General features: G+C 38.8%; 2 protein-coding genes and 2 pseudogenes across 12 annotated transcripts; 1 reads left to right on the top strand and 3 right to left on the bottom strand.

The window, feature by feature from the left end:
* The first annotated feature begins 9,469 nt into the window (after positions 1 to 9,469).
* ZNF404 (zinc finger protein 404) lies at positions 9,470 to 34,233 on the top strand. 4 transcript variants are annotated; one of them, XM_044257198.1, is made up of 6 exons: positions 9,477 to 9,493; positions 9,849 to 10,089; positions 10,337 to 10,418; positions 21,463 to 21,538; positions 24,566 to 24,692; positions 32,073 to 34,233. In XM_044257198.1, exons 4-6 carry the CDS (start codon positions 21,530 to 21,532, stop codon positions 33,593 to 33,595), a joined length of 1,659 nt encoding a protein of 552 aa, XP_044113133.1. In that variant the 5' UTR covers positions 9,477 to 9,493; positions 9,849 to 10,089; positions 10,337 to 10,418; positions 21,463 to 21,529; the 3' UTR covers positions 33,596 to 34,233. The 4 variants fall into 4 exon arrangements, with proteins under 4 accessions (XP_044113132.1, XP_044113133.1, XP_044113131.1 ...); XM_044257197.1 differs by lacking the exon at positions 9,849 to 10,089 and having other exon boundaries at positions 9,470 to 9,493; XM_044257196.1 differs by having other exon boundaries at positions 9,492 to 10,089.
* Positions 34,234 to 37,054: 2,821 nt separating this feature from the next.
* ZNF283 (zinc finger protein 283) lies at positions 37,055 to 64,575 on the bottom strand. Of its 8 annotated transcripts, none has more exons than XM_044257190.1 (6): positions 64,345 to 64,436; positions 63,721 to 63,774; positions 57,782 to 57,868; positions 55,637 to 55,763; positions 44,112 to 45,434; positions 37,055 to 39,094 (listed from the first exon to the last, which is right to left on the bottom strand). In XM_044257190.1, exons 1-6 carry the CDS (start codon positions 64,345 to 64,347, stop codon positions 39,021 to 39,023), a joined length of 1,668 nt encoding a protein of 555 aa, XP_044113125.1. In that variant the 5' UTR covers positions 64,348 to 64,436; the 3' UTR covers positions 37,055 to 39,020. The 8 variants fall into 8 exon arrangements, with proteins under 8 accessions (XP_044113125.1, XP_044113124.1, XP_044113123.1 ...); XM_044257189.1 differs by lacking the exons at positions 37,055 to 39,094; positions 64,345 to 64,436 and adding exons at positions 55,920 to 55,983; positions 64,472 to 64,575 and having other exon boundaries at positions 40,340 to 45,434; positions 63,721 to 63,771; XM_044257188.1 differs by lacking the exons at positions 37,055 to 39,094; positions 64,345 to 64,436 and adding an exon at positions 64,472 to 64,575 and having other exon boundaries at positions 40,340 to 45,434; positions 63,721 to 63,771.
* Positions 64,576 to 77,535: 12,960 nt separating this feature from the next.
* Positions 77,536 to 78,226, bottom strand: LOC122913908 (annotated as a pseudogene).
* A 2,420-nt stretch (positions 78,227 to 80,646) lies between these two features.
* On the bottom strand, positions 80,647 to 81,554 carry LOC122913910 (annotated as a pseudogene).
* Between the last annotated feature and the right edge of the window lie 24,319 nt (positions 81,555 to 105,873).

Here is a 105,873-nt window from a genome sequence, read left to right on the forward strand (position 1 = left end):
ACCACCATGCAAAGATATTAAAATATTCTGAATTTGACTATACATTTACCATTGCCAATGTGTTGTATATTTTCATATGTTACTAGGTAGCATCACTTTGAGCTTGAAGAACTTTCTTTAGCATTTTGTAAGGCAGGTCTAGTGGTAATGAATTCATTCAGTCTTTGTCTTGGAAAGTCTTTATTTCTCTTTCATTTCTGAAGGATATTCTTGTCAGATAAAGTATTCTTGGTTGGCAGTTTTTTTTTTCTTTCAGCCTATTACAGAAGTAAAATGCCTCTTTTTCACATCATAGCAAGGATGCACCATCAACATGATTAATGACTATTAATGTTGACCTTGATTATCCATGCAAGGTAGGATTTTTCAGGTTTCTCTATTATAAAGTTCTCTTCTTTTGCCCTTCCCATATTGTCCTCTTTGGAAGAGAAGTCACTGTGTACCCCAAACTGAGAAAATACAGAGTTATGCTCACCCCCTTGCAGGTAGAGTAGCTACATAATGTTTTGTGAATATTTCATTTTTTAAAAAATTATTTAAATTCAACTTAGGTAACATATAGTGTATTAGTTTCAAGGGCAGAATTTAGTGATTCATCAGTTGCATATAACATCCAGTGCTCATTACATCAAGTGCCCTCCTTGATGTCCATCATCCACTTACCCCATCCCCCCATCAATCTCCCCTCCAGCAACCTTCAGTTTTTTCCTATAGTTAAGAGTCTCTTATAGTTTTCCTCTGTTTTTATCTTATTCTTTTCCTTTCCTTCCTTTATGTTCACCTGTTTCGTTTCTTAAATTCCACATAGGATCAAAATTATATGGTATTTTTCTTTCTCTGACTCATTTTGCTTAGCATAATACCCTCTAATTCCATCCACATAATGGCAAATAGCAAGATTTCATTCTTTTTGATGGCTGAGGAATATTCCATTGTATATGTAAATCATATCTTCTTTATCCATTCATCTGTTGATGGACATCTGAACTCTTTCTATATTTAGAGTAGGTCTGCTGGTGATGAATTCTCTTAGTTTTCCTTCATCTGAAAATGTCTATTTTGTCTTTACTTTTGAGTTTTTTTCTGAGACTGACAATTCATTTCTTTCAATGCATTTAAGATGTTGCTCCACTGTCTTCTCAAATACCTGGTTTCTAGTCTGAAATATGCAGTGATGTGAAACATTGTTCTCCTACCTGCAAAGTATAATTTTTTCTACATGCTTTTAAGCATTAAAAAAATTCACCTTTGGCCTTTTATGCTTTAACTATGACAAGTATGGTAATTTTGATTTTAACATGTTTGGGTTTTATTGAGATTTCTGAATCTAAAAAATGTCTTAACAAATTGGAGTTTTCAACTATTATTTCTCCAAAATTTCTCTTATTCCTCTTTCTTCTCTCCTTCTGGAATTCCAATGATATGACACAAATATTAGGCCTTTTGATATTGGCCCAAAAGTCATTGAGGCTCAGTGGAGTTTTTTTCTAATTTTTCTTTCCCTGCTTCAGACTGGATACTTTGTGCTGATCACTTTAAAGTTTACTGAGCTAAATTTGTCATATCTACTCTGCTTTTGTGCCATTTGGTTGAATTCTTAAATTTTATTTTATTTTAAAGTTCTAAAATTTCAATTTGGTTGTTTTTATAGTTTCTATTTCTCTCCCGAGAACTTTTATATTTCCATTCATTTCAAGAGTGTTTACTTATACTTCGCAGAGAATGGTTATAATACCTGCTTTATTAACAAAATAACCTTTGCATTATTATTTCAAACATCTGAAGTATTTAGGGGTTGACATCTCTTGGTTGTCTGTTCCCTTGAAGTTGGTCAGATATTTTCTGGGTTCTGTGTATCAAGTAATTCTGGACTGTATCCTGGATACTTTTAATAAAACATTATGACTGTGGTTCCTATTAAAATCTCTGGAGTATATTGATTTTTTGTTTGTTTTAGCAGGCAATCAACTGGGTTAGGTTCACAAATTATGTCTCACTTTCTGCATGTGTTGGTTCCAAAACCTTGGATATATTGTTTGGGTCTGTCATTCAATGAGCCATCCAGAAATTAATGAGTTCTCTTAAAAAAATTTTTTTTTTATTTATATGAGAGAGCATGAGCAGGGGGAAGGGCCAAGCGACTGGGAGAGGATAAATAGATGCCCTGCTGAATGTGGAGCCTGAAGCTGGGCTCCATCCCAGGACCCTGAGATTATGACCTGACCCAAAATCAGACACTTAACTAAGCCACCCAGGCACCCCAGAAATCATTTGAGTTCTGAGCTATGTCTTTTCTACACTTCTTTGGGTATGCTGTGAATGTGCAGCATAGGTGTGAGTCTGAAAATATCAATTCATCCATAGAATCAGAGTATTCCCTTCTTTTTTTAAAATTTATTTTATTTTATTTTAGTATCTCCTTCTTTAGCAATGTCCTCTTCTGAATTGCCTCTTACATTATGGATCCTAAGGTCCTTCTTTCCAAGTTTCTTTGACTCTAAAGATGAGATTTTCTTTTTTTAAAAGAAGATTTTATTTATTTATTTGACAGACAGAGATCACAAGTAGGCAGAGAGGCAGGCAGAGAGAGAGAGAGAGAGAGAGAGAGAGGAAAGCAGGCTCTCCGCTCAGCAGAGAGCCTGATGCGGGACTTGATCCCAGGACCCTGGGATCATGACCTGAGCCGAAGGCAGCGGCTTAACCCACTGAGCCACCCAGGTGCCCCAAGATGAGATTTTCTAAGAGTTTCAACCTCCCACCCTATCACATATTTCTGTACTACTGGGCCACTCTTGGGTTACAATGGCGAAATAAAGTTAGATATATAATGACCATTCCTCCCCACACTCTACAAAACAAAAGCTCTTTTCTCAGTTCCTGTATCTAGAGAAATGTGTTTTAACTAAGGATTTCCTATGCACTGACATCAGTACAATTCCATCACTGGTGCTGGCCTTGGGCAGTCACCAGGAATGGGGGCGGAGGGGACGGGAGGAAAGAAAAGTCCCCCCAATATTCTCAGGGTCACAGGGGCCATCTTTTTTAGTACTCTGGTCAGAAGATAAGTTTCTCTCAGGATTTTTGCCTCTCTGTTCCCAGGCTGTTTTCCAGGTTTTGTCAACCGTCAGTTCAAAGCCAGGAGATAAAAGGGGTAAAATAAATAAGTAAATAAAAGGAAATTCACCATGCCATACAAATTGATCTTCAAGTTTTTATTTCTCTCCTTAATCTGCCTGCTATTATTTGCTTTTCAAAGTCCTCACATAGTTGCTCTTTGTATTTTATCCAGAGTTTTTGGTTGTAATCCAAGGGGGAGATTGGCTGTAGTGTGTTTAGTCCATCTCAGCTGTGCCCATAATGTTCCATTTATTTTAATTCTTTATCTTGAACTTATTACATGTTACATTTATATACACTTTTTATTTTTTTAAACTTTTTTAAAAAGATTTTATTATTTATTTATTTGACAGATAGAGAGAGAGACCACAAGTAGGCAGAAAGGCAGGCAGAGAGGAGTGGGGAAGCAGGCTCCTGCTGAGCAGAGAGCCTGATGCGGGGCTCATTCCCAGGACCCCAAGATCACTACCTGAGCCAAAGGCAGAGGCTTAAACCACTGAGCCACCCAGATGCCCCTATATACACTTTTTAAAAAATATTTTACTCATTTATTTGACAGTGAGAGACACAGCAAGAGAGGGAACACAAGCAGGGGGAGTGGGAAAGGGAGAAGCAGGGTTCCCAATGAGCAGGGAGCCCAATGTGGGGCTTGATCCCAGGACCCTGGGATCATGACCTCAGCCAAATGCAGACACTTAATGCCTGAGCCACCCAGGTGCCCCTATATATGCTTTAAATCACACAGCAAAACATTACAGTTTTGTTTGAACAGTCATGTGTTTTAAAGACACTGAAAAAGGGAAAGGTAGCTCACATATTTACTATTTTGTGCACACTTTTATTCCTAACAATCTGTTTATGTTCAGTTAGTTTCCGACATAGTGCTCAATGATTCATTAGTTGCATAAAACACCCAGTGCTCATCACGACATCATGTTTTCACTTGGTATCTTCCCTCCAGACTGCAGAAATTCCTTTAGCATTCCCTATAGTTAAGGTCTTCTGATGATAAATTCTCTTAACTTTTTTTTTTTAATCTAGAAGTATCTTCATTTTGCTTTCATTGTTGAAGGATATTTTTACTGGATGAATAATTTGGGGGTATTCTTTCTTATTTTACTTTTGGCCTTTTAATTATGTTACCATTGTCTTCAGTCTTTCAATTTTTTAAAAAGATTTTATTTATTTATGTTGTGTCCCCTCAAAATTGGGTACCCCAATAATGGGTCCGTGATTAAAGGAGCGAGAATGATACAAAGCAAAGGTCAAGCAAAGCTTTATTTCGCGCCAAGCATCAGGAATCAGACTGACCGTCAAACAGACCAGTCGGGGCCGCCCCTACAGAGAGGATGACCCCTCCCTGCTTTCCAGACTAACTTTTATAGAGCAAAGGCCATGTGGTTGGGCTTGGCCACACAGAGGTAGCCAATGAGATTGTAACACACACAGGAAACTCCACAGTGGTATGAGGTGACCAACTGAATTACAATTTACCCTAGTAGGCATTTGAACCAGCCTGTCACACCTTGGTTAGGACTAGTGCCAAAAGGTTCCCAAAGGGCAGGGGCCCATGCCCCTTGGTAGCTAGGAGACAGTATGCGCCCCCACTGATTGAATACCTCCACCTGGCCTGACCCACCCTTGTACTTGGACTTTGTTACCTGGGACTGGTTTCCCGAACGTGCTTTTTTTTTTTTTTTTTTTAAAGATTTTATTTATTTATTTGACAGAAAGAGATCACAGTAGGCAGAGAGGCAGGCAGAAAGAGGGGAAGGGAAGCAGGCCCCCTGCTGGGCAGAGAGCCCAATGCGGGCCTCGATCCCAGGACCCTGAGATCACGACCTGAGCCGAAGGCAGTGGCTTAACCCACTGAGCCACCCAGGCGCCCCCGGACTTGCTTTTAAATAAGTTCCCCTGGGTGGGGGGTGGGGCAAGGTCAATTTAAGCTTTACAGCAAAATGGCAGTTCAACCAGGGTGGGGCTGCTCTGGCTGAATAGGCCCTTACAATTTATTTGACAGGCAGAAATCACAAGTAGGCAGAGAGAGAGAGGAGGAAGCAGGCTCCCTGCTGAACAAAGAGCCCGATGTGGGGCTTGATCCCAGGACCCTGGGATCATGACCTGAGCCAAAAGCAGAGGCTTTAACCCACTGAGCGACCCAGGTGCCCCATTTTTTCAATTTTTTAATGACAAGTCAACAATCATTTGTATCATTTCCCCCTTATTTACATAAATGTGTCCTATTTACATAGCTTCTTTCACAATTCTCTTTATATTTGCTTTAAGGCAGTTTTATTATGTTGTGTCTCCTTGTAGTTTGCTCTGTTAATTTATCCTTCTTAGAATTCACTGAAGTTCTTGAATCTATAAATTTGTATTTTTCACTGAATTTTTATTCCAAGGATGTACTGTATCCTGGAAGATGGCACTCCAGACTTGTAAAGTGTATCTTCCAACCTGGCATTTTAGCTGTATCCTCAAAAGGCCTTCTGGTGCTTTATCAAGTTGGCAGCTTTTTGTTAGTACAATATATAATACAATGGAACCATGGTCCTGGGCTAACTCCTGCCATCTCCTTTGCAGCAAAGTAGATTCCTGGTTGGATGGAATGTTACTGGGATCCCTGACAATGGTCAAAAGCTCTGTATGCTAGTACTAGCTGAAGCCCTCTGGGCAGGAAAGGTAAATCCATAATCAAAATATTGTTAATTCCTGCCCAGGGTGGAAGTAGTTCAGCCTTGCCATCAAATGGTTGGTTTGTCTCCTTGAGGGACTGTGCCATAACTGGGACTCTGAATTTGTCTCTTTTGCTAACAAGCTGAGTATTTTGTGCCACTAATAGCTACATCATCTTTGGTAAATGAAAGCCCATGCTGTTTGGCCCACAGGTAACTTTTGTCCCTGCTACCATTGTGCCACAATTAGGAAAATAATGACAAAGACTGGATGATATTAACTGAACACCTCATTTTGTCTACCTGATGTACTTTTTTCTTCACAGTACATGTTCTCTGTGGGTATTAATGTAAAATACAAAGCTGCTTAGATACACTTCATGCCTACTACCATGTCTCTCCACATTCCTCCGCCCCAGACCTCCTTTTCCCTGATCTTCCAGTCCTGTTCTTCTCAGATATCTTATATATCAATCCATATATCTTGTGTATCAATCCATACACCACTGCACATGAGGCCATATCAGTTCTAACTTTAGGTCACTTTTCCTTTCACACAAAGTAGAGTACCAGATATGCTGATAAAATTCTTACTCCACTGGGAGAATTTTCAGGGCCACTCCTGAATGGGGCTATTTCTGGCTTGTAGACTGAATGGATGCATATGTAAATCAAACTCAGGACTTTTCATCCTCTATCAGCTGGTCATAAATGATCCCCCATGAGACCATATATACATATATGAGCTAAGGGAGAGGTACTGATGCAACCCTGGTAAATGAAATGGAGCCTGAGTTACATATTCATGTGAACTTCTTATGCACTCTGGTCCTGATAATGCTTGATTCCAGATGTACCACTTTCATCTCCAATGGGTGGTTACGACTTATTGGGTCTGAGAGAAGCAAATCACAATGGACAGTTACAGGCGTTACAGGAACTACAGTCTACAGGAAATGCATACGGAAGTATTTAGCATTTTATTAAAAATGGAAGAAAATATAACTTTAAAAATTAATGTAAAAATGAGAACACCAAAATAAAATTATTATCACTGACAATGACTACTTTGCCATTCAAAGTTACCATACTTTAATTGTGATAAGGCCTTACACAGGAACTAAAACTCTAATTTTGCATTTCACCGGATTACTGGTAACAATGTATTAATTACCTATAATTTGAAGTATGGCAAGTAGTTCTCTGTTAACAAATTGAATGGTCTTACACAGGTCGTCTTCTCTGAATCAGTTTTCTCTTCAAAAAATAGAAATAACAATGATGCTTGACACAGAATTCAGGGCATGACTTCCTAGTCTTACTCTTAGTTATCTGCTCTAAGCCAAACTGCCTCTCTATGTGTAAATTATGTCTTTAGTCCAGGGCTTTTCAAATTTACCTATAAAAATTCCTTCACAGCCAGGAGAATGGAAGCTTACCTCTGGGACAGAAGAGAGACACAAAAACTGCAACCCTCTGCATACAGAGCATGAGACTATGAATTCCTACGTTTGTGAAAGATAGGCTGATTTGTATTCTTTCCCTTGAAAATATATATCTGAACATAAAATATCCAAATGATTGGACAGGTAAGTTACAAATCCTCTTTTACCCAAATTTTGAAGTTATTGCTCGAAAAAGTGTAACATTCCTCTCTTTATTTCATTGTTGAAAAGAGTAAGAAGGTTTACGGTCACTCACAAACACAGAGTCTTAATAACTCAGGGTTTTATACTCATATAATCAAAATCACACATGTGCAGCTCAGTCATGCAGCTTCTCACACATGTCTGTTCACACAGGGATTCACATTCACATTATCTACAGAAAGCACACATAAGAAAAGCATATCCTGGGGCACCTGGGTGGCTCAGTGGGTTAAGCCTCTGCCTTCGGCTCAGGTCACGATCTCGGGGTCCTGGGATGGAGCCCCGCATCAGGCTCTCTGCTCAGCAGGGAGCCTACTTCCCCATCTCTCTCTCTCTCTGCCTGCCTCTCTGCCTACTTGTGATCTCTTTCTCTGTCAAATAAATTAATAAAATCTTAAAAAAAGAAAAGCATATCTTTCAAAAATATCACATAAATTTTAAGTCATACAGATAAAACATACAATCCCATAAGCCTCCAAAAATGCATATATATAGAATTATATAATTCTATACACAGTCACAGAAGCACCCAAACTTTTTATTGTCTATTCCCAAAGAGTCTGGGAAAGAAAAAAAATTTAGAAGAGACTGAAACACATGTTCAAACTTCACTTTCAAGGTACTCACACAACTGTGGAAGGAAAAGTTGCACTCCATACTGGGGCCATGGAGGGGTCCTCATAAGAGAAGCTCAGAGTTCACAGGCAGTTGCACCTAAAGCCGGAGAATCTGGTGCTGTATTCTCAGGTCCCAGTGGGGAGCCGGAAGAGGTATTGGGAGGGACAGAAATCTGGTTTGGTTTGGCTAAGATGCTAGGCTGCATTATACTTTCATGAGCCCTCTCTTCCATAAAAAAAAAGAGAGAGAGAGAATAAAAATTATATTTTATGATTGTTTAGGTATAGTAATAATAATAAATTAATGTTATGTTTCTTTGACAAACATTTGCTTTGACCTACAAGTTCATTTTTTAATTTTGACCTTAAAGACTTAAATAAATAAATAAGCACAAGCCTTTTTGTGTGCTTCCAAAAAGTGGGCATTTTGCCACTGTATCTTATGATCGAGCCAGCCCTCCTAGGATCTGTCTTGGACAAAAGTCACCCAGACTCAACCTAAATGGAAAGAACTTACTGGGCATGAAGAATTTCGGGGTGGGGATATAGGTGTTAGGAGGAACAGGGCTTAATAAATTTCCTATAACCTCAAAATCTGAAATACAAGCCACTATCACACCCACAGAACAAACTCTGAAACAAATTACAACCAGAAACACAACCACACACAAACACACACACACAGATACAGACACACGAGGGGTTCCTCAGTGTCACAGAGAATGAAAACCCAAACACACCTGCCCCTGCCGAGTCATTCATTGTTTCTTTAAAACAAATGCACAGGGGCGCCTGGGTGGCTTAGTGGGTTAAGCGCCTGCCTTCAGCTCAGGTCTCGTGGGATTCAGCCCCGCTTGGGGCTCCTGCTTAGCCGGGAGTCGGCTTCTCTCTCGCTCTCCGCCTCTCCTCTCGCTCATGCTCGCGCTCTAACTCGCAAACAAATAAAAAAAAAAATATATATATATATATATATTTTTTTTTTAAATAAAGCAAATGCATACCTGACACGGGCTGTGCTCCCGGCTCCACTCCAGGAGCTGGTGCTACCCCAGGTGCGAAAGACAGAAGTTCTGGCCCCCTCACAGAGCTCTCTCCCGCGGAAGCTCCGTACTCAGGAGCCCGCTACCTCCACGTCCCGTATGCAGGGTCGAAGCTTTGGAGTCCTCTGCCCTTGCTCCGTTTTCTACACCCTGGACTCACACTCCACTCGCCGCCCTCACCCGTGCAGTAACACCGAAGACTACGGTCCCCCACAGCTCCGCTCCTCGCAGCCGCGCGCCGCCACACGCACCAGCGCCTGCGCACTCGGAGTACAGGCGCCCGAAGCTCGGGCTCCCTGCCAGAAGGACTGCATTTCCCAGAAGCCACCGGGATCCCATTCCCCCTCCAGCCCTGGGTCCTTTTCCGGTGTCCGAGCAGCTGTGGTCCCTACGTGGTGAGTAGGACCTATCCGTAGTTAAAAAATCAGCGGAGGCATCCACAGTTTCTGACCAGAGCCGGACGGGGATCCTTGGAGGGGGTGAGAGGCTCTCCAGGGGAGGACAGTCTGGGAACTGACAGGGCGTGTGGAGCCCCGAGTCTCAGGCTTGTGTATGCGTGAGCAGCAGAGATTTGTGTGCCTATGAGAAGCGTGTGTGATTCTGTGTATGTGTGTGACACCGGGACAGCGTGTCTCCATGGCGGCGTCTGCGCTTGTAGGTCAGATACTTGATTGTGCTTATTTAACTTCGTGGCTTATGGGTGAGCGGCTGTGTGGCCGTGTGGGTTGTCATTGGAACTCCTGGCTCTAGGCTCCGCGGATCCTCCACTCCGTCCCCTCACAGCCCCTTGGGGCCTGTCGCGGATAAAAGAGAGAAGTCAGATGCTGAGCCTTAGAATGGAAGAACGGAGAAGCATAGCAAGATGACACAGACTTGATCTTGAGATATGTTGAAGCTGCTGTCGGCCCCAAGGCAGGCTTCTGGGAAGACCTGATGAGGTCCCAGGAGTAGGATTCCCTCCTGGAAGGTTCCCCCTTGGAAGCTCCTAAAGGTCAGCTACATGTTTCATAACCACAGAATTTCCAGAACTTTGGCCCCAAGAACCTACTGTGAATTAGGGACCGATTTCTCCCTGGACATCAGTGACCCTGACCTCTACATACTGGGAAGGACAACACTATTCCAGTATCCTCTCTACTCCTCTTCTGGTTGAGAGGGTGGTCCTGGAGGATGTTTTCTAAGTTGCTGTGCTATCCAAGAAAATCCTGATGTTTCATGATTGCCTTCTCTTTTCCCAGTGCTGCCTGTGTCTTAAAAAAAAATATTGGATACAGAGAGAAAAAAAGAATTTTTGTTACACATCTAAAAGTTAAAGTTCAGGTGAGTTTGTGTTTCCTCGTTATTCATTAAATACACTTGAAGATATGGGACCCTTTCTTTTCCTTCTGCTAAAATGTCCTGCCTAATAGTGACGTATTTGTGAATTGTGTGTGAGGCCATGCGGATGGATCACCCTTCTCAGGCCCCTTTTCTCCTTAATTTATTTAACCTGTTGCCTACTGTTAGCTATTGTGTTTCTAATTTTTGGCTACTAACTAAATTATTCTATAACGAACATCATTATGCATAGATCTTTATGTCCTTTTGCAGTCATTCCCTAAGGATAAATTTCTAGTTTTGAAATTTAAAACAGATACCAGATATTTACAATATATCAATATGCTTGACTTCACCTGCATACAGTGACAAAAAGACATAGTTGCTCTCCTCAGATGACTTTTTATCCCCGAAAGAAGTGAAATCAGAATAGGAATAAGTAAGATAGAAGATATGAGATGTCACTAGAGAAATCTGGGTGACCTGCTTTGGGAGTACATAGGAAGAGACATCACTCTGTGTCTAGCAGCCCTGCCAGAATATGATGACATTGTGAAAGCTTCCTTGGATGACCATATCACACTTTGTTTATTCATTCTCATGATGATGGGTTGTTCCCTGTGTTTGTCTATTATGAATAAACCTTCTATGAACACTCTTGTACAAGTTTTTTTTGTGGGCATGTATGTTCATGTTTTCCCTGGATATATACTTAGGGGTGGAAATGGTTGACTTAATTTGTGCTCCACCCCAAGATATAGTTACTTCTCAACCTGGCCATCCCTTGTTATTGTTAATCATTTTAATTTTAGTCATTCTGATGTGTGTGTAGTAGTATTTCATTGTGATTCTAATTTATATTTTTCTGATAAATAGTTATATAAGCATCTTTTCATATGATACTGCCCATTTGATATACCCTTATGAAGTGTCTATTCAAATCTTTTATCCATTTTTAGTCTTTTTTTGTCATTTTCATATTGATTTGTAGGAATTTTATGTATATTTTGAATACAAGTCCTTTGTGAGTGTTTATAAATATATTTGTATGCCTCTGTATGTGTGTGTCTGAGTCTGTGTGTGTAAAGAGAGAAAGAGACAAAGAATATCTTTCATTAGCCTATTGCTTCTTACTTTTTAACGATATAATGAAGAGAAGTTCTTAATTTTAATGGAGCTATTTACCAATCTTTTTCTTTTGCAGTATTGCATATTCTGTTTAAAACATCTTTTCCTGGGGAAGGAGGGATCGCTCTTCCTTATGGTAGAATTCCAGTTATTAAAGGTAGAAGGACAAAGGAACACAGAAAGTGACCATTTAGGCAAACACTACAGTAATAGTTCTTTCAGATGCAATTGACTGATAGATGCTAAAATTAGTGGGTGAAAATCTGATGAAAAAAGGATTTTCAGGGGCACCTGGGTGGCTCGGTGGGTTAAGCCGCTGCCTTCGGCTCAGGTCATGATCTCAGGGTCCTGGGATCGAGTCCTGCATCGGGCTCTCTGCTCAGCGGGGAGCCTGCTTCCCTCTCTCTCTCTCTGCCTGCCTCTCCATCTACTTGTGATTTCTTTCTGTCAAATAAATAAATAAAATCTTAAAAAAAAGGATTTTCATAGTGTTATAATATTTCCCACTATCAAGACACTTATTAACTACAAAGGGAAAGGTAGTAAGTTTACAGTAGAGAAACCCCGCAGAAAGAAGTGGAATCAACCCATCACGGTTAACAACACCAGTAGGAAGACATTGCTGCCATGAGCCCTGTGTTTTGATGCAAAGGCAAGGACACAACACCACTGTGGTACTGCCAAAAATGTGAAACCAAATCCCAATTACAAAAATATTAGAAAATCCAAGTGGGAGGATAATTGACAAAATAAATGATGGTACTCCTCCAAAATAAAAAGGCATGAAGATGGGTCTGGAGGACAGACTTTATAGTGACCATCTGATTGCTGCCTGCTGGTGTGTCTGTGCCACTGTATAACCCCCAACCCTGGAGTGTAAGGAGAACCTGTTACTTGCTTTTAAGCAATAGAAAATGGCAAAGATGAGGGGGATGTCACTTCCGTGATAAGGCTATTTTATATAGTAAAAGAAATGGTATGTCACTGTTGTGGTTCTGCTTTGTCATGTAAGACCACGTTATAGCAGACTAGAGCTAGAGACTATCTTTGTGGGCTTGATGAAGTAAGTGGCAATGCTGGAGAAGCCCATGTTGCCAGAAACTGCAGGTGGCATCCAGGACCTGAGGGTGCCCACCAGTGGACAGCCACCAAAAAGGGTCCCTGGTACCATTGCTGCAAAGAAATGAATTCTTCCAGCAATCTGAATGAACTCTGAAGTGCATTCTTCCCCAGCTGAACCTCTGAATGAAAACACAGCCCAGCCTACACCTTGTTTACAGTTTATGAGATCAGCCTAAGGAGAGCAGCCAGCTAAACTGTGTGCAGACTGTGGGTCCACAGAAATTGTGAGATGATAAATATGTGTTGTTTTAAGCCAAATTTGTGGTAGTTCGTTAGGGCAGCAGTTGAAAATATTACCATAAGAAGACTGTGGAGTTTGGAAGAGATTAAGGAGAAATAACAGCTAAATGAAATGTGGGATCATGTATAGAATCCTGGAAAAGAAGAGGATATTAGTGTGAAAAACTGGTGATATTTGAATAAGATCTGCCATCCATAGTATTGTACCAGTGTTAATTTCCTGGTTTTGATCTTTGTCCTATGTAAGAGCTAACATTACGGCGAGGGGTAAAAAGAACTCTCTGCACTCTTCTTGAAACTTTTCTCTAAGTCTAAAATAAGTGAAAATAAAAATTAAACCCAGTGGGGCGCCTGGGTGGCTCAGTGGGTTAAAGCCTCTGCCTTCGGCTCAGGTCATGATCTCAGGATCCTGGGATCGAGCCCCGCATCAGGCTCACTGCTCAGCAGGGAGCCTTCTTCTTCCCTCTCTCTCTGCCTGCCTCTCTGCCTACTTGTGATCTCTCTCTATCAAATAAATAAATAAAATATTTTAAAAAAATTAAACCCAAAAAAGGAAAATTGTGCACATGCATGATCATGAAGATATTTTTCTGTTTCTTCTTCCAAGTTTATTGTTTCAGTTTTCAAATTTAGGTATGTGATCCATCTTGGATTTTTATCTGTGTATGTAGTGGGATCAGAGTCAAGATCAGTTTTTGCACACAGAAACCCAATTGCTCAGATACCTTTTGTTGAAAAAGACTGACTATACTTTCTGCTATAAATTTGCAGTCAGATTTTTTTTGTGTGTGAAAACTGTGGCTATATATGTGCAAATCTCTTTCTTTTTTTTAAAGATTTTATTCATTTGTCAGAGAGAGAGAGGGACAGAGAGCGAGCACAGGCAGGCAGAGTGGCAGGCAGAGGCAGAGGGAGAAGCAGGCTCCCTGCCAAGCGAGGAGCCCGATGTGGGACTCTATCCCAGGATGCTGGGATCAGGACCTGAGCTGAAGGCAGCTGCTTAACCAACTGAGACACCCAGGCGTCTCTGCAAGTCTCTTTCTATGCTCTCTATTCTATTGGTCTATTTGTCAGTCATGTGTCAGTATCACTGTTTTTAAGTACAGTAGCTTTATATCATGTCTTGATATCTAATGTGATTTTAACAACTTTGTTCTTCAGAATTGCCCTGACTCTTCTAGGTTCTTTGCATTTCCATATAATTATAGAACAAGTTAATTCTAATTTTCTAAAAAAAAAATACCCCCAAAACACCCCACTGATAATGTTTGAGATGCATCAAATCAATAGATCAATTTAGAGAGAAATTGATAGTTAAAACAGTCTTCCAATTCATGAACATAGACTATGTTTCCATTTATTTAATTCTTCTTTAGTCAGTGTTTTTTTTTTTAAAGATTTTTTATTTATTTATTTGACAGAGAGAGAGATCACAAGTAGGCAGAGAGGCAGTCAGAGAGAGAGGGGGGAAGCAGGCTCCCCGCTGAGCAGAGAGCCCGATGCGGGGCTCGATCCCAGAACACTGAGATCATGACCTGAGCTGAAGGCAGCGGCCTAATCCACTGAGCCACCCAGGCGCCCCTTTAGTCAGTGTTTTGATGTTTTTAGTCTAAAAGTCTTGTGCCTCTTTTGTTAGATTTATTCCAAAGTGTTATACTTTTTTAGATTTTTTAAAAAACTGTTAGGATTTTAAAATTTCATTTTCCAGTAACTTTGCTTTGATACAGATATTTGTCTGATACTTTTACCTTTTATTCAACAATCTTGCTAATAAATTCATTTATTCTAATAGTTTGTAGAACTGAAATTTTTTTCAATGTACAAAATCATGTAATCTGCAAATAAAGTTAGTTTTACTTCCTTTTTTACAACCTTCATACCTTTCATTTCATTTTTTTTCTTTATGGTAGTAGATAGGTCTTACAGTATAAAATTTAGTAGAAGAGGTAAGAATGGACAACCTTGCCTTGTTCCTGAACTCAGAAGGAAATGATCCACATTTCACCTCTCATATAATTATAGATGTGGTTTTATTCTATAGATCCCCTTTATCAAATTAAGGAAGCTTCTTTCTTTTCCTAGTTTGCTGAGAATTTTTGTCATGAACTGTGGTTGAATATTATCAGAGTTTCTGCATCTAATGAAATCAATGAATGGCTTTCTCTTTTTTAATTTAAGATTGGAGAGTTATGTTGATTGATTTTTTGAAAATTAAATGACCTTTATATTTCTAGACTAAATTTCTCTTTCTATAACACCTGCAATATTTGGTTTAATATCCTTGCTTATATTTGGTTTAATATGCTTACATCTGTGTTCATGAGAGATGCACTGTATTTTTCTTTTCCTGTAATTAATGTCCCTGTCAGGTTTTGATACCACGGTATGCCTCATGACATGGTCCACTTTTTTTCTGTTTTCTAGAAGATACTGAGTTTAACTTGTATTTTTAATTCTTTAAATGTTTGGAAGAATTTGCCACTGAAGCCTTTGGGCGTGATACTTTGTGAGGAGTTTCTTAATAAAGATTTCATTTCTTTTGTAAATATAACAATATTCAGATTTTCCATTTCTCATATCAGTTTAGTAGAATTGCGTTTTCAAGGAATTTAAAACTATCATCTATGTTTTTCAAGCTTATTGTCATAAAGTTGTGAGATTCTGTTACCAATTTAATGTCTATAATATATGTAGTGATATCTCCTTTCATATTCTTGATATTGGCATTTATTTTCTTGACTAGTATAGCTAGAGATATATCAATTTTATCTCTTCAATGAAATAGTTTTTGGCTTTATTGATTTTTCTTTTTGTATATCTGGGGCTTTTATGTCACTGGTTTCTTTTAGTATGCGCTACTTTCCATAGGCTAAATTTGCTTTTCTTTTTCTAGCATCCAAAGGTAGATCACTGATTTTTAACCTTACTACTTTAATAATACATACATTTATGTTTGGATGAAGTAGGTCAAAGAATATTTAAAAGAAAGAAGAAAATAAGAAGATGATTACTACACTCATGCTATCTACTGGGAGAAAATAAATTCCAAATTTATTTAGCATTGACATATTTTAACTAATTTACTTATTTTTATTTATTTTTTTCATTATGTTAAGTTAGCCAAAAGATAATACATCATAAGTTTTTGTTGTATTGTTCAGTGACTGGGTGATGGGTATTGACATAATTTGACAAAGGATTTCTATCATAAATTCACTACTAGTTTATTTGCTATGTCAGTATAACACCTAACAACTATGATGGAGATTGAACAATGAATGGCGTTTATCTGCAGCACTTACAAAAAGAAAAAAATATTTAAAGCTAAAAATGTCTTTGTAAGCATCAGTTTGATTGCATCGCAGAAGATTTATTGTGTCATACTTTCATGATCATTCAATTCACAATATTTTCTGGTTTCCATATTATGATTTGGTTTTTGACCTATACTTGTGTAGAAGTGAACTTTTTATATTTGGAAACATTTCAGAAATACCTGTTTTTAAGTTCTAAGTTAATTCTGAGGGCTTCAGAATATATGCATTTTATATTAATCATCTGAAATTTATAGGTGCTTGTTTTACAGCCCAGAACATTCTGATAAATATATTGTGAGCATTTGAAAACAATGTATAATCTGTAGTTTGGGAGTATAATGTTCAATTAGGTCAATTTGATTAATCCTATTAAACTTCTATGGCCCTGGTGATTTTTTTTTCTCTTCCTGTTATTGGTTACCAGATGGAAGGTATTAAACTCTCAAAATCCAGTTATAACTTTGTCTGTCCTTTAATTCTGTTGACTTTTGCTTTCTATATTTTAAATCTATGTTATTAGATACATAAGAAGTGTAGGATGACCATTATATTCTTCTTGAATTGTATGACATGTCTCTATTACTTTTAATACATCTTGCATTAAAGCCTATTGTATCTGTTATTAATATACTCACACTAGCATTTTTATTGTTACTGTCTAATATATTTGTCTTTGTGTTTAAAGTATGTTTCTTATAAGCAGCATAATTGATTCTGTTTTTCTTTTGAATTTAATCTGACAATCTTAGATTTTAACTGCAATGTTTAGTACATCTACATTTTACTACAATTACTGATACAGTTGGTTTAAATCTGTCATCTTGCAATATATTCTGTTTGTCCTTTCTTTATTTTCTTTATTTCTCTTTTCCTGTATCCTTTTGTATTAATCAGGTGTTTTATTATTTCATTTTATCTCTTCTATTAGGTTTTTCTGTTGTACATTTTTGTGTAATTCTTTTAGTAGTTAACTGAGCTATTATAGAATGCATTTTAAGACCGTCTCCCTGATATTTTACTACATATCAAATAATGTAAAACGTCTTAATAGTTTAACTCCATTTATGCTGGTATTGTCATTTCTTCTTCCTGTATTACAAGCCACACAAGCATTGTTGTTTTTGTTGCTTTAACCAGCATTTGTTTAGTCACGTTAGTCATATATTTTCTATATCATATCTATATCATAGCTTTTTGCACATCCATGCTTTCACCTGCAATTATTTGCCTTTAGCCTGACTGGTGTCCTTTAATATTTCTTGTATTGTAGATCTGTTAGTAAAAAATTCTCTAAGCTTTTGTTAGAAAATATCTTTCATTCACTTTCATTTATGAAAGATATTTTCTCCAGGTATAAAATTCACAGTTGTCATTTTTTTCTCTCAGTACTTTGAAGATATAATTCCATTCTTCAGGCCACTACAATTTCTATTGAGAAATGAACTCTTTTTCTTTTTAAAAAAATATTATTTATTTGAGAGATGGTGAAAGAGAGCATGAGAGGGAAGAGGGTCAGAGGGAGAAGCAGACTCCCTGTGAAGCAGGGAGCCCCATGCAGGACTAGACTCCAGGACTCTGGGATCACAACCCAAGCCAAAGGCAGTTGCTGAACCAACTGAGCCACCCAGGAGCCCAAACTCTTTTTCTTATTGTTGTTTTCTTTTTTTTTTAAGATTTTTTTTTTTATTTGACAGAGAGAGATCACAAGTAGACGGAGAGGCAGGCAGAGAGAGAGAGAGGGAAGCAGGCTCCCTGCTGAGCAGAGAGCCCGATGCGGGACTCGATCCCAGGACCCTGAGATCATGACCTGAGCCGAAGGCAGCGGCTTAACCCACTGAGCCACCCAGGCGCCCCTTATTGTTGTTTTCTTATAACTGATATCCTTTTTTTTAAACTACATACTATTATGATGTATTTGTAAACTTTGTTTTTCAACAGTTTGGTGATGCTGTGCCTAGGTATGGATTTCCTTCTTTTATCTGGTTAGGTTTGATGAGTTTTTTATTTTATGTATCAAAACATTTCATGAGATTTGTGATGTTTTTGCCCATTATTTCTTCAAATAAATTTTCTGTCCTATTTTTTAGGTGTTCATTTTCATCATTTGACTGTCTCTTATATTTCTTTTGTTCTTTCCTTTTTTTCTCTCTTTGTAAGATTATCGTTAATTTGACTTTACATTGACCACCCAGTGCATTCTTTTTTTTTTTTTTAAAGATTTTGTTTATTTATCAGAGAGAGAGGGGGAGAGAGCGAGCACAGGCAGACAGAATGGCAGGCAGGGGCAGAGGGAGAAGCAGGCTCCCTGCTGAGCAAGGAGCCTGATGTGGGACTCGATCCCAGGACGCTGGGATCATGACCTGAGCCGAAGGCAGCTGCTTAACCAACTGAGCCACCCAGGAGTCCCTGCATTCTTTTTTTTAAAATATTTTATTTATTTATTTGACAGAGAGAGATCACAAGTAGGCAGAGAGGCAGGCGGGGGGGGGAGGCAGGCTTCCTGCTGAGAGGAGAGCCCGATGCGGGGTTTCAATCCTAGGACCCTGGGATCATGACCTGAGCCAAAGTCAGAGACTTTAACCCACTGAGCCACCCAGGCACCCCTACGCAATGCATTCTTAACTTTTGGTATTATATTTTTATAATTATAAAGTGTTCGTATGAATCTTTAAGATTCTAAATATCTATTGATATGCTTCATTTTGCATTCTGACTGAGCCGGCCAGGTGCCCCCCACTTTTTCTAAGTAATCTCTGTACCCAACATGAGGCTTTAACTAACAACCCTGAGATCATTAGTTGCATGTTCTATCAACTGAACCTATTTTGGGGTGCCTGGGTGGCTCAGTGGGTTAAAGCTTCTGCCTTCAGCTCAGGTCATGGTCCCAGAGTCCTGGGATTGAGCCCCACATCGGGCTCTCTGCTCAGTGGGGAGCCTGCTTCCCCTTCTCTCTCTGCCTGCCTGTCTGCCTACTGTGATCTGTCAAATAAATAAATAAAATCTTAAAAAAAAAAAGGAACCCATTTTGCCCATGTTTTCCTCTATTTTTTTTAGCATCATAATCATAATGTTTTCAAGTCCTTGTCTACTAGTTCTACTATGTAGGTCATCCCTGGGTCTATTTCTACTGATACGTTTTCTCTTGATTATCAGTAAACTCCTCTTTCCTGTTTCTTTGCATGTTTAGTAATTGTTATTGTATGGTGGCCTTGTGGATAATATACAAATTCTGGATAATGTTATCTTTCTCTAATGAGTTTACTTCAGGGTTTTTCAAACTTCGTGTTGTTGATATTTTTGGCCAGATGATTCATTGTTGTAGGGGGCTTTCCTGTGCATTATGAGATGTTTAGCAGCATTGCTGGTTCTCTATCTAATAGAAACAATGTCACCTCTATGCACATTTTGACAACCAAATATGTCTTCAGACATTGCTGAATGTTCCCCTATTGAGAACCAATGGTCTGTACAATCATCTTCAGAGTCTACTTCATTTTCCGTTGTATGAGTGCGCTATCATTTATTTAATCAGCCACTCATCTCAGTGCCTTTAGACTTAGTACCTTTAGATTTCTCTCTTTTTTTAAAAAAATTAACTAGTATCTATCATATTTCTTTCTATATCTCTAGGTGCATTTTCTGGCTATTTCCTTTGGATGTAGATTCAGATATGACCTTTCATGGTTAAATTCTTATGCAGAATTATGCTTACAGGGGTGCCTGGGTGGCTCAGTGGGTTAAAGCCTCTGCCTTCGGCTCAGATCATGATCCCAGGGTCCTGGGATCGAGCCCCGCTTCGGGCTCTCTGCTCGGCAGGGAGCCTGCTTCCCCCCACCCCCGTCTGCCTCTCTGCCTACTTGTGATCTCTCTCTGTCAAATAAATAAATAAAATATTTAAAAAAAAGAATTATGTTTACATGTCACAACTGCTCTAAGTTTTCACAAGTCTACAGGACACCATAACAATGCTCCTTTCCCTATAACCTTACTCTGTGTGGTGCATGATCAACCTTTAAAGTCTGAAAATTGAATACCTATAAGTGATAGTACCTTGTTGCTTAAAAACATCTCTTCAGTAAATCTTTTGTTAGGTAATATCTTAATTATCTGTTCTAAGGTTTCACACAAGAGAACAAAAAATCTAGGTTTAAAAGGCAATAGTTGGAAAAATAAGTTGGCCTTATATAACTATAGGAATGTGATTCAAAACACATCACTTCTACTTATTGTTTGTGATACAAGGAAATTTCTTTAATTCTTTGAACTTTCATTTTTTCATCTGTTGAATTGAGATAATAACTACATTATGGAATTAAATGTCAATATGTATAGACTACCCATCACATAGAAGGTTGCAAAAATCTATGTGTTAAGCATGAGTTCACTTCTCTCTAGTGGGTACTGGTGGGTTGGTTGCTGGAGGCACAGGCAATGACTCATGCCAGCAAAGTAGATCCTGATAGGGAAATCCAGGTTGGTTATCGCAGAGGATCTCGAGAGTCATAGTTCTGGCTTAAGGGAAAGGCTTCAGATGGGAAGGCATTTTTACAGTGGTCAAGATTTCCACGTTCATCTCTACTGCTTTCTTTTACCTGGTGCAAAAGATTTCATGTCCAGGTCCATCCCAAATACATGAAGGTTGTTGAAGTTTGTGTTGTGTGGCTGCTCTTTACTGTAGAAGATAGGCCTGGATGAGAAGCTACTTGGTATCACTGAACAACCTAGGCTGGGTTCAGTTGGCCTGATAAGTATGAGAAATTAGGCAGTGTGGGTGTCTGGATCTAGCTTTGGTGCAAGAATGTCTCTGTTCTTTATCCACTCTTGTGTGCTTTGTATCTGTAGGTACAAGGAAGGGCTTGACTTTGTCTGAACTTCTCATATCCCCTGACATGTGTTCATGTGTTTGGGAGGGTGGAGAGTGGGCAAGGACAATGGAAAGCAGGAGGAGAAAAGAGGAAAGAAGAGGGGCACCTGGGCGGCTCAGTGAGTTAAGCCTCTGTCTTTGGATCAGGTCATGATCTCAGGGTCCTGGGATCGAGCCCTGAGTTGGGCTCTCTTCTCAGCAGGGAGCCTGTTTCCCCCTCTCTCTCTCCCTGCCTCTCTGTGTACTTGTGATCTCTCTCTCAAGTAAATAAATAAAATATTTAAAAAAAGAGGAAAAAAGAAAGGCTATATTACCTTAAATAATTTTTGGAGTTCTAAGATAAAACAGATCTCAAGGCCTCTTTTTCTTCTCCCAGCTCTAGCTTCTCTGCAATTAGATTCTCTAATAGAGGAAACCTGAGGAAGATCAGCAGTTTGAAAACCATGGTGCAGGTAAGTGGATGCCTGTCTCCCTCCTGAAATACTATGATGTTTAACTCAGGTAAAACTTTCATTCTTTATCCCCATACCTCCTACCTAGGAAGGCTGTATCTCTGACTCTATTTCATGGTTTCTCCCCTTAGAGAGGATGGTGTCCTCCTCTGCTCCCTTTTTTCTGATTTTCAATTATTCATTTTCTATATGTTCAGTCTTTTCTCAAGAGCACTGTTGGAGCAGTGCAAGAGTGAAGTACCTTGAAGGAAATATTTGAGCTTCCCTTGTCAGGTTTGTGGTTTTATGATATAGAAATAATGGTCCTGGGGCACCTGTGTGGCTCAGTTGGTTAAGCATCCAACTCTTGATTTCAGCTCAGGTCATGATCTCAAGATCATGACATCAAGCCCCCTGTTGAGCTCCATGCCCAGCATGGATTCTCTCTTTCTCTCCCTCTACTTCTGCTTCCCCCAGGAAAAATAAAATAAAATAAGGCCCTATTTGACCACAGGAGAGAAAACTTTCTCCTCAGTTTTCCAGGAAGATAAGGGATAATTGGGTTATGAATGGTCTCAGACTCGGGTGTGAGATGAGAACTCAGCTTTGAAAAGCTTTTAGGTTTGGGTAGAAATGGTATTGGTGCCGCTGACACAGACAGACAGACAGATAGACATCAGGGCCCCGGCTACGGAAATCACTGAGAATTTTGTATTGAAAGAGAAATTGCTGGCCTTGAGTAAATCAGTGTTGTTCTGATCATCCTACATTAGTGTGTTCTAACTAGGAACAGGAGTTCAGTAAGGGATTGCAGAAAGGAAGATAATCTAGAACTACAAGTGGTAGATGATAATGAACAGTGAGGAAGAGGTTAGTATTTGTGTCCAACCTAAATATCATAATAGTATAATACTTAAAAATTTAATATTATTTTAATATTAATTATCTTAATACTTTAAGGAAGATTAAATCTAATGTCTGTAAGAAGGAATAAATGAGAACATTAACTTGCGAGAATAAAGGAAGTGCTTATGAGGCATTATCTGACCTATATTATCTTGATAAAATTTCTTAATTTTACACAAACTCCATTTCCTAAGATAGAAACTTTATCAACTTTTTGAAGTGTAATTGACATATAATTAAGTGTATGTATCTTGTCTTTTTTTTGTAGCTCAATTCTTTCAATACACATGGTTATTTTGATGTACACCGTATTTTTTTATTTCTTTTCTGTGTAACAATATTCATTGTTTTTGCACCACACCCAGTGCTCCATGCAATACGTGCCCTCCCTAATGCCCACCACTTTGTTCCCCCAACCTCCCACCCCCCACCCCTTCAAGACCCTCATGTTGTTTTTCAGAGTCCATAGTCTCTCATGGTTCACCTCCCCTTCCGATTTCCCCCAACTCCCTTCTCCTCTCTATCTCCCCATGTTCTCCATGTTATTTGTTATGCTCCACAAATAAGTGAAACCATATGGTAATTGACTCTCTCTGCTTGACTTATTTCACTCAGCATAATCTCTTTCAGTCCCGTCCATGTTGCTACAAAAGTTGGGTATTCATCCTTTCTGATGGAGGCACAATACTCCATAGTGTATATGGACCACATCTTCCTTATCCATTTGTCCGTTGAAGGGCATCTTGGTTCTTTCCACAGTTTGGTGACCGTGGCCTTTGCTGCTGCTGCTGTATCTTGTCTTTTTAAAGCAGATTTGTTGAAATATAATCGACGATAAATTGCTTATATTTAAAGTGTAGAATTTAATAAATTTTGACTTAGATATATCTGTGAAACTATTACCATAGCCAAGATAATGAACATCTCCATCATTCCAAAATTTTTCTTATGCCCCTTTGTAATTGCCCCTTCTTACCTGCCCCCAAACTTGTCCTTCATGCCTAGGCAACTGCTCTTCTGCTTTCTGCCACTATAGGTTGATTTGCATGTTCTAGAATTTTATATAAATGGAATCACACTTCATGTGTTTTTTTAATCTTATTTCATTCAGCATATTTATTTTGAGATTCATACATATTGCTGCATATATTAGTAGTGCATTCCATTTAAGTGCTGATTAGTATTCTATTTGTTATTCTAATTTTAATACTAAATTTAGTATTCTCAGTATATACAAAAATTTGCATATCCACTCCTCTGTTCATGGATGTTTGAGTTCTTTCCACTTTTTGATATTACAAGTAAAACTGTTTCATGCACAAATCTTTGTGTGGACATGTGCCTTCATTTCTCTTAGGTAAACACTAGGAGTGGAGTGGCTGGGGAATAAGAAATCAATAAACTATTTTTCAAAGTGATTTACTGCTTTACATTTCCACCATCAATGTGTGAGAGTTCCATTTTTTCCCACATCTCCAGCAGTGCTTAAAATGGTCAGCCTATTAAATTTTAGCCATTCTAAGAATTGTGTAGTAATACTGTCTCCTAGCAGTAAGCCATGGCAATCATAGGGCTCACTTCATTTGTTACTTGTCTCTCAGGGGATCACTGCCCAATATTTTCTGTCTCAAAAACCATTGTTTTCTACAATTTGTCCATGTTCTTTGTTATTTCACATGAGAGGTTAAATCTGATCCATGTTACTCCATCTTAACTCTAAGAGATTTTATAATTCATTTTGGAGAAAAATGAACAATTCTTTTTATATATTCCTTGAAGAGGAAAAACATGGGAATTTGTATTTACTAGTAGTATGTGATTCATGTACATGGAAGGTAATGTTCTTATATATACTGTTTCATTTAATTGGAGAAATCTCTTTACTTTATTCATTTTCATACATTTAGATATTTCAGTTTTCCTTTATTTTTAAATAAATTTTGTGCACTCCAACAGGATCCTTCAAGACTGTGTTGACACTCTATTTTAGAAGCTAATGTATTTATTCTCATCTAATCGTGTCATGATCTTCTAACTTCAGCTTGTTTTTCTACATTGTCCCCTTGCTGCAATTTAGTCATTCCATCTCGAACATTTTTTTCTTTACTGTTACGAACAATAATACATGGTTTGTCTTTTCAGGTGCCATTGACATTCAGTGATGTTGCCATAGACTTCTCTCAGGAGGAGTGGGAATGCCTAAATTCTGATCAGAGGGATTTGTACAGAGATGTGATGTTGGAGAATTATACTAACTTGGTCTCACTGGGTAAGGACATCTACCTGAAGTCATATAGACTCTGCTATCTGGAATAGCTGCTTTCTCCACTGTGTATTTTATGCTCTTTGCCGAGAAACCAGATAAATTTCTCCATATTCATATTCTCCATATTCCCAAAGGCCTAGTTGGACCTTTGTTAGATGGAAATGGACATCTCCATTCAGCACCTGAATCTTTTCTTTCATTTACCTTCCTTCTTCCCTCTACCCCATTCTGAAATTCCTTCTTTTTCTAAAATAAAGGTTTAAATTCTAGGACTTTTTCTGCATAACCAACAGCAAAGAAAACAGATTTCATATTATGTGTATGTTCAGAATATGTACAAATATTATTTTAATTGCTGGTCCATCTACATGAAAACAGGTAACACAGGGTCCTGGTTTTCTCTTTGCTACAAACGAACCTTGGTAAATTTTACAGTGTAGAATGAATCAAGAACATTATCTTTTTAATATTATTTTTATACTTATAGCAGTGGAAATGTTGGCTTGCAGTGATTTTTGGATTTCTACCAAGAAGTGAACATCTTCCTTCAGTTTTAGGAAAATACTTGACTATTCTTTCATCTCTTCTGGACTCCCATTTATACCTATGTTAGATCTTTCAAGTGTTTCTTACAGTTCTATCATGTGTATATCTCCTTTTATCTCTCTTCTGTTGACTTCTATTTCAGCTCACTTATGCTGTATTCTGTTATGATGAGTCTGCTCTTAAAGATGGGTTTTTCATATCATATGTTGTCTTTTTCAGTTCTAGAAATTCAGTTTGTCTTAAAGCATCTAATTATCTTTTACAATTCTTCATTGTTTATTTACTTTCTTTTCATTACTGTTTATTCATCTGTGGGTATGCTTATATTTTATATTTCTTCTTTTCTCTGGTTATTCGTCATATGGTAATTCCTCTTCAAGTTACTAGTAATTGTAATTCTATGCTGGATATTGTGTACAATAGAACTGAATGAAGACACTTGGGTGGCCCAGTCAGTTGGGCGTCTGACTCTTGGTTTCAGCTCAGGTCATGATCTCATGATTATGGGATCAAGCCCCACTTAGTCTCCTTGCCCATCCCCCCCCATTCTTCTTCCTGCTTTTTCTCCTTCTCTCTCTCTCTATCTCTCAAATAAATAAATAAATAACTTTAAAAAAAAAAAGAACTGAATGGTTTCCAGATGATGGTATCATCCACCAGAGTATTTACATTTTCCTCTATTAATCAGTAGAGAGGCAGGCTGATCACTATAATATAATTAGGGATTGAGCTGGGTCAGTGCTGGTTTTCAGTTTTGGTCATTCTCAGCTACTATACATATACATATACATATATATATATATATATTTATAATTCCATATATATATGGAATTTTGCCTTTACTGCTAGCTGCACTCAGAATCAGTAAGTTTCTGTAGGGGAAAAGTGGTAGATCATCAGGGCCAATTCACCACTTTGTCATGGCTCTTATTATTTATCTCTTTTGATTCCAAGCTTCCTCTCCCAATGGGTCTTTTGATTCCAGAGGAAATGTTGAAAATTAATAAGCGGATCATCTATTTGATATAACAGGAAAAGAAGAACACAACAGATTTAAAGAAAGTAAATAATAAAGGCAAGAACAGAAATTAATGAAATAAAAAGCCAAACATACAAAAGAGAAAGTCACAGCTATAAATTTCATTATCTCAAAGAAAGAATACAAGTGATGCAATTCTGTCAACATGAATCAAGAAAAAAAAATTTATGTAAGGAGGGGCGCCTGGGTGGCTCAGTGGGTTAAGCCGCTGCCTTCCGCTCGGGTCGTGGTCCCAGGGTCCTGGAATCGAGTCCCGCATTGGGCTCTCTGCTGAGCGGAGAGCCTGCTTTCCTCTCTCTCTCTCTGCCTGCCTCTCTGCCTACTTGTGATCTCTGTCTGTCAAATAAATAAATAAAATCTTTAAAACAAATTTATGTAAGGAAAAAATTCACCACATTACAAAAACCATGAAGCCTTGAAAATATATTTTGAGAAACGTTTTGCCAAAAAAAAAACTTTGAGAAATCAAATGAAATAAATTATTAAAAAATTTTAATCTACAAAAACTCCACTAAAACAAAACAAAACAGCACACCTGCATGACTCAGTTGGTTAAGCATCTATCTGCTTTCAGCGCAGGTCATAATCCCAGGGTCCTGGGATCGAGCCCCACCTCAGGCTTCCTGCTCAGCGGGGAAGTCGGCCTCTCCCTCTCCAATTAATTCTCCCACCACTCATGCTCTCTCTCACTCCCTGTTTCAAATAAATATTTTTAAAATAAAAACATGAAATATATTTATAATAGCTCTTTCAGTATCCTTATCTACTAATTATATTATCTGTATCATTCCTTGGTGTGTTTCTTTTGATTAATTTTCTCCTAGTAAAGGTCATACTTTCTAGCTATTTTGCATGCCTGATAATTTTTTATTAGATGCCAGACATTGTGCAGTTTACTGGGTTGGGATGCTGGATTCCTAAAATTCTTTTAATATCCTAGGGCTTTGTTCTTGGATGTAGCTATTTAATTTGGAATCTGTCAATACTTTCATGAGTTGCCTTAAAGCTTTGTTAGTGTGGGTCCAGAATACATTTCAGTCTAGTGCTAACTTGACCCCACCACTGAGGCAATATGCTTCTAGGGACTATGTTTGATGCCTCGTGTCTTATGGGACCTTTCCACTCTGGTTGGTGGAAACAAGAACTATCCCCTGCCCTTTGTGACTTCCAGGGGATGTTCTGCCTACTCCTATCAAGTAGTACATTCTTCGTTTTCATTAGTTTCCTCACACAGATGTCTAGATTCACATTCAGCCAAGTATCAAGGGGTTTCCTCTACAGATCTCTAGAGATCTCTCTGTGCATCTCCCTCCTTTCTAGTACTCCGCCTTGCAAATTCTGCACTTCGTTCTTTCCCTTAATTCTCTACTCTGTCTTCTCAACTCAGGGATACAGTTGCAGTATTTTAGTTTCCCCTCCATGTGCTTTGCTCTGGAAATTCTCTTTAAACAGTCAACTGTGGTACTTGCAGGACACACTTCATTTGTTTCCCTTCCCTTGGGAAATTTCTATCCTGCACTATTTTCCAATATTTGAAAGATGTTTCATACATTTTTAAAATTTTCTAGTTATTTAAGGTAGGAGGGCAAATTTGATCCCTCTTAATGTTGCATGACCAAAAGCACAAATTATTAACTCTGTCTTTGAAAGCTTCTTTGCACTTTAGTACAAGAGGTCTTAGAATCACTTTGTATCTTCCCTGCCCTGGACTAGGAATTAGCTATTTCTCCAAAGCACCCTCATTAACATCAGTGGGAAATAGTTTGGAGAGACCTGGACAACTGGAAAGCTAATTGTAAACCACTTTTTGTGGGATAAATATACAATTTTTAAAATTATTCTGTGGAAATTGGTATATTTAGATTTCCCATCTCTTCTGGAATCTGTTTCTGTTATTGTCTTACTTTTACTTTGAAATAATTTTAGATTCACAAAAGAGTTACAAAGGTGGTACAAAGAGTTCCAGTATATCATTCCCATAATGATAACATCTTACATAACTGTGGTACATTTGTGAAAACTATCAAATTAACATTTTACAATACTATAAACTGAATATTTTATTTAGATTTCACCAGTGTTTGCACTAATGTCTTTTTTTCTGTTTCAGGATCCAATCCAGGATACCACATTACTTTTAGTCATCCTGTGTCCTTTGTTTCCTCCAAATGTGACAGTCTCTGTTTTTCCTTCTCTTTTTTGACCTTGATACTTTTGAAGATACTGTTTGGTCAGGTATTTAGTAGAGTGCCTCCAAATTTTGGTGTGTTTGGCATTTTCTTATTATTAAACTCAGATCATGGATTTGGGGGAAGAATACCAGAGAAGTACCCTTCTCATTGTATATCAGGGGCACATGATATCAACGTGATTCATCAAGGGGGTGCTAACCTTAAAAACTTGTGTAAAGTGGTATCTGCTGGTTTTCTTCATTGAGAAGTTATTTTTTTTCTTTTAATATTTTATTTATTAGAAACAAGTTTGTAAATTTAACAGGGTTTGGTTTTTAGAAACTATATCTTCAAAAAATTCATCATTTCATGTACATCTCAAATTTATTTGCATAGCTGTCTTGAATGGGTTTCTTAAACATTCTCTGTTTCCTTATTGATAACTGTTTCCCTACTGTCATTGTGTTTAGACTTTCCTCCTATCTTTTGTTCCTTGAGTAGGTAGTCTACCAGTTTGTTGGCACATGTTAATTGTACAATTTTATTTAAAATTTGTTTTTATTATATTACTTTCCGTTTTCTGTTTTCCTTCAGCAGACTTTATCATTCATTTTCTAAGTTTTTTCTTTTCTTAATTTTGGATTTAATATTCATTCATTTTTATTCTTTAATTTTTCATTAGATATAAGCCTTTTAGTCTATGAGTTTTCAGTAGTACAGTTAAAGGCCATAGATTCTGATGTATTATTTTTTTATTATCATTGTTTTAAAGAAGTTCTGTGGTTTCAGTTTGTATTTATCATTCACTAATAGTAGTTTTTGAGTTTTATTTATCAATAGAAAGTGTTTGGCTTTTGGGTATTGCTTCCCATTTTTCATTATTTCAGAGAATATTGTTTGCTTTACTTCAACTTTTTGAACATATTGTACTTCATTCATAGAAGAATCCCACTTGCCTTCAACTCATACTTGACCCAGTTAGCACATTAGAGTTCTTCAGACTGCTTCACTATCCAGATAGCCAAATTTTATCCTCTATTCAACATTTCTTTTGTGGCAGCATCCCAGGTACTTGGGTTTCCCCAAAGGCTGTTCCCATAGCACTTACTTTATTTTTTCCCAACATCCTCCAGTTTAATTTAATAGCTTTTCATAAGCCTTCTAAAATTATGTTAACTATTGCAATTCCTGAAATAAGTTTCTGTGAAATTCAAGAATAATTGGCCTTGGCTATAAAGGAATGGAAGGGAGAATTTGGGAAAGTCATTAGAGAAACAAAACAGTGAGCATCAGTAGGATGGATGAATAATATTAAAACTCTGCTGATGAAGGTAATATACCATCTGATTATCTTGATTGAGATAAAGCAGAAAAACAATCATGACTAAGCACAGGGAAGATGGAACAATGGTGGTAGAGACATGCATATCAATATAAGGTAATAAGCAATTGGAGAATGATCAAGTGTTACCTATTTCCATTTATATATATATATATTTAAAGATTTTATTTATTTATTTATTTGACAGAGAGAGATCACAAGTAGACAGAGAGGCAGGCAGAGAGAGAGGTAGAGGGAAGCAGGCTCCCTACTAAGCAAAGAGCCCGATGCGGGACTCGATCTCAGGACCCTGAGATCATGATCTGAGCCGAAGGCAGCAGCTTAACCCACTGAGCCACCCAGGCGCCCCATTTATATATATTTTTAAAGATTTTATTTATTTGTCAGAGAGAGAGAGGGAGCGAGAGCGAGCACAGGCAGACAGAGTGGCAGGCAGAGACAGAAGGAGAAGCAGGCTCCCTGCCAAGCGAGGAGACCGATGTGGGACTCAATCCCAGGACGCTGGGATCATGACCTGAGCTGAAGGCAGCTGCTTAACCAACTGAGCCACCCAGGCGTCCCTCCATTTATATTTTTGATTGAGCTGGTTTGGAAGTCCATATTTCTCAACTTTAAGGTAAATGATAGAAGAAAACATTTTTTACCATAATATGGTATGAGAGATTAGTTAGGGAGAGATTATTGATAACTGTCACATAATTTTCAGAAACTAAATGGATATTTTACTCAGCTGCCTTCCCCAGTAGCCTTAATTTTTGTTTTTATTTACCTTTACTTTCATCCAAGTTAATTTTTAAAATTCAGCATTTTATCTTATAATTAATATTTACCTTGTGGTAAAGACTTGTTTTGCAGTAGTAGAAGAAGAAAATACATAGTAAAATAAATGAGAAAATAAATATGTAATAGAGAAACGCATTTTTTTATTAAAGATTTTATTTGTCATAGAGAGAGAAGCAAGAGCAAGCACAGGCAGGCAGAGGCAGAGGCAGAGGGAGAAGCAGGCTCCCCGCCAAGCAAGGAGCCTGATGTGGGACTCGATCCCAGGACGCTGGGATCATGACCTGAGCCGAAGGCAGCCGCTTAACCAACTGAGCCACCCAGGTGTCCCGAGAAACGCATTTTGAAGGCAAAAATTAACTGTTGGAATATAGAATAAAGGATATGAATTTACTTAGAGTTAGCAGAGGCAGCCTTTCTGAAGAAGTGATTTCTAATCTGCAGCACCCAAAGATAGTAATTTAAAGGCACTAGGTAAAAGGCTTTCTGAAAGGTGGAGCACCTGTGAGAAGCCCCAGGAAATGGGAAAGGTTATGGTATGTATTAGTAGCTAAAGAGATTCATTGGAATAGTATATAGGGAACAAAAGATGCCAAGCGATCAAGATGAGTTTGTGTAAAAAGATAGATCCTTTTTGTTCATGATTACATGTTTAGGGTTCTATTCTAACATAAAGACAAACCATTGAAAAAATTACATAGAGCCATCTGATAGATAATATTAGAAATATAGATGACCAGAACCTACTCCTCTAGATTCTGATTCACTCAGTCTCAGCAGATATCTAGAAGGTAGTGTATATAAGAAACTCCCTCTACAGTTTTAGTCCACATTAAATATGAGTACTACTGACTTTTTCTCTTTGCCTGTTCGCAAACTTCATAGTTCTCAATATGAACTTTCATAATTTTCTGAGTCCTTCTTGCCTTTTAAAAATTTCATGATGGGGTGCCTGGGTGGCTCAGTGGGTTAAAGTCTCTCCCTTCGTTCGGCTCAGGTCATGATCCCAGGGTCCTGGGATCGAGTCCTGCATCGGGCTCTCTGCTCAGCAGGGAGCCTACTTCTCCATCTCTTTCTCCCTGCCTCTCTGCCTACTTGTGATCTCTGTCAAATAAATAAATAAAATCTTTAAAAAAAATTTCATGACAGGAGGGGCACCTGGGTGGCTCAGTGGGTTAAAGCCTCTCCCTTTGCCTCAGGTTATGATCCCAGGGGTCCTGGGATTGAGCCCCACATCAGGCTCTCTGCTCTGCAGGGAGCTTGCTTCCTCCTCTCTCTCTCTGTGCCTGCCTCTCTGCCTACTTGTGATCTCTGTGCCAAATAAATAAATAAAATCTTTTTTAAAAATTAAAGAATAAAAAAAATTCCTGACAGTATTTTAGGATTTTATGACCCTTTTACTTCTAGTGAATATACTTCTCAATTTGTCACTATTTTTACTCTAGGATGCTCCTCCTCATCCCCAGTACAGTAAAATAGCATTTGTCTATTTTGTTTTCTTTCAGACTTTGATTTTACAACTGAGACCAACAAGTTATCTTCAGAAAAAAGCAGTTATCAAGTAAATTCATATCATCGGGAGACAATGAAAAGAAGTAAAACCTTCAACCTTATGAGGTTTACTTTGAGAAATGACCCACAGTGCAGAATTGAATTTGGGAGAGAACAGGGGCCTAACATGGAAGGTTTTAGTCAAATGACATTTATAAAACATATATCTCTTCCTCTACACCAGAGAATTCACACTAAAGAGAAATCCTATGAATGTAAGGAATGTAGGAGGGACTTTAGAAAATATTCACACCTTACTGAACATTTCAGAGACCATAATGGTGTGAGACCCTATGAATGTAAGGAATGTGGAAAAGCCTTTATAGTTCTCCAGCATTTTGTTAGACATAAAAAAATTCACACTGATTTGAAACCTTATGAATGTAATGGATGTGAGAAAGCCTTTAGGTTTTATTCACAGCTTATTCAACATCAGATCATTCATACTAGTGTAAAACCCTATGAATGTAAGCAATGTGGGAAGTCTTTTAGACGTTATTCTCACCTTACTGAACATCAAAAAATACATACTGGTGTGAAACCCTACGAATGTAAGGAATGTGGAGAAACTTTTAGATTGTACCGACATATGTGCCTACATCAGAAAATTCATCATGGTGTGAAACCCTATATATGCAAGGAATGTGGGAAGGCCTTTGGTCATCGTTCAAGTCTTTATCAACATAAGAAAATCCATTCTGGTGAGAAACCATATAAATGTAAACAATGTGGAAAGGCCTTTGTTCGCAGCTATCTACTTATTGAACATCAGAGAAGTCATACTGGTGAGAAGCCTCATGAATGTAAGGAATGTGGGAAGGCCTTTAGTAGGGGCTCAAGCCTTCTTAAACATAAGAGAATTCATAGCAGTGAGAAACTCTATGACTGTAAGGACTGCGGGAAGGCCTTCTGTAGAGGCTCTCAACTTACACAACATCAAAGAATTCATACTGGTGAGAAGCCACATGAATGCAAAGAATGTGGGAAGACATTTAAGCTTCATTCATACCTTATTCAACATCAGATCATTCATACTGATTTAAAACCATATGAATGTAAACAATGTGGGAAAGCCTTCAGTCGTATTGGAGACCTTAAAACACATCAGTCAATTCATGCAGGGGAGAAACCCTTTGAATGTAAGGAATGTGGAAAAACCTTTAGACTTAATTCTCAACTGATTTATCATCAGACAATTCATACAGGTTTGAAACCTTATATATGTAAGGAATGTAAGAAGGCTTTTCGTTCTATCTCAGGTCTTTCTCAACATAAGAGAATTCATATTGGTGAAAAACCCTATGAATGTAAAGAATGTGGTAAGGCCTTTAATCGCAGTGATCGACTTACTCAACATCAGAGAATTCATACTGGTGTGAAACCACACAAATGTAAGGAATGTGGAAAGACCTTTACTCGTTACTATCAACTTACTCAACATCAAAGATTTCATAGTGGTGAGAAACTCCTGATGTAATGAGAGTCAGAAAGCATTTAACTTTGGCACCTTTACCGTTACCACTATTATATCACCTAGTGATGTTATGGTAAAGATTAAATTACTTAACATAAAATTTAAATGCTTAGGGGTCATCTGGCACATGGTATTTGCTTACTAAGTATTGTGGCTTTTTAAATGATAATCACTATTATTACTATACATAAATTCATGTGGAAGAAAGACCTTATAAGCATATTTTTTAAATGTATCAGGGCTCATCCATATTTTCTTCAGATAATTAATTCTGGACAAAAATCCCATTTTTTTTCAAAGATCAAGGCCCTGAGGATGAATAATAATAAGAAACCCTGTGCCTTTAGAATATTGAGAGTTCATCTGTTGAAAAATTGGAGTAGTTTGAAGAAACTTTCTTACAGTAAATTCTGCAATACAGATAATATACATTCCACATGCCCTACAATTGAAATAAATTAAAAACTAACAATCTGGTAGCTAAAGACTAGGTTGAGTTTTTTGAGTGAGTTTTTGAAAGTTTTCAAATTTACATAAAAAGTACAACAGTGTTAGTTACAATGAAGTTTGTTTGCCCTCCACCTAGATTCAGCATATCTGGTATTTCTCTCTCGTAAATATGAATATGTATATATACAGATGCATATATATATATATATATATATATATATATATAAAATTCTTATTACATGTTGAATATATTTTCTATATATCATTTTGCTGTATTTTTCAGTGACTGTTTTAGATATCACTTCACCTCTAAAAAGTCAACATACGACTCTTAGAATTAAGGATAATCTTCTAGATGACCATTAAACTACGGTTACCTAAAAAAACACTAATAATAACCCTCTATTGTTCTATAATATTCAGCCTATTTACAAATTTCTCTAATTGGTTAAAGAATATCTTCTAAAAGTACTAGCTTTTTTAAAGTCCAAAAACCAAACTAAGCCAATTTGTTTTACATGACTGTGGTTTATTGGGTCTAATAAAAATTGGTCAACAATTTATCCTCTACCTCCTTACATTTTTTGAAGCCTCAGAAGCAACCTATATAATATTGTGATTCCATATTTGTCCTGCTTTTTCTCAAGATGAGCTTGACTTCTTCCTCTATCCTTTGTGTCTATTGTGAACTGAAGTTTATGTCTAGAGGCTTGATTTTCAGATTAAATATTTTTATGACTTTTTCATAGATATGGTATATTTAATACAAAATATCAGGTGGCATACAAGTGAAACTATGTTTGATCTCTTGATTCACATATTGACTACCAATTCTCTCCATTGTATTGGTACATTTTTTTCTTTGCAGTTAGTAACCCATGTAAAGTTACACTGGCAATCCACTCAGAAATTTAAACAGGCTATTATTTAAGAAATTAGGACACCCCCCAAAACTCTCATATTTTATATTTACCCATATATTTGCCCTTTCCCGTGCTCTTCCTGATTTCCCAATCCCTAATTTTCTGCATTTCCATCTGGTATCATTTTCTTTTAGCTTGAAGAGCTTAATATAGCATTTCTTGGAGTGTACATCTGCTGGAGGTGAATTTTCAGTTTCTTTTACCCTTTATTCTTGAAAGATTGTTTTTCTTGCTATGGAATTCTGGGGTTTGTGTGTTTTTTTTTAAAAGATAGACAATGACTTCTGTCCTCCATAGGTTATGATGAGAAGTCATTTGAATTACTTTCCCTCTGTATGTGTCATTTCTCTCTGCATGCTTTCAAGATTTTTCATTACCTGTGGTTTTCATCAATTTGGGTATGCTGGTTTAAATGTGGTTTTATGTTTCTCCTGTTTTGGGTTCTCTGAGCCTCTGAAATCTATACACTTACACTTTTCCCCAAATTTCAGAAACTTTTGTCCATATTCAGATATTTATATCCTGTCCATGCTTCTCCTTCTGGGATTCTAAATACTTGTGTTAAATCTTTGATATTGTCCCACAAGTCACTGGCTCTGTTATCTCTCACCTTTTTCTTTCTCTCTTAAAGACTTTTTCTTTTTTTTTTTTAAGATTTTATTTATTTATTTGACAGAAAGGAATCACAAGTAGATGGAGAGGCAGGCAGAGAGAGAGAGAGAGAAGCAGGCTCCCCGCCGAGCAGAGAGCCCGATGCGGGACTCGATCCCAGGACCCTGAGATCATGACCTGAGCCGAAGGCAGCGGCTTAACCCACTGAGCCACCCAGGCGCAAAGTCTCTCTTAAAGACTTTATTTATTTGACAAAGAGAGATATCACAAGTAGGCAGAGAGGGTGGGGGTAGGGGACAGGTTCCCCGCCGGGCAGAGGGCCTGACTTGGACCTCAATCCTGGGACCCTGGGATCACGACCTGAGCCAAAAGCAGAGGCTTCAACCCACTGAGCCACCCAGGCGCCCTTTTTTCCTCTTTTTCAGATTGGGTAATTTCTATTGCTCTATCTTCAAGTTTACTGATTCTTTTTCTGGTCATCTCAATTATGCTATTAAGTTTATCTATCAAAAGTTTAATAGTACTTTTCAGTTCTATCTTCATTTTGTGCTTTTTAAATAGTTTCTATTTCTTTACTAAGGTTTCCTGTTTCTTCAATGTGTATTTTGACAATGCTTTTGATTCCAGTGAAAATCTTTCATATATTAATGATAGAAAAATAAGTAAAATTATTTTATCTTACGAAAAGTATCAGTTTCAAGAAATATTCCTACCCTCTTAGCTTAGTCATAAAAACAGCTTTTCCTTTCCTTGGCATTCCAGATTTTGTTTGTTTACATGTAGTGTGATACTGGTGAGAAAACAAATCATGCTGTCATTTTGGCGGTCTTGATTATGAAATATTCGCCAAGTATTTTCTTAAAGAAAGCCTTCACATTCAAAATACAGTAAATCTTTGTAAAAAATTTGTCCGGCGGGGAACCTGTCCCCCCACCCCACCCCTCTCTGCCTACTTGTGATATCTCTCTTTGTCAAATAAATAGTCTTTAAGAGAGACTTTAAGAAAAAGTCTTTAAGAGAGAAACTCTTTAACCATGGTTAAATAATCACTATTATTACTATACATAAATTCATGTGGAAGAAAGCCATTTAACCATTTAATAACCATTTAACCATTCAACCAATGAGCATTGGCAAAAAACATAAATAAATTCATTTGTTCTCTGTTTCTTTCAACAGTTCCTTAAAGCAACAGTAATTCATAATATTTGCGTGTATATACTAAACCATCATACTTTTCATACTGTGGAGCAAATCAGTTAGGGAGACATCAAGCTCTTTAAAATTCACAGCATTCACATTTTTAACTTAGCATGGCTGGTTAATTTATTTTTTAAGATTTTATTTATTTATTTGAGAGAGAGAGAGAGAGATCACAAGTAGGCAGAGAGGCAGGCAGAGAGAGAGGAGGAGGCAGCCTCCCTGCAGAGCAGAGAGCCCAATGTGGGGCTCTATCCCAGGACTCTGGGATCATGACCTGACGGAAGGCAGAGGCTTTAACCCACTGAGCCACCCAGGTGCCCCGGCTGTTAATTTTAATAGAAATTTTTTCATATCTAGTTGAAATTTTTTTGACATATATAAAAGATTTTAAGATATCTGTGCTATGAATCTGATTTTGTAGGCTGCAGATTGACAACATTTCTATTTGATTTGGAAGGTACCCAGAGTAAAGTGGAAAATATTTTATCGTACAACTTGTCTAAAGCTAGAAAATATATGTAGCTTTACTACTTTTGAATTAATCTTTGATATTGTTAGAAAGATCTTTTACAGGCAGTTGACCAGTGGCTTAAATTTTTTTACTTTTTATAAAATATAATTTTAAGCATTTTTTCATATCATAACAAAACTCCCATAACTACAGTAATAATTTATCTTCCTATATTTCCACATAAAATTTGATTTTTGTGTGTGTACCAGACACAAAGCCATTTTATAGCTACACAAAGTTATAAGCTCAGATTATGTTTCTAAGTCAGTTAAAAATTTGGTTGCCCATTTAATTATGATTTCAGGCAACTAATTTTATCCTTTTTTGGTTATCAAAAGGAAAATTCTCATCAAATGTTATATATTTGCTGCAAATGTCTAACGATATTCTCTATTTTATTAACTTGATTTTTTACATTATCTAACAGCTTTTTAATTTTGTTCTATTTACAGCAAATTGCAGTTAGCATTTGTACCTCTTCTAGTCTCACATTTTTTACTATTCTGGCCATAGTACTGGCTGCTACTTGACTATGAATCATTAGTAAGCTTTCATTTTAAGTTTAAAAATTGCTACACACTTATTTAACCTAGAATAATAATTTAATTATAATTAAATTAATAAGTATATTTAATTACCAATTATTATTTCCTTCACATCACTGTAACTCATGTTGTCCTCATAAAATATCCAAATAAACACATCTGTTCTTGACATCAGCTAGGTCAAGGATGTGTTTATGTGTGACCCTAGAAACAACATATACATGACATGTATACTATAATACAAAAATAAGATCTATGCAGTACAATGGTTGAAGTGAAATGGAGTCCTACCAAAACAATAAAGTTGTAAAAAAAAAAACTTGTCAAATAAATCTTCCTTTTAAAAACTAAAAAAAAAAATCAAAAAAAAAAACAATAAAGTTGTGCAGCTGGTAGAAATGTAAAATGGGACAGTTGCTGTGTTAAACAATATGATGATTCCTCAAAATTTTAAATACAGAATTTAAATTTTAAATATAGAATTATCATTTAATCCAATTCCACTTCTAGGTGTATACCCAAAGAAAATGAAAGTGGGGATTTGAACAGATATTTGTACTCCAATGTTTACATTATATCACAATAGCCAAAGGTAGTAAAAAACCAATGTCCACAATAGATGAATGGATAAAATAAATGAGATAAATGTATCTATGTAGATATATATAATCATATATGTATATATGGCGTGGAATACTCTTCCACTATGTGACACACATACGCTGTCTAAGAGAACTCTTAAGAAAGGGGATCCAGCCAAATGACATTTAAACATTTAAATCAGAACTAAGCTTTCAGGAAGGGGAGATGAAGTAAACACATAACAGTGATGTTCCTACACCTCTGAACCTCTTCCAGTTCCTCTCAAAGTCTCAAGCACTTTCTTCTCTTGGGGCCTTGGCAATACCAGTAATTCTCCTTGTCTTTGCCATAAGCATTCACTCTCATCTTCCAAACTGCTGCTTATTTCTTCTCTTACAGGCCTTCCTTATATCCATATTTATATCCATATTTAAGTCAAGATCATCCATCACTGGTTCCTGAAAGAATATTCTTTTTCTTCATTATCATTCATCATACTGTGTAATTTTATGTTTATTTGTAGTTGGATTTTCCTATGCCCATCTCCATGGGTCAAGTAAAATGTCCATTACAGCATGATTGTTGACACTTTAGTTATTCATCTACAGGAGTAAGAAAACTATGGCCTCTGGGCCAAATCTGGCCCACTGTCTTTTTACATGTGGCTCTGGCCAATCTGCAAAAAATAAGAATTGTTTTTACTGAACATAATTTTTAAAAATACGCACAAATGAGAAAAAAATAGTTTTTACAGTTTTTGAAGGAGTTGGGCTTTTACATTTTTTAAAAGATTTTATTTATCTGACAGACAGTGATCACATGTAAGCAGAGAGGCAAGCAGAGAGAGAGGAGGAAGCAGGCTCCCTACTGAGCAGAGACCCGGATGCAGGGTCGATCGCAGGACCCTGGGATCATCACTTGAGCTGAAGGCAAAGGCTTTAACCCGCTGAACCACCCAGGCGCCCCTATATTTTTTAATGTTGGAAGAAACCAAAGGACAGTCCTTTATGGTAGTTGAAAATTATGAGATTCAAATGCCATGTCAAATGTCACTGGTATACAGCCACACCTAATACACTCAGTGTCAGGACAAAGAAGTGGACAGATATTTTGAGAATATTCAAATAGCTAATAAATACTCAGGAAAAAAATGGAACTGTAAATCATGATACCTACCAGAGTAGCAAGCCTTAAAAAAAAAAAAAAAAACTGATGCCAAATATTGTCAAGGATATTGAGAAAGAAGAATATTCATACACTGTTGGTGGGAGTGTCAGTTGGTATTTTTGGAAACCTATTTAGAAAAATTAAACTTATGGGGCACCTGGGTGGCTCAGTGGGTTAAGCCTCTGCCTTTGGCTCGGATCATGATCCTAGTGTCCTGGGTTCGAGCCCCGCATTGGGCTCTCTGCTCTGCGGGGAGCCTGCTTCCTCCTCTGTCTCTGCCTGCCTCTCTGCCTACTTGTGATCTCTATCTGTCAAATAAATAAATAAAATCTTAAAAAAAAAAAAAGAAAAATTAAACTTACTAAAGTTGAGCATAGGCATACTCATGACCTAACCCACGGAACTCCACTTTCAGTATATGGAGAAAAACATGCACAGGTATGACCACAACAGTCTGATAAGGAGCTCTGATCTCCCAACACAGTATTTCCAAGAACACATAATGAAGAATTTTCAGTGCTGGATTGGTCCTTTTATGTGGGTGGTAGCTGGTAATACATGGCTGCAAAGACTTCTTAAAAGAATTGTGCCGGGAACTCTGAATTTGTTGTGTCCAAAACAGAATTTCAAAGACTAGAGAATCAACAGATGGAACTAGAAAAGTGATTAAAGATTTCCAATTCAAAACAAAAGAACACAATACAGTCATACAGTTTTAAGGAACAGGTAATTGCAATACAAAAACAAACAAAAATATCTCAAAAATAAAATTTTTATATAATCACACTCACGAGATGTAAAAATTCTAAATAAAACAGTAGCAAATGAAATCCAGCAGTGCACCAGAATACATACGTACACCAATAAGTAACCTGGGTATGTCCAGCAATGAGAGAAAATCAACCTGTCAATATAAATTATCATATTAACAAATTAAATACTATACAATTGCAGGAAGAGATGAAGAAATGACATCTGATAACTCAGGAGCCCTTTCAACTTAGATACAAGGATTTTTACTCCGGAATTAAAGAAAGCATTAGAAGGTCATCCCTTGAGAGCATGATGCTAACTACCATTCCATTATAACAATCAAACTTAGTGACTGAAATATCCAACGTTAGGGCCTTCCAGTTATGGCAGCATTCCTCAACGCAGTTTCAGATCCCTAAGACAGAAATAGGTAATGGGAACCAGTATTCCCCTGGTAAAGTTTGAGACCACCAGTTTAAATTAAGTCAAGCAAATTTCATTCACTAGAATACTCTTTTTAGTTTCTTAAGTTGACAAGGTGCTTCTGATTTTTCCTTAAGAAGGGATTTAGTAGGTTCTATTTCATAGGCCTCATTAACCAGAAAATCCCAGTTTCTCATGTACTACTCAGCACTGGTAATTTTTGAGACAGAACTTCAGAAGTTCTGGGACAATTTTAGTTGTGTTAAGTTGCTTCCGTATATTGGTTTAGGGTTTATTTTTCTAGCTTCATAGTCCAGGGTGACAGGGACCATGTAGATACTGGGGGGAAAAAAGGCATAGTTCTGGCCTTCCATCTGGCCAGATGCAGCTTGGATTTCTCCAAGACACAGTAAAAGGTATTTTCCACTGAAAAGAGCTTCAGGCACATTCTACAACTTCTGATATACAATTTAACTATCGTTCTTTTTTCAACAATCTGTAATTGTTTCAATTTTCTCTTTAATTCAGAATTTATATATACATATGGTAGGACTACATTTTCAAAAGTAGTTGATTGGTTCACCAATCTTACTAGCATATAATGGACCTTTTTAATGGAGAGCTCTAGCAGTCTCTGTCTTAACCAAATGACCAAACTTAGCATTAGCAATAGTGAGAAAAATGGGTATTATGTGTTTCTGGTATATAGCAATGTGAAGTAGGTATCACCAAATATGGTGCATTTTTGCAAAAAATGTTTAGGTCTCTGGCTCTAACTTGACTTTATGAGAGACACAAAGGATAGAAGCACAAATTAAATCTCACCATGACGGGAGAAATAAATTAAGAATGCATGGCATTCTACAAAACAGTTTTCCTTAACATTTCAAGAAGTCTTTTAAAGATTCAAATCTAGACACAAGATAACAAAATGCAATGCCTGAATATAGAAAAGATGCTGGTTAGAAAATAGCAATAGGATACCTTGGGAGTATTGGGACATATGAAGTGAATATAGAAGAATATTACAGAATTATTGATAATTTTTTCTATGACCATGGTATTAAAGGATGTTCTTATTCTTAAAAGATGCATGCTAATATATTCAGGAAAGAATATATCATAAGATAATGGGGAGTGAGTGTACATATTCATACCTAAATTTCAGACAGAAAGCAAATATGATCAAATGTTAGTAATTACTGATTCTAAATAGAGTATATGGATGTTTATTATACTGCTCTTTAAATTTTTCTGAGTGTCTGAAATTTGTCATAATAAAATTTGGGGAAAGAATTCCCAAACGGACAATTTTTTGTGTCTTTTAAATCTGTAATTTATCTCAAAATGTGAGCAGAGAATTTAAATCACTGGCTACTTCTGTTTGAATTCATTAAAGGCAAATTGCTTCACCTCTCCCTCATTCTTCAACGGGTATATTCCTGTCTACTTAACATCTTAACATTTACTTAATCCTCATTTCTTTTTAGCCTTCATTTTTTACGCAGCTTAAGGGATAAACTCAATAAAAATCCTCTCAAGTTTCTTTGTGCTTTTCTAGATTTTATCCATAATGAACTATCTGAAACTCAAATGGATGAGTGGTTATGGAAGCTTTTCAAAATGCATCACACCAAGGTCCATTCTTTTCCTAAGAATTCACCAGGAGTAATACTAATGATGAAGATAATAAGAAAACAGCAAACACGTATTGAGCGTAGGCTACATTCGAGATACTCTTCAAAGGATCTGATGCATACTAAATCCATGCAGTCTCTTGAAACAGGACTGTTAGTTACCATCACCAACATTTTCAAGATGATGCCCAGAAGAGATAAGCATTTTCTCCAACATCCCACAGGTAGTAAGGAGACGGAATGGTGAGGACTGTAAGTATGGTTTGTGGCATGTGTGAGAGATCTCCTGCATTTGTTACATTTGATAAGGTTATTCTCTAGGATGAATTCTCCAAAGTTTAACAAAGGTCAAATAGTGCTGGAAGGCTTCTATACCTTCATTAAATGAAAATTATTTGTTATAAATTATGCCTTTATAGGCTTAAGGAAGTTGTGACTCACACCTTAGCCAAATCCTATAGTGTGACTATTCTGCTATTCAATCACAGGTGACAAGTAAAGCATTTCTTACTCAAATTATATTGTGACTTGTCTCATGTTTTAAAAACTGAATGTTGTCTCAAATTCTTTCCAGAAAGGGCAAACTTTTAAACTTGTAATCATTCATGAGCTGATACTTTTATAAAATACAATGATAATGTTAAGGCAATATGAAATTGCTCTAAGTTTCCACTCTTATTTTCCATCATTCATTTCATGATGGGACACGTAACAATTTCGTGAGCTGGCACTAGTCTCTAGACAAGTTTTAATAGTACTTGTCTAGAGGCCTTCCTACATCCCAATTTAAAGGGTTTCTCATTTGGATGGATTCTCCCATCCAAGTACTAACCAGGCCCGACCCTGCTTAGCTTCCGAGATCAGACGAGATTGGGCGCATTCAGGGTGGTATGGCCGTAGACTCATTTGGATGGATTCTATGATGTACTGTAAGATATTTATCATATCTGTAAGCCTTCCCAAATTCCTTATATTCATAAAATTTCACAGCAGTATGAGTTCTCTAATGTGAACAGCAAAAACTGAACTAGGTTTTGGTTCTTCCTACATTCCTTGAAGTGTTTCTAATGAGTACAAACTCCCCAATGTTTACCAGACTTTTGTGCCATGAATAAAGATCTTCACACATTCCTTACATTTAAATGATTTCACATTAGTACAAACTGACATTCAGTAAGACTGTATAAAATTCTAAGGCCTTCTCATATTCCTTATATTCAAAGTATTTCTCACTAGTATGAATTTTTGATATCAAGTTGTCCACACAGATGTAAGGCTTTTTGCACATTCCATACATTCATAAGTGTTCTCAAGATTAAGATTCCTCATGTTGTTTATACACATAAACATTTTTCTTTCACCTCTTCAATCATAAAATTTCACCAGTATTTATGGTCTCATTTGAATAAGCTGTCCATATAAAGGCTTCCCCATATCCTTTATATTCATAAGGCTTAGCATTACTAGGAGTTCTCTCATGTTGAACAAGGTTTGAGCCATGAATAAAGTTCTTCCCAAATTCCATACACTGATAAGGGTTCTCACCAGTATGAAAACTCTGATGAACACTAAGTTGAGAGCCACTACCAAAGGCCTTCCCACATTCTTTACATTCATAGGATTTCCCACCAGTATGGATTCTCTCATGTTTAACAAGGCTTGAACCCCAACTAAAGACCTTCCCACACTCCTTACACTTAAAAGGTTTCTCACCGGTATGGATTTTCTGATGCTGAGTGAGGTGATAGCCACGACTGAAGGCCTTCCCACATTCTTTACATTCATAGGGTTTCTCACCAGTATGGATTCTCTCATGTTGAACAAGACTTGAGCCACAATTAAAGGTCTTCCCACATTCTTTACATTCATAGGGCTTCTCGCCAGTATGAAATACCTGATGTCGAGTAAGTTGATAGCCACTACCAAAGGCCTTCCCACATTCTTTACATTCATAGGATTTCTCACCAGTATGGACTCGCTCATGTTTAACAAGGCTTGAACCCCAACTAAAGGCCTTCCCACACTCCTTACATTCAAAAGGTTTCTCACCAGTATGGATTTTCTGATGTTGAGTAAGGTGATAGCCACGACTGAAGGCCTTCCCACATTCTTTACATTCATAGGGTTTCTCACCAGTATGGATTCTCTCATGTTGAACAAGACTTGAGCCACAATTAAAGGTCTTCCCACATTCTTTACATTCATAGGGTTTCTTGCCAGTATGAAATATCTGATGTCGAGTAAGTTGATAGCCCCAACAAAAAGCCTTTCCACATACTTTACATTCATAAGGCTTCTTTCCAGTATGGATTTTTTGATGTTGAGTAAGTTGATAGCCACGACTGAAGGCCTTCCCACATTCTTTACATTTATAAGGTTTCTCACCTGTATGAATTATCTCATGTTTAGCAAGGCTTGAGCCCCAAAAAAAGGCCTTCCCACATTCCTTACATTCATAAGACTTAACACCAATATGGATTTTCTGATGTTGAGTGAGGTGATAGCCACGACTGAAGGCCTTCCCACATTCTTTACATTCATAGGGTTTCTCACCAGTATGGATTCTTTCATGTTTAACAAGACTAGATCCCCAACTAAAAGTCTTCCCACATTTCTTACATCTGTAGGGTTTCTCACCAGTATGAAATCTCTGATGCACAGTGAGTTGATAGGCACTAAAAAAGTCCTTCCCACATTGTTTACATTCAAAGTGTTTTTCAGCTGTATGAGTTCGCTCATGTTGAACAAGTTTTGAGCCATGACTACAAGCCTTCCCACATTCTTTACAAACATAGCGTTTCTCTCTATTATGAATTCTTTGATGTGCACTAAAAGATTTACTTTTTCTATTAGTGTGCATTTTTCCATAGCTAATTATCATTTGACTAAAGTATCCCTCTTGATGTCCCTGTGGTAAAATGGATGCCTCAAGGCCAAGAGTTTTACTTCTTTCCTTCATCTCCCATTGGAAAAAATTTATTTCAAAAATGTCTTTTTCTGAAATTGTATTTTTGGTCTCATATGTTGACTCCAAATCTGAAAGAAAACAAGAAAACCATATATTTTATCTCCTTTACCAGAAAAATTTACTAGAAAACAAACAAACAAACAAAAAATACTCAACAGAGAAATACAAGACAAACTGGAAATAATACCCATAGTGAATCAGGAAATTAAGCTCACTGCTAAGCATCATATCTCTTCCCTATTGAACAACAATCTCAGCTTTGACTTTTCAGCTTTTATGATCTTAATGTTCTGATTGAACAGCCTTCTGGAGCATTCCACAAAGATCACTTTAACAAGTTCCTTATCTTCCCATGTGGCTGACCCCTTAAACCCAATGGGTCCTTCCATCAATCAAGCCCCTATGTGCCCAAGTGTGGTTCAGCCGAACTTTTAAATGACTGTGTAGGCTGGCATGATGAACTGGAACCTAGAAAATCCCCAAACTCAAAAGCAAAATCAAGCACACCTGAAACTAATATTGTAGGTCAACTATACTTTAAAAAAAAAAAAAGGGCAAAACAAAACATTAAGCTACATAATACTTTTTCACAGGAATTTTTCTGAGTGATTGGTTCTGGGCTAGAAAGCAGACAAGATTCTGCAAGCCAAGCAGTTACTAAGTTCCAAGGCTCTACTGAAGATGAAACATGTGAAACAAAACCAATTAAAATTATAATACAACTTCCACTTAGCTCAAATCCTGCTATAATCAAAGAGATAAGTGCATGGTCATGTGGGAAGTTTATAGCAAAGAATGATTTTTACATCTAATTTGAAACCTGATATAAACTGAAACTAATAAAAACTATGACTCAGCCTCATCTCAGCTCCATGCTTGGTGGGATCAGCATTATCACTCCCTCACCCTGAATAACTGAGAAAGAAGCATATACTTTTATGGGCAGGGAACCATCCATTCGTTATTGTTCTTCAAAATGTCTGGCACCAAATAAAAAATTATGAGGTAGCTAAGGAAGACTGAATGTGTAACATATAACTGCCCCCCCCAAACCCACAAAAGAGACAAGAACAGATGTATTAGAAATACATCAGTAGGCAAGGTCATTCAATTTTATTTTATAGATTCAGGAAGAAAAGATAGACAGTGAGCAGATGGGAAGTTTCAGCAAAGAAATAGAAACTTTAAAATTGTAAAATGGAAATTCTACAACTAAAAAGTCCAAAGAGAAAAAAGAAGGGGGAAAGAAAGAACAGTATCAGATCTGTGCAACAAAATCAAACAATCCAACTTCAGGCAACAGCATTCTAGAAAGAGGACAAAACCAAGTTAAGTACTCAAAAAGATTATTAAAATGTTCTCGGGACGCCTGGGTGGCGCAGTTGGTTGGACGACTGCCTCCGGCTCAGGGCGTGATCCTGGAGTCCCGGGATCGAGTCCCACATCAGGCTCCCAGCTCCATGAGGAGTCTGCTTCGCTCTCTGACCTTCTCCTCGCTCATGCTCTCTCTCACTGTCTCTCTCTCTCAAATAAATAAAATAGAAAAAAAAAATTTAAAATGTTCTCAAAAATGTATGAAATATATGATAATCAACCTACTTTTAGCAAATTGCAAGCAGGAAAAATACAAAGAAAAGTAACAACTGAGAACATAATAACAGAGCTGAAAACTGAAGATGAAGGAAAAAGAATAAAAGGAGGCAGGGGAGGGAGAATATTAGAGTCAGAGGAACAACCAAACATTATGGCAGAATTCACATCCTTAACAGAAGCTACCAATGGAATGATATCTTTAATGGATGAAGAAAGAAAGCTAGAAAACCTCGAGTTTTACATAAAGCAAAGATTTCTTCAAAATGAAGGTGAAACATTTCCAGCCCTGGCCATGAAGAAAAACCTGGTATTAGACTTAAGTCTTACACCACAAACAACCAAAAGCTATAAAATAGGATACTAGATGCAGGGCTGAGAAACTTTAGAGATTATCAGGAGAACTTCATATTCACCTTTATGCCTGCCTGCATCCTCCAAAACATCCTGGAAAATGCTCTCCAAATAGACAGCGGTGGTCTCACTGGGCAAAGGATACTGGTATCTGAGTCCAGGGCTGCTAAGATGGATGGAATTTATAGTTCAAGGTGAAGAGAATAAAGGAGCCTTGCAACATAGTCCCAGAAATCTATGCAGGGATTACCCCATTGGATCTGTAACCAAGTATTAATGGAGTACCAACACAGCCTCAGTAGAAAGAAACATTCATCTGAGGCCTCACGAAGCCCATATTTTGAAAGACCCATCATCTGGAACAGTAGTTCTCAAACTTGCTGGTCTCAGAATCCCTTATATTCTTTTTTTTTTTTTTTTTAAGATTTTACTTATTTATTTGACAGATAGAGATCATAAGTAGGCTGAGAGGAAGGCAGAGAGAGAAGAGGAAGGAGGCTCCCTGCTGAGCAGAGAGGCTGATTCGGGGCTTGATCCCAGGACATTGGGATCATGACCTGAGCCAAAGGCAGAGGCTTTAACCCACTGAGCCACCCAGGCGCCCCAGAATCCCTTATATTCTTAAAAATTACTGGTGAATTCTTGGCTTGTTCATGCATAAGCATATTTCCAATACAAAGCTTAGTTTGTTGTTGTTGTTTTTTTTTTTAAGATTTTATTTATTTATTTGTCAGAGAGTGAGCACAGGCAGACAGAGTGGCAGGCAGAGGCAGAGGGAGAAGCAGGCTGCCCGCCGAGCAAGGAGACCGATGAGGGACTCGATCCCAGGATGACAGGACCATGACCCGAGCCGAAGGCCAGCCGCCCAACCAACTGAACCACCCAGGCATCGCCAAATTTCAGTATTTTTATCTAATGGTGATTCTGTAACATTTTAGTTGATTTACTAAAGGGCAAAGAAGTCTTGTGGATGTGTTTGTGGGAAGTAATTTCAGTCATGGCCTACTGGTCATAGCCAAACTGTAGTACCTATTGTTTTACTTAACAATGTCTCATTGCTTTGTATACATTATCATTGTGTATAAGGACTGTGTGTATATCCAAAAGGAAGCCAAGGTACTTAAACCGACCAACCTAATACTACAACTCCTTTGAGATGGTCAAATGTAAACTAAAAGGAGTGCCCTTTTGTGCAGTCTAGCACCAATAAATAGTTCAGTAAACTTGAATTTAGTTCAACCAATCAGAACTGCTATGCGAGAACTTGTATCACAATTACTTGTAAGTAAGGCTTAACAATGCTAGTCAATGAATGTAGGTTTAACTTTTTTTTTAAACGATTATTTTTTTGTTTATTTATTTATTTATTTGACAGAGAGAGAGAGAAGTCACAAGTAGGCAGAAGCAGGCAGAGAGGCAGGCAGAGAGAGAGGGAGAAGCAGGTTCCCTGCTGAGCAGAGAGCCCGATGAGGGGCTCGATTCCAGGACCCCGGTATCATGACCTGAGCCGAAGGCAGAGGCTTAACCCACTGAGCCACTCAGGCACCCTTAACTTTTTATATTTACAAGCTTTTTAAAAGCTTTTATTTATTTATTGGTGTGTGAGAGAGAGAGCACAAGAAGGGGGAGTGGTAGGCAGAGGGAGAAGCAGGCTCCCTGTTAGCAGTCCCAATATGGGACTCCATCCCAGGATCCCAGGATCATGACCTGAGCCGAAGGCAGACACTTAACTGACTGAGCCACCCAAGCATCCCTAACTTCTTTTTAGTTAAAAAACTGGGAGACCTGAGTGGCTCAGTCAGTTGAGCAGCTGCCTTCAGCTCAGGTCATGATCCCAGGGTCCTGGGATCGAGTCCTGCATAGGGCTCCATGCTCAGTGGGGAGCCTGCTTCTCTGTCTTCCTCTGCCTGCTGCTCCCTCTGTTGTGCTCTCTCTCTGTCAAATAAATAAAAAATGAAATTTAAATTAAAAAAAAAAAAGTTAAAAAATTATTGAGGACTCAAAAGGGATTTGTTTGTGTGAGTTATATTTTGATATTTACCATATTAGAAATTAAAACTGAGAAATTAAAGATATTTAATTCCCTTGAAATTAAATCATTGCCTATTAACAGAAATAACAAATGTGTGAAAACTATATTTTCCAAAACACATTTCCAAAATCATTTCCAAAAATGATCTTGTTTTCCAAAACAACAAAAAATATTATTTTAATTTTTTGTGAATCTCTGAGATATATGGCTTAATAGAAGACAACTGGATTCTCGAATCTGCTTCTGTATTCACTCTGTGGCAATATGCTATTTTGACTGAAGTATATGAAAAAAATCTAGCCTCCCACATATATATAACTGTTTTTTTTTGATATTATAAATATGGTACTCTCTGATACTATAATAAAACTTGAGAAGGGACAGTCTCTTAAAGGTTAGTTGCAATGTGAAATATGCAACTAAAACTATGAACTTTTCATACTAAATTACCTTAAAATCCACTGCACTTTGGATGATCTTTTATCGAGACATAATTCTGTAATATCATGCACTGGTCATTTGAAAAATAGTGGTTCACTGAGTTATGCAGAACTTTGAAATGCTGACATATTTCATTACATAATACATTAAAATCACTAGGTTAATGTCACCATCTATCTCATCAGAAAATGTTTACATGTTGAGAAATTGTAAAGCTCAAAATGGTAGCTGTTTCACACAATTCTAATTTTTACTTGAAAGTTTGAATTTATTGGGACGCCTGGGTGGCGCAGTTGGTTGGACGACTGACTTCGGCTCAGGGCGTGATCCTGGAGTCCCGGGATCGAGTCCCACATCGGGCTCCCAGCTCCATGGGGAGTCTGCTTCGCTCTCTGACCTTCTCCTCGCTCATGCTCTCTCTCACACTCTCTCTCTCTCAAATAAATAAATAAAATCTTTAAAAAAACAAAAAAAAAGAACAAATTTGTATTAAAAAAAAAAAAAGAAAGAAAGTTTGAATTTATCATTGGCAGCAAATACTGTTATTTATCTTTAAAGTGACAGGCACTCCATCAGAAAGGATGAATACCCAACTTTTGTAGCAACATGGATGGGACTGGAAGAGATTATGCTGAGTGAAATAAGTCAAGAAGAGAGAGTCAATTATCATATGGTTTCACTTATTTGTGGAGCATAACAAATAGCATGGAGGACAAGGGGTGTTAGAGAGGAGAAGGGAATTTGGGTAAATTGGAAGGGGAGGTGAACCATGAGAGACTATGGACTCTGAAAAACAATCTGAGGGGTTTGAAGTGGTGGGGGGGTGGGAGGTTGGGGTACCAGGTGGTGGGTATTATAGAGGGCACGGCTTGCATGGAGCACTGGGTGTGGTGAAAAAATAATGAATACTGCTTTTCTGAAAATAAATAAATTGAAAAAAAAAAAAGAAAATGCAAAAAAATAAATAAATAAAAAATAAAGTGACAGGCACACTTTTAAGAAAATTTTTCCAACTACCTGAATTGGTCTGAATAATAATAGTTTGTCTGTCAGGCATTCTTTTAAGAACAAAGTGGTGTTCTATGGAAAGAACAGCTAGTTTGACTCACAATTCAAACAACCACACAACTGGTTTTTCTCAAGGCAACCACATCACACTTTGGTATAAAACAGAAGAGCTTAGGAACTCAGTGGGTTAAAGCCTCTGCCTTCGGCTCAGGTCATGATCCCAGAGTCCTGGGATTGAGCCCTGCATTGGGATCTCTGCTCAGCAGGGAGCCTGCTTCCTCCTCTCTCTCTTTCTGCCTGCCTCTCTGCCTACTTGTGATCTCTGCCTGTCAAATAAATAAATAAATAATCTTAAAAAAAAAAAAAAAAGCAGAAGAGCTTAATGAATACTTCCCATTTCACCACGATGAATTTTTTTTAATTTGTTTTTTTAAGATTTTATTTATTTATTTGAGTGAGTAAGAGAGAGAAAGAGCACACGCAGGGGAGGAGGAGAGGGAGAAACAGACTCCCCGCTGAGCATGGAGCCTGATGCCAGGCTCAATCCTGGGAGTCCAGGATCATGACCTGATCATGACCTGAACCAAGGAAGATGCTTAACGGACTGAGCCACCCAGATGCCCCACAATGAATATTTTAAAATGCATACTCAAGGATTAAGACTTAATAAAATAAAGCCCAGAGCAGGATACTCAAAGTCAACCAATACTGATACCCTCTGTGGGGAGGGTATCAGTAAGAAAGAATTGTCCCAACTGCATGCCTGTTAAAGACAAGTGTCTGCATATAAGTGACCTGGTGTGGGTTGTCACAGCCCAAGTAGGGTGAGAAGGGCAATCACATGGTCAAAGTGATGGTACTGGTAATGAAAGATTAGCTACATTCAGCAAGATTGAGAAAATAATATATTAAGGAAATGGAAGCCAAAATCTTCCCTGTCAGAGAAGGCAGTTAGAAATATGGAGAGTAAGTTGGTGGGAATGCAAACCGGTACAACCACTCCGGAAAACAGTATGGAGGTTCCTCAAAAAGTTAAAAATAGAACTATCCTCTGACCCGGCAATTGCACTACTAGGTATTTATCTAAAGGATATATAAACACAGTGATTTGAAGGGGCACATGCACCCCAATGTTTAAAGCAGCAATGTCCACAATAGCCAATATATGGGAAGAACCCAGATGTCCCCTGACAGATGAAAGGATAAAGATGTGGTATGTGTATACACACACACACACACACACACACACACACACACACACAGTGGAATATTACTCAGCCTACAAAAAGAATGAAATCATGCCATTTGCAACAACATAGACAGAACTAGAGGATATTATGCTAAGTGAAATATTCAGAGAAAGACAAATACCATAGATTTCACTCATATATGGCACTTAAGAAACAAAACAGATAAATATACGGGTAGGGAAGGAAAAATAAAGTAAGATAATAACAGAGACGGAAGCCAATCATAAAAGACATTATAGGAAACAAACTGAGAGTTGCTGAGGGGGAGGTGGGTGTCGTCTCATGGTTTTCAATACAGATGTACACATGTATGTATGTATGTATACAAATACATTCCCCAGCTCTAACCACCCAGAGACCTGGAGCAGCCATCTTCCAGCAGCAATGAACAACCCCAGTATGCAAATTTTGCCTTCTAACTACTATTCTCGACTAAAAGGGACCAGGGCACCTTGAAGAAATGGTTGACTTTATGACTGGAGCAGGACAAGTACAAGATGAGCCTGATAAAACATGCTGTTGTGTCAGAAAATAAGGAGATACTCAATGAGTGGAAAGGGATTGAGCCCTGCATCGCTCATGAGGACACAGAAGCCTCATGAGCGGGTTCCCACAGGTCAAACCTGGGATAAGCTCAAATATTTTGAACTTCAAAATAAATAAGAAGAGATTACAACCCACCAACGAAGATCCAACAAATGAACAAACTGAAAAATCGGTGGAGAGGGATATATTTAATAGTTTCCGAGATTTTCCTCACAAGAGACTCATTAAAGGAAAAATGATTAATTTTACAAGGAGAAAGCCAGCAGACACTAACCTAATCAAGTGCTCAAAGTGTCAGCAGTAACGACAAATGTGTGCTTTACCTGACAGAATGCAAGAGCACAGCCATCAGTTCTGTGATACTGCTGCCAAAGAGGCATAAATCTAAGTCTAATCATGAAGAGAAGTGCACACCAACCCAAACGAGGGACGCTCTACAAAATAACTGGCCTGTAATCTTCAAAAACAGCTGGGAATGCAAGTCAAGGAAAGATGGATGAACTCTTCCAGACTGAAAGGCTACAGAACTCAAATTCCTAAAATAGTAAGAGAAAAACCGTATTGTCGGGCCCTCACCTATCTCATCAACCTAATTTCTTTACACTCTTTTACTAACTGTGTCCTGGCCTTCTTACCATTCCAGCAGTTTCTTGGCAATCACAGAGCCTTTGTGTTTACTGTTCATGGTGACTGATACACTCCTCCCCCAGATATTCATAGAATTTGATCCCACTCTTCATGCTTCTATTCAAGAAAGCTTTCCCTGACCACCTTACCTAAATGAGCCCTGTCGATTTCTAGCATTTTCTATTCTCATGCTCTTTATCTTCCTTGACCAACATGTTTCATTATATGACATTATTTATCTATTTATTTATTTACTTACTTTCAGTTCCTTCCTGACTACATAAAACTGCATTTGAGAATGGGCAAGTTATCGATGTCGTTCATGACTGTATTGATAGTGCCTACTACAATGCCTGGCTAGGAGCAAGTAGTCAAAATATTTGCAGAACTTATGAATGAATGCATTTACTCATTTAGACACATGCAGAAATGCAAAAGAGCTGGAAAGCCGCTGAATCCGACACAGTAGAATGGCTGCATCAGAAACAAAAGAGAAGCCTTCCTTGGCGAAATGGGAGGGAAATATGAGAAGAAAAACAAAGAGAGTAAGAAATGAGATCAGATGGAAGTTCGTTTGGTAACCCAAAATGAGATCTCAATTTCCTCCCTCCCCAGGGAGGGAGTTTTCTAAGCACCATCCCACCTGTTTCTCCTCCTCCTGAGTGACCTGTGAGGTTGGTTCCCGGCAATGATGGTTCCCTCCTGCCTTTGCCTTCCTGGGTTCCAGCTTCTTGGCCCTCCCCTCACAACTTTCCAGGACTCCTGTCCTTGCTCCCATAAGGTCACACCTGACTGAGAAATGGAGTGTCTCCTTGCAAGAAAAGAACTACTAAATGGTAAAGACCTTTATCTTTATTTATTTTTAAATATTTTATTTATTTATTTGACAGAGATCACAGGTAGGCAGAGAGGCAGGCAGAGAGAGAGGAGGACGCAGGCTCCCTGCCGAGCAGAGAGCCCGATGCGGGGCTCGATCCCAGGACCCTGAGATCATGACCTGAGCCGAAGGCAGCGGCTTAACCCACTGAGCCACCCAGGTGCCCCAAGACCTTTATTTTTAAATGATGAGCTCAAAACATTTGGCCAAATATGCAATAAAAAGTAAAAATAATATTGATAAAGACTTCACAGAAAAGAATTATGATGGGAATGAAAAACATGAGATCACATCAGTAGGAGAATGATCTTGTTTTGGATTCATTCAGACTCCTCTTTGGAGCAGAGAATAGTGGTTGAGAACACAGACTTATGAGCCAGACCTCCTTAGAGGCTCAATTGCTAATACTTCTCCCACTAGCTGTGTGACCGTGGGAAGTCACTTTCCCTGAGCCTCTGTATTCTCATCTAAAAAGGAGTTTGATAAAAACATTACCTGCCTCATGGGGATGTTGTGAAAGTTAAGTAAGCTGAAGTATTTGCTCTGCTTACAACACAGCCTGGTTTATGGTAAGCACAGTGTTAAATATTAATGTTCTTATTATTACTGTTGTTATTTTGGTAACAGGAAAAGAAGGTTCATGAGACATTTTTAGGATTTAATTCAATGTCAAATTTAACTTCATAAAATGCGAAGTTCACAAACTGCAACTTTCAACCTCAAGTATGCCGAAAGCAAATGAATGTGTTCACTTAGTATAAAATGACTTGTTTATCCAACCCTCCTCTATATAAAATGGAGAGGCTCTTTGGAAGTCACAGTATATCAGGACCCTGTTTCTAGCTGTACTCCCTGCCTGTGAGTCAAAAAATTACAAAGAGCAGTGCTTCTTTAAACTGTAAAAAAATCACCTGGGGATCTTGTATAAATGCAGCCTCTGTTCTGAAGGACTAGGGAGGACTTCACAAGCCCCAGAAGAAGCTGATGTTAGGTATGAAAAACTTAATTTAAAAAAAGCTAAAACCCCACAAAAACCAAATGAAATCACTGAGAAAACAATCCACATCCCTCCCCCAAACCAACAAAACTGCCTCTCACCTGGGCCTAGCCTATCTCCTTCACTGCCTTCTTGGCATCCTCTCCTACACTAACTCTGCTCTGGCCTCCCTATAGTTCCTCAAACTAAACCACCACACCTTGAGTAGCAAGGACACAGATCATCTCTAGATATGCTAAAGTTCAACACAATATGAAACCTGGTTTCTCTGACAATGGTTATGAATTAAATGCCCCATAATGCAAATCCAGCTCCTTAGTAATTAAAGAAGAGAGGCAACTGCAGAAAAAGCCAGAGGAAGGTGTGAAGGTATGGGAAGAGGAAGGAGCCCAATGAACCCATTGCAAAACCAACAAATATCAAAACATCCCTTTGACCACGGGGAGAAGAAATTCAACTGGTTTCTTCAAAGACAGCCCTGTAATTCCCATAGCAAAAGCCAACGGTGCAGAGAAAGACTCTGAAGTATTTCAGGCAGATGACCTTACCCAATGACACCAAGTTACTATAGTTCTCCAACATCACATCCACGTACAAGTCCCTCTGAGCAGGGTCCAGGCACTCCCACTCCTCCTGAGAGAAGTCGATGGCCACATCCCTGAAAGTCACCAAGCCCTAAAACCAAAAACCCATACATTACTTGTGAAATTACAGAAATTTAAGGATTTAAGAAAATATTTCCAAGAGGGGGGAAAAAAAGGATCGTAAAGGATAAACTGCAAGAAAAGGAAAATGTAACAGTCAAGTAGGCTAGAAGCCTGCGGTACGTACAGGTAGGGAAAAGTAAAGAAATTTGTATGACTAAGGCAGAGTGTCTTCATGTTCTAGAAGAATCCTGTTAGAGAAAAAAACAAACAAACAAACAAACAAACAAAAAAACTTCTTGGATATTATGAAATAACTAGACCTGTCTGATAATCTATAAAATCATCCCAGTTTCTCTTCTATTAAATAAAAATAGTGGGGCACCTTGGTGGCTCAGTGGGTTAAGCCTCTGCCTTTGGCTCAGGTCATGTTCTCAGGGTCCTGGGATCGAGCCCCACATTGGGCTCTCTGCTCAGCAGGGAGCCTGCTTCCCCCTCTTTCTCTGCCTGCCTCTCTGCCTACTTGTGATCTCTCTGTCAAATAATTAAATAAAAAATCTTTAAAAAAAAAAATAGTGGGGTGGGGAGAAGCCCCAGATACAGGACTATGTATACATACACACAAACTATTATGTGCCTGCTTCATAAATTCTTTATTAACGTGAACTGCTACACCAACTTTTCCATTTAAGGAATATAAAAAACAAATCTTTTTTCCCAAATGCACTATAAAATCTCTATTTTAGAAAAATGATTTCCATTAAATTAAGGATTATCATTAAGCCTCAAGTAAATCACTCTGTTAGAGTACATTATAAGTCTTTTCTCTTATAATAGTAAATACGTAAGATGTTTTTATTAGCTGCAACTCAGTTCATCATATAGATAAATATCTCTACTATATTTATACATTTAGGTTGAACAAAAATTCTATTTTCTTCATTCTAGGAATCTGTTATCATCCAGTATTTAGAAATCCCGATCACCTTCTTTCTTGTTACCATCAACCACCCCTCATCTAACAATTTCCTCATTCCTGAGTTGGAGGACACTGAAAGGGCACAACATATATGACACAGATGTTACCCAAGATCTGCGCATCCTGGTCAATAACCAAATGAACTTTGACACTGGTATTCAACAATTACAGCACCACTTTCCCTAGGAAGACCCACTCACCATCCCTCTCATCCTAAAAGCCTTGCAAAGCCTCACAGAAACTGAGGCTAAGGCCAAGAAAACCCAAATTCCATCTTCTCTCTCTGGGAAACTCAGGTCTGTGAAGAAGTTCCAAGTTTGCCTGTGTGGTCAAATGAGACCCTCATCAATGAATCATCACCCCACAGACCTGACACAGGAATGAAAAAATTCTGGTAAGGGAATTGGTGCAGCCCTAGTGGAACAAAGGTGATAACAATGGGCACTGCTCAAGACAGCCTACTGTCCTAAGTATTGTCCTAAGTAAACTCCAAAACTCTCCAGAGAAGGCACAAGCAACCGAAAACGTTCTCTTGGGTGACCATCCGGTTGTCTAAGGACATTGTATCCTGACTGGCTTCTTTCCTAGATGCCTGCCAATCAGGACCTTAGAAGAAGGAGTAACTGTTGTTTTGAAAATGTCTACAGTCTTTCATTCTCTCTTTTCTCCTTCCCTTATAGAAATCCTGTTTGTGCCTTGATAGATGAAATCAATCTACTCTTGGTTTTCCTTGTATACAAGTAAAAATGTGCTAATTGTTAACTATATTTCTTTGAGTTATTCTTTGACAGGAGCTCAAGTATTTCCTTCAAAAGACTCCTATCCCTCCACTGCTTTTAACAGAAGACTGAGCACACAGTTGTTGAATGTGTTCAATGACATGATGATACTGATTGGAAGGCACACAGGGAGGACACTGGGTTATTTGGCACAATCTTTTACTGGGACAGGAACTGAGACTGGGTTCAGGACTGGGGTTCTATTATGTAGAGGGCTTTAGGACAATTATGGAAAAGGTTCATATGACCTAAAAGTCACAATATTTCAAGGACAGAGAAATACCAACTTACATCAGTCATGGTTCTAGAACTGCAAGAACTAATTAATAATCCATGGGGTTCCTCTATTGGTGAAGCACAGATCCAGAAAAGCCAGAGCTGGGGAAGGAAAAAAAAGCTTTAGACCAGATAAGTGATCCCATCCTGACTGAAGGAATATAAGCTTTTATCTCTTCCATTCCTGCTTCTGCTTCACACCTCCCACAACCATCTGTGGAATCTAAACTCTCACCTAAAACCTGAACGTCCTTCAGTAGGAAGGTTTCTGGCAGTGCCTCATTCTGGGGATGCTAATATGGGCCAGAGGTTGGTCTACTGACTGCTGCCCAGAATGGATCCTCCTCCTGTTACTCTCACCTCTCAGAACTGCGAAAGAGGCACATGGTCCAAGCCGCAACATCCTTCATGGGCTTGGAGCTGAAGAAAGTTGGTCAAGACACAGGAGTAGATGGGACATACAATTGCCTAAGCCCCAAAAGCTGACCTCTTAATGCATTCAGAACATCCATGCAATGGAATGCTATAAAACTATGCTAAGTTGGGAGAAATCATCAAGATATGTTGTCAATACAAAATATAGCTTACAGGATGTATAGTATGATTCTATTTATAAATTATGCATATATATCGATAGAGAAAAGACTGACAATCAGATGTCAATAGATGAAGAAAGTGTTTAGGAAGTTATACACCCATATACAATAAAGTTTTTATTGTGGTCCTAATGTCCTTTTTTTTTTTTTTTAAAGATTTTATTTATTTATTTGTCAGAGATAATGAGCACAGGCAGAGGCAGAGGCAGAGGGAGAAGCAGGCTCCCTGCTGAGCAAGGAGCCCAATGTGGGACTCCATCCCAGGACGCTGGGATCCTGACCTGAGCCGAAGGCAGCTGCTCAACCAACTGAGCCACCCAGGCGTCCCCCTAATGTCCTTTTTAAGTATTCTGCAGAGTTGCTGTAACCACAGCCATGCATTATATTAACTACATAATTTCTATATACACTCACGTCCTGCCTAGAAAAAAATGGCTAAAATTCACCAAGAAAAGTCATGAATACTTTGATGAGATCGCAAGCCTGTTTCTTTTCACGTCTTCTGACACATGGGTTTAATTTGTAGCTGACCTGTCTTTTCAGACATGATACTCTCCTAGTAAATGCTAAATCACCTGATCCCGTTAGTCTGACTTAGCAGTGAACATTAGTAGGATAAAATCTTTAAGTATGGGGCGCCTGGGTGGCTCAGTGGGTTAAGCCTCTGCCTTCGGCTCAGGTCATGATCTCAGGGTCCTGGGATTGAGCACCGCATCAGGCTCTCTGCTCAGCAGGGAGCCTGCTACCCCCTCTCTCTCTGCCTGCCTCTCTGCCTACTTGTGATCTTTTTCTCTGTCAAATAAATAAATAAAATCTTAAAAAAAAAACAAAACTTTAAGTATAAAACTTGGGATGAATTCCGTTTGCCTCCACAAAGCTGGTCATGACCCAACAGTATTGCCTATAATTACCTTCCTGTGAGTTCCTAAGACAGGTTGCCTGCATTGTTTATTGGCCTTTGTTGCTGTCAGCTTTAGTTATTCCCATGTATATTTAGTATTCCTTGTCTTAAGGGTAACAACAATGTCTTTCAGTTATTGTATTACCTCCCAAGTACAATCTCAGGCTCTTAAAATTGGGGCAAATTTTTACCCAAATTTCCCTTATGGAAATGTATCCTTAAATAGCTAGAGAAGTATAGATGTATACACACGAATATTCACCCAGGGTCACCGGGGTGGCAAAGTCAGTTAATTGGCCAACTCTTGGTTTCAGTTCAGGTCGTGATCTCATGGTCATGGGGTTGAGCCCCACCTCAGACTCCACACTCAGCAGAGTCTGCTTCAGATTCTCTCTCCCACTCCCTCTCGCCCTCCTGCTCATGTGCTCGCTCACTCTCTCTCTAAAATAAATAAACCTAAAAAAAGGAATATTCAACCAAAAATCATTTATGATAATCAAGAATCAGAAACTACCTAAGAGTAAGCAAATGGGTTTGCTTGACTGTGGCCTGCTATGTCATTAACTGATTAACTGATGAAGAAAACACACATAATCAACTCCATAGGAAGACAGGCAGGTTTGTAAAGTATACACAATATGCGAAGTGTATCTGAAATTAAGATAAAAAACTCTGGTGCTGGACTTTCAGGATATGGGCTTGACAATGACCAATTTCTCAACACTTCTATTTCCTTGTCAATAAAAGAACGATAGGAACATTGTCTGCCACAGATGATTGCAATGAAGATTATGTAAAAAAATCCACATAAAAAACTGGTGTACAATAGTAGTGCCTGGCTGGCTCCTTCAGAGGAGCACATGGCTCTTGATCTCAGGGTTATGAGTTCGAGCCCCACAATGGATACAGAGATTACTCAAAACAACAACAACAACAGGTGTACAAAATTACTTAATATAAGTTTTTGCCATTATTAAAGATGGAGAAGATTACTGTCCTTTATTCTATTATAATAAGGACAGTTAATGCACCTTTCCATTTTTCCATAATAAAATCTGCTCTTCTCAGGCCTATGTTCTTACAAAGTTAACTAAAGCTTCACAGCCCAGCCTTGAGCCTCCAATTCTTCCTTAATAACAACATAAGCGAAACAGGTTCTCAGAAAGCTATATAGGAGATAGCTCCTCCTGCCAGAAGCTGCAGACAGAGACAGGACTCAGCATCATAAAACTGCCTCAGAAAATACAACCCAGTTAGGTGCCAAGAAGAACATGAACCAGAGACTCAATCTTTTTCTTTGCAAATTGGTGGTTTATTTGAATATTGGTTAACTATAACCTTCTTATTCTACGTTCTGGTATTATTATCCATCATTGAAAATATTATTTATAAATTAGATTTTTTAAACATTTTTTAAAGATTTTTATTTATTTATTTGATAGAGAGAGAAAGAGTAGTAGAGGGAGAGGGAGAAGCAGATCTCCTGCTGAGCAGAGAGCCCTGTGCAGGACTTGATCTTAGAATCCTGGGATCATGACCTGAGCTGAAGGCAGACCCTTAACTGACTGAGCCACCCAGGCGCCCCTATAAAATAGATTTTGATAAGACAGACCATATACATTAGAAATTATCACTATTTTTTTACGGAAGTAACCTTTAAAGTAATCTAATTCTGAAAGTCTGTCTTTGTGGCCCTTCTAATTTTTAAAAAGATGTTTCTAGGGTGCCTGGGTGGCTCAGTGGGTTAAGCCGCTGCCTTCGGCTCAGGTCATGATCTCGGGGTCCTAGGATCGAGTCCCACATCGGGCTCTCTGCTCAGCAGGGAGCCTGCTTCCCTCTATCTCTCTCTCTGCCTGCCTCTCCGTCTGCTTGTGATCTCTCTGTCAAATAAATAAATAAAATCTTAAAAAAAAAAAAAAGATGTTTCTATATTCCTAAAAGTTGTGAATACTATAGGTTTTTAAAGATTTTATTTATTTATTTGAGAGAGAGAGAGAGAGCATGAGAAGCGTGAGGGTCAGAGGGAGAAGCAGACTCCCCGCCAAGTAGGGAGCCCGATGTGGGACTCGATCCTGGGACTCCAGGATCATGACCTGACAGGTTTTTAAGTAAGAAATCACTGACATTTCCTTCTTCTTTCTACATATTTGAGATTAAAATAAAACCCACATCTGGGCTGGATTTCTTCTTCAAAATAAGAGCTAAAGAATCTTCAACTCAACTCTACCACCCATTACTGTTATCTTATTCTGCAGAAACAAAACAAAACAAGACACATAATTTCACAAGGAAAAAAATTCTAAACAGAAACATACCAAAATATTAAGAATTGATTAACTTTAGAGGATGTAATTTTAACTTCCATCTCTATATGTTTCTTGGATTGCTGAACTTTTTGCAACAAACCTGTTTTAATTCCATAATCGGAAATATAAAGATAGTTCCAAGTATGAAAAATTGAATAATAGGGAAGGGGCATATTTCAGTCATTAATAAAACTGAAAAAAAAAAAAAAAAAACACCAAAAAACCAAAACCAAAACCAAAAACAGACCCAACACTTCGAAAATCAGTGGGCCAGAAACAAAGTACACCTACCCGCTGTTGAACATCTCTAGCTATAGCTCACCATAACACTGAGACACTTTCACTGTAGAGACTCCCTTATAATGGGTGCCTGGGTGGCTCATTCAGTTAAGCATCTGCCTTTGGCTCAGGTCATGATCCCAGGATTCTGAGATAGAGTCCTGCATGGGGCTCCCTGCTCAGTGGAGAGTCTGCTTCATCCTCTGACCCTCCCCCCATTCATGCTCGCCCCTCCACTCTTTCTTTCACAAACATAAATAAAATCTTTAAAAAAAAAAAATTCCCCCATAATTAACATTAATTATGTAAGTCACCTTCAAAGTCTGAGGAGGGAAATATATGCACCTAAGCAGAATGACATTTGGTAAGAACAGACGCTCAACAGGTGTGGCTACACCTCTCTAATTCTTCACTGAAGAGTCAAATCAAAAAATATTTTAGAGACAATCCTTGAAAACTGTCTTTCAAAACTCTCTCCTACTGAATGGGATTCTTATATAACTCATAATATTCCTGGGGAATTTGTTCGTAACTACAACTGTTACTTAATATTTTATTATTTACATTTTTCCTTATTTTGATTCTTTATAAACTTATTTTTTATTAGGTGCACATTATTCCATTACAGGATATACTGCAATTTACTTAATTGTTTCCTTATCACTGGATCCTAATTTTATAAGTTCCTTCCCATCTATTAAATCTTCATTCCGAGATCAATGAAGCCAGACTTTTTCTATGTCATCTACACTTAACAATCTCATGAAATTACAGACATTTTGCTCACTTAAGAAAAATAAATTCACAAATATTTACAAAAATCCTGCCCAATTTCAAGGGGTTTGCAATCACCTTGCAGCTCATAAATGGAACAAGACCTCAGGTTAAGGTATCCTGTACTAGACCATTTGAGCATCTGGTCACTTTTTTAAACTTGCAAGCACCTATCACAATCATCGTCATATTTCTCTTCAAATTTCAGTTATGGAAAGTAGATGTGAAATGATCCAGAATCACCATGTAACAGCAAATCTTAACATTCACTAAGCCTGTATCATGGCGCAGGCCCTGTTCTAAGGTGCTTTACATGCATTGACTCATTTTACATCTTTATAACCCCCATGAGATAGGCATTACTTTGTCTTAATTTTGTAGATGTGACACAGAGAGCCCCAGTCACCTAAGCTCACAGAGCTAGTAACATATACAGCCAGAATCTGAATACAGATGCTCTAAGTACAGAGCCTTACTCTTACCCATAACACAGTACTGCCTCTACAACACTCACAAAGTGGGACCTGAAATACCCATGTCTCGCAATGTTACAGATATCTACCTGAAGATTAAATGAACGTCTCTTTGTTGGTGCAAATAGCAAACCCCTATGCTCAAACCCCAATTACATCCCCACCCCCTAAAAGTCTTAAAACATTGTCATTTATTAACTCAAACAATCCTCCTACCTTGCCTTGATCTAAAAATCATGACTGTGGAGAAGACACAAAATAGTTTGCACACGATACCAAATAAATACCAATCTCCTTAAGTAATCATAGTCTAAAATGAAACTCTAACGCAAATCTAGGAGGTGTACTTCTACACCATCAGCATGCTCAGAAAGGGAGAATGCACCCAAGGATTGGAATAATTTGCCGTTTGAACAGCTAGCTATTGATTGAGAATAAGGGCAAGAGAGGGTCACCAAGAAGAGAGATACATCAGCAAGGTGGGTCATTCACCAGAAGGAAAACCCAGGATAGACACTACCAGTGATACTGCAGGCTGAGGAAAGCAAATATTCTCATGATCTAAAAACAAAAGTAACTGTCTTTAAAAAAAGAGAGAGAAAGAAAGAAAGAAACACAAACTCACCTGAACCTTGATTTCAATATATGCAACAATTCTTTCTTCCTCCTCAGGGTCCTTCTTAGAAACCCAGCAGCGGTAGGGGGGAAAAAGAATCATAAGACACCAGCAGTGCTTGGAGCACAGAAGTAGCAAAAATACACACACACACACACACACACACCAGAAACACTGGGAAACCAAAACGCCATCTAGAGCCATCTCTGCCTTCATCCACACGAAACCAAATGGAATTGAAAAGAAGACTGGAATCTCTCTGGGGGCTGACAGCAATTGTTGGGGAGAGAAGTCTGGTCGCAGTGGCTCTGAAACAGGGAGCTGGCTCCCAGGGAGCTCCTAGACGCGCCCCTTCCAGGAATCTTAGCTCTGGAACCCCCCCGCCCAGCACGTCTTCCTAGCGGCATGTCATGAGGACACTTCTGGATGTACAATGCTCATCCCAAGACTGGACCTACGCCTTCGGGCGTGAAACGTTCCCTTCTAGGGCTCAGTGAAGGACTCCTGCTCTTGCGGTCACTTCACTTTGGCAGGCCCAAAGAGAGTCTAGAGGAAACTTGGAGCGCACAGCCAAAGCAAAACCGCAAGGCCACGCAGCTCATCACCCCGTCACACAGTCCCAGTCGCACACACCATCACGGAGACACGCCCCGGCCCTGCTACGCCGTCTGTCCCACACCATCCTTCTCAGCCGCTCGCGCGCATACAGACTGGAGGCTCCAAACGCGACACGCCCTGTCCGCAAGCCGGGCCTCCTCACCTCGGGAGCCGCCCGGAGTCAACCCCCGCCCTCCCTGCGGGTTCCGACCTGGCGCTGATTACTTCCTCCAACAGTAGCAACTCACCACACCGCGTCTAAGAACCTTCAGGACACCGGAAACGGACCCACAGACTTATGGGAAATATGAGCCGGGAAGTCCTCGGAGGCTGGGAACCTGGCCATCCAAAGAGCTCTACGCCGGCAAACTCGCCCCGCCCAGAAAAAGACCTGTGCCCGGAGACTTCTGGGAAATGTAGTCCACCGTGGGCAAATACTCAGGAGTGGGGACCCAATGCTCCCAGCATGCAACTCGGCTTCGCGTAGCAAAGGCGCTTTTTCCAAAGTCAATTTGAAGTTGTTCTAGTCTTTGCTGCAGGGCGTAGGTCCGGGCTCCGCGAGCCGTGCTGCTCAGTTGTCTTTTATGTTGGAATGGTTGTGGTCTTTGATGAATGGTTCTCAAGGAAGGCGGAGGAACGCATTCTGGACTCCCGAGAAGGTGGAGATGAGAAGGGACCAGGGACTTAGGCTTCAGTGAGCGGGAACGTCTCAAGTAAGGTCCATGGGAATAACCTTAAGGCACAAAGTTTAAAAAGGTACTCATTATTAGAGTTACGTAAGTACTGACTTATACACCCTTATACAAACCTGAAAGTGAGTTCTTCCTTAAAATTTGTGCCTGACACCTCACTCACCTCATGGCCACTACTTAAAATTCTTGAAAAATTTAGAACACGAGCTTATCTAGTTTGTGAGAGACTGGAGCAGAGTCTGGCAGTTGAGCAGATGGGTGCGTCTTCCTCCAGGTGAGTTTGTGGGTCCAATTTGGCGAGTGGGACCTTAAGTGGAGTTGTTTATATTCATGCTTGTGTGAATCTTTGTTTCCTTAGATGTAAGGCGGGTTGTGTTACAGATTACTACCACTGTTGAAAAGTAACAATACGTGGTTGTGGATTGATATTGTGATCATATGCAAAGTTCTCTTTGAATTGAGAGATGAGATGTGTGACATTGTGTGTTAATATCAGTAACTGAGAACGACTTAATATTTGTGAGTTTTTTAATAAACTTTTCTTTTGTGTGCAAAAGACCCTAACAGTATGGTGATTATGAAGGTAGATTACTGTCCATCTGAGATGGAGAAACAGTACAGTGTTAACTGGCTTAGTATGTGTTAATTTGATTATCTGACTGCCAATCATTATATATAACTGAATAAATATGACTGTTGTGAGTTTCATTATTTCTACAAGTTTCATTATCTATAAAATAGAGTAGCAGTATTATTACATCTTCTTGTAACATCAAGACGCATAAAAATATTTGCAGTTTATCTGCCAAATGATTTTATAATGATATTTTATAGTGGATCAGTGCTGTTTTATCAGAAAGACTGCAACATTTTAAAGAAAGAAGAAATAGGGATGCCTGGGTGGCTCATTCAGTTAAATGTCTGCCTTCAGCTCAGGTCATGATCCCAGAGTCTTCAGATGGGGCTCCTTGCTTAGTGGGGAGCCTGCTTCTCCCTCTGCCTGCCTCTCTCTCTCTCTCTGACAAATAAATAAATAAAATCTTTTTTAAAAATATGAAAGAAGAAATCAAAGTAACATGCGGTCATGGAGTGGCTTCTGTAGATTTCCAATCTTCTGTAATATTAAGGGTACTTAACCAGATAACTTTGAAAACCCTATTCTAAGGAAATAATTTCCTACTTGTTCAAGCAGGTAGATTAGAGCAGAGCCCAGCATTAAGGGATCAGGTGTTCTAGTATATAGGTCAGGCAAGGCAAGGAACCTGTTTGAGACTGCATAATTAGTCCATTAGAATACTACTTGTCTTATTCAAAAAGTGATAATTACATTGTGTTATATTCTGACTATACAAAACCAGGCTACCATTTCCCGAACAGTGCCTGATTTCTCTGTTGCAGTTGGCAATTTTGAACCTAAATATTTGTATTTCTTCTGACATTTCTGACACTTTCTTCAGATCTGAAATGGTAGTTTAAAGTAGTTGAAGAGCTAATGGATGTAGTATTAGGAAAGAAGATAAAATTCCTTTTCTATTACAATTTCAGAAGAAACCCCCAAGTGTTCCTGAGGGGGGAAATGTCTTTTTCTGACCTTTTTTTTTGTTGTTGTTTCTCTTCCAAAAGTCTCTCCTTTACTTCCTCCTAACTGGTTTCATCATAGCTTAAAAATCCTTGAAATGCTTTCCCTGTCATCAAACACAGTTACATTGGTTTCACTAATATCATTGCAGTAACAAATCTGGAAATGAAACATGACCATAAAAAGTAGGATGGATAAGGAGGTGTGGAGTACCTTTACATTGGAATAGTACACAGCAGCAAAAATTGGTGAATCTAGTATGAGCCATAGAAATGAGCCATAGAAATATATATACAGAGTGTTCCATTCATGAAATTTTATAAAGAAGCAAAATAAATTATACTTTGTGCTTAAGTGGAAGATAATGGAAAACAAGGATATAGTAAATAAAATTCAGGAATGTAGTAAGTTCAGAGAGGAGGAAACAGGAAAAGATAAGTTTGCCAAGGGGATTCAGAGTTATTTCATAACCCCACTGGCTGCTCCAAAAAGCCATCTTTGCATTGTTCCTGGGTCCAGCTCCGGGTTCATTGTAACCAACTCTGCCTCACACCTCCACTACCACAGACTCTGGCAGCTTTATCACCATAGTCCTCCAACTCTTGCCTTCTTTTAACCCAGAGCTTCAGCTCACCAGTGTGCCAGGTCATGTCTGAGACAACTGTAGACACCAGCTCTGAGATCACCACCAAGGACTTAGAGGAGAATTGTGGAGGAAGCAGAGAATAGAAGAGATACACCTGCAAATGGGAAGGCTCATGAGGAAAATGGGGGGCAGGAGGCCAAGAAGGAAGATGAAGAAGATGTAAAATGGTGCAGCAGGAAGAGGAGGGGAATAGGAAGGCGATAGAGAGGGAGATGGGGAGGCTTAGGCAGCTATGAACACAGGTGGCAGAAGATGATGAGGATGGCAAAGTTGACACTAAGAAACAGAAGACCTACAAGGATTTCTGGACAGTGAAAAAGGAAAAGTTAAACTTAACAGCATTTAAACATTTCCCCCCTCAGGACTTTTGGGGGTTTCTTCTGAAATTGTAATAGAAAAGGGATTTTATCCTATTCACCACGCCCCCATTTCCCATCTTAGACTCTAAACGTGGTCACTTTCAAGTGGAGAGTCCCACCCACCCATGCCCCACCTGGGCAGTGCCACCTACAGACGACACACGCACTCTCCACCAATGCAAAACCACAACAGGAATCTACAACGGGGAAGAAAAAACGAACCAAAACTTCCAAGGCCCTGCTTTTTTTCTTAAAAGTATTTTTAAAGGAGACATGGTATTTTATATTTATATTTTTGTACATATTGTTAGGGGTCAGCCATTTTTAGTAATCTCAGATAACAAAACTAGCCTTGTGAGCATTCTCTGCCCCACTTCTGACTTTACTTGTGGTATGGCCATGTTCATTATAATCTCAAAGAAGAAAATAAAACCACTTTTTAAAAAAAGCAAAACAGCAGTAAAAAAATCTTATTCCAATCATTCCAATAATTTTTTGGTGTGTATGTACTTAGCTATACTATAAGTAGTTGGTTTCTATGATGGTTGAAAAGGCCAAAGGTAAACGTTTTCTTTTTTTCCCTTTTTTGCCTGTGAAGTTTCTGTTTATTTTCTTTGGCCTGTTTGATGTATGTGTAGAACAATGTTGTCCAAAAAGAAACCAGAATTTTATTTTGCTGAGTTGCTCTAACAACAAAAAAAGTGGTTTCATGTATTGTATTTCTTAAACTGGATTATATTTATGCAATCGTTTACTGTTATTTTGATATATTCCTCATCAGTTGTAAGTATTAGTGTATCTGTGATGAAATTTAAAAACATTTTGATATAGGAATGGAATGTGTAACTGTGTACTTATATATATGTGACTGTATAAACATGGAGAAAGATGTGGGATAGGCACACCAGAATTTTAACGTGTTCTGCATAGAGGGAGTATAGGAACTTGTGAAGATGTATGTACAAAGGGGAAACTGATAGGTAACCAATGAAAGTCTTGTTAAAAGTATAGTTCTTGGGGTGCCTGGGAGGCTGGGTCTGTTGGGAGGCTGCCTTTGGCTCAGGTCGTGATCCCAGAGTCCTAGGGTTGAGCCCCACGTCAGGCTCCCTGCTTGGTAGGGGGTCTGCTCCCTCTCCCTCTGCCTGCCACTCTGCCTGCTTGTGCTCTCTTTCAGTCAAATAAAAAATTGAATTTTAAAAAAAGTATAGTTCTTGTTAAAGTATAAAGTTCTTGTTAAAAGTATAAAATACATACATCTGTTATTCACATGTATATTTGTTAAAGGATGGTTTAAAAAATGCTAAGAATTACTATCATAAGATAGTAGGCTTTCAGGTGTTTTCACTTTGTATTTTTATGTCCTGCTTGATTTTTTTACTTAAAATCCATTTTGTCTAATATGGTTGATACGTCTGGTTTCTTTTGGCTACTATTTGCATGGAATGTCTTTTTCCATATTCACTTTCAGCCAATACAGATCCTTAAATCTGAAATGACTCTATTATAGACAACATAGTTGGATGATGTTTATACATTCAGCTACTATATATCTTTTGATTGGAGAGTTTAATGCATTTATATCTAAAATAATTATTGTTAGGGAAGGACTTACTGTTATCATTTTGTTAATTGTTTTCTGTTTGTCCTGTGTCTTTTTTCTCCCTCTTTTCCTCTCTTACTGTCTTCCTTTGTGCTTCAGTAGTTTTATTTTTTGTAGTCATGTTTTGATTTCTTTCACATTTTCTTTTGTGTATCTTCTATCAATATCTTTGTGGTTATCATGAGGCTTACATAAATCATCTTGTGGTTATAACCATCTGTATTAAGCTGACAACTACTTAATTTCAGTTGCTTAGAAATTCTTAACACTTTTACTTCTCTCCCCTCACATTTTATGTTATTGATGTCATGAATGTGTCTTTTTATATTCTTCATCTATTAACATGTTTTAGTATTTATAGTTTCTTATACTTCTGTCTTTTAACTTCTATACCCAGAATTAAAAGTGATTTATGCACACCATTACAGTTTTATAATATTCTGTGTTTGTCTAGGTACTTAACAGTGAGCTTTATACTTTTATTTGCTTTTTTTTTTTAAGTAATCTCTACACCCGAGAATCACACGCTCCACCAACTGAGCCAGCCAGGCACCCCCTCGTACCCTTTAATATTACTATTTAGCGTCCTTTCATTTCAACTCAAAACATTCCTTTAACATTCCTTGTAATGCAGCTCTAGCAGTGATGAAGTCCCTCAGCTTTTGTTTTTCTGGGAAAGTCTATTTCTCCTTCATTTTTTGACGGATGTTAAAAATATATTAGTTCTTGATTGGCATTTTCTTTTTGGCATGTTGAATATATTATCCCACTCCCTTCTGGTCTGCAAAGCATCTTCTGAGTCTTAGGGTTTTCCATATACATGACAAGCTGCTTTTCTCTTGCTGTTTTCAAAATTCTCTTTGTCTTTGAGTTTTGAAATTTGATTATACAGTTGACCCTTGAAGAACATGGGTTTGAACTGTACAGGAAAATGTATGCACAGATTTTTTTAAAATATAAATACAGTACTGTACTGTTCATGTATTCTGTCTTCCTTATAATTTTCTTTTTTTAAGATTTATTTATTTACCTTAGTGAGAGAGAGAGTGTGTGCACAAACAGGGGGAGAGGGAGAGAGAGAACACCAAGCAGATTCCCCACCGAGTGCAGAGCCCAAATTACGGGCTCAATCTCACCATTCCAAGAGCATGACCTGAGCCAAAATCAAGAGTCAGATGCTCAACTGACTGAGCCACCCAGGCATCTGTCTTCCTTATAATTTTCTTTTTTTTAAAAAGATTTTATTTATTTATTTGACAGAGAGATCACAAGTAGACAGAGAGGAAGGCAGAGAGAGAGAGAGAGGGAAGCAGGCTCCCTGCTGAGCAGAGAGCCCGATGCGGGACTTGATTCCAGGACCCCAAGATCATGACCTGAGCTGAAGGCAGTGGCTTAACCCACTGAGCCACCCAGGCGCCCTTCCTTATAATTTTCTTAATAACATTTCTTTTCCCTAGTTTATTGTAAGAATATAGTATATAATATAGATAACATACAACATATGTGTTAATCCTCTGTTTATGTTATCAGTAATGCTTCTGGTCAATAGTGGGTTATTAAGTTTAAAGGAGAGTCAAAAATTATACACATATTTTTTTTTTTTACTGTATTTTGAAAAGATGGAATCAGCGCTCCCAGTCCGCATGTTGTTCAAGGCTCAACTATGATGTATCTCACTGTGGATTTCTGTGGATTCATCCTAGTTGAAGTCTATAGGGCTTCTTGAATCTGCTATCCATTTCCTTTCCCCAACTTGGGAAGTTTTTAGTCATTATTTCTTTAAATAAGTTCTCTGCCCCCTTCTCTTTCCTTTTTCCTCGAGGACTCCCATAATGTATATATTGGTCCACATTATGGTATTCTGTAAGTCCCTTAGGCTTTCTTCACTCTTTTTTTTTTTCATTGTTCTTTCTGTTCTCTGACTGCATAATTTTAAGTGATCTTTCTTTGAATTCACTGATTATTCTACTTGAGCAAGGCAGCTGTTGAATCCCTCCAGTGAATTTTTCAGTTCAATTATTGTGTTCTTTAGTCCCAAAGTTTCTGTTTGGTTCTTTTTTCATATATATAATTTCTGTCTCTGTTTGTGCATGATTTTCTTGAGCATGTACAGCGTCTTTATGGTGGTTATTTTGAATTATTTTTTAAATTATTTTTATTAACATATAATGTATTATTTGCCCCAGGGGTACAGTCTGTGAATCATCAGGCTTACACATTTCACAGCACTCACCATAGTACATACCCTCCCCAATGTCCATAACACAACCATCTTCTCCGTACCTTCCCACCCACAAGGAACCCTCAGTTTGTTTTGTGAGATTAAGAGTCTCTTATCTTTGTCTCCCTCCTGATACCATCTTTTTTCATTTTTTCCTTCCCTAGCCCCCAAACTCCCTGCCCTTCCTCTCAAATTCCTCATATCAGAGAGATCATATGATAATTGTCTTTCTTTGATTGACTTATTTCACTCTGCATAATACCCTCTAGTTCCATCCATGTCATTGCAAATGGCAAGATTTATTTTGAACTATCTTTCAGGTGAGTCATATACTTCCACTTCTTTAGCTCAATTTCTGGAGATTTATTTTGCTCCTGTGTTTGAGCCATGCTTATATCTTTATATGTATCATAACTTTATGTTAAGATCTATGCATTTCAGATGACAACCACTTTTTCCAGTCTTTATGGACTGGCTTCATATAGAAGACTCTTGCCAATAAGCCTGGTGAGAGATTCTGGAGGCCTCTGAAACCTTTTGTTGGAGGAATACGACTTCTCTGAGATGATGTGTGCAATTTCTTAGAGAGTCTTGCCTGTTTCTTTTATAGGAGTGTATTGCACACTGTGGTATATGTTTTTGTAATGCAAGTTGTCTGGTTCTATAACAGCAAGCTATCCTCTCTCCCTTGTTCTCAATGGCCAGGAGGCATCCCAAATACGCTCGCTCCCCATTAGTGCCCTAAGGTAAGACAAATACCAGTCCATCAGACAGCCACATCATGCTCCTTGCTCAACAGGGATTCTGCTTCTCTCTCTGACCCTCCCCCTTCTCATGTTCTCTCATTCTCTCTCTCAAATAAATAATAAATAAAACCTTTTTTTAAAGATAAGAAAAGAAACAAGGATACCAAGTAAAACAACTAGAATTATTGGGGCGCCTGTGTGGCTCAGTGGGTTAAAGCCTCTGCCTTCAGCTCAGGTCGTGATCTCAGAGTCCTGGGATCGAGCCCCATGCTGGGCTCTCTGCTCAAATCTCTGTCTGTCAAATAAATAAATAAATAAAATCTTTAAAAACAAAAATCAGTGGCAGTCAAATATCAAGTAACAAAATTGAAAGTTTCTACTATAAGCAGGAAACTATTAGGGGGAAAAGTTAATTTGCTACACACAGTTGCAATATAAAATACCTAAAGAAAAAATAATAAGCTAATAGAAATTCTATTAAGAGAATAAAACATGTTTTTTATTTCATTTATTTGTTTCTTCATTTTTAGTGATGGTGATTTATCGAAGCATTCATGGGGAAATAAGGAGGACAAAATCAGCTACGCAGGCAGCCTCATGCAAGAACAGAAACTTGGAAATTGTTCACAGTCCAAAGCAGCTCTTAAGCCTGGCGTATCTTGTCACCCCCTCAGCTGTGGGCATCTGTTGCTCCCTTCTCTAGTGCTTCCCAAAATGGTCACTCGACTTCTTTTTTTTTTTCCAATTTATTTATTTTCAGAAAAACAGTATTCATTATTTTTTCACCACACCCAGTGCTCCATGCAAGCCGTGCCCTCTATAATACCCACCACTTGGTACCCCAACCTCCCACCCCCCCGCCACTTCAGACCCCTCAGATTGTTTTTCAGAGTCCATAGTCTCTCATGGTTCACCTCCCCTTCTAATTTACCCCAAAGCACATACCCTCCCCAATGTCCATAACCCTACCCCCCTTCTCCCAACCCCCCTCCCCCCAGCAACCCACAGTTTGTTTCGTGAGATTAAGAGTCACTTATGGTTTGTCTCCCTCCCTATCCCATCTTGTTTCATGGATTCTTCTCCTACCCACTTAAGCCCCCATGTTGCATCACCACTTCCTCATATCAGGGAGATCATATGATAGTTGTCTTTCTCTGCTTGACTTATTTCGCTAAGCATGATATGCTCTAGTTCCATCCATGTTGTTGCAAATGGCAAGATTTCGTTTCTTGGTCACTCAACTTCTTGACTGTATTTATACTCCTCCTAATACTACTGACTACCTTTTTTTCCCCCTGCTACCCTCTTTGCTTGTCTTTGGCCTTTGGGGGCCTCATAACATGAGCATGCAGAACCACAAAGCAGCAGAAAGCGATGAAGCATCAAGACAACATTGGGCCAACAAGCATGAAGCAACAGGAGCCACAATGTAGCAGGATCCATGAGGAACAGAAACCATGAGGGAAAGTCCTGAATGTGAGATCCACAAAGCAGCAGAAGACTTGAACAGACAAGATCCATGAGGCAGAAGAAGTGATATGACTGTAAGAGCCACAAGGTAGCAAGGCAACAGGAATTGAAGAGATGCAGGACTTATAAGGCAAGCAGAAACTACAACACAGAGAAGCCCTGGATTAACTGGAACTGAAGCCCCAGAAGCCAGGAAGCTGCAGAAAACAGGAAGCTCAGAAAATATATTGCTTTTGAAAGAGACTTTTTAAAAGACTTAGATTAATGAAAGAATTGCCGTGAACCTGCATATAAACACTCAAATTTAGAGCCATTCAATTCTTTCTAAAACTACACCCAAAACAATATTCCAAAGTATAGTTTTCTCATAGATTTGCTAGAATGTTATATTTCAAATGGAAGAAAAACAAAACAAAACAAAAGAAAAACCACAACAATTTTGAGAACTACATGATAGGGGGAGAATTTGCTTATTGGCCTTTAAAAAATATTTCTTGGGGGCGCCTGGGTGGCTCAGTGGGTTAAGCCACTGCCTTCGGCTCAGGTCATGATCTCAGGGTCCTGGGATCGAGTCCCGCATCGGGCTCTCTGCTCAGCAGGGAGCCTGCTTCCCTCTCTCTCTCTCTCTGCCTGCCTCTCCATCTACTTGTGATTTCTCTCTGTCAAATAAATAAATAAAATCTTTAAATAAATAAAAAATATTTCTTGTTATGGAAAAGTATAATGAACGCTCATGTACCAATAATTATGTTTATAAGCAATTTGGTTTTACCTCTACCCCCACCCACTTCTCCCAACCCCTTACTGTTTTGAAGAAAATCCAACACATTTCACTCATACATATTTCAGTGTCTCTTAAAGTTAAGGATTCTTTTTAAAAAATAAAGTTCATCACAATATTCTCACACATACATAATTAACAGTAAATTATTAATATCAAATAGTCAGTCCTTCCTTTCTCAGTCCAAAATCCATTAGTTGGATCTGGTAGAAAAGGGTGAAAGGGACAGGGCTGATGATGACCCAGCTCAATGCAGGATCAGTGCCCATGTAAAGACAGCATCTGAGTAGTAAGAAGGGGAGAAGAATCCCAGGTTGGTGACTGAATGGATAAGGCCACTGTTGCTATGGGAGGTCAAAGGAGCATAGGTCAAAAGGTCAGTCACTTAGAGGAGAACTTTCCAAATAAACAAACATTGGAGATAGTGGGAGCCAGATTTTTCAAGGAATGAGGAGGGAGTTACAAATATGAAAAAGAGGAAAGCTAGAACAAACCCTATAATGTATTGGAATTGGAGGTTTTGGTATGAACGCATGGTTTCTACCATGTATATATGGGTACATGTATATATATACATATATTACCTCTTGAACTAGTGCTACCCACCCCCACCTAGAATAATGAGCTTGAGCACCCAGATCTTAGTTTCTCATTATCATTCTCTACTCATATAGAAATGGCTATCTCCAGAACTTGACCATGAAAAGCACAAGATGAGCTTAGAACATCTTATGTCAGTAAAGAAGGTGGTGTTCAAGGAGTATAGAAAGATTTTTCATGCTTATGGATTGGAAGAACAAATATTGCTAAAATGCCTATACTACCCAAATAATCCTAGAACAAATAATCCTAAAATTTGTATGAAACCACAAAATACTCTGAATAGCCAAAGCAGTCTTGAGAAAGAAGAGCAAAATTGGAAGTGTCACAATCCCAGATATCAAGATGTACTAAAAACCTGTAGTAATGGGGGCGCCTGGGTGGCTCAGTGGGTTAAAGCCTCTGCCTTCTGCTCAGGTCATGATCCCAGGGTCCTGGGATCGAGCCCCACATCGGGATCTCTGCTCATCAGGGAACCTGCTTCCTCCTCTTTCTCTGCCTGCCTCTCTGCCTACTTGTGATCTCTGTCAAATAAATAAATAAAAATTTTTTAAAAACCTGTAGTAATGAAAATACTGTGGTACTGGCACAAAAAGAGACACATAAATTAAAGGAACAGAATAGAGAACCTCATACTAAACCCATGATCATTTGGTCAATTAATCTTTGACAAAGAAAGGAAGAATATGCAATAGGAAAAAAACACATCTCTTCAACAAATGGTCTTGGGAAAACCAGACAGCTACATAGAAAAGAATGAAACTGGACCACTTTCTTACACCATACACAAAGATGAATTCAAAATGGATTAAATACAACTGTGAGACCTGAAATCATTAAAATCCTAGAAGAGAGCACAGTCTGACATAAGTCATAGAAACATTTTTCTAGATATGTTGCTTGAGTCAATGGACACAAAAGCAAAAATAAATTATTGGGACTACATCAAAATGAAAGGTTTCTGCACAGCAAAGGAAACCATCAACACAACTAAGATACAACTTACTGAATGGGAGAAGATATTTGCAAATGATATATCCAATAAAGGGTTACTATCCAAAATATATAAGGAATTTATACAACCCACCAACAAAAAACCAAATAATCCAATTTAAAAATGGGCAGAAGACACGAACAGACATTTCTTCAAAGAAAATATACAAATTGTTAAACAGACACATGAAAAGATATTCAACATCACTCATCAACAGGGCAATGCAAATCAAACCACAATATCACCTCACACCTGTCAGAATGTCTAAAATAAAAAATATGAGAAACAACAAGTGTTGGTGAAGATGTAGAGAAAAAGGAACACTTGTACACTGTTGGTGGGAATGCAGACTGGTGAAACTACCATGGAAAACAGTATGGAGTTTCTTCAAAAAATTAAAAATAGAATTGCCATATCATTCAGTAATTCCACTACTGGGTATTTACCCAAAGAACATGAAAGCACTAATTCAAAAAGATATATGCACCACTCTGTTAATTAGAGCAGTATTTACAATAGCCAATTATGGAAACAGTCTAAGTGGTCATCAATAAATGAATGGATAAAGAAGAGGTTATGTCTATATATAATGGAATGTTTCTCAGCCACAAAAAAGAATGAAATCTTGCCATTTGCAATGACATGGTTGGATCTGAAGGGTATAAGGCTAAGTGAAATAAGTCAGTCAGAGGAAGACAAATACCATATGATTTCACTCACATGTGGAATTAAAGAAACAAAACAAATAAAGAAAAAAAAAGACAAACCAAAAGACAGAAAACAAACTGTTGGTTACCAGAGGAGAGGTAGGTGGGGAGATTGGTGAAATAGATGAAGGGATTAGGAGTACCTTACCATGATGGGCCCTGAGTTGTATAGAATTATTGAGTCACCGTATTGTACACATGAAACTAATAATGTAACACTGTATGTTAACTATACTGGAATTAAAAAAATAATCTATAGAGATACATATCTAAATTTTCACTTTCAGAATTGATATGGTGAATTATATTAATAGACTTTGTAACATTCATACTTTAGTTCCTAGATTAGGCTTTTCTTGATTATTTTAATGGATACAGTAAATCAAACCTCAGAATCAATACACTTTTTAAAAAATATTTTATTTATTTATTTGTCAGAGGGAGAGAGAGAAAGGGAGCAAAAGCAGGGGGAATGGCAGGCAGGGAGAGAAGCAGGCTCCCCACTGAGCAAGAAGCCTGATGTGGGACTTGACACCAAGACCTTGGGATCATGACTTGAGCCAAAGACAGATGCCTAACAGACTGAGCCACCCAGGCATCCCTAGATTGTAAACTCCTTACAGGCAGATTCCTGTATTCAGTTTTCCCTGACTTCCTCATGCATCTACATACTAGATACTCCTCATGTCCTCGTTTTGAAAAGTAACAAGGTCAATCCAAACATGACCCAACATGTACATTTAGTGTTCCTTACAGATTTTCCTAGAATTGTATTTATACATTATTTGTATAGATTTTCTGCTAGCACAATACATTTTTTGAGTTGTTTATATCAAAATTCATCAGTTATCTCTGTGCCCAAGCCACAAGACTGCAGTTGTTCATCCCGCAGGAACTCAGCTTCAACATCATAAACAAAATTTGGATCATCATTCTGATTTTTCTCAAAAAGTTCATCCATTACGCTCTTTCTTTTGGCATGTTCTTTGTCATCTTGTTTGTTCAAGTCTTTCACAGGATCAATGGTTGTTTCTTGTTGAAGTTGTTCCACTGTTTTTGCCAGAATTTGCCCCCACAAGTAAACTTGTAAAAAAAAAAAGGGGGGGGGGGACGCCTGGGTGGCTCAGTGGGTTAAAGCCTCTGACTTCAGCTCGGGTCATGATTCCAGGGTCCTGGGATTGAGCCCCACATCAGGCTCTCTGCTCGGAGGGGAGCCTGCTTCCCCCTCTCTCTCTGCCTGTCTCTCTGCCTACTTGTGATCTGTCAAATAAATAAATAAAATCTTAAAAAAAAAAAAGAATAGCTTCTCTAGCTGTCTCAGGGATACTTGTTCCAGGTCATTCTTGTGTTCTGGATTTTTCTTTAATTGTTCAGCAGCTCTGCTGAAATCTGAAAACTTTGAAAAGTTTCAGACTGGCATGATGCATTGGTGACTTGTCCCCTATTTCATTCTCAAAGATGAAGATAATAGCTGGAGGCTGGAACCTAATTCCACATTTCTTGGCAGTGCACATCATTTTCACATACACATTCACATTCCTCTGGGTAAATCGGAGGAAATCTGATGAAAATGTGTTAGTCACGCACTGACTTTCTACTGGATGTGGAGGTGGAGACAGGGGTCAGGCATTACTAATATATTTCAATTATATTTGCCAGTGTATCATTTAGAGATGCATTTGACAGAATAGCAAGTAAACCCTCTGCACTAGCTTAAATACATATATTTTGGTCAAATAAATGATCAGTATTTACCTATTATGACTTAATTGCTCAACATGGGAGGTTTCTTGTTACATTTCTATTCTCATACCAATTTTAATTTCCCCAAATTAGAATTAATGTATTTTAATATTCTTGATTTCTCTGTGTACAAACATTTATTCATTCCCACGTTTTCAATAGAACACATCAGGAATTCTATCAATTTAATCTTCTTCTTCAATACAAGCCTCTGCCACGAGTTTGACTGTGTTATCTCTAGGCTGGCTGGATAGTGGTTAACCTAGGTTTGCCTTTCTCTGTCATTGAACAGATCTCATTAGCATTTCTGGTGGGTTGAATCTCCAGTTCGCGGGGGTCCATATTGTCTTCTTTTTCACTTACTTACTTTACAGAATTTGGCCTTCAGTAATTCCTGGAAAAGCATTAACAGAACATTTTGAGAACTTGCCTTCCTTGAAAATATCTCTATTCTAAATCATCCCTGAGTTTTGTTTGACATGTATCCAATTTTAGTTTAGAAATCATTATTTCAGAAGTTTGGCAGCATTGCTCCATTGCCTTCCAGTTTTCAGTGTTGTTCTCTTTTCTTTAGAAATCTGAGCCATTTTTATTTTTCTCCCTTTGAATATGACCTGTTGTTTGCTTTCCAGAATCTTTAGGAATCTGTTTTTCTCTCCAATATTTTTTCTCTTTCCAAGTTTTTATTTAGATTCTAGTTAACATACAGTGTAATATTAGTTTCGGGTGTAGAATTTAGTCATTTATCACTTATATACAACAGCCAGTGCTTATCACAAGTGCCTTCCTTAATACCCATCAACCTATTTAACCCATCCCCCTGCCTACCTCCCCTCCAAACAAACCATCAGATTGTTTTCTATAGTTGAGAGTCTGTTTCTTGCTTCACCTCTTTCTTTCCCCCATGTTCATTTGTTTTGTTTCTTAAATTCCACATATGAGTGAGATATATAATAATGGAATATTACTCAGCCATAAAAAAAGAATGAAATCTTGCCATTTGCAATGACATGGATGGAGTTAGAGAGTATTATTCTCTCCAATATTTAAAATTTATATATTGACATATTTTAGTTCAATTACATTAAACAAATGAGCCTTTTAGTCTGCAAATGGGTGTGACAAACCATCTTGTATTAACTTTTTTGATATTATTCTCCTCTCCATGTTTATACTTCTTTCTCCTAGGGATATCTGTTATTCAGATATTCACCATCAGAAAAGTTTTGCTATTTTTCTGGTGTTTCTAAGTTCTTTTCCCTTATTTCAGTTTCCTAGAGGTTGCTCTGTATTACCTTCCACCCACTCTGCTGAGTACTTTATCTCTTCTGTCATGGTCCTAATTCCCAAAAGGTCCTTTTAGTCTTCTATCATTCATTTTAATAGCATCCTACCCTTGCCTATGCATGCAATAATTTCATATCTCATCAACAATATTACTTACAAATTGTAGAACTTTATTCTACTTCCTTAATATGCTTTGTTTTTTCCATGTTACTATCCCTCCCTTGTTCCCATCTGTTTGTCTTTGTGTTTTTCTTTCAAGATTGAATAGTTCTTCAAGTGCCTACTGGTCTTTGGCTGATCCATATTAAAGGATGAGGCCTTTATTTATTTAATTAATTATTTTATTTACTTTTTTTCAGAGAAAGAGAGAGAGCGCATGGTGAAGGGCAGAAGAAGAGGATGAGAGAAAACCCCAAGCAGGCGCCACACTCAGTGCAGAGCCCAATGCCAGCCAGGCTCAACATGGGGCTCAATCTCATAACACTTAGATCATGACCTGAGCTAAAGCCAAGAGTTGGACACTTAACTGACTGAGCCACCCAGGTGCCCCAAAGGATGAGGCCTTTAAAAATCACGCATGATAGGGCATGAAGAGTACCAGGTGGACCTTCCAATTAGGATTATTATGTAGGCCTTGCCATCTCATTAGGGTAACCCCAACTGTTAATATAAGTGAAAATTCCTTTTTCTTGGATTATGCAGTTTCTGCAGAGAAGAAAATGTATTTTGTTGCATTGGGAGGAAATATTCAATGAGAAAATTGATGCACTTGGAAAATTAAATCACAGGACTGAAATCTCACATTGAAAAACAACCAGGATAAATTCTAAATGAGTCTACAGTTAGACCCACAGTTGTTGAATATTTTGTACTTAAAAAACTGTTGAATGAATGGTGCCTGTTTGTAAAGAGACTATTTGGAGATTTTTGTCTTAAAACTGACAAAGTAGATTCTTAAGGTTTGAATGTCATGACTGATGAAGAGATAGGGGCTGAAAGCTGGAAAACAAGCAGCCATGAATGCACTTATGTTCGCCAGTTGCAGGCTTTGGGTGACAAAGCAAGTCCTACAGAGTGATAAGATGGAGGATAGAAAATAAAAGGAAACAAAGGAGCTCACCGGAAGCAGGACAGTGTGAGTGGCAGTGATCTCTGGGGAAGCTCTGAGAGAGAGAGAGATAGGCGCGGTGACGGTATTTGACACTTTGCCTATGTCTTTGCAGGAAGAGCACTATGAAGCCAGTGGCCCAACCCATTGGTCCCAAACACAAAATATCTAGGAAGGTAAAGAGGAATGAATAGAGTGAGCTTATGGATGAATCGGACTTTTCTGTAGCACACAGTCCAAATTGCATTTTTGTGATGTTTATAGTAGTCCTTGGGTGAGTCACTTTCACTGGCATGATAATATTTATCAGGAGATGAAGATTCCAACAGAGGCAACAGGAGGGCTGAACAAATCTAGGAGCTTTTGGTTTGAGTTCTGCCCACCAGGAATTATTAGGACTAACAGTGATAGCCTGGAAGCCACTCAAAAGGCAGGTGGTGCATAGAGAAACCCCTTGGGCCACCCTCTGAATATAAAAGGTAATCTTGCACATAGCTTCTCCCAGGGACTAGTCCAAATAAAAAGCTGCCAGTGCCTGAGGGATTCCCCTAGAGAAAAGGACTAGAAAGTTGGCTGAGGGCAATTGGTTGATGATCAGATCTGTAGGTCTCCAAGTATGTTTACTGAACGAAATCGATATATAGATTCCCTAGAAGCCCAACTATAGTCTGGAAGAGGAGGAGAATCCCCATTACCAACTCATAAGAAGCCATCATGTCAATGCCCAGGAGTTTCAAAGCTAGATAATCTAGAGAGAAAGAATATGTTTATTACTTTCCTAAGCCTGACAAATTCAATATTAACAAATTTCACCTTTACTCATATTTGCAAAATCCTATATTATTGGATATACAAATACTGATTCAAACTACTCTGAAAGAGTGAACTGGTTCTCTTCCAAGTATACATGATTTCTAGCATTTTATTTAGGGTATGTGGATGCATATTTATGAACGACATTTTTCTAAACATAGGCTACACAATGGCAGAAAGTGGCCCCAATATTTCACTTCCTTTTGCCACTCTATAGTTTAAATGGTTTTTTGTTTGTTTTTAAAAGATTTTATTTATTTAGGGGCGCCTGGGTGGCTCAGTGGGTTAAAGCCTCTGCCTTCGGCTCGGGTCATGATCCCGGGGTTCTGGGATCGAGCCCCGCATCGGGCTCTCTCCTCGGTGGGGAGCCTGCTTCCTCCTCTCTCTCTCTGCCTGCCTACTTGTGATTTCTGTCTGTCAAATAAATAAGTAAAATCTTAAAAAAAAAAAAAGATTTTATTTACTTATTTGACAGACAGAGACCACAAGTAGACAGAGAGGCAAGCAGAGAGAAGAAGGGAGGCAGTCTCCCTCCTGAGCAGAGAGCCTGATGCGGGGCTCGATCACAGGACCCTGGGATCACGACCTGAGCCAAAGGCAGAGGCTTTAACCCACTGAGCCATGCAGGCACCCCTATAGTTTAAATGTTTTAAAGGGAGGTGGACAGTGGATGGCATAACTGGGTGATAGGCATTAAGGAGGGCATGTGATGTGATGAACCCTGGGTGTTATATGCAACTAATGAATCAACACCACGTCAAAAACCAATGTTGTACTATACATTGGTTATTGGATTTAAAAATAAATAAATAAATTGTTCTCTACGGACTCATCTAAAATAATTAATAAATAAATATTTTAGATTGTTAACTTTTAAACAATCTGGAGCTTTTGTTTCTCTTTAAAAATTAGAAAATGCTATGATCCTGGCCAGGGTTCTCCCATATTAAATGGTTGTTGGAACTAGATAATGTCAACTCCATTGACTGGGGGAGGTATCCTTAATTCATAATAGCCTTCATTAAACCAGCTTTATCTATTCATATTAATGACTCATCCCTGTAGGATTTTGGATTGACAGTTGCCTCTTTATATATAAGGACCCAAGATGGACTTTAACAGATTTCTATCTGAAAATGCCACTCCTTCACAAAAATAGATAAAATATAGAGGATTTGAATAACATCATCAGCCTGCCTGATTTAACAGATTTTATGGAATAATTTTAAACTGAAAAAAAGCATTTTAAAATTAAACTACACATTTTGCTAAATTTTACTGAAGACAGTAGAAGGAAAATATCCTTGAAGATAATATAATAAATGAATGAAATAGAAATAAAAATAGCTCTATAATTGACAAAAATATAAAAGGATATATAAATAAGTCTAACATTGGTAAATATTGTCAAGACAAAAGGGAAAAAAACTAACAATTTTATAATGGTAAGAGAATATTACAGTAGATATAGATAAGCTTTAAATATCCCAAGAGGATATTATGTGCACAACTTTAAAAAACGTTTGTTGATGAATGCAGAAGAAAGAAAATAATTTTGGAGAGCTTTGATATTCTGCACATGCTGCTCCTCTACACTGTAGTTAGAAGATATTTATTGATCCATAGCCACAGAACTAGACAACTAGAGAATGACATTAGACGTGGTTATCCAGGGAGATTAAAAGCCTTGCTGAATTGAGATAATGGTGACAGCAGATATAGGATTACCAGATCTCCCAAGATGCTCACTCCTTCTCTCTTTCTCCACCAAACCCAGAATGGCAGATTATGGAAGAAATCTGCCCCCACCGAGTTCTGCTCTTCTTTAGTGGTTAGAGGCCAGGGAAGTTTTCTAGAGGAGTTGTAACAGCACTCCATCTGGTCTTAATGGTTAACTGGCTTCAAGTTAACACACTTCTTTTTTTTTTTATTTTTTTTTTTATTTTTTTTTTATTTATTTATTTGAGAGAGAGAGACAGTGAGAGAGAGCATGAGCGAGGAGAAGGTCAGAGAGTGAAGCAGACTCCCCATGGAGCTGGGAGCCCGATGTGGGACTGGATCCCGGGACTCCAGGATCACGCCCTGAGCCGAAGGCAGTCGTCCAACCAACTGAGCCACCCAGGCTTATCTGCTGACCCGTGCCTTGATCTGTAGGAGACAGACCACTGGCCTTGAGGAAAGAAGAACCAAAACTTTCCCAGGCTACAGAAGCCATCAAGTCTGTTTGAAGACACCTTGGCTTTCTGATTAGACACCTTGGCTTTCTTTTTTTTAGGTCACACAAATGATTTAACTGACCTCCTTGTGTGTATTCATGGACCTTGCCCTTCTTTGCAGAATGAACAGAGTACTCCTAGGACACCTGGGTGGCTCAGTTGGTTAAGCAGCTGCTTTTGGCTTGGGTCATGATACCCAGGTCCTGGGACTGGGTCCCACATCTGGGGAATCTGCTCAGCAAGGTGTCTGCTTCTCCCTCTGCCTGCTGTGTTCTCTCTCTCTGACAAATAACTGAATAAAGTCTCCAAAGAAGGAGGAGGAGGAGGAGGCGGAGGAGGAGGAGGAGGGAGTGCTCCTGCACATCACAAAACAGGAACCAGCACTGAGATAGTATTTGGGGCTGGCACCACTGAGTCTGCACATAATCAAGAAATGTTACAGGGGTGCCTGGCTGGATCAATTGGTGGAACCTGTGACTCTTGATCTCAGGATTGTGAGTTTGAGCCCTATGCAGGTTATTTTTACCTGAAAAATAAAATCTTAAAAAAAAAAAGAAAGAAAGAACTGTTACAGACTACTGCACTCCCTTTATGACTAACTGCCCTAAAGTCCTTTTAAAACCCTTAGGCCAGCCAGAAACCTTGGAATTAGCTTTTGGACAAGAGCCTACCTTCTCCCTAGGTGACTGGCCTCCTGAATAAAGCTCAAATTCCTTTCCAGTAAAAGCTGTCTCTTGAGTATTGACCTTTCAAGCCACTGGGCAGCACAACTGCAACAAGGGCATCAACCAGAGCCTTGTGGTGACATTTCCACAAGAAAGAGATAACCAGTCAGGGGTGGAAAAGACACACTCAAAGACTAAAAGAGTTAAGGGAGAGAAGGACATTTCTCTGAAAATAAAATTGCATATATTTTTGAGTTTGGGGGCCATGTTAATGTTCTACATTTTCCAAAAATAAAATTTTATAAAAATCACCAAGTATGGGAAGGGATAAAAAACTAGAAATGAAACAAATAAACCCAGTTGTCTTTCAATGACTGCCATAACCACAATGAAGAAAAAATAATAACGAACAAACAAAAACTCTGAATATAATTTTTTTAAAGGTTTTATTTATTTATTTGAGAGAGAGACAGTGAGAGAGAGCATGAGCGAGGAGAAGGTCAGAGGGAGAAGCAGACTCCCCGCGGAGCTGGGAGCCTGATGTGGGACTCCATCCCGGGACTCCGGGATCATGACCTGAGCCGAAGGCAGTCATCCAACCAACTGAGCCACCCAGGCATCCCTGAATATAATATTTGAATACATTCCCTCAGTCCTGGGCAAGGTAGAAGATAGAGAAATGTAAACTAAGTGCAAATAAATCCTGAACTCTTTTTAGCGGTTTTGTTATCTATGGTAGCATGGATGAAGCTATTCAAAAACTATTTTAAATGTTTTACTGCACTAGGGGCACCTGGGTGGCTCAGTTGGTCAAGTGTCCGACTCTTGACTTTAGTTCAGGTCATGATCTCAGGGTTGTGAGATCAAGCCCCACATTGGGCTCCATACTCTGCTTATCCCTGTCCTTCTGCTCCTCCCCCCACTCTCACTCTCACATAAATAAAATCTTTTTAAAAATGTTTTACTGAGGGGCGCCTGGGCTGCTCAGTGGGTTAAGCCTCTGCCTTCAGCTCAGGTCATGATCTCAGGATCTTGGGATCAAGCCCCACCTTGGGGGTCTCAGCTCAGCAGGGAGCCTGCTTCCCCCTCTCTCTCTGCCTGCCTCTCTGCCTACTTGTGATCTCTTTCTCCGTCAAATAAATAAATAAAACCTAAGAAAAACAGAAACAAAATTAAAATAAAAATTTTTTAAAAATATGTTTTACTGCATTTAAAAAAATAAAAAGCAAATGTTTTACTGCACTGAGCAAAGGAATAAATGTGTTGATGTTGGGAGATAGCATTCTCACTAAACAAGAGACATGGAAATATTCAATAAGAAAGGCAAAAATGGGGCGACTGGGTGGTTCAGTGGGTTAAGCCTCTGCCTTTGGCTCAGGACATGATCTCAGGGTCTTGGGATCGAGCCCTGCATCAGGTTCGCTGCTCAGCAGGGAGCCTGCTTCTCCCTTTCTCTCTGCCTGCTTCTCTGCCTACTTATGATCTCTGTCTGTCAAATAAATAAATAAAACCTTAAAAAAAAAGAAAGGCAAAAATGTACCCTGCCAAGTTTAATTAATGCCCTTTCTATGCTAAATAGTCCTGGGCTGGAAAACAAATGATAAGCATAAATTCTGGGAGTCGAGATCTGGGGGAGGTATCACCAGCTCTTATATTTGTGTCATATATATAGAGTCAAGGGAGAAAACCACTGTTCTAAGTATGTACTTCACATATTCTAACTTACTACTTTCTCTCTAAAAAATAGAGATGTTACTATCATCGCCCATTTTCAAATCAGAAAAAATTAATAAAATCACCTAAAATCACCCCCACAGTATATAGGAACCTCGGAATCCAGGCATGGTGTCTCCAAATCTCCTACTCTTAACTCCTATATTACATCTAACCACAAAGTCTTCTCAGAAGAGAAGGAAGTAAACAAGTGTCTTATCTACAGATTCTCAACCCAAAATCTCAGAAGTCAGGAGACACCACACTTTTCTTTGTGGATATGTACAGTATGTACCCTTTGTGATTCTGAGGAGGGAGCTGAAGTAGTTGAAGGGAGAGGGGAATCCATTCTCACTGCAGTTATGAAAGAAAGAAAGAGAGAAAGGGGAAGGAAGGAAGGAACAGAGGGAGGGAGAGAGGGGAAGGAAGGAAGGAGGGATGGAAGAAAGAAAAAGAGGAAGGAAGGAAAGAAGGAAGGAAATGGGAGGGGAGGGGAAAGGGGTATGGAATGAGGAGAGAAGAGACAAGGGAAAAAAAAAGAAAGAAACCAATAGGGAAGGGAGAAAGGGTGAGAAAGAAGGAGGCAGGCAGGCAGGCAAACCTGGTATCATTCTCAGTGGTAATAATGACTTTCTAAGGGTTTAAGAATAATGGCACATTGGGAAAGCCTCCATTTCCTGTGTCCAGCCCCAAGCACATGGTGCTGAAGGGACCCCACACTCTAATTCAGAGGTGTCTTTGATGAATATCAGATGCTGGCAGTTCAGATTTGAGGCCTTATGTGTTTTCTGTTGAGCCTCATGTCCATTATTAAATAAAACTATTGCTCTTTTAGGTCCAGTTCCCTGGAGCAGAGCCTCAGATGGGGAAGCTTCCATAGTGTTCTAGTGAGAGAGAACTCCCAGGAGAGAGGTGGGAGGGCAGCAGGTAGGGCAAGGGAAAGAGGCTAAGCAAGGATGTGGTCTTGTCCAGATTCCCCGGGGGGCCTGGTACACACCCGGCAGCATAGTTAGTGTCTCACTGAGGCAACAGGCTGGGCTCGCAGACTCCATTTCAGTCATCGTTGGCCACTGGCCATTCAGGTAACATTGTAAGGGGGGTTGCACTGCATCTAAGGGTAATTCTGAGAGGGGTGCCGGTGTGAGGCTTTAATAGCCAACACTCAAAGGCGCTGGGGTATGGGTACACCAGCCATGTTGAAGGGGTCCCCACTTCAATCCGGCGTTGAAGAGTGTGGAGTCATGAACACCAAAGCAGACTCTGTGATAAGCCCCTAGATTCCAGTGTGTTATGATGACTAAGAAAAGTTATTAGAAACAAGTCTAGTGTGGAGAAAGAAGACTAGGTATGAGATAATGAAACTAATATGGAATAAGAACATGGACAGCCAAATATTTAGGATCCAGGCTTCCTTTGCCAAAAAAGAGCACTGTATGTAAGGGCAAGAAAGGAGAAGTGAGTCGGTCATTAAGGAGGAAATAGCAGGAAGTCAAATAGGTAGAAAAGGCAGCCCCAAAGTAAGGAAGGTTTTCCCTTCTTTAGGCATTGGCCTTTAGCCAGGTGGGGAGAAGCACGGTGGCAACCTTCACATGGTTCCTGCCAGTACCAACAAGTGATGCTGAAAATAGTCCAATATTCAATGGGTTCTTTGCTGGTCTCTTTTCTGGGCCCTGCCCTTGTATGGCACGTTTTCTTGTATTCATTTCCTCTGTCACACCAAGGACAGGGTAGGGTCAGACCTGAGCGTGTGGGAGGGAATTAACCTGAATTAGAGCCCAAACTCTGGATTTCCTGTCTAAATGTCATGGCCCATTTATGACTCTGGCTCAGCACTGATGATGCGGTCAATGGGTGGCTTTATGCCCATTATTGATTCTGGGAAATAAATTCAGGAATATATCTCTCCTTAAGAGACTGAGAGTCAACAATTAACATTCCTTTCCTGGGACCTAGGAAGAACCTGAGAAGAATATGTTTTATGCCTTTTCCTTGCACCATCCAAAGGGATGGCTCTCTATGAACATTCTTCTGAAGCCAGCCTTGACCAACGAGGAAACAAGAAAAAATGAACCTGTGGCCTCTATGTCCATGCTTAAAGCCAGACACGTATGTTATTTTATTTATTCCTCATAATATCCCTGTGGTCCTCAATTTTAAAGAAAGTGTTTAAAACGTTGCAAGGGAAAAAAGGAATATTCTGGCAAGTTAATAGTAAGAAAGGCTGGCTAGGAAATCTCTGGAAGCCAAGAACAAAAATGAAAGGAAGGGAAAGAGAATAACTCTAAATACAGTACAAACGTAAGACATATTATTAGTGTCTTCCTGAGGATCTACACATTTCTCTAGAATCTTCAGATTGAATATAGCACTCCATCCTTCCCAGGCAAGAAGCATATTAGGATTCCAAGATAAAGCTCTAACACTGAAAGACACTTTTTCTAACATTTTCTAAGAGGAGGAAAGAAAAACTCACCAAGTAGATCTTTGATATCTGGACGGTGAGCCTGTCACCACGAGTGTAAGTGCCTGAGAGTGTAAGAAAGCACCTGACCCCAAATTTAAGGTTACAGACACCATGATCTCATTTCCCACCAGTGTAGCAATTATAATGTTACTGGTAGCAAGGACAGTGTCTGCAAGGGGAATCGATAATATCCCTGAGGAACTGCAGGCCCTGGTAAAAAGACAAATAAATAACATGAGCAATAGTTGGGTACACCAATTGTACCTTGTAGGGAAACTTTCCTGTGATATTGTCTTGAGGATGGTGCAGAGGGGATTTGCATGGCTTGAATGCAGAACTTGCGAGGTAAAGCATTAGTGACAAACCCCCATGTCCCCATGCTGACATTTTCACTTAGAAGTGTCTCCTCCTCGGACTTCAAAACCAATTCATCACATCCTTCCAGCTCTGCTAGTGTAGGTTCATTGCCTGACCAATTGAGGCAAACTTGACTTTTCACCAGCCAGGGATTCCCTTTGCCTGTTAGCCCTATGGGAATGTCTTATTTTCCCACTACTGAAGAAAGTGATTGCTTGTTAAAGTCCAGTTCTTGAAGTAAATGACTGATGTCTAAGTGATACACTGAATTTGGACCAATAGATTCCATTATCCACCAGGTATTTATCTCAATAATTAGTATGGAGCAGGAGTTGGCACACTTTTCCTGTAAAGGGTCTCTGTCACAACTATTCAACTCTGCCACTACAGTGGGACAGCAGCCACAGACAAAATGTATACAAGGTACTGTAGCAGTATTCCAATAAAACTTTATTTATGGACAAAAAAAATTGAATTTTATAACTTTCAACTGTCCATAAATATTGTTCATCTTTTTTTTTCAATCATTTAAAAATGTAATAACTACTATTCTAATCTCATTAGCTGTACAAAAGTGGTGGGCCAGATTTGGCCTGGGCCCATAGTTTTTTGATGCTGCTATCGATGAATAATCAAAGGGTCAAAATTCTTTCCCTAGTGGACATTTTATTTGACCAGACACATAGAATAGTTGGAATATAAAAACCATAAAATTGCCCATGTGATAAGAAGTAACAAGAACAAAAAGAAGAGGGTTTTTTGAGAACCACTGGTAGGTGATCATGACTTAAATATGGGTATAAGGAAAGCCAGTAAGAGAAATTAATAATTAAGTTACAATTCAAAAGATGAGAATGAGGGCCTCGACACAGACAGGGGAAAGAGAATTCCTGGCATTGCAAAGGCCTAAAGAAGGAAAGATCTTGGAGACTGAAAGGAACGGAAAAGTCAGAGGTACAGAAGTATCCTTGACCATTGTTCACCTGAAATCTTAGTTCTGATTTAAATATCATTTGGCTGCACCCTTTCTCCTAAGAGTTCCTTCAGACAGTTAAGGTGGTTGGCATAATTGCTAAGCTCCTTCAGGTCTCACACGTCTTTCTCTGTTCCTTGCATGTGAAGGAGATTTTTGCAGTGTGGCAGTCACTCGTGGTGTCCCAGCCAACAGCCATCTCCTTCTTTGATGAAAGAATCACAGTCGCTTTTTAAAGCTTTTTATTTAATTCCGTTCAGTGAACATAGAATGTTATGTTAGTTTCCAGTGCACGATATAGAGCTTCAACACTTCCATATAACACCCAGTGCTCATCACAAGTGCACTCCTTAATCCCCATCACCTATGTAACCCATCCTCCCACCTCCCCTCTGTTAACCATTAGTTTGTATTCTGTACTTAAGAGTCTGTTTCTTGGGCGCCTGGGTGGCTCAGTGGGTTAAAGCCTCTGCCTTCAGCTCAGGTCATGATCCCAGGGTCCTGGGATCCAGCCCTGCATTGGGCTCTCTGCTCAGCAGGGAGCCTGCTTCCCTTCCTCTCTCTCTTCCTGCCTTTCTGCATACTTGTGATCTTTGTCTGTCAAATAAATAAAAAATTTAAAAAATCTTTAAAAAATCTAGATAGACTTTATATATATATATATATACACATATATGTATATATATAACATTTCATCCCCAAACAGAAGAATATACATTCTTCTCAAGTCCAATAGAATATTTTTCAAGATAGATCACATATTAGAGCACAAAACAAGTCTCAATAAATTTAAGAAGATGGAAATCATATCAAACATTTTTTCTGACCACAATGGTATGAACTTATCTTATTTTATGAAGTAGGCTCTATGCCCATTATGGGGCTCAAACTCAACACTGACATCAAGAGTTGCATGCTCTACTGACTGAGCCAGCCAGGCGTCCCTGATCACAGTGGTATGAAACCAGAAGTCAACTTAAAGAAGAAAACTGGAAAAGATATAAACACATGGAGACTAAACAACTTGCTATTAGACAACCAATGTATCAACCAAGAAACCAAAGAGCAAATTTATTTTTTTTTAAGATTTTTATTATGGGGCACCTGGGATGGCTCCATTGGTTAAGTGTCGGCCTTTGGCTCAGGTTATGACCCCAGGGTCCTGAGATTGAGTCCTACATTGGGCTCCCTGCTCAAATGGAGAGTCTGATTCTCCCCCTCCTCCTGCTCATACTCTCTCCCCCTCTCTCTTGCTTTTATTCATTTGAGAGAGGGAGAACACAGAGGAAGAATGAGAAGGAGAAGCAGACTCCCCACTGAAAAGAGAGCCATTTGTCAGACTTGATCCCAGGATCCTGAGATCATGACCTAAGCCAAAGGCAGACACTTAACTGACTGAGCTACCCTCAAAGAGGAAATTAAAAACTTTTTTGAGACAAATGAAAATGGAAACAATTTTCCATTTTTTGTGTGTGATGAAGCAAAAGCAGTTTTAAGAGGGAAGTTCATAATTAAATATAGGTCAACCTCAAGAAATAAGAAAAATCTCAAAAAAGCAATCTAAACCTACACCTAAAGGAACTAGGTAAAAAAAAAAAAAAATAAAGCCCAGAGTTAGTAGAAGGAAGGAAATAACAGATTAGAATAGAAATAAGTGGAATAGGAACTTAAAAAAAGAAAAGAAAAGATCGACGAAGCTAAGAGCTAGTTTTTGAAAAGATAAACAAAATCAACAAACCATTAGCAGATTCATCAAGGGAAAAAAAAGCCTAAGTAAAATCAGAAATGAAAGAGGAGGAATTACAACCAATACCGCAGAAATATAAAGGGTCATAAGAAAATGCTATGAACAATTATAGATTAGACAACCTAGAAAAATGGATAAATTCCTAGAAACATACAATCTTTCAAGAATCATGGGGTGCCTGGGTGGCTCAGATGGTTGAGCAACAGCCTTCAGCTCAGGTCATTATCCCAGGGTCCCAGAATTGAGTCCCGCATCAGGCTCCCTGCTCAGTGGGAGTCTGCTTCTCTCTCTGACCCTCCCCCCCTCTCATGCTCTCTCTCTCAAATGAATTCTTTAACAAAACAAAACAAAACACTGAATCATGAAGAAGTAGAAAATATGACTAGACAAGGGGCACCTGGTTGGCCCAGTTGGTTAAGGACCTGCTTTCAGCTCATACCATGATCCCAGGGTCCTGAGATTGAGTCCTATATAAGGCTCCCTCCTCAGTAGGGAGCCTGCTTCTCCTTCTCTTCCCCGTTTATGCTCCTTCTCACTATTTCTGTCACTATCTCTGTCTCTCTCAAATAAATAAATAAAATATTTTTTAAGGAAAAGGGGTTCCTGGGTGGCTCAGTGGGTTAAGCCTCTGCCTTCGGCTCATGTCATGATCTCAGGGTCCTGGGATTGAGCCCCACATCAGGCTCTCTGCTCAGAGGGAAGCCCACTTCCCCCTCTCTCTCTGCCTGCCTCTCTGCCTACTTGTGATTTCTGTCTGTCAAATAAATAAATAAAATCTTTCAAAAACAGGAAAAAAAGAAAGGAAAGAAAGAAAATCTGAATAGACCAATTACCAGTAGTGAAAAAGAATCATTATTTTTTTTAAATTCCCAACAAACAAAAGTCCATGTCCAAGTGGCTTCACAGATGAATTCTATTAAATATCTAAAGAAAACTTAATACCCACCCTTCTCAAGTAATTCCAAAAAACTGAAGATGAAACACTTCTGAACTCATTTTACAAAGCCAGCATTACCCTGATACTAAAAACAAAGACACACCAAAAAAAACCCCACCAATATCCCTGATGAATATAAATGTAATAATTTTCAACAAAATATTAGCAACCTGAATTCAACAATGTATTAAAAGGATCAAGCACCATGGCCAAGTGGGATTTATTCTAGGAATGCAAGAATGGCTTAACATCCACACATCAATTGATCTGATACACCATGTTAACAAAATGAAAGATAAAAAATCATATGAACATCTCAATAGATACAGGAAAAACATGTGACAAAATTCAACATCCACTATAACAAAAATTCTCAAAAAGTGGATATAAAATGAATGTACCTCAACAGAATAAAGTTCACATATGACAAACCCATAACTAACATTATACTCAATGGTGAAGAGCTGAAAGCTTTTCCTTTAAAATCAGAAACAAGACAAGGATGCCCACTCTCACCACTTTTATTCAGCATAGTACTGGAAGTCCTAGCCACATCAATCAAGCAAGAAAATGACATAAAAGTCATCCAAATTGGAAGGAAGAAGTAAAACTGTCACTATTTGCAGATGACATGATACAATATATAGAAAACTTAACAGACTCTATAAAAGAGAACCTTATTAGGACTAATAAATTCAGTAAGCTTGTGAGATACAAAATAAGTATATATAGAAATATGCTTCATTTCCATATACTAACAATGAACTATCGAAAAAATTAAGAAAATAATCCCATTTACAATTGTTTCCAAAAAAATGCCTAGGAATAAATTTAACCAAGGAGATGGGAGACCTGTACTCTGAAAACTATAAGACATTGATGAAAGAAACTAAAAACAATACAAATAAAATGAAAGGATATACCATGTTCATAGATTAGAAGAATTTATATTATTTAAATGTCCATACTATTCAAAACAACCTATAGATTCAATACAATTCCTATCAAAATACCAATGGCATTTTTCACAGAAGTAGAACAAATAATCCCAAAATTTGTATGGAACCACAAAAGACCCAGAATAGCCAAAGAAATCTTGAGAAAGAACCAAGATGGAAATATCCCACTCCCTGATTTCAAACTGTACTACAAAGTTATAGTAATCAAAACAGTGTGGTGCTGACACATACACAAAGAAAGGCACTTAGATTGATGGATCAGAATAGAGAGTCCAGAAATAAATCCACACTTAAATGGTCAATTAATCTATGACAAATGACGCAAGAACATACAATGCAGGGGGTGCGGGGGAATGGTTTCCTCGACAAATGGCATTGGGAAAACTGGACTGCTACAACCAAAAGAATGAAACTATACCAATTTCTTACACCATATACTAAAATAAACTAAAAAATGTAACTTAAATGTAAGAGCTAAAATCATAAAACTCCTCGAAGAAAACATACACAGTAAGCTCTTTGACATCAGTCCAAGCAATATTTTTTTGGTTGTTTCCTCATGTAAGGGCAACAAAAGCAAAAACAAACAAGTGGGACTACATCTAACTGAAAAGCTTTTGCACAGTGAACGAAACCATCGACAAAATGAAAAAGTAACCTACTAAATGGGAAAAGATACTTACAAATTATATATCCAAGAAGGAGTTGATATTCAAAATATATAAAGAACTCATACAAGTCAGTGCAAAAAACAAATAACCTGATTAAAAATGGGTGGAGGACCTGAACGACATTGTTCCAGAGAAGACATCAGATGGCCGGTAGACACATCAAAAGATGTTCAACATCATTTATCATCAGGCGAATGCAAATCAAAGCCACAATAAATACCATCTTACACATGTCAGAATGGCTAGGATCAAAAAGACAAAAAATAGCTAGTATTGGTAAGGATGTGGAGAAAAGGGAACTTTCGTGCACTATTGGTAGTAACAGTAAATTCATGTAAATTTGTGCAGCCACTATGAAAAGCAATATGGGGGCGCCCGGGTGGCTCAGTGAGTTAAAGCCTGTGTCTTCGGCTCAGGTCATGATCTCAGGGTCTTGGGATCGAGCCCCGCATCGGGCTCTCTGCTCAGCAGGGAGCCTGCTTCTCTTCCTCTCTCTGCCTGCCTCTCTGCCTACCTGTGATTTTTGTCGGTCAAATAAATAAATAAAATCTTTTTTAAAAATTTAAAAACCGGAATTACTATACAATCACTGAAAAAAGAATTATTACACAATCCAACAATTCCACTTCTGGGTATTTATCCAAAGAAAACAAAAACACTAAGTTGGAAAGATATATGTGCCCCTACGTTATTTCAGCATTATTCACAATAGCCAAGATATGGAGACATCTAAGTGTCCACCAATGGATAAATGGATAAAGAAGATATGGTATATGGAGCAGAATATTACTCAACTGTAAAAAGAAAAGAAGAGAAGAGAAAAGAAAAGAAAAGAAATCTTGCCATTTGTGACAACATGATGGAACTACAGGGTAGTATGCTAAAATAAATCAGACAGAAAAAGACAAATACCACAAAACAGTTTGTTAACTCACAGGTACAGAGAACAAATTGGTGGTTGCCAAAGGGTAGGGGAGAGGAGAGAAATAGATGAAAGAGATTAAGAAGTACTAACTTCCAGTTAAAATAAACTCTCAGTTAAAATAAACAAGTCAGAGAAATGTAATATACAGCCCAGAGAATACAGTCAATAATATTGTAATAACTTTGGTGACAGAGGGTGACTAGACCTACTATGGTGATCATTTCATAATATATAAAAATATTGAATCACTATCTTATACACCTTAAACTTATATAATACTGTATGTCAATTATAATTCAGTTAAAAACATTAAAACTAAATTATCTAAAAATAAATATAATGAAAGACATGCAAGGTCTACAGTAAATGCTGTAAAACTGAAAAATTGAAGGCATAAATAAATGGAAAGATATATTATATTTATGGACTGGAAGACTCTGTATTGTTAGCCCATCAATTCTCCCCCAAATGAATCTATAGATTCAACACAATTCCAATAATAATCCCAGCCAGCTTTTTAAAATATCAGTTGAGGGCGCCTGGGTGGCTCAGTGGATTAAGCCGCTGCCTTCGGCTCAGGTCATGATCTCAGGGTCCTGGGATCAAGTCCCCCATTGGGCTCTCTGCTCTGCGGGGAGCCTGCTTCCCCCTCTCCCTCTCTCTGCCTGCCTGTCTGCCTGCTTGTGATCTCTGTCAAATAAAGAAATAAAATCTTTAAAAATAAAATAAAATATCAGTTGACAAGATAATTCTAAAATGTATATGGAAAGGCTTAGAGTAGCCCTGATGATCTTGAAGAAAAAGGAGGAACACTTAACCACTTTATTTCAAGACTTATTCTAAAGCTATTAAGTCAGTGTGGTAAAGACCTAAGGATAAACAAATGTATTGAAGGAATAAACCATATAGCAATGAGTATGCCCTAGTAGCAACCAAACAGAACCAATATTGGCTACAGAGTTGTGCAGTGTCCTGTAGGTCCCCTGCACTGGTGAAAACTCTTTTTCATTGCTGAGTTTTGAGGAGGCCCAGAGTGGCCAGTGAGGAGCTAAGCTGGACAGAGTTGGCCTGTGGGGGAGCCCTGGACTGCCTGGCTAAGAGCTGCAGGGTCTCCAAGAAGACCAGCTGGGGTCGAGTTAACATGGCCAGGAAGTTGGGGAGAGGCAAGAGTAAACTTGCCAGATAGAACACATAAAAATACAGGACACCTGGACACCTGGCTTGCTCAATCAGTACAGCATGTGACTCTTAATCTTGGGGTTCTAAGTTGGAGCCCCATATTGGGTGTAGAGATTACTTAAAAAAAATAAACTCTTAAAAAATACAAGACATTAAAAAAAAAAAAAAACACAGGACAGGGACGCCTGGGTGGCTCAGTGGGACAAAGCCTCTGTCTTTGGCTCAGGTCATGATCTCAGGGTCCTGGGATCGAGCCCCACATCGGGATCTCTGCTCAGCAGGGAGCCCGCTTCCCCCTCTGCCTGCCTCTCTGCCTACTTGTGATCTGTCAAATAAATAAATAAAATCTTTAAAAAAAAATACAGGACACCTCATAAAATTTGACATTCAGATAATTAGTGTAAGTATATGCCCTAAAATATTTGGGACATCTTTCTACTAAAAATTATCTGTTGTTACCAGAAATTCAAACTTAAATTTGCATCCTATATTTTATCTGGCAACCTCAGGCAGGGGGCAGTGGAATGGACTCAGGAAAGAAGGGCTAGGAAATGAGAGGCAAAGGAAGAGGGGAACTGGAGAGTCAGCTTGGAGACAGTTAGAAGCTGGAGGAAAGCAAAGGGAAAGAGATGGGGGATGTAGGAAGAGTCAGGGAATCTATGACGGGAGAGAGGTTAAGGGCAGAGAAAGGGCAGAAAATGGAGATCCTTGGAAAAGACAGAGAAGTTTGGAATATAGAGGGATATTGGCATATTCAGAATTGTGTGTAGAAATGGAGGGATCCAGGAGTCCAGGAAGACTCTTCTGAGTGCTCTTGCTGGCATTCATCTGAGCTCTTCTGGTCCCTCCCCACACCACTGCAGACTGTGAGTGTGTGTATACACTGGGATGGCCAGAACATGGCCAAGTCCTCCCTGAAGTTCAGCCATACCTTCTCTTACAGTGAGAACCCATGATCCCACCCCTCATTCTGACCCCTTCCTGGAGATCCTAGTCTCTTTAGTTCTCAGAAACTTGGAAGGTCAAAAAGGGCAGGGATTCCACAGTGCAGCATCTCCTGCCCCTCTTCTACAGCTGAAGGTAGCAAAAGAACTCAGGGAAGAGGAAGGTGTGTCTTAAGGACACACAGTAAAGGCAGGGTAGAGCCTGGTCTCTTGTCCCATACCTAATCACCTTCCAACAACTCCTTCCACTTTGCCTACCCCTGACCTCAAACACCCTTTTAGATGGTCCTAAAATTTGTTCTTTTCTAATCCCCAAGTCCTTCTACTCCTGTCTGTGGATCTCTTCCTAGAAGCTTTCTGATTGTCTTCCACTTTGAAGCAACGAACCGATAAACCAATCCTCGTCCTACACCTGCCCCGTCTGTGTGTAGCTTCCCACAGTCACCATGTACAGTTGTTTATGTTGGACACTGCACAAGAGCACTAGACCTAAGGATGTGCCAGCCTTATCACAGACATCTTTATTATCTTGAAACAATTTGTAAATATTTGTGTATTGTGTTATTCTTTTGCTGACTGCGAGGTAAATTATTTATAATTTATTGTGATCATGTTCCAGCAGATGGCAGCAAAGTGTCTCGGCCTGCATGGTTGGCAGCTTCCATTCTTCCACTTAACAGAGAAATCAGTTTGAAAATCTAAGGACCTTTTATGGTGACGCATGTAAACTGGACTTATCATGGTGATCATTTTGCAACATACATAAATATTGAATCATTATGTTTCATATCTGCAACTAATATAATGTATGTCAATTATACCTCAAAAAAAATAAAAATGAATAAAAACAAATTTTTAAAAACACAAGAGAAAAAAAGAAAATGGGAAGACCTTATTGATCTCATATTATCTAAAATTGAAAAAGGATTTGCTTTTCACCTGATGTGCAAAGTATCTTTTTTTTTTTTTTAAGATTTTATTTATTTATTTGACAGAGAAATCACAAGTAGATGGAGAGGCAGACAGAGAGAGAGAGAGAGGGAAGCAGGCTCCCTGCTGAGCAGAGAGACCGATGCGGGACTCGATCCCAGGACCCTGAGATCATGACCTGAGCCGAAGGCAGCGGCTTAACCCACTGAGCCACCCAGGCGCCCTCTTTTTTTTTTTTTTTCTTTTAAAGATTTTATTTATTTATTTGACACAGAGAGAGAGAGAGAGATCACAAGTAGGCAGAGAGGCAGGCAGAGAGAGAGGGGGAAGCAGGATCCGTGCTGAGCAGAGAGCCCGATGCGGGACTCGATCCCAGAACCCTGAGATCATGACCTGAGCTGAAAGCAGAGGCTTAACCCACTGAGCCACCCAGGTGCCCTGCAAAGCATCTTTAAAAAAAAAAAAAGAAAATCCCTTTTCTTTGACGATGGCTTTGCTGCCAGAACACAGATGTCATGAAAACCACCACTACATTTAAATCAAAAGGGGAAAGGAGAAGATTCATGTCAACATTGTTGTCCTTGGACACCTAGATTCAGGCAAGTCTATCACTACTGGCCATCTGATCTACAAATGTGGGATCAACAAAAGAGCTATTGAAAATTTTGAAAAGGAGGTTGCTGGGGGTGGGAAAGGGCTCCTTCAAATATGCCTGGGTCTTGGATAAACTGAAAGCTGAACCCAAATGCGAACCATTGATGTCTCCCTGTGGAAATTCGACACCAGTAATACGTAATCATCATTCATACCCCAGGACAGAGAGACTTTTATCAAAGACATAATTACAGATCTATCTCGGGCTGACTGTGCTGTCCTGATTGTTGCTTCTGGTGATGGTGCATTTGAAGCCAGTGTCTCCAAAAATAGGCAGACCCGTGAGTATGCCCTTTTGGCTTACGCACTGGGTGTGAATCAACTAATTATTGCTGTTCACAAAATAGATTCCACTGAGCCACCCTACAGCCAGAAGACATATGAAGAAATCGTTAAGGAAGTCAGCGCCTATATTAAGAAAATTGGCTACAGCCCAACACGGTAGCCTTTGTGCCAATTTCTGATTGGAATGGTGACAATGTGCGGGATCCAAGTGCTAAGTGGTTCAAGGGATGGAAAGTCACCCGCAAAGACGGCAATACAGGTGGAACCATGCTGCTTAGAGCTCTGGATTGCATTCTGCCATCGACTTGTCCAACTGACAAGCACTGGTGTCTGCCCCTCTGGGACGTCTACAATTGGCGGTATTGATACTGTCCCTGTGGACCGAGTGGAGACTAGTGTTCTTAAGCCCAACATGGTGGTCACCTTTGCGCCAGTCAATGTTACAAATGCAGTCAAATGTGTTAAAATACACCATGAAGCTTTGAGTGAGGTTCTTTCTGGGAAAAATGTGGGCTTCAATGTCAAAATCTTCTCTCAAAGATATTCGTCGTGGCTGGGACACCTGGGTGGCTCAGTGGGTTAAAGTCTCTGCCTTTGGCTCAGGACATGATCTCAGGGTCCTGAGATAAAGCCCCGAATTGGGCTCTCTGCTCAGTGGGGAGCCTGCTTCCTCCTCTCTCTGTCTGCCTCTCTGCCTACTTGTGACAGCTGTCTGTCAAATAAATAAATAAATAAATCTTAAAAAAAAAAAAGATATTCATCATGGCAATGTGGCTGGTGACAGCAAAAATGACCCACCCATTGGAGGAAGCAGCTGATTTCATGGCTTAAGTGATTATCCTGAACCATTCAGGCCCATCAGTGCTGGATATCCACCTGTGCTGGATTGTCACACAATTCACACTGCAAGTTTGCTGAGCTGAAGGTGAAGATAGATCGTCATTCTGGAAAAAAGCTGGAAAATGGTCCCAAGTTCTTGAAGTTTGGTGATGCTGCCATTGTTGATACCGCTCCTGGCAAACCTATGCAGGTTGAGAGCTTCCCTGACTATCGTGCTCTGGGCTGTTTAACTGTTCATGACAAGGGACAGACGGTTGCTGCGGGTGTCATCAAAGCAGTGGACAAGAAGGAGCCGGTCCGGGCAAGGTCGGCACATCTGCCCAGAAGGCTCACAGGGCTAATTATTCCCAATACTTGCCATCCCCATCTTTTTTTTTTTTTTAAGATTTTATTTATTTATTTGACAGACAGAAATCACAAGTAGGCAGAGAGGCAGGCAGAGAGAGAGGTGGGGAAGCAGGCTCCCTGCTGAGCAGAGAGCCCGATGGAGGGCTCCATCCCAGGACCCTGGGATCATGACCTGAGCCGAAGGCAGAGGCTTAACCCGCTGAGCCACCCAGGTGCCCCTTGCCATCCCCATCTTAACCAGTGGTGGAAGATCAGCCTCTGAACAATTTGTGTCACTTGACCTTTCAAGTTCAATTGTAAAAGACTCGTTTATGATAACAATAGATCGTAAAGTCTTCAAAAGGAAAGGAGAATGTTTTGTAGGCCACTGGACTGTTTTGTATGATAGTTTAAAGTCATTAGTTTTTTTTTTTTTTAAGATTTATATATTTATTTTGGGGGAGGGAGGACAGAGGGAAAAGTTGGAGAGAACGAGATTCCCCACTGAGCCTAGAGCCCATTGAGGGGCTCAATCCCACCACCCTGAGGTCACCACCCCAGTGGAAATAAAGAGTCAGAAGCTTAATGGATTGAATCATCCAGGCGCCCCTTAAGTTATTAGTTTTTTAAATCAGTACTTTTTTGGGACACCTGAGTGGCTCAGTTGGTTAGGTATCTGCCTTCAGCTCAGGTCATGATCTCAGGGTCCTGGGATCGAGTGCTACATTGGACTCCTTGCTCTGTGGGGAGACTGATTCTCCATCTCCCCCCTGCTCATGCTCGGTCTCTCTCTCTCTCTCTCTCTCTCTCAGAAAAATAAATAAATAAAAACTTAAAAAAAAGGGAGTACCTTTTTTATGAAGGAATTTTTATTTTTTAAAAAGATTTTATTTATTTGAGAAAGAGAGAGAGAGAGAGCACAAGTGGGAGGGGTGGAGGAAGAGGGAAAATCCCCTTGCTGAGGGCAGAGCCTGACCCAGAGCTCAGTCTCATGACCCTGAGATCACCACATGAGCTGAAACCAAGAGTCCGAAGCTCAACCAACTGAGCCACCCAAGCATCCCTAATATCAGTTTTTTGTTGGTTTTTTTTTTTTTAAGATTTTATTTGACAGGTGGAGAGAGAGAGGGAGAGCAGCAGAGGGAGAAGGAGAAGCAGACTCTGTGCTGAGCAGGGAGCCCAGTGTGGGCCTTGATCTTGGGACTCCAGGATCATAATCTGAACTGAAGGCAGATGCTTAACCAATTGAGCCACCCAGGTGCCCCAGGATCAGTACTTTTTAATGGAAAACACTATGACCAAAAATCTGTCACAGAATTTTGAGATCCATTAAAACAAAAGTTTAATGAGAAAAAAAAACCCTCTTGGTGTCTGCACTCTGGCTACGTTTAGTATTTCATATTGCCGTTCATATTTTCTAATTATTTACTGTACAGACTAGATTTATTGAGTTCCAAATTTAAGTCCACACATCCTTTCACTTGGCATGAATCGCTATATAATAATTAATACTCAATTACTCTTTGTAATCCACAAAGAATGTATGTGGGTGGAAATTGAAGATGGTTACTCAATAGTTTGTTAGTTATATTATTATACCAGTTGTTTATTATTGCTAACAATTTCATCAGTATGGAAATTATTAAAATTTAATGACTTGTCATCTACATATTATTTTAAGATGTTAAGATTCTAGGGTAAAATATTAACCCTATTTGACATCTATCAAGAAGGAAAAATAATCAGGATTGGAAAATAGAAAGCTCACTGCTTTAATATCTAATAAAACTAATTGGATAATTGAATAAATTTTTGCAAAAAACTAGGTAGCAGGAGAAAAAAAAATTCCACAGGGGTTATTTCAGCAGAATGTAGCTAAATACAGAACCATTAATGATTGACATAAATTTACTATTCAAACTAGAATTATTGAGTTCCAAATTTAAGTCCACACATCCTTTCACTTGGCATGAATTACTAAAAATTAACTCTTAGTAATTCATGAAGGAAAAATTTCAAGAAATAAGTGGAAGAAAGAAGATGAAGAATCCTTTCATTAATATGCTTTTTGCCAATCCATTGATGTAATTCAGATATTAGACTCCTAAATTTAAGTTCTTTTTTTTTAAGATTTTATTTATTTATTTGACAGAGAGAGAGATCACAAACAGGCAGAGAGGCAGGCAGAGAGAGAGGGGGAAACAGGCTCCTTGCCGAGCAGAGAGCTTGTACGAGGCTCGATCCCAGGACCCTGAGATCATGACCTAAGCTGAAGGCAGAGGCTTAACCCACTGAGCCACCCAGGGGCCCCAAAATGTCAGTGTTTGAATATTAAGCATTTAAAATCTTAAAAATGATTTTCTTCTTTCTTTCTTTTTTTGGTGGGCAGCAAAGCAAAGTTTATTGATAGTACAAAGCTCCCAAAAAGGGAGGGGACCCAAGAGGGTTGCCCCAAAATTATCCACATTAAATAAGAAATTTTAACTTTTTTTTTTTTAAGTAGGATCCGCACTCCACATGGACCCCAACAAAGGGCTTGAACTCAGGAACCTGAGATCAAGATCTGATGTAAGCCTAACTGACTGAGCCACCCAGGCACCCCCAAGAAATTTTATCTTTTGAAAAACATAGTGGCAGACGGAAACATCACTTCACATGGATTCTTCCACGTGGGGAATAAATGACCAGATTCAGGTAACTTTATTTCATCTCAAAAGATGCTATAATTAATCTGTTTCTCTGGAGATGGAAAAAACACACTTGAAAGAGAATGCATAAGGGTGCCTGGGTGGCTGTCAGCTGAGCACCAACTCTTGATTTTGGCTGAGGTCTTGATCTCCTTTTGTGAGCTGAAGCCCTCCACTGGGCTCCACGCTAGGCATGGAGCCTACTTAAACAACAACAACAACAACAACTAAACTAAACTAGAAAAAGAGAACGTGTGGAGGGAGTGGTGGGTGCTTATGGTCGACAATACTGTATTGTACACTTACTTTGGTAATCCTCAGGGAACCCCTTCCCCCAATTTAGGTAACAACAGGAACCGAGGTGGCCCCCCAAACCGGGCCTGCTTAGAGTTTCAATTTTGCATGATGAAAAAGTCCAGGAGATGGGTTGCACAACTGTGTGAATACTATATTTCACACTGCTGAACTGTAAAAATAAATAAGATCAGATATAAAGATATATATATTGATGCTGCGGGCAGCGTCTGTGTGAAATAACAAAAGAAAATATTGGCACACGATGTCCATGATTCCGTTTCTGAAAAGGCCATGACTAGGACTGCAGAGGGAAAGTTCACAATTCTGACAACTTATGGAAACACACTTATGCAGAAATAAAGATTGGCCTTAAGAGGCGCCTGGGTGGCTCAGCTGGCTGGATTCTGACTCTGGATTTTGGCTCAGGTCCTGATCTCAAGGTCATGAGATTGGACCCCCCTTCCAGTCCCCTGTTAGGCTCCATGCTGAGTGGGAGTCTGCTTGAGATTCTTTCCCACTGCGCACCCCCAACCCCCACTTGTGCATGCATGTTCTCTCTCTTTCAGATACATAAATCTTATTAAAAAAAAAAAGATTGATCACATGTGGTGTTACACATTTTCTAGGGAATGGCATTTAAATAATCATTACAATCATAGCATGTTTGATTAATGGAATCATTTTGATAAGGAATATTAAATATTTCTCAATTATTTTGGCTACAAAGCCTGCTTGTAGTTAATGAATCAGTTAATAGTTATTGCTAGATGGGCGGGTTTCACGACTGCTCCTGTTCCCTGTACGTAAACATGTTGGGGAATTTTGTCCACATAGGGGAGAAAGGTGATGGCACATTTACTAAACTGCTTACACAAACCAAATCTGGGGGGAAAAGTCATTTCAGAGGCCAGGTATTTGCATATATGCATGAAAAGGGGAAAGTGCTTGGAAGCTTATGGAAAACAACAGAAGATCCCTGAAAACAGTCTAAGGCATTCAACAGAACCTGCAGATATTAGGAATCAATTTGAGGTAGCAAGCGGCACCCTTTTAGAAACTGCTCCTGGCATTCATAAAGATTTGCAACTCAGAACATAAGCCAAAGGTGCACTTTGAAAATCATCTACTCTTAAATGGTGTTTTAAGTGCAATTATTATTTTGGGCAAAATAATGCAGGAATCCAGTGCAATGCCCTTAAAAGCACCAAAGGAAGAAAGGATAACACAAGATCAGTGATAGGTTAAAAATTGCTGAATCTTGGTGGCAATCATGCTGTTCCCTGTAGGTTTTGTGTAGATGAAAATTCCTAACAGTAAAAAGTTTTAAAAATATCTACCACTTGGGGCACCTGGGTGGCTCAGTGGGTTAAAGCCTCTGCTTTCGGCTCAGGTCATGATCCCAGGGTCCTGGGATCGAGCCCTCCATCCGGCTCTCTGCTCAACGGGGAGCCTGCTTCCTCCTCTCTCTCTGCCTGCCTCTCTGCCAACTTGTGATCTCTATCTGTTGGGGTGCCTGGGTGGCTCAGTGGGTTAAGGCCTCTGCCTTCAGCTTAGGTCATGATCTCGGGGTCCTGGGATCGAGTCCCACATCGGGCTCTGCTCAGCAGGGAGCCTGCTTCCTCCTCTCTCTGTCTTCCTCTCTGCCTACTTCTGATATGTCTCTGTCAAAGAAATAAATAAAATCTTTAAAAAAAATAAAAATATCTACCACCAAACAACCTCAAATTCCTCCCAATCTCTTAAATAATTAATTACTTGGTCACTAAAGTTTAATTACTGGAAAAAAAAAAACCCTGAGTTCCCAGGGAGCTCAGAGTTCATGTTGTATAGCCCCCTGTGGCTGTAAAAGCCCTGCCAAAATCCCTAGACCTAGATCGCCATTCTCCCCTTGATTACCTCCTGCAATGGAGAGCTTCCAACCTAATATCTCACAGCCTCCAAAGAAACGTAAATGTGACCAGAATCAGAATCACATGTACACAGCCACAGACTCACACAGTCACTTACATACAATCTCACACATACACAAACACTCACATGCTAAACTGGCCAGTCTGACGATTCTTCAAGCCTCAGTCTCTGAAACTGTGTACCAGTGTGAACACCTCCCAAACCTCTACCTCCCACAGGGGCTTCAGAAAACCCAGCTCCTTCCTTGGCCTGTCTCTGCTCTCCAGGGGCCCTTAGCGCCACCCTGCTCCTGTGTGGCCTGCACCCGACTGAAAGCCTGGGCCAGGAACATGAGCAGCAGGAAGAAGAATTTGGATACAAAACATGTCCGAGGAAGTGATGCCTGATGGGAGGGACAGCGATTTGGCAAGAGGGTGACCACGCCTTGAGAGTTCAGAATGTGTTGTGTGTTCACACTGCCTGGGTGTCTGCTGTCACTGAAAAATTTCACCCAAGTTAAAAGGGCACAGGAGACTTTATTCCATATGGCAGGGTTGCT

The sequence above is a fragment of the Neovison vison genome, chromosome 7 (assembly GCF_020171115.1).
Source record: "Neovison vison isolate M4711 chromosome 7, ASM_NN_V1, whole genome shotgun sequence".
Lineage (NCBI taxonomy): Eukaryota > Metazoa > Chordata > Mammalia > Carnivora > Mustelidae > Neogale > Neogale vison.

Bases quoted from the DNA above. Each gene is read 5' to 3' on its own strand.
- ZNF283 (XM_044257186.1), bottom strand. The intron at 55,764-57,781 runs GTAAGTTGGTAT...TTTTGGTTTTAG, and splicing joins GTTCTAGAACCATGACTGAT to GGCTTGGTGACTTTCAGGGA. The intron at 45,435-55,636 runs GTAAGGTCATCT...GTTTTCTTTCAG, and splicing joins TAGTAACTTGGTGTCATTGG to ATTTGGAGTCAACATATGAG.
- ZNF404 (XM_044257197.1), top strand. The intron at 24,693-32,072 runs GTAAGGACATCT...GTTTTCTTTCAG, and splicing joins TACTAACTTGGTCTCACTGG to ACTTTGATTTTACAACTGAG.